At 26.4% G+C, this 127847-nt stretch overlaps 2 protein-coding genes across 2 annotated transcripts; both read left to right on the forward strand.

The window, feature by feature from the left end:
- Window positions 1-37706: 37706 nt before the first annotated feature.
- LOC135927911 (integrin alpha-PS1-like) lies at window positions 37707-92779 on the forward strand. The gene is made up of 27 exons (XM_065464170.1): window positions 37707-38059; window positions 47356-47486; window positions 49297-49373; window positions 49574-49802; window positions 52564-52674; window positions 59120-59333; window positions 59760-59853; window positions 59908-60010; window positions 60134-60335; window positions 60450-60569; window positions 67558-67910; window positions 72913-73001; window positions 73048-73197; window positions 73240-73319; window positions 73362-73533; window positions 76150-76236; window positions 81055-81134; window positions 81239-81322; window positions 81373-81475; window positions 81963-82082; window positions 82220-82279; window positions 82320-82370; window positions 82421-82573; window positions 83016-83135; window positions 91018-91119; window positions 92122-92250; window positions 92427-92779. Exons 1-27 carry the CDS (start codon window positions 37839-37841, stop codon window positions 92511-92513), a joined length of 3522 nt encoding a protein of 1173 aa, XP_065320242.1. The 5' UTR covers window positions 37707-37838; the 3' UTR covers window positions 92514-92779.
- Window positions 92780-110366: 17587 nt separating this feature from the next.
- Window positions 110367-111716, forward strand: LOC135928704 (cuticlin-1-like). The gene is made up of 7 exons (XM_065465161.1): window positions 110367-110522; window positions 110566-110720; window positions 110766-110917; window positions 110959-111040; window positions 111121-111280; window positions 111324-111486; window positions 111643-111716. The coding sequence occupies exons 1-7, from the start codon at window positions 110367-110369 to the stop codon at window positions 111714-111716; spliced, it is 942 nt and encodes a 313-aa protein (XP_065321233.1).
- Window positions 111717-127847: the final 16131 nt, after the last annotated feature.

The raw sequence follows: 127847 nt of genomic DNA on the forward strand, positions 1-127847 counted from the left end.
ATCGAATTCCATTGTAAACTGTAAACATTCGCATCAATGGTAGCTTTGTTAGGAAAGTATGGCTCGAGTTCTACAATCATTCGCTATGTAGTTTGCCTTGCCGCATCGAAATCATATGACTTTCTTTTGTATGAAGTTAGGTTTAATACTAGATTTATAATTATTAGGAGTATAATTATTATGATTGAATTTTTTGGCATTATAACTATTATTATTATTGAATTTATTAACGTTATTATAACTATTATTCCTAAAATACGTGTTTTTGGAACCTTGTGTCGGTTTATGTTTAATGATTTTGTTAACTTCTGCCTGGGTATCCTTTTCCAATGAAGACAGCGCGATCGCTAAACAAATGGTATCTTTAAGAGTGATATTGCCTTCGGTATACTTTGACCGAAGTTCTTTATCCAACTCAGCCCTACTCCCAAGATAAAAATATCTCTTAAAAGTTTATCAACAGGCGATTTAAAGTTACATAATAAGCATATACTTTTTAATTTGATCGAAAAATCTATAATAGTTTCTCCGTCTCTTTTTAAAGTATAAAAATATTTCGATTTAGGAAAATATTAGAGATATCCTTAAATATTTTCTCCAAACTATCAAGTAAAGTTATATAATTATTAAATAACAAATACAATTTATTTATAGTTAATACATTAATGATATTAAGAATATAGATCATGATTATAATTGGTGGTCTTTGTTTGAAAATGTCTATGAGAACAACAATGTAACTGGAGAAATAATAGAAAGCGAGAATAATGATAAGACTGAGTTACCTAGTGTAGGAGGTAGAGAGGATGTAGTTATCGATTCTTGATAAACTGAGAAATCGAACACCAGAATTTTTGCATAGAGAAGAGAATAATTTATCAAGAGTATAAACTTAAAAGAGGTAACACAAGTCGAAATCAATAAATAAATAATAAAAAATAAAAAATGGAGGAGATTGTTGATAATAATTTCTGCTATGAAATAAATAAAATTTTAAATCAGATGTTTTTAACGAGGCATTATACTTTAAAGGATTTTGAGGTAGATATAAGATTGAGGAAAATTACCTGTCTAATTTGTGTGGCATGAGAATATTACCTTTTTCTTGGATAAAGGAAATAGATAAAGAGCCAGACAAATGGCTGAAAGAAGGTATAATAAGGCCAATAGTTCATAGTGTATGAACGAAACCATTGATCCCTATAAGAAAACAGGATAACAGTTTAAGACTATGCATAGATTATAGGGTATCGGTAAACTTGGATAATGATTGTGAAATATCTGTTACCTAGAATAGCGCAATTATTGGCTAATTTAAAGAGATCAATAATTTTTTCGAAAACATATTTTTCTAATGTCCACTTATAAATTAGGGCAAATGAGAAAGCAAGTAAGATATTAAATTACTACACATAGAGGTTTGTTTGCATTTTGCAGATTGCCTTTTAGGTTAAAGATATCAGGCCAAATTTTTCAAAGAACCATAGTGGCTATATTCCAAGGATTAAGTGGAATCATGTATTATTTAGATGACGTTTTGATATCAGGTAGAACAGAACAAGAGCAAAATGTGAGATTAATTAAAGTATTAGATATAATTTTAGAAAATGGTCTAAGAGCTAATATGAAAAAAAGTGTTATTGGAATAAAGGAAATAACGTACTTAGGATAGGTAATAAATGGAAATGAAATTTATCCCATTTCAAAAAATATAGATAAGATTATGAGCATGAGAGCTCCGAGTAATGAGACGGAATTACAAGCTATTTTAGGAGCTACGAATTATCCTCATCGGTTTATACCAAATTTTGCGGAGATAGCTACATCGTTGTACGTACAAATTAAAGAAAATATAAGGTTTGAATGGTAAAAAGAACAAGATAGATGCAAGTTTTAAAATACTTTAAATAAAAATGGTAGATAAACATGTTCTGAATTGTTTTAACGAGGGTTTAGATATTATATTAGCAGTGGATGCATCTAATAAAGGTATAGAAGAAGTCTTATTGCAAACGAAGGATAATGTTGAGAAACCGATCTTATTCTTATCTAGACGATTTAATAGCTCTAAAATGGATTATTCATCAATTGAAAAGGAAGTTTTAGCAATTAAGTTTGGCTTAACCAGTGCAAATAATATCTAATTGGAAGAAGCTTTTTATTAAACACGAATCACAAGCAGTTAGTTTAATTCTTTAGAAAGAACAATAAAGAACTAATGATTTCACCCATGCTGCAAAAATTGTTGTTATTGTAGGTAGCTTCGATTTTGAAATAAGGTTCAGAGCAGGTAGACTAAATTGTTTACCAGATATTTTATCATGGTTGTTTGTTAAGGAAACAGAAAATGAAGAAATATAATCCAGAATTAGGAGTTTAGAGTGGTTTTGGCAGAAGATGAAGTAAATAATAACAATATAAGATCTTTAAAGGTAGGTACAAGGGAAAAGCCGATAACTTTGAAGCTAGTCTATAAGATATCCAAGCAAGATGAGGAATTAATGAGAATTAAAGCATGTTTGAAAGGGGATATAGAATGGAAAAGCGAAGACAAATCGTTCAAAAACGTTAAGAGTGAATTAAACATAGAAGACAATTGTCTAATGAGAGGTTATAGATATACCGATGGTATTAATAAAAGATATTTTAGCAGCGGTGCATGCCGGACATCAAGGCATAGAGAGAATGAAGAATAAGGCATGAGAATATATTTGGTAGCCCAAAATAGCGAAATAGAAGAAGTGGCTAAGGGTTGTGATATATGTAACATGTGGATTAATGTTCCAGCCAGGGACCCGGAGTGAACCGTAACGAACCTAAACCATTATAAACCGTTATAAATATCTGAACCATAAACGTAACCGAACCGATTTAATTGTTTTTTGAAGGAGTAAAAAGAACCTTTATAAAAAACGGTTAAAACGGTTCAAACCGGTTCAGTTTTTATATTTTAGAAATGGAAATAATTTGAATATCCAGAATTATATAACTTGCTCTTATAGTTACTGGCGGTTCCCGCAGCATAAGTTTCTGTAGAAAGGGCTTTTTTGGGGCTAAAATTTGTGTTATCGTCGCAACGAACACAAAGGAATACATTTATATTAGAAAATATATTACTTATACGTTCAAATAAATTTAAAAATGAGTTATTTTGAATCTTGTATATTTTTTTATATATAATTCATAGATGCTTATAATAAAAATAAATTAGGAGATGGTGTTGCTTCAATAAAAAAAAATTTTATAACCGTAATAAACCTTTATTAATTTTTATAATTAGCTGAACCGAACCTTTATAAATTTCTTCTTAAGAACCGTAACCAAAACGTAACCATTATAATTTTTTATATACAGAACTGTAACTAAACTGAACCGTTATAAATAACGGTTCAGGTCCCTGGTTCCAGCAAGAAACAAAGATAAATGGCCAGTTACGAACATTCCATGCTAAAGAATACACGTAGATTTTTTAGAATATGAGAAGATAAGATATGTTTAAAATGGATAGATTGTCAGCAGTTGTCAGGTTTATCCAAAAAAGTAACTTTGGATATGATAATAGATTTCGTAGGTATATGTATTAATGAAGACTTTAGCTTTTAAAAAAATATTTGGTAAATTTTGTGATAGATGGAAGATTATGCATTTATTTTCACCACCATATTACTCAAGGAACAATGGGCAAGTTTAGCGCATGGTAGCGATAGTTAGAAGTTGGTTAAAAAAGGAAAAATATGGTGAAGGAAAATAGTGGTTATCGTTGTTAGAATATAACAATACGAAGAAGGTCAAAAGGAATATCTCCAGCTAAAATATTTTTAGGAAGAAAAACGAGATCGGAATTAGATTTTGAAAAAGAAAAGGTAATATCTTGAGAACAAATAGATATTGAGAAATTTCCAGTAGGATGTCTTGTTTTGGTATTGTTGTTCGATGGGCCTATTAAATGGGAGAAAAAATATAGGAAGAAAGTAAATGAGATAGAAATTGAAGGACAGCTAGGTACATGGCCGAAACATGTAAAATAAATACGACCGAGAATAGAAAGTAATTTAAAAAAGATTTAGAAGTTTTTTTTATTTAGAAGAAAACAAAATTTGATGTGAATAAAAAAGGAAATTTTGGGATGAAAACAAAATGCGATCTGATTAAAAAATTAAATTGTGGGATGAAAGCAAAATTTGATGTTTTATTAAAGGACAAACTGTTAAGCAAAATCATAGAGTTGAGAATTTTATGGAAATGGAACGGAATACTATAAGACAGAGGAATAAAAGAAAGGAAGGGTTAACATTATATGCATAGTAATTTTATTTTTAGATGACTACATATATGCGAGTAGAAAATTTCATGATGCGTATAAAAACAGGGCCAATAGATGGATCTATAATCTCAAGGAACTGGCTAATAGTGGCAAGAGAAGAGGCAACGAGGTTATTATACGGAGAATTGAACGACATGAGTGGGCACACCAGGGAGACACGATCGAAGTACAAATATGAATCCATATGATTGGCCTAGACCCAGGCAGTGCTGGGCGTAGGGGAAATCATCTGATGAGATATAATCCCAATCAAGTCCTGACGGTCATCAATGAGACGATGACTTTACAAGATGAGGCATTCAGATTATGGAGATTATGGAATGCAGGAGAATCGCATCAAGTTCTCTAGATGGTGGTATGGGAAGGGGTGTTGGAGTAGTGACGAAAGAAAAATTTGTATTTGTAGGTTTTAAATTGAAAAAAAAACGATTAGTTTAATATTCAAATGTAAATTGATTATTATTTTTGTGTTTAAAAAAAGAAATTGTTATTTTGATATTCAATTATTAAATGATATAAAAGGAATGTAAATTGTAACAAAAATAGATTTTTCAATTTTGTAAAAAGTTGTGATTTGATTAATTTATTAGATACCTTTACTGGTTTATAGTTTGGATTAACTGGGTACTTTATATCTAAAACAATTATTTTTCTATTTACCTCGTTAATCACGGTGACAGTTTCAAAAAAATTCCACCAATATGCCGCACCAACCTAAAATTGGCTCAATTTTCAACGTTATTATCCATAACGTTATACTCTTATGTAACTTTATCATATAACCTAAAACTTTAACTATGCTACCATCTAATTATCTGGCTCTTATTCTTTTCACGACGAATTCTTTTTCTGGCCAAAATTTATTTAAATTTTACACTCAAGGCTAATTTCAGCTTCTGTATCTATAAAAGACGAATTTTCTTCTATTTTTATCTTAATTCTCGGGTATTTATTTTTTTTAAAAAAAATTTTCTAATTCTACCTTTCGCACATCTTCACAACTCAACAAATTTGTCCTATATTTCTAAATTCAGATTTTCTATATTTATCTCTTGTTTTATCTGTACTTTTATTATTATCACTTGATTTATAAAAAAAATCGAAAAATTATTATCAAAACATTTAACTCTTTAGTTAATTCACATTGTCGCGACATATGACCAGGCTGACCCCAACTTTAACAATAAAATGTCATTTGTATCCTTTTTTCTCTTATCAACTTTTTAACTTCTTTAACAATTCATCTTATACCCTATGCTTACTCCTAAAGCGAAACTTATAAATATCTACAATACTAAATAAACACAATATTATTAACTAAAATATTAAATTGACTTATGTACATCTAAAAAGAGTTATCAATCCACCGAATTAACCTTAATTTAACTAATTTTAATAAATCAATTGAATATAAGAAAATATTAATAAAACTTTAGAAAATCAGCAAAAATAACAAAGTGAAAATAAGACATAAAATTCTTATTTGCCGTAAGCTGGACCTCATCGAAACCCGATGAAAAATATGTTTGCCCCCTCTTTCAATAAAATATTATATTGCCATGTCACTGCTAACGTTAAAATGAAATTAAATAATACATAAGGATTATATAATATAATTATAACAAAGGATTTGAGCAAAATTTAGTATTTTTCTTTCTTTTTTTGATTATCTCCCTCGGTTTTTTCTGATGTTATTGAGATTAGGACATAATCGGATGATAAATATCAAAAATCTTATAATATTCCTTAGTAAATTTGTTTCATCTTAAATCTGCTTTTCAATATACTAACACTAGACATAATCGATAGTCAATATAATAGCCAATTATATTAATTAAATTATTTTTTTTAAATATTTTAAATAACAAGTAATATTATATTAATCTTAGGACAATCCGTCTTCAATTTGATCTAAAAATAGCAAAATTTGATTAAATTAAAATGGTTTGCAAGATTTAAAACACTATTTTAAATAGTAAATTATAATTATCTTTTTTATTGAAAATTTAGTTTATTTGTCATTATCCCAATTAACTACCCCATTAAACGAGTTATTTTTGACAGTTTTTTCGAAAATGATCCAAATAGTCAAAAAGATTTTATTTCAATTAGTGTAACACTAATAAACTTCCAAGGTAGTGTCCAAGCTGTGGAAATTTTATTGTTCTTAATTCTGAATTCTATTTTTAGAGAATCAGCCATAACACTTTTTTTTAAAAAATATTATATTTTCAGTTAGGTAATGAATAAATACTCAAAGCTTAAAGTGCACTAATTAATTCCTATTTTTAGTCTAAAACCTCCCTACTCAGACAGTTAAAGACGAGTTAAACTCAGACTAAGAATTGAATACTTAATTGAAAATTAAAACATTTTTTAAAATACGACATCAAAAGAATGTCACGTTTAGCCATCACATCAAACTGAAACAGATATTGGCAATTATTAGCTTGAATGCTTTTAAAATCTTCAGTAGAAATTATTCGAAATTAATGAATCAAACCAAGTCAAAATTTTAATATTTGTAAAGCTATCGATTTTGATCTTTAGAAAAATTATTGTATTGAAAATTTGAATTACCTTTACACTTTATTAAAATATAGTTATAATAGTATAATAATGAAAAAATTTATGTAGTTATATGGTCTACATCTAAGAACTTTTACACCTTAAATTATAAATAGAATAAAATAAATGGTAGAAAATTATTAATTAAATTAAAGGTTAGATTTATCTCTACTTTATAATACAAAAATGCGGAATAATTAATTATAAATGGTTTTGCAAATCCAATAAAATAATATTTTAGGAAGTTTTTGTAAATTAAAATAAGTTTTATCATTTATATAGTTTCTTTGCATAAAAAAATAATATTAAAAACAATAAAAGTTATGAAGGTATATTTTGATATCTATGATATTTAAAAAATTCCACCGGGTGAGCAGTATGAGTAGCGGTTGTGTTTTTAAAAATGTTTTAGCTTAATCACTCGCATTTATGTTTCATTTATAAATAAAAAATGAGCGCTGATTGAACTGAACAACCAGCTAAACACACTGCCACTTGGTGAAATTTAACATGACATTTTCTTCCATTTCGAATTGGCATTTTCCTTCAGGTGTTAATAATTGAAGTAATAATATATGTACGATTGCATACCAGACAATGCATTTACAGGTATTTTGACGACTGCCAATGCACCAGTCTGATATCAACCGGATATAAGAATTGTATTGATATATGTGATCTATAGTTGCAAAGCTGCCATTAAAAAACTTTTATTATTCATTAAAAATTATTTTGGGGAATTCATAAAACTTTTATTTTATTATAAAATATTCAATTACCAAAGCTTAATTTTTAAGTTTACAAAATATATAGATGGTCAGTTTTTATTTTATAAAATAATTTTTTTTATCCTCAATCCAAAAAATATTTATTAAAAAAAAACTTCGTAACCTTGGAAAAAATATCTAAATTTTATATTATATAACATTCATAATAATTATAACAAAATCTATATTTTATTGATCCTTTAAATATTATTAAAAGATGAATATTATGAAAAAAAGTGGACATAACTAGCCTTGAAATGCGAGAGAACAAAATCTATAACTAAATAAAATTTTATTCGATATTAAGAAATTTATAGAGATTAATAAATATTATTGACACCAAATTTAAATTATAAGAACAAAAAAAAGTCCGCTTAAAGTACCATTATTACAAATCGACTTTAGAAATCTACTCATATCATTATTCTTATATAAAATTATAACAAAAAGTTTAATTACATTAAGGGAATAAGATAAGAGATATTTCAAAATAATAGCCAAACGTTAATTTCGAATCAATCCGAAAAATATAATAAAAGTTAGAATTTGTAATTATATAAGTGAAATAAACTTTAATTTTATTCGAAGGACACGAAATTTCATGGTCATGGTCGTTATTTATTTTTGTTTTTATATATAAAATCTCATCAAAAAAATCGATATAATCATATATGGTTATTTTTAAATAAATACAAAATTATGATAGAAATGCTAAGATTGGCTGAATAAATACTCATTTATACTAAATAAAATGCCCAGGTATTTTATTAATCTATTGGCATAAACCTGTAAAACATAAACCTCATAATATGAGCATTCAGGTAAGCTTATTTATTTACATTATAAAGGTGACCACAGCATAGGGCATATGAGAATTTGTCACTTTAAGGGAAGAGATAATATCTGATCATATATATAAGGTTTATTATTTCAAGGTCAAATTCTTAACTATCACTTAAAACGTATTTTCGTACAAAAAGTTCTCAGAAATAATAAAATAACTGGGTTAATTAATAATGGCTCATTTTATACTTATTTTCCTAATTATCTAAAAAATCAAATAAAAAGTATAATAGTTTCTATAATTTCCATACCTTTGATCCGTCTGCGCGACTCTTAACCAAGTTTAACCTTACAACCATTTATATTGAAATTTGAAGGGATAATTGATTTCAAAATTTTGGAACTAAATATAAAATTTGGATGTCAAGAATTAAAATATAATAATTAGATTTATTTAAAAACATATTATTATTATTTATTTTATATGATTATTATTTTTATTTATTTTGTAAAAAATTTTTTTTTTAATTGATAAATATTGATGAATTTTTATTTTGAACGAAAAAGGCGACCTTCAAATAAAATTTAAAAAAAAATATTATTTTTTTAGTTTATATAATATTGCTTAGTATTTTTTTTATAAATAATAAAATGGTCGAAAATATTGGAAAATGAAATATAAAAAAATAATTTAAAAAATAACCGTAGCAAAATAGAATTTAGTCGATTAATTTTTTGTCAAGGTTTTTACGAAATTTTTATGTCATCTGTAAAAATTGATTTTATTCGCAAACTGATCTGAAGATAAAGACCAAATATTGTAAAATAAAATTCATCTTAGCTATTCAGTTAATTTCTAACTATTGCAATACACTTGATGTGGTTGCTTGTGAGTTTATAAAAAATATTGATCTTCCACTTTGTTATACTTATTGTTACTTATATATATTATATTTACGTTTGTTTACAATAAAAAATAATTAAATAGATATCACATAAAAAAAAGATTTCAAGGCCAGTTGATTTGAAATTATGTTTATTATAAATATAATGTTAGTTTAGTATATAATATTATGGCCAATATACAAACTTAGCTAAACAAACTAGCTAGCTAAATACAAAGAAAAACCAGCTAGCTCATAGGCGTATCGAGGGAGGGGGGGGGGGAAGGGGAAATCCCCCCCTTCGAAAATTTGTCTGTTTTCGTAAATAACATTTAAGAGAATAAAACTTTCCCTAACCGTCTCTCCCTCAAAAATATATAATTATAAAGAAGAATTTTAAAAGTTAGTTTTTAAAATAATATAATTCAAAATTTTTAGGAAAAAACATTTTTATAAAAAAAAAGTGGAAACTTAAAATTATTTATATAAAAATCTAATATAGTCAATCAAAAGCCTATAAGCGGACCTAAAGACCTCCAATAAAGTGCATGCAGAAAAAATCCCATTTAACACGCTCTTCCCCCAACTTAGCAAAATCCTCAAAATATCCTATCTAAGATTGATAAACGGCTCTATTTGAGCCGATTTTTTAAAATGGCGAACTAATTTAACCAGAAAAACATTTCCTAAGCCTCAAGATTTTGTTAGTAGATGTTAAAACTTTTGTACCATCTATGAGCAAAACTTGCATAATATTTTCTAAATAAAATATTGAGTTCGCCGTTTTAAATAATCGGCTCAAAACGAGCCGTGTAACAACACTAGTTTTATATCAATTCAGCGAAACCTTATCGAGAATGCTTCGAATGGATTTTATAGTTACTTTTATCTTTGAAATATATTATTGGGTTCATTAGTTAACCTTGATCCTTATTGGTGAAAGGGGTATCTGAGTTGAGCCAATATTTATTGTATGATTAGTACTTATTATTTATTAATTCATCAATCAGTTTTGCGTCACTAAAAAAACCGAGTTATAAACTAAATAAAAACGATACACGTCATAGATGGCGTCTGTGAACCTCGATTAAAAAATTAATTATATTGTGTTGAATAATTTAATAATTTATGTTCCGATATTGGAATTAGTGATCTGCATCAGACCTAATTTTTCAAGCCCGGCCAAAAATTTTTTAAAAAGTTTTGCCAGCCCGGCCCGAACCCGATTTTTTTTAAAAATAATCTACTAACCCGGTCCAAATTTATATAAATATAGAAATTAATTTGTATAATTACTCAAAATAAAAGATATATGTTATATGGCGTCTAGTTTCTATAGATAAAATAAAATATTTTTATTTTACATAAAAAATTCAATATAAAATTGATAAATTTAAGATATATTTAAAATAATTTCCAAAGCTCGACTTGACCCGGCCCATTTTTTTAAAAAATTATTAGGCCCGATCCAGCCCGAAGATCTTTAATTGGAATACCTGGAACTTAAAAAGTGTTAAATCAAATATTTTAAAATTTCTTAGAATTTTTAGAAAGTATAAATTTTATAATTATTTATATAACCCATTTATTAACTACTATTGAAAAATAAAGATTATCAAACATCATCAATTTATTTTGATCCACCTAATGATGAGATTCAAAGTAAAGAGGATATTAGAGATGAAAATAAATGTTTTATAACAGATAATCTTTGTTCAGTATCTCAAACAACCACGGAGCTTGAATCACATAAAGAAAGAGTTTTTACTGATAAATAGATGAAATCATCCAGAATTAACAATTATAAACTGAAATACAAATGATTTCTTTGCACAATGTAAAAAATTCTCCCTTTCTTCAGAAAAATTAAATATCTTAACCAAAATTTTGAATTTTTTTATTATTATAAACGTTACAGTTATTTTTATTTATTGATTTGGTATATGGGAAAAAATCAGAAAGGGAGGGGGGATGTGGATAAAATCTTCAAATTAATTAAAGTATACTATTAAATCAGTGTGTAAAAAAAATGCATATTTGGAAGACATGCAAAAAATGGGTAGAATCTCTATGGAACTTATTTTAAAATATATCATTATTATTCGAAAATTGTAATTTATTAAATATAAAAACCTTAGTTTAAGTTCTCGGGGTTCAGATAACAATTTTCATAGAAATAAAATTTTAAAAAAAAATAAGATAAAATTTTCTTATTTACACAATAATCAAGATAAACCATTAAAAAAAATAATTCGAAAAATTTAATAAAAATAATTCAAACAAAATACTTTATTTAGAAAAATCATCTATGATTTTTAAAAAATGAGAAAATGATAAAAATTCTTAGCTTTTATGTTTTTAGCCCTTAATAAGTTAGGAAAAATTTTAAGCATTTTAGATTAATTGCTAAAATTCACTTTCATTTTTTACATTTGTAAAAATTATGTTGGAGAGGGGAGGGATAAATTTATTGGGGTAAAAAAAACTGAACTCAAAATGCGACTTCCATACTTACCACCTCGAGTGGGAAAAATGAGGAAGAAATTACGAAGTTATTTGTTCATCGTATCCGATAAAGATCATAAACCAACACTTGCTTAACTTAATATATAATAAGTAACAAATTATCCCTATTACATTTCGTGCATATGATTTAAGAATTTATTTTCGTAAATATATATATGGAATATGTTGCTTTTCTTTTAATACATAATATATTCATTGTTTCTCTGTGATGCTCTCGCGTTAAATATTTCGTGCAAATACATTCGTGGTAAAAAAAAATATATAAAGATGTGTTGAGTTTCGCTAATCATTAGTTCATGATTACAGTTTCGCTATATGTATCCTCTAAAAATGGAGAAAGCTATGGTTATAAAGGAACTAGATATAGAATCTTGAAAGTTTGATTTTTAAAAAAGGAGGTTATCAAGAGATAAATTGGAAAAGAAAAAAATTAAGAGATGAATATAGATGTAAAAAGTTTCAAAAAAATAAATTATTTTTAACGCTATTTTAAATTGAATTTTTTAAAAAAATATTAAGTGTATTTAAATAATTTCTAGTATATTTTTAAAACCAAAAAGAATTCAAATCGTGAATAATATAATAATGAATATAATTTTCAACCAATTATTAACTTTCCCCTATTTTCAAATATCTTCTGATATACTTGTTCAATCAAGTCTAATATTTGGGTAAACGTAACATTTGATGTATCAATGTTTTAACCCTCAGCGTTAAACTGTGGAGTTTCCAGACTAGAAGAGTGCCTTTGCCATTTCGGAAACCTATCGAGATGAAGTTGGAGAGGTTGGTGAATATAGGGATATTGATAAAGGTAGATCCACCAATTGGGAATCTAAGAGAAGTCCCAAAAATATTTAACAATTGTGGTCTATATAAGTAATTTCAAGTATACCAGAATGTATTTTGATTGTCTGAACTTGACAAGAATGATAATGATCTCTTGCAGAATTTAGAAAGGATACTAGACGAATAACAGAAGTGCGTATTAAAACTAAAATAGAAAAACTAAAAATATTGAAAGAGTCTGTAAAATTTTTGGAGAGAAATCGGGAATATATCCTACCTCAGAGAAAATTTGAACTATTTGAGAGGTTCCTACAGGTACGGATAAGAGACATCTTTGAACATTTCTTGGGTTAATAAATCACCAGGAAAGTTTCGTATAATAGTTGCTGCGTTGCATAGGATAACAAGTTTAAATAGTCCTACAGGACTGATATAGAAGAGGCAAATTTAAGGAATTGAAAAAAATGATGACCGCATCAAAATGTTTGCTACTTTACTCTTTGGAACTACAATTGGGTTTGAAGTGTGACGCCTAGAATGTAGAATTTGGGGAGGTATTGCCACATGAATTAGAAAATGTGACGGCACGAACATTATTGAACCCTGATAAGAATTATTTGCGATTCATCAGGAAACGTTTCATGGAAATTTATATGGGAGAAAATTTATTTTAAGAACAGACCACAAACTATTAAAGAGACAGAAAATAGTTGAGGTATGACCAAAATTGTGAATAATCAACTATCAAGATGGGCTTGGAAAATGGCTAATTATAATTTTAAAAGAATATATTAAAAAAGGAAGATGCGAGTAGATGCATGAGCTATCTATAGAAAACGGTATAATTGTATTGGGTCGGAGATTGACTATTCCAAAGTTTTATGTAAAGAATTTTTAAAATATATAGGGGTCATGTAGGAATTGAGACTCGAGGTCGATACTACTATTTTATTATTGATGGCCGAATTGCGACCATGCTTGATGGGGAGGGTTACCACTCCTTATATAGGATTGTAATTTATTTGTCAAAGCTAGTGGGAGAGACTTAATAGAAATAAGGAACCTAGTATTAAATAAAATTAATATATAAACATTTAATAATTCCGGTTAATAATCTTACGAATGTTACAATTCCTTATATGAATTGTAATCAACTTGTCGAAGTTTGTAGTAGAGACCGTAACAACTCTAATTTCTTCAATTTAAAATAACAACTCTAAATTTCTTCAATACAAAAACTACGTACTGATTTTATTAAAAAAATTTTCCATTTATATATATTTTTTAATATGCAAAAATTACAAGTATAATGAAAATTCATAAAAAAAATAATGAAAATTACAAGTATTCATAAACATAATTAAAATTACCAGTCTATAAAAAAATAATTTCCTTGACTACATATTCAAATTAATATTTAAGCCTCGTGGATTTATAATAAAAATTCATAAAAATTACAAATAATAAAATTACAAGTATGTATTCAAATTAATAATTAGTACACGAATACAACAGGGAGAACTATGTTATTCAGTGTCAAGTGTAAACAGCATGACCAGGGATTGCAGAAATCTTGTTAAACTCTTGGGATATTCCAGGAAAGCTGTGGAAGCCATTACATACGATTTTGCAAGACATGCTGATACGTTTTATTGGTTATTAGGAGGGATTCATATTCCAAATGGCTGGAAAAAGTTATTGAAATCATCAACAACCGAAAATTAATAAATGTGTTAAGAAATTGGTTTGCAAAATTTGGAACTCCTAGATTGATGGTTTCTGATATTGGACAGCAATTAATTTCAACGGAGTTTAGAAATTTTTGTAAACAGGAAAATATTTAACTCATCCACGTGATACCATACCATCCTAATCTAATGCATAAATTGAACGTACTATATGAACAGCAGGAGGGAAATATTGCGCCTCCAAAAGACGATAATGTGTCAAAAGGAATAATATAAAAATTATATGATCTTAAAAAATGAGCGTTCACAGTTAATGAGAGATACCTAGCCAAGTTAATAGTAGGTAGGAATTTAAACCAATTTAGATTGAATAAGATCAAATCCCGACGGGAGATTGAAGAGAGTAAAAGAAAGAGCGAGGATTACATTGATAATAATACAATGCAACGAGAATTTCAAAAAGGACAGCCTGTTTGGATAAGGAATGAGCTAACCCCGGGATGGAGAAGTCGTACGGAGGAAGGTATTATATTCTTACGAGGCAGAGTATAGATCTAGAGTCGTTAAGAAACATGCAAACCAGTTATAACCCAGAATTGAGGCGAAGATTGGTTGTCATGAAAAGGAAATAGAAGGAGTGATGACAATAACCTGAGTGATATGGAAAAAATTGCCAAAATGGAAGACAAATAGGATGGAGCTCAATCAACAATGGACAAACCATCAGGATTAGATTCAATAGCCTTATGGAATCGACCAAGCAACCACAATACCTATGTCATCCTACCAAATACTCGATTGAGGAATTATAATTTAAAAATCGTTAAAATGTTTTTTTGATTAAATATGGGCATATGTTATATATGATGTCGTGATTAGCATTTTATGTATGCTTCGCTATTGTGATGTTTTATAGTTAAACTTCATTAAACACAATCATCTACATTACATTTGCCAAATTTATTCATTTCTCTGAGACATAATTAATATCCTTAGTTTGAGAAGATGTAATGTACATTCTTTTCACTATTGTTCTGGCAATAAAATTTAATAATTGATGAAATTTATTATAACAGATTGTATATTTGTAGGAGTCAAGATTGAGTGAATTGTCTTAAAAAATAAATTGATTATAAAGTTTAATAATTCATGAAACTTGGTATTGCAGGAGTATGCGACTAGGAGAGACATAATTCAAGGTCATCATACAAAATTATTTATAAAATTTACTAACTGACGATTTATAACTTTTTATAATATATTAGGTTTCAGTAATTTATAGTAATCTCATCAATTCATAGTTAAATCGCTTACTATGAATTATATTCAGTATATTTCTTTTCTCGAGTGAAATGGACAAATCTTTTACTATCAAGTGTTTTACGATCAACGGCAGGGAAATCCTAACAATTCATCATCCCGAATACTTTTCAATTGTCGAAAAATAGCTTCATTTATCTATTCTCACCCATTTATTGAAGGCAAAGTAATACTATCCAATTTAAGGATTTCTTAAGCAGGTTTTTATTCCAATTATACATTCCAAAATTATTTTATGCCTTTCGTTCTGCTCCTCTTTTCTAATTTCCAGATATTATAGTAGATTTAAAATCTAAAGTTAAAATCGCCCCTGGAACAATACGCAAAATTCTCCCTCACTTGCTAGATGGAAGCTGCTCTCCAAAGAAAATTTGAAGATATAGGCTTTCTATCCCTTGCCTTACTGAGCATTACAGGCAGCTGCCTCTCGTCAAACGCTAAAAGTCAACTAGTTATTAATACTTTTAATACCACCACATCCACATCTAACGCGGTTCTAAATCTATAGAAGCCAATGCTCCTCACTCTTTCGCCTTTCTCTTCCAGTCAACATGACGGATTTACGTTTTATCCAGAATTCTATTTAATTACTTTATTCTAATGCAGCTTTGAAGGGCTCTTCTCTAATTCTTAATCTTGACTACTCATAAATCAAATTAATAATTCTCTGACAACAATCCATCATTTAGTTATGAATAGCTCAAAGTCATCCCAAGCTCCTTTATAACAAAGAACATTGCACATGAATAGGCCCTAGTTTAGGTAACTCTGCCTGCTCTTCTTGATAGCCTTGCATCTGATCTTCTACCCTGTCTCTTCCCAAAAAGGCTGCCATCTACGCCACCTTAATATGCGATTATTGCTATATCTCTTTGTGCAGACACATGCTTTGTTCATTTTAACAAAATATAAATTTAATGCTTGCTATTGTTAAAAAAAATTATTAAATTTTGGTTGCTTGTTTAAAAAAACCCAATATTTAGTTACTTGATAAAAAAAATCAATATAATATAATAGTTCTTAACAACTGTTAACATGTAGTTGATAATAAAAAATTAATATATTCTTCAGGTGTATTTAAATATATATATTAGAATGCATTGTCTTAGATATATTAGAGAGTAAAATTGTGATATTTGAGAAAAACAAATAAATATGGCAAGTTTCTTATTTAACTACTTTCATAACTGAAGAATCAAAAACAGATTTCTAATAAATATTGTTTAAAAATTTTACATAACTAGCTACTTTAACTTAAATATATGTAATACTAAAATGAATATAAGCATAAATTGCTTTGAGATTATATATGACATGAGTTAATAATTACTGAAGATGATCTAGCTAAATTTTCTTTGAACCTGTTAATAAAAACAAGACTTAAGTTATTTAGAATATAAAAGGGATATTAATTGAAAGTAAGTATTTAAACAAAAATGATACAATAACCTTAATCTCATTTGCATTATTTTATGATAAATATATTTATTACTTTATGTAAAATTTAATATTAATGATCCATAAATTTTCATGATAAATATTTATTACTTTGTGTAAAATTTAATATTAATGATCCATAAATTTTCATGATTAGACAAATTTGAATTATTCAAAAATATATTACATGACTTAGTTCCTGACTTTAAAGTTAAATATATACTCTCTTTATGTTTTTGGGGGCATCTGGGTGTGGAATAAGTATATATCTTTTCAGGTGCGTAACCAATGAGGGGGGGGGAATAGGGGAAATTCCCCTCCCCCATCGCAAATTTAACTGTTTTCATAAATATCATTTTGAGCTACCCCCCCCCCCTTCCGAATCAAAATTTTATAAATATTTGAATGTTAATATCAATATCAATTTTCCAACATAAAACATATTTTTTATAAATAAATTTATTAAAATTTCCTTTCCTTGTGAGTATATTAAGATTATTCAAAAATATTAATAAAATGGAAATATTTTTAGTCAAAGTGAAATCAAACGGTAATTTATTTTATTATTATATATAATTATTTCATTAAATTCAAAATTATTAGTGAGTTAGAATTAATAAGTATTTTTAATAATATTTTAATTATTAATAAATATCTATAATTTTTTAAATATTTTTCATTTACTTCCATTTTGTAGAACAGAAGAAATAGAAATGCAAAAGTTAAATAAGGCTGACATGAAAAAAAGTAATGTGTCGTCAGAAGCGATATCATTATTGAATTCAATTGATCAATCAGAGTTTATCATTGCTGCTAGTTGCATCAATAAATTATTTTCCTATAGCTCACTACTTTGTAGAAATTTACAAATTTAGATTTGGTTCAGGTTATTGATTTGGCGGAAAATATATATAAACAGATAGATACATTAAGAATGAATGTATCTAGACGTTAAATCGAAGGCTAAATTTTATGATATAACACTAATTAAACCTCGTCTAGCATTTAGGCAATTATTGAGATGTAAAATAAATATTGGCTCAACTGAAGAATATTATAAAATATCCATTTTCATCCAATTCTTAGATACTTTTTTATCGCAAATAAAAGTAAGGTTTTTAGATAAAATAACAAGTCTTTAGCAAACTTCAAGTTTTATTACCCAAAGATCCTTCGTTTTCTAATGCCAATATTGTTAAAATTAAATATTTAGCAAAATTTTATTCCTATGATATTGATACTGAAATAAATTTAATCAGTGAATTCGAATTGTGATAAATATTTACTACGTTTAGCTATCTTACCTGAGCATGCTATTGATGCGCTCAATCGGTGTAAAGAAACCTTGGCTCAATTTCCTAATATTTTGAAGTTGTTTTATATTCTTGCATGTTTGCCTATTACAACATGTACAAATGAAAGGACTTTTTCCAACTTGAGAAGGTTGAAAACATATTTACGAAGTACTACTTCCGAATGTCGGCTAAATGGGTTAGCTCTGTTAAATATCCACAGAGATTTAGTTTCAACGACAAACAAAATTCTTGATGAATTGGAAACATTCCCACGAAAATTAAAAATATCATTATAATTATAGTATTTAATAAATATTTTTGTATAATATTGTATTTGCTAGTCAATATTTTATACACACAACTATTAGTATTTTTAATAAAAAATTAAATTCTACTTATATTTATGAGAATTTAAGCTGAGGCTAGTTTTTAAAGCAAATTTTATAACAAAAATGACATTAAACTTTATTTCAACTTTACATTTAAAAAAACTTCATTGAATATAATATACCTAACTTAAAATAATAAAAAATAGGCTTGTAATATCCATAAGCACTAATTAGCAAATAATAGTTAAAAATAGAAATATTCATAATTTAATAGAATAGCTAAAACCGCCCCCACCCCCATAAGAAAATTCTTAAGCCACTGTATCTTTTCTTTAGGTTTGTAAAATATAAATCTTATATCATATTATTTAAAAAAATCTATCACATTCTAAGAAATGTAAAAATAATGTAAAAGTTAATTTTTTATTACGATATATAAAAGAAATAACAAAAATGGTAAAAGTTGCTTGATACGTGATTTCAGCGCTAAGCCCTCTAGTGTTGACAAGCCACGGAGCTACTAGAGATGTAAATTTCTCGGGAAAAGGTCCAGGGGAATTTCGAAAAATTGGGGAAAAATAGGAGAAATAACGGAATATTAAAAAATAACCACAAAATACACTCTAAACATTTCCATTTTTTTATTGAATAACTTTATTAAATTTGTAGAACTGAGGGAAAATAAAATAATTAAACAATGCACTGTAAACATTTCATTTTTTTGAATAACTTTATTAATTACAAGAAGTATGTATTATATATTACATTTAAAATTCATGGGATGCTAATGAAAGCATTAACTAGAGATCTGCAAAAGTAGGCCCAGCCTTTTTTAAGAAAATTCGAGCAGGGTCGGGGCGGGCTTTAGATTTTTTTTTGAAATATATCTAAATTCATTAATTTTATGTTGAATTATTTTTAGAAACTAGACCCCATATAACATATATCGTTTATTTTGAGTAATTATAAAAATAATTATATTTAAATAAATTCTGGCCGGGCCAGTAAATTTTTTCAAAAAATATATCGAGTTCGGGCAGCGTCGGCAAGACTTTTTAAAAAATTTCGGGTTCGGGACGGGCCGGGTAAAACTTTTTATAAAAATTGCGGGCCTGGCCGGGTTTGAAAAATTAGGCCCGATGCAGATCACTAGCATCAACATCTTCATGGGATATAATTGAATCATCATTATCACTTGATATTGATAAATCGGAATCTGAACTCTTTTGATGATGGCCCGAACATGATTTGTGTGATCCTTTATATATTGTGCCTGATTGATATTAATTTTTCGGCTCTTTCATTCTTTATTCTATTTATCGTTTTTGAATAAATTTTTCCAAATTCTGACCAGACTCTTTCTGACGAGGCACTTGAAGGTTGTATCGAAAAACATCATAATGCCGCTGGGGTTGATTTGTACGCAATCCTTTCTATCATATGAGTGTGGTATGGATTGAGCTCTCCTATATTCCAGCTCCTTTATAGAAACCGTGTTTTGAATGATATTCTGCTAAATTACCCATAATTTATCCAATATCGGAATTAATTTGGCCTGAAATAATATTTAATAAATTTAAAACTACTGTTAATTCGTGGTCTGTTAATTTCACACCATAATATCTAGGATCTAAGATTTGTTGCATAATGATATTCTCGGCAACAAAATTTCTTTCGTTTATTAATATGCATCTTAACACTTTTCAAATCATTTTCATTAAAAATAAAAGTTGTGAATTGAGTTTATCTTTTATAGCCCAAAATATTTCTGGTACTTCAGATAATACCGCTGTATCCGATTCTACAATTATAATTTTATTATAAATAAATTCCAAAAATGTCAGTACAGACTCTAATTTATCCCAGTATCCTTCTTTGCCTAATATAATACGCCTTCTTTGTTTGTCTATAAATAAACTTGAAATTGTGATTTCTTGCAAAATTTCCTTATTTTTCACAACACTTTGCAACATTATAACAAACCTCCCCATCTTGTCGGACTTAGAATTTTTAAGGAAAATTTATATCCTTTCAATATTTGTCTTTCTTTAAAAGTTACCAATAAAATACCATTAAATTTTATAATTTAATTCTTTGTTTGGTTTTTTTGATGATTTTTTCAATAAAACGTATTTGCATAAATCTTTAATAAGCAAATTCAAGCCATGTGCGGTACATTCTAAGCATTCAATATAATATATTTTGCCTTAACAACACTCCAGGCCTTTTTAATATTCTTTGCATTATCAGTTAGTAGTGAGATAAATTTTTTACTACCAATTTCTTCAATTCCCGTGAACAGCGCAGATGCGATATAATCACCAGTATGACCACTTGTGTCAATGGATTTAAAGAAAATGGGTTTTGGGGTCATAATTATGAAATTAATGATGGACTCCTCACGAATGTTTGTCCAGCCATCGCTAATGAGAGTAAAATCAGTATCGAATTTGTTGTTGAAAATATTCAAAATCTAATAATGTTTTATTAATTGTGTACCTATATGGAATTTTATAGGCTGGGGGCATTAATTTTAAAAAATTAATAAAATATTTATTTTCAACTAAATTAAAAGGGCAATTTGACATAAAAATAGCTAATGCCAAAGCACTGTCAAGTTGTGTTTGATTTTGTTCATGTCAAAAAAAAATTATTTTAGATGTGCCTGTTACATTATTAAAATTATTGGTATTTTCTTTAAAAGTATTTAGAATGGTTTTATTTATGTTTTTTAAGATTTTACCTTTGCTTTTGTACTTTTAAAGTTATAGAGTTGCACTCAATGGTTCCACTAATAAAAATAAATGTTTAAAGACTCACGAGGAAAATAAAAATTATTTTAAATTTATGATATAATAAATTAAGTTATAAATCATAATTTTTGAAATAAAATATTATATTTTATAAAATATAATCATACTTTTTGCAATAAAATATTATATTTACATTAAGGGAATATCTGGGAATTTTTCGGGAAAATTCCCGTTATTTCCCAGGAAATTTCCTATCTTTACATCTTTAAGAGCTACCTAGGTTTTACACATAATCCATCAAACTAGATATTTAATTTAGAGAGAAAGAAAATAATGGGTGTTTAATTATAAGTTTAAATTCCTTTTTGTAAGTCTTAAATGATCATTATCCATATTGAGTATCCATTATCAATTTATCCTAAAAGAATAAAATTTAATATATATACTATTTAACTCCAATGTTCCTTCCCAATAGGATCATACAAACAAAATTATTTACAATTATCATTTGAACAAATTACGTAATATATTTTAACCGGAAACCATCCGTTTCTTTTCTATTAATGTTTTTTCCCATTAACATTTTAAATTCTTCTTCAAAGGTAAAAATTAACTTTAAAGTAAAATACCAATGTCGCCAAAATAACGCTGAAAGATAAAAATGCGAAATAAAAATATTAATCTAAAGTAATTAAAAAAAATAAATTAACATCATCAACACATCTAATATAAATATCGGTATAAATAAAGTTAATGATTAAATATGAGTTTAATATAACAACTGGCTAAAATATGTAATATTTAATATATTGAACAATAAAAGCATATAGGCATAAATTATTTGATACCAATCAATGCTAGAAATGATATCAGAAATAGTAAATTTATAGTGTTAAATAATTAAAAGAATCTTTTTAAGATAGCTTAGAGAGTGTGCTCTACATAGGCATGGTTGGGAAATGGGGGGAGGGGCAATGGAAAATTTTTACCCCTTCAGAAATAAGTCACATCTTGTAAATATCATTTTAAGCTATTCAAAAATGTCCTGCTTAGCCCTCTCTCCATTTCTTGTCTCCCAAAAATGTATGCATATATATTAAACAACAATTGGAAAGCAAGAATCTAAAAGTATATAATTTTTTAAATTAAAACTAATAACTATAATTCATCTTTTTTTGTAAAAAAATAGTTATATATAAAAAAAACTTAATTTTTTGATAACATCTCTTGGTTGTAGTAAATTAGAAATCATAATTATAATTGAATGATTTTACTATATTTTAATATTGATATAATATATATGTATGTTTATAATAAAAATATATATGATGTTTATAATAAAAATATATATGTATGTTTATAATAAAAATATATATGTATGTTAATAATAAAAATATATATGTATGTTTATAATAAAAATATATGTGTATGTTTATAATGTAATATATATGCAGGATTGGGGAAAATTAAATTGTATTCAGATACATTAAAATTTTGTATTTAATATACTAGATACTTAGGAAAAATGTCAATACAAGATACTTGTATCTTGTTTAAAAAAGTAACTTTTTTTATACCTTTGAATAGTCAAAATCAAAATGTATCAAACTTTATTTTTTAAATAAAATGTTATAATATAAATTTATAAATAATATGAAATAAATTGTAGAAAATGACAAATTTGTTATAAAAGATAATGCGATATAAAAATATTTTTTTAAAAATTGTATATTATAAAAATGAAAACAATATCAGAATAAATAATTAATTAGTAAATATTAGTGCTATAAACGTTACTACAAAAAAGAAACGCGTTACCATTACTCGTTACGAAAAAACGAACGCGTTACCGTTACTCGTTACCATTTTACAAAAGGAACGCGCGTTACTGACTTTTCAAAAAAGTAACTGGCTACTCGTTACTTAAAAAAATTAAATGTTATATATAATGCAAAAATATATTTATTTTTTTCCGACAATATATAATAAAATAAAACTATACAAAAAGAACATTTAAGATAAGATCTTTTTATAATAAAATTTTCATATATAATTATAATATGAATAAAATTATACAAAAATAATATATTATAAGATAACATCTTTATGTAACAATTTTTTATTTATTTTTAGCAACAATTGATTTTCAAAATTTTGATCAGATAAACAAGAGCACTTTTTCGCCGTGCTAAACACACGTTCAATTGGCGCAGAGGATGGGAGAGTGGTGTTATATTTAATAAACAAAAATTTCAATTCGGGGAATTTATTAAAAATATTTAAGGAAATATCTTTATTTTGAAAAGCTTGAAAGATCATCTTCACAGAGATCTTCATTCATTTCCTGATCAAAAAAAATTTTATGATTATCTGAAAATATTCTAGTGTGCGTGTTGGATAAAGGAATCAATATTAATTCATTCTTTACCTTCAAATGTTTTTTTATGTTTGAGCTACTTGACATTGACTTTGAAATATTTGCGTTGGGACATAATTTACATTTACAAAGTGTAGACTTGGTACCATTAATTTTCTTAATTGGTTTAAAATATAATTTAAATTGGGGCCAGGGAAAGGTTAAATCTTCTTTATCTGAAGAAGTAAGTACTATGGAGATAATATTCTTTTAAAATAAATTATAAATTAATTAATAATATCATTATATTTACTTTGAATTTTGATTGAATATTGATTTCGACTGATAATTTAACAACGAGAATTAAAAAAAAAATGTTGGAAGTGGTTGATATGAATTAAAACTCGGCTTAAATTATTAATATTAAGAATTAAAAAATAAATAAAAGTAATTTTATAATACAATAAAATATGTTTTTCTTTTTATTTATATTTTTTAAGAAAAAATATAAAATAACGAGTAAAGTAACGTTTTGCGTTACCGTTACTCAAAAAAATAAACGCGTTACTGTTACTCGTTACCTTTAAATGTAGGTAACTAATGGCGTTCCTTTTCTTAAAAAAGTAACGTCGTTAGTAACGACGTTACTTTTTTGACGTTACTTCACAGCACTATTAAATATCAATAAATCAACATCATAAATCAGCACTATTTTTAAATAATATTAATTTTTTAAAAAATTTGTCGTTTAGCCTTTAGCAATTTGGTCTATTGACCAGATTAGCAAAGCTGAATAATCGTTCAACCCATGCAGTGTTAATATTGTGTTAAATTTAATAAATATTTATTTTATATATTTATAACTATTTAACATATTTATATGTACCTGTCATCTTTCATATAATTTAACCTCTAATTTAATATCATTTACAGAATTATTTAAATTGAACATTGCACTTTTAAAACAAAAGTAATCATCATCTTCATCAATTGAAGAACTTGCTGACATATTAATTTCAATATTATTTTTAAAATTAATTAAAGTTTCGTGTATTAATAAATCCTGAAGTTATTTATTTTCTTTTTTATCATCAATTCAATGACTTTTAAATAAGGAATACCGTGGCCAAAAATACAGTTTTAAAGTTATTATCAAATACATATAGATTTTTAAATACTTTATTTAAAGAATTTTCATTGCAATAGCTAATGGTTTGCAAAGATGCAGATCAGTTTGAATTAAATTTGTGTTTTTTAACATATAATATTGGAGCTGATTCTCTATAATAACATTAATTTCGCTTTGTATTGCCAATCGCTAAAGCCAAGGGGAGTATTTTTAAATAATTTGTATCTTAGATCCAAGATGCAAGATCTTTTCCAAAATTTAAAAAAAGATAGCAATATCAGCTATAATGCTCAATTCGGAATATATGTATTTTTATGATATAATATTTTATGAATAAAAAACTTCATTTGTTAATATATATTATTTATATTGATTTTATATGTATGTATGAATATAATATCTCGTTAAGGTTTATCTACCAAACATTTATGGAGATATTATCATTATCCTTTTATATATATATTTTTCCGCGATTGCATTTTGATTATGTTATTATGAATAAAACAAAAGAATCAATATAACAATTTAATAAATTGGTAACCAATTTCGGGAAGGGCAGGGGGGGCTAGAAGCGAAGTTCTCAGAAATACCCCCCCCCCCCCCTAGGAAAAATCCTGGATACAGTTTTGATGCCTTATATGTATATAAAGATATGACATTTACCATTCTCAGCTTATCATATTCTGATGTTTGACAGATGTTAATTAATATTACCCAGGATTTTTTTAAACTTTGATTACAAATGTATAAAATAAAAACCCATATAAATGTTAGTTTTTTTTTGAAATTTCGCGGTATAATAAATAAAAATGATAAAATAGGAAACTAATATCTTTACTTTTGCACCTATTAGTGGTAATAATACTTTATAAAACTTTGGTTAATTAGTATTACTGCCATATTTTATATTTTTATCTAATTAATGATTTTATTAATGAAATATATACCAAATATATCATATAATTGTAATGTAATAGTAGTATTTTTACAAAATTATAAACATCGGAATGTTGCACATGCGTTACCTTATTTTTAATTGCTATTTTATAATCATATCATCGATAAAAAGAGATAATAAATATTAAAATTTATTTAAGACTAAAATAATTAGTTATTTTAAATCAAAATTTATCAAAGATATTTTTTTCCTGATGGCGCATTAACTCAATATAAAAATAAAATTCATAATCTAAGCCATTGTGAATTTGAACTTGGAATTAAAGCGGAATTGTTTTTCTTTGTAAAAACCCAAAACCAAAAGGTTAGAACAGCATCCAAATAAGAATAAACACTTTAAATTATTCAATTATTGTAAAGTAAATAACACTAGAATTAATTAATCATATGTAAAAGATGATGAATATGAAAAATAACTTGTTCAAATGGCTAAATACTTTCCCGAAAAACAAATTTCAGGCTTTCATGCCTCTTAGGGAAAATTAAATTAAATTATATTCATATTGTAAAAATTATACAATTTACAATATATAAAAATTAAAAAATTTATAATTTGTCTTCAACAAAATTATAATAAAAAATTTATTTGTATTTTGTAGTTATTTTCGAGGAGAGAAATTCAATTCAACAAATAAATTAACCCATAGGCGTAACCGAGATTTTCCTAAGGATGGAAGAGGGGGATTAATTTATTATATCGGGCTTCTACCTCTAGACCCTTCTTTCCCGCTTTGGCCTACCTACCGCCAGGTTACCTTAGTCTATAAAACAACTTATTATCACCATTTAAAATGTAAGAAAATTGGCTACCAATTATATAAATTGTTATATTGATTCTTTCATTTTATTCATAATACATAACATCCGTAAAATGCAAACACGGGAATATATATATAGAGAGACCTGCAGGCCCGGCCTAAACCCCGGCCCTAAACCCCGGCCATAAACCCGGCCCGGCCCTAAACCCGGCCGGGCTGTATTTTAAATTTTTTAAATATACCCGGGCCGGGCTGGGCCTAAGATAGTTAAACCCGGGCCGGGCCTTAATATTTTTTATAAAAATTTTTACATTATGAGTTAATGGTTATAAGATTATATTATATTATAGTTATGATTAATATAATATTGGGTGATGGTTAACACTACCTAACACCCACAGATCGATCTAATTATTAATTTCCTGCAAATTTATTCAAAGTATTAATATATTTTTTTATAATTCATATCTAAATTTTTACAACATCTTTTACCAAAACAATCAAATAAAGGAATATCTTAAATAAGCCCCAATACTCAAGTATTATTAATATATTTTTTTATAATTCATATCTAAATTTTTAGAATATATTTTACCAAAACAATCAAATAAAGGAATACCACTTCTTGAAGTTTGTAATACCTTTCAAAACGAAAAAGGAGAAATAAAATTGATTTTATTTAATATAAAGCATTTTTTAATTGAAAAATTTGTTTTACACAAGTATCATTTTATTTCTCTTTTTCTCTGTCCCAAATTCAAGCAATTACGTATGTTGTCAGGGACAGATCGCAAGATGACGGAAACTATATAAAAGATAATATTAAATTACAAGAGGCTCAGGAAGTAAATGAAATACCATCGGCCAGTCAAATTACAACTGTTGTTAAACAAACTGAATCGTTTTATGACAAATGGGGCGATGGTAATTCTGGTAATATGTCAATACCCGATGATGAATATTATAATTACATAAATAAAAAAATAGATGAAACATTTAAGGTGGATAATTTGTTAGAGTGGTGGGCGGCTAAGCGAATTTCCAATTTTAGCAAAATTGGTAAAACGGGTATTGGCAATTCCTGCTTCAAGTGCAAGCTGTGAGCCGAATTTTTCCATTACTGGGAGAATTCTTGAAGAAAGAAGAAGTAATCTTCAACCTGAAAAGGTAGATATGCTTTTCTTTCTTCATGATAATTTGTGAATTTTAATATCTTTCTTGAGTATAGTGTTTCGTCAATCATGCTGGTTTTTTACTTTGCAAACTGTCAAATATTTATTGCATTTATTATATATTACCTTGAGTCATGAAAGTTTTTAATCCAACATTTTTCATTATTTTTTTTTTACAATATTGTATAATACAATTATCTTCTCTTGTTAAAAATTATTATAAAATAAATTATATTAATATTGTGCAATTAGATTATATTTTCAAAATACTATTTATTATACATGCATTTTTTTAAATAGCGATTTATTTTTATTTTATAAATTAAATAGTCAATTAAATACAATATATTATATTCTCAAAATATTTTCCATTTTTATAAATTAAATATTAGTTTTATTTTTTTTAAATGCAATATAAAATATAGTAATATGCTCAAAATATCCATTTTTATAAATAACAGCTTTATAATTTTTATAAATTCAATATAATATTCTCAAAATATTACTTTTTACATGTATTTTTCAAATAATAAGCGATAATACTCGCTGAAAAATATGGTAAAATACCTCATAGGTGAATTTTTGTATATACCAGGTCGAATATAATTTTAAAAAATTCCGAGCCGGGCCTAAAATTTTTAAATCCGGGCCGGGCCGTAAAAAATTTTTTTAAAAATATCCGGGCCGGGGCTTAAATTTTTAAATCCGGGCCGGGCCGTGCAAATGGTGCCTCTGCAGGTCTCTGATATATATAAAAGGATAATAATAATATCTCAATAAATGTTAAGTAGCGCAACGTTAACCACATATTATATTATATCATCAAACATACATATAAAATCATTATAAAATATATATAATTAACGAATAAATAATTCATGCCAAAAAACGCCTCCCTCTCCCCAAAAAACTTTAAAATAACTATTGTTTTTTTAAGCATCAAACATAAAATATTTGATAGGGTTTGACTTATTGTAGTACATTTATTGATTAATATCAATTTATAAAGATTATTTACAATAGATTAATAGTTAAAATGCTATAACTCCTAAACTTGAGCTGGGTCATTTACTTTGCATTATGTCTTAAGCTAACTCCAGAATGGCCTAGCCAAGTTTAACGACATTTTTTTGGCCTTAGCCTTAGCGACACTCCAACATATTTGGAATAATCTCGAGGTTTAAGTCAAGTTACCCAACTGATTTCCCATCACTTGATTAAAATATGCTTTTTTAATTCGCATGTTCTAAACTGATATAATATAACAAGTTAATTGGTTTTAAGAGGCGCCGTTAGGGGAAAGTCACAAAAGAACCCAATTTTTTCTTGAAAGTATAGAACCCCACCTCTCCACCTTTCTCCTCCGAAATTTGTATATGGATTTACCATTTTTCCTAATTTTGATTAATCCAATTTAAGGTACAATTTATTTTTTTGCTAAATTAATAAAAATGAGCTTGGCACTCCCTAGTTAGGAAAACTAACAAAATATTTATGCTCTTCCAGGAACTATCAATAATATATATAAAAACCTTGTCACACTGTCACAATCACAATTTCACAATTTATATAATATTTATATTTAAAAAATCGTTAATTTTTAAAAGTGCCTGTGGCCCAATTCGGCAAGAGCGTCGCTTACAAATCTAATAGACTAATGGATTTAGGTTCAAATCCCAGCAAAGATTTTTTTTTCCCAATCTGGCAAAATAATTTTTTCTTTATTAATCTAGCAAAATTAATCAAATAGATACTATTCAAAGTTTGTAGCTACTTTAAAATTCAAACTATTAAATAGGTATTCTTATATTTTTAAATTTTTAATATTCTTTTAAAAAATATTCGTCCAATAAAAATCACCATAGAATCATATCTTATCAAACATTCATTCATCTTCCATTACCTACTAGAACTAACTGAAATATCTATAATATATAATAAATTGTGACACTGATATTTTTTAATGCTACGAATTTTTCTGAAAAATCATTTCATGGGCGTGTTGAAAAGTGTCTATGACCTAATCGGTAAGAGCATCGATTACAAATCTGATGGACTTAGGTTCGATCTCAGCAATGATTATTTTTTTTCTTAAACTTGGTGGTTCCGTCCTTTGAGATGTTAAATAAATTCCCATTGGACCGGAATATGTTGTCATTTGCAGACCTCTGGTAAAATGCATGGGAAAATAAAAGTGGCAGACGCATATCATTTATAAATGGATTCTTTGGCAGAGGTAAAATCCATTATGATCTGCTGTTTCCAATGTCATCCTGATTAGAGGTCTGCAATGGGCAAGTTTTGGTGCATCTGCTTGTTCATTTATTTAAAAATCTTGTTTAACTTGCCTGTCCAATGTATAAAAATTATTATATCGGTTGATTTGGCTCTTTATGTATTATTTTAATGTTTTTACTTACACTTATAAATTATTTAATAAAAAAATAACATCTAATAATATCTATCTATAATCTATAATATATATATATATCTTCTTATCTTATCTAACTGAGTGGAACTTACCCTTTCCGATATTGTAATAGTGAGATTTAGTAATTATTATTATAAAGAAATATAAATCTTATCTGTTTTTGAGTATTTGATAAAGAGTGAGTTAAGAATATTTGAATCCTTAGACATCAAAATTCCATTTCATTTGTTAAGTCATATTCTTCCAAAAAATGAACCGGAAAATCTTCGCCATTTGGGATGGATGAAACATTATTCATACCTTTTTTTTTTCATATTGAAAATGAGAAATATATCATAATATATATATAATAAGCCTTTTAATATATATATATATATATATATATAAAAGCCTTGCCACACTGTGAAAATCACACTTTCACAATTTATAATATATATTTAAAAAATCGTTAATTTTGAAAAGTGTCTGTGGCCTCGGCACGTCGCTTACAAACCTGATAGACTTAGGTTCGAATCCCAACAATGTATTTTTTTTGATCATTTTTTTTTCTTAATCTAACTTGGTGGTTTCATCATTGGGGAGATGATAATATCTATCTATCTATCTATAATATTTATAAAAGCCGTGTCACAGTATTTAAAAAATCGTAAATTTGAAAAGAGTCTGTAGCCTAATCGGCAAGAGAGTCGCTTACAAATCTGAATTTTATTTTAAATCTAACTGTGGTTTAATCCATGGGGAGTTGATAATATCTATAATCTATCTATAATATATAGTCACAGTGTCACAAAGTAATAGCCAATTTTATTCTTTTTAACCATAGCTTATTCGATCCAATGATAATATCACATATCAAACATTCATTTATTTAAGCTACCATTACATATATATTAGAATCATTAGTATCAAATTTCTAATTTGTTTATTTTTCATTTAAACAAATTTATTTTTTGAAAAGCGTCTGTGCCCTAATCGGCAAGAGCGTCACTTACAAATCCGTTGGATTTGGGTTCGAATCCCAGCAAAGATCATTTTTTTAAATCCAACTTGGTGGTTCCATCCTTGGGGAAATGATATATAGGAAGCCGGACTTGACCAGGTGATTCAATTATAATATCCTCTATCTATCTATAATCATAGGTCTGTAATTTTGCAATTTGATAAATCAATGGGTTATAATGGCATCTGATTATATATGATATTTTTAATGATGATTATCCCCAAGATACCTCACAGAAGACAAAAAATATAGCATAACCATTTCATCAGAGGGTTAATAATTAGATTTTCGTAGTATCAATGTTTAAATTATCAAATATTTCTTACAATAAAGATTTTATTGAAGAATGGATATATTTGAATTTTATACAATTATATATCTTTTAATTAGGTAATTTATATGCATAAGTAAATATTTGCATTTATATGATTACTAACTGATAGATCATCAAGTTTGACAAAAAAAATAGAATTTTCTCCTTAATTTGATGATGGATGAATTAAATGCTTTATGAATTATCACTTTTATGAAATATCTTAGGTCTGTAATTTTGCAACTTGGTAAATCAATGGAATTTTTATTATGGAAGCAGATTTTGGTTTTGTTATTTAATACAACTCATTTGTCATTAGAATAGCTGTATTTTAAAAAATTTTTGCCGTTATAGGCTTCGTATTTGTATAGGCTATTCCATGTTATTCATGCAACTTTCAACTGAATACCTCTCTTATCTTTTCTCAAGATGCCTTTTTACCTGCATTCCATAGTTTTGTATATTTTCTCATCACTTCATAATTGTTGAATGTATATTATTCATATAACTTATTATAACATTTTTGATTAAATGCATAACCTTTTTGTTTTACTTATATATAATTTGACTATGATTGAATTAACTTCATATTATTTGTTAACTTTGAATATCTTTTTATTTTTTCTATTGTAATTTTTATATTATGTACCTAAGTAATAAATCACAAATTATTTGGAGGGGTGGTTGTCTGTTTAAAATTTAAATTAGGATGAACATTTTTCACTAATTTATAAAAGGCATGGTACTTTAATATGTATTCATGAATTCCATAAAAATGCCAGGAGTTAACCAGTAGAATGATGGGTAGTAAATCAGATATACCTGCATTTGATAATAAATTATTTTGAAAATTTTCTCAATAATATAGAATGGCAAAAAATTGTATATATAAGAAGGATTTAATTCTTGTAAACCCCTTACATTGGACCTATTTTTCTGGATCCATGGAAAAAATTAATTATTATGGGTTTTGCTGGGATTGGGAAATATTTTCCACAATTAATATGGGCTTGGACCTGGCTTGAGAAAATATTTTCAAAATTATTATGGTCATATGCTTAAAATTTTTTTAATTTAAATATGGGTTAGACATTGGCCTGAAATTTATTTTTGAAGACATGGCCAGGCCTGATCAAAAAACCAAGGCTCATACTCAAAAAAAAAGTATTCACTCTTAGTCTTAATGGGTTGGCCTTGGTTTAAAGTAGGGGTGAGCGGGGCTAAAAAGAATAAAAAATAGAGATGATTTTAAGAGATTTACATATCTCCAGGCTGGGAATAAATTTTGAAAATTTCTATGGGTTGGGCTGGACTTGGAAAATATTTTTATAAATTAATTTGGGCTGTACTTCGGAAAAATTATTCAAAATTGTTATCAGCTTGGACGCTTGAGAATTTTTTTATTATTAACTATGGGTCAGACAGTGGCCTAAAGGAAATTTTTTTGCAGGCCTGAGCTCAGTCTGATCAAAAAACCAAGGCCCATGAAAATCTGATTTTGAATGTATTTATAAATTCATTATGATTTTTTAAATATTTTTTTTCAGTTCTCAACTAACAAAATTTTATGATCTTTCATTGGGCTTGGAAAAATTTTGCAAAATTATTATGGCGTACCTTGCTTGGGAATTTTTTTTAATATTAAATATTAGGCATAGGTGATCAGTAATTTAACAAATGATATTGATATTATTAAGTAAAAACTTTAAATATATTTTGAATCAAACCATAGTATTTAAACTTAGTTTTAATGGATTGAACCTGACCTGAAGGGGGGGGGGGCGGGGTGAGGGTTATAAAGAATAAAATTATTTTTAAATATCAGCTAAAAACTATCATAAAAGTAAGGAAAAGATTCTCATATTCCGTCATTTTTGACGGGCTATCTACTAGTTATTTATAATTATCACCCGATTTGTAACTTCCCAGACAAAAATTTTAAATTATGAGGGAAATATTTTATTATATTTTGCCTAGCCCTCACCTCATAGCTCTCCCTCTCTTCGGGCCTTGCGCTTTTCCCTTGTCTTTAGCCAGATTCAAACGGTAGTATTATTTATCAATATACTTATTATATCTAAGTATTTGATAAAAAGGAAAATATTTCATAAAAACCTGCTGATTTTATTTTTAAATTCATTTGATTTTTCGAATTCGACAACGATGAATCCATAATAAGATTTAAAACTTTATAAATCCGAACTTACAGATCTAAAAAATAATGATAAATTTATTTGTAAACTGAACAGGAAAATAATACAACACAAATCAGAATTATTTTTATTTATATATTTTTTTATCAATTTTAAACATTCATTTTTGAATAAAAATGTGGAAAGTTTTGTGGCAGAATTTTGGGTAGATTTGTAGAAATTTTTAAATTGCGATAGATCTTGTGAAAGTTTGATCAATGCAATGTGAATATTACATTTTCTTTTAAATTGGGGTCTCAACGTGGGAGACCCGGCTGGTCACCGCCCTGTTGTCATTAATATTAACATTTAGTATGACATTAAACTTTACAAAAAAAAAACAAAAATACAATTTATATCCTAAAAAAATATTCTGGCTATCATAAAGAATATTATTCATTGGCTATAAAATTTGGGTTTGAAATATTTATAGTAAGTAACCTGGTCTTAACATTGCTCCAGAATAGACGTTTAGCCAATAGAGCGGGGGAGGGGGAAATTCCCCCATCTCATTTGCCTGTTCTCCAAAATGTCATTCTAAGCTAATAAAAAATTTCTACCCATTATACTTCCCATCACCCTCTCCCCGAAAAATGTATACAATGTGTCTTTATACGAAAGAATTTGAAAGAAAAATAAGTAAAATAATAAATTTTTAAAATCACCACTATAATTCAAAAATTTCAGAAAGTGCCCCCCCCCCTTTTAGCAACCTGGATATGCCAGTGCTCCAGAGTAACAAAACTTTTATGCTTGAATTGAAAAAGTTGGTATAAATTAATAATTAAACTTTAACGCATAATTAATAAAAATAGTCTGTGATAAATATTTTTTGCTCTATTATCCTTAAACTAATAGATATATAGTATACTTATATCCCCGACACACCCCCGAAATTAGACGCTAATATATGTCCGGCAGAATTCATTTTTCTAAAAATCACGCCCATAAAACCTATATTAAATTAATGTGCCCTATTTAATCATGCTATATTTTCTTAAAATGTTTTTGACTTTACCATTTTTAATATGAGTAAAGAATCTATAAAATATTTTCTAAATCAATTATAAGCTCGGAATCATAATATAAAGTTTTAGGTTTAAAAAATTAAAAGTTTGATTTTATACCCCAAAATCGAATTTATTTAATCCAATCTTAATAAGAAATATTTAAATAAAATTTTTGTATATAATCAATTATCACAGTTACCTTGCGAGATTGCTGCATTAATATCTTCACGATATATTATTACCGAAATAGCCTTTGCTATATTGTTTTGGCTATTATCTTATAGAGATAATGACTTCGCTATAAAAGATTCATGTTAATGAATAAAAAAGTTGACTGTTACGTTATGTATTCGCTTAAAGAGTTTGCGTTTCTCTCTAAAAATAACTCAATCATTTATTTTGATTTGCAATTATTTTCTGAAATAATATTCGCGATAAAGAGTTGCCTATAAAATTCATTCGCTGTAATAAACATTGGCGCTAAAAGTTTCACAATAAATGTGTTTCGCGACTTCTATATTGAAATGGAACCGAGTTTGTGAGAACTGGGAAATTATCGATAAAAAATAGGAATAAATTGTTTAATCTAAATAAATATGCATGCAAATATTTTAAATATTGTCAATTTTCTATTTGGGTTAATATTTATGTAATAAAGACTAACTAGGTGCGAAATTTTTTAATAATCTGACTTTTCCATGTAGCATTTAATATTGCAGATCGTATAGGCCTTAAATATTATGTATTCTCATATAATTCACTCAATAATTTCGTTTATCTTATAAATCAAAAGAATTATATCTCAACATTTCAAAAAATTGATATTATCTTACTTTTTGGTTTTCAAACTATATTTTTTTTATATATAATCACAAGTGATAAAATAGGTTAACAACCTGACTTTAATTCATTAAAATTTATAAAATAAACTTGATATTACATTTAGTCAACAGAATTTCCATTATTTTTAGTTCTTTCAATATAATTCTTACAAAATATAATGTATAAATTATAGAAAAGTTTATGAAATTATTTTTATACATTTGGAATTACATATTTAAGAAATCCTAGCCAGTTGAGAAAATCTTCATAATACAGTAGTGTCGCCTAATTTTTAAAACTTATTTATTTATTGTTTCATAAAATAATATCAGAGTTATTAAAGTAGCCCGCTACTTTTTTCGATATCTTTAATATTAAAATTGATTATTATTAATTCAACTTACTCGAATTTGAATTCCAGCTTCATATAGATTTCTACATTTGTTATTTGAAAAATTTTTTTTCTTTCTAAATACAAATGATTATTTTAATGAATTTAGTAGTCTCATTTTGTAATGAAGCGATTTTATCATGATCATCATATTTTATTTTTTCTTACAACCGAGCCCATTAAAGTTATTGATAACTTGGGTCATTAAAGTTATAACTAATTTATTCATTAATGAAAAGATCTCTATAACAATTGAATTTTAGGATTTTTTTTAACCTGTTGTCCCTATATTAATAACTACTAAATAAGCCTCGGCCAATACATATTCATAAAATAATTTTAATATTGAATGGGGATTTTTTTTGTGATAAAAAATAAGATTTAACTGCTAAATAATTTTTATTAAGTCTTTCGAGAGCCCTTATCAATGAGGGCCATCTTGTTGGAACATTTTGTTCAAGTTCGGACCATTCAGTTAGCGAGAATTCATAAACTTTTTAACAGATATCCATTTTATGAATCTGCTGAATTCGGCTTAACATTTAACAATTATTTCTATATTTGATAATGAAGCATGCTCCTTTCTTCCTGCATTGTGAATTCTATGACATATTAAACCGATAGGGATAATATTTTCTCTTAAAACTAATTAGAATAAAAAATGATAGCATAAGTTTCTGGTTAATTTAATTTATCTTATATTTTGAAAAATTTCTTTAAAAAATAAGGAGAATTTTTTTAGGAAAATCTGGAAAAAAATTGGGAGAAATCTAAACTATAGTAAAAAAATCTGAAAATTACGCCAGTTGGATATCTGGCAACAAGTCGAACCAGGATAACCTCAACTATTGTTTATATAGGTTAAGAATTTTATTTGGGAAATCTTTTTCAGGAATATATTTTCCAGGATTTTATTGATTTTTTCAAAATATTTTCATATTTTATTCGAGGATATATTTATAGGGAATTTACTCTTCTATTTTATTAATTTTCTAAAAAATAAAGAAATAAGATTTTTTAGGTTCTAAAAAATGGGGAATTTTTGTCCGGAGAAATTCTTTTCGGTGAATTATTTTCCTGGAATTTTTTTTTCCGGCTAATAATTTTCCGGGCAATTTTTAATTGCCTCTGAATATTCTGTATTTATTCATAAACATGTGCTGTTGTAGATAGTAAGATTGTAAATTACAATTCGCTATTAATTTTTTTTCTACAATTCGTTTTCGTTTTAATTAATTTAATTTTTAATGGCATTTGTCCGTCCCTTCGACTCAACTGTATTAATGTATAAAAAGAATTCAATTTTATGATATTTAAAAATTTTATTTTTAAAACGTAATTTACATATCAATTTTATTTTTAATTATCAATCATTATTTTTTTATTATTTTGTTTCATTAATTGTTTTGTTATAATTTATTTGTGTACACTTATTTTTTCTTTGTAATAATATAATAGAAAATAATTTTATTTCTCTTTTATTTTATTACATGAATAATAATATTATTTATGTAATAAATAATAAACAAATCAGAGTTGTGTTTAAAGATTAATATTTTTATAAATATTTTATGCATTATTATTTTTTAAGAGTTAAATTTTTATAAAAATTGATAAAAAAAAAATCCTAATGTGATTTAATGTTTGGATTATTTATTTTTTTAAAAAATTAATTTAATTTATGCGTTTTAATAAATTTTTAGGAATAACTTAATTTTGATACTTATAAATTCATGTTAAATTCCTCGGGACATATAAATCATTAAACTTAATTGTTAAAACTACAATTCTAAACTGCAACTAATGTTGGTTCATTTTTTACCTCAACCTATTTGAAAGATGATATGATTCAGAGCAACACTACCATTTTGTCATTCCATAACATATATTATTTGATTCCTTACTATATCCTATTAGTCATTTTATGTATAAACCTAACCCCCGTTTCAGCCTTTAATTTGGATATCGATATTCCTATTATAAAAACGGGTTTAACTAAAAGTTATTTCGGGTTTTCTGTAGCGCAACACAAGATTCGCTTAAGATCAAATAAATACGAAAATGTGTAAGTGATTTTTATATAATAATGCATTAAATTAATCATATAAAAATAATTTATAATCACATTGAAATTTAATTTAGGCCTTAAATTGAATTATTAGCACCTGCAAATGCAATGATTAATATAAATATAGTTATGCAAATATTTTAAAATAGTGTTTAGACTTAATTGGAGTTACTTAATAAAATAAAAAAATATAATTTTTTTTAGGGGCGTACTAGCCTTTTCAAAAATAGCTTGCCGCTTATTTTAGTAAATCTATAACATTCTTCTAACAAATTGATTTTTCCTATATAAAATATCCATGCTGTAAAATATTAGCTAAAAAAATTTTGGTTATCCAAAAACAAAAAATTAGCAGCAAAATAAAAATTCAATTTCTGAAAAAGCAAATTATATTATCTTCCCGATAGACTAGAGTTTATTGGATAATTTTTTTAAATACTAAAACGAACCAAAATAAAAAATAGAAACTAAAGCCAGTTGCCGAATCAAACATAAAACGAAATGTGGAATTTGTTGGTTTCATACCAATATTTATCAGAGACCTATAGTAATAAAAAAAATTTAAAGCCTGGCTTTGTTTTTCAATTTTAAGCCCATCCCATGCTTTTTGATGAATGAAATTAAACGAGCATACGTTTTTATGTTATATCCCCGAAAAATATCCTTCCTGTGTAATTTTAAATGCAATAAGTGTGTAGTGCCTGATTAATATCTTAAAGATTTATGATTTTCTCACTCAACTTTATTATGCTATTAAAATTTTAGGTCTTTTTTTAAATTTAAAAAATCTAATTTTGCCATAAATTGGACGTTCGCAAGAGGAGCAATAGGTAGCGTTCAGTCTTGTTAAAATAGCGCACTTTTTTCAGTAGCGGTAGCTTTAGTGCGCTACTTTTTTTAGAAAATAGCGATAGCTCGCTACTAATTTAGAAAGTAGCGCTACTTCGCTACTTTTAATTTTACATAATAAATACATCTAAAAATTATTAAAATATATTTTTTATTAAATCTAAAATTATAATCCTTTTATTTAATTTAATATTGAAATTTATATTTAAAATTATACATTATAAATCTAGTTATTAAAAATGTGTGAGATTGTTGAAGATAGCGAAATTTCTTTGGAAAATGAGAAAAATATAAATTATCTTTTCCAAAATTCAAAAAATACTTTAATCTTGACGAAAAAATTACTACTGGATATCGGTTTCGATGCAAGATGTGTCGCAAAATTTTATCCTCAAATCATACAAGCACATTTAATTTGAAAAAACATTTAAAGGTAATATACTAAACAAATTTAATATAAATATGTAGACTAATCCTTAATTTTTAAAATAAATTTAAATCAAAGACCAATCATTTTTTTATATATTCATAAATTTTATCTAAATTATTTAAAACATTTTAAAATAGTTATTTCAACATTTTTATGTAATTATCTCCTACATGATTTTTATTCTAAGCTATAATTTTAGACTGTTTACACCTCAAATTATAAAGAGATTGAAAAATATCTCAAAAGTTTTGGGGTAATGGAAGAAGATACATCCACTTCCAAATCAAATTTAATTCAAACAAAATTAAGCAATTTGGATTCATCAACACCAGGTGTATCTCAAAAATTGGCTGACTAAGTCATAATGAACTTTATAGATACTGTTTAACCATTATCCTTGGTGGATAATGGTTCTTTTATAAAGATGATAAACATTTTTCTTCACGTTCCAAGATATTTTGCCAGCAGACATGGATGGCAAGAATTTTGGATAGCTTTAAAGAAATGAAAGAATCTTTAATATTAAATCTATCAGATGTCTCCTACATCTGTACAACAGTGATTGCTGGACGCACAGATTTATAAATGATATTCATATTTTTAGAGATTATTTAGGAGTGACCACTGGATTGATCCAAAAAATCTAAAACGAAAATCTGTAGCATTAAAAATAATAAATGACTGTCAGACTTATGACATTCTAGCAAATATTATTTCGAAATCAATATGTCACAAAATTCAGAATAAGGTTTGTAAGATGATTACAAATAATAGGTCTAATTTCCGGAAGGCTTTCAGGTTTTAAAATTAAATTTATTATAATTTTTTTTATAATATGATATAAATATAAAATATTTGGTGAATATAATAACTATACTTGTAATATTCATGATAACGAAATGTTATTATTAAAATGCAATAATAAATAAATTATATAAATATATATGTAACAAATTATAGTCATGTTTTTATACCAATATTTTATTTGTGGAAATAAAGTTACATAAAAAATATTTTAAAAAAAAATCAAAATAGCTACTTTTTAAAAAAAGTAGCGCGCTACTCATTTGAAAACGATAGCGGTAGCAATAGCGAGCTATTTTTTATAAAATAACGTAGCGATAGCGCGCTACCTTTAAAAGTAGCGTTTAACAACACTGGTAGCGTTTTTGATCCCCTCAGAAAATTATTATAACGAAATAGTATTTATATTGTATTTTTGAGAATTTATCAAATATTCATAGCCTCATCTCTTTGATAAATTCGAAATAAAAACTTAGTGTATATTTTATTTTTGAGAATTTTTTCCGTTTGCAATTTAGTTTAATTTTAAGATGATAGTGGTGGTTTATTTAAAAATATAATGGCCAAAAAGGTTTCGAGCTAGATTTTAATAATATTTTTTGAAGAATTCTTAATATAAGGATTAAATTAATGGCTTTATAATGTATTATAAATTTCAAGTTCTAAATATTTATATATATCTATATCTCATTCATTATCTTTATATGATGATTTCCTAACTTTAAAATTACTGTTTTACATTTATATAATATCTCACTTACATCGAGAACTTCTGTATTAAGTTTGTTTTATCAGGGAACCTTATGTTTTAAAGAGAAAAAAACTAGCACACCTTTTAGACACAAATGTTGAAAATGGTTTATTAAGTCAAATATAATTTTTTATGCCAAATTTCGGAAAAATAATCATTATATTGTGTTATATATTTTTTCTGTGTAAGTAAATAATATATTACGATTAGAGAACTGCAAAACGCGGTCCATTATAAATTTTTGCATAAGTTACCTAGCCAGACCCAGCCCGTTAATTTGTTCCGGTCTCGCTTGTTTATAAATTTTTAAAACATTTGCTTAACCCGTTAAAATTTTACAAAAAATCAGGCATGACGCGTTTAAGAAAAGTCTGCCCTGGTAATTCTTTCATACGAATCCTGGCCATCACATTTTCAATATTTATATCTAATTTTTTTCCCAAATGTTATTTAAGGCTCTTATATTTCTCCTCTATGGCTATCTATTTCTACAACAATCGTTTTATAAATCATTGTGTTTGATATATGTATATTGTTTGTAATTAGATCATTCATAATTAACAATTTTCTATTATTTATAGATTTAACATTTTTAATAGATAGCTCTTAAAATCAGAGAGTTAAGCACATTGTAATTTATTTTCAACAAATAGTATAAATCACAATATTAGCTGAAAATTCAAGAAAAAATATCAAAATTTTAATACCCGGGCTGGCAAATTAATTTACGAATATCAGAGATTTGCGAGGCCCTGATTAATTTTTTACTTATAAATTGCCGACACAAGTCCATTTTTGATGTACGAATTGCCCTGTGTGCAAAATTTTTTTCCCCGTGTTTTATAGGCCGAATGTTTTAAAAGCATCTTGTCTTCCCTTTCTGGAATGAGAGCAATAAGTAACTGAGCAGCCCGGAATTCCTTAATTTATTTTTTAAATTTAGAAGAATTCAAATTAATTATTTCTTCTTTCGCAAATAATATTTACCGGAGGTGTTTCTATCATAGATTTTTTGCTTGTGCTTGGTCTTATTTCTGTGGAGGAGATGCACTTAAAATTATAAGAGATAGGGAAAGGGGGGCCATTAATATAATTAAAACAGTTAAATGATAATTAATATTTTCAAAGAATTAAGTAAATTTGAGCTTCCAATATCCTCTCCACCTCGATAGGACTGTATTGATTAGAGAATAAAATAATTTTAAAGCAAATATTTATTGTACCTGGAGGTTGGATTTATTATGTTCAAGTTCAATCACAAACTATCTCCTAAATTTAAAAAAATTTGAAAAATAATAAACTATATATATTTTTTTAATTCGCCTATTTATCCCTTTCTTTATATTATGTAATTAAGTTTTTTATGCTATTATGGTTAATAATATACATTTTTAACAGACCAATTTCATAATTAACTCCTTACAAACTTCTATTCCATGGTGTATGACGCAGGATCGTCATTTGAATAAAGTTTGGGGGAGGGGTAGTTTGTTTGGATTTCCTTTTATCTTTAGATGGGGTAGGGTTATAGATCTTAAGGGGGGGGGGTGTATAAGTTCATAAGTCATTATTTAACAAATTAAGAATTAACAATAGATAGATGACTAATGTTTTAAAAGCATTATACGGATTGGATTATGATGTTATGCTTCCTTTTTATTTTGAAAGGACATTATAATTTATTCCTTTTGCTTTTATTTATTATTAAAGACCTGCATGCTCGGTCCGGAACCCTCGAAACGGGTTGTAAGATGATTTTTTTTCCAAACTCGGGACACGATTTTTAAAAAATAAATTAAAATTTTATCAATAAATCAGAAAATCATGGAAAATTATATAATGGATATTTAATATTATTTCAAACAATTTACAAAATTCGTCCTAAATTATTTAAAACGAAATTTTAAAAATATTGATAAGACCGTAAAATAATCAAAGTTTAAGAAATCTGGGTCAGGCTTAAAAAGGCGGAAAATGATATTTTTTTAAAATTTGGTTTGGAATAAATTCTGATTTCCGCATCTCTCTATTTATTATATAACAGAGAGTTTAAATCCTGGACTAAAAACGGTTTCGATTTGATCCAATTCCGAGGTTTTCACTTATAAATTATTAATAACCAATAAAAAAAAAGGCCAATCCCTCTAAAATGAGTCACACAACATTTTGATCATATAAAATTGGACTTTTATAAATTTCATGAGAGCGGTTCTAATTTCAATTCCTAACTAGTTCCAGTTTGAGTTCTAAACTCATTAAAGTTAATTTTAATAATATCAAAAGTATTATAATACTTAATTGGACAATTTAAAAAAAATCTTTACAAAACTCGATTCGAATCTTTAAACAATCTATTTTTTTCTTATAATACAAATAAATAAATATAATTATAATGTATTATCATTTGCACTAAAAATAAATAAATAATCCTGTATCCGCGTCTGAGGTAATTTTTAAATATTGCATTTAGGAAAATGATTTATCATTTCTCTATTTTTTTGCTAACATTTTTATCAAAATCAAATTATTAAAATATTGATGGTGGAAGAAGTTAAATTCTTAACATATGTGTTTTATTCGCATAATTTTTTCATATTTGGGTTCAATTGATAAGCAATTGAATCTAAATAGGAAAATTGGAAATATTAAATGTAAATTATTTTTTTTATATAATAATAATTTTGTTAAAAGTTATTAGTTACATTGTTTCAAAAGCAACTGGTTACATTGGAAGTTGCTTTAAAAATAATCTTCATAAATATTTAGAGACCTACAGAGGTACGTACCATTTCCGGGCTCGCCAGATTTATAAAAAAAATTTTTTTTAAAGTCCCGCCCGGGTATTAATAATCATCTCTTCATACCCATATTTTTGATTTCATTTTGCAACCGTCAAAATTGGTTAGAATGACCAAATTTTAAAAAGGAACCATGGAATCTAACGGAATTAAATATGATTTAAAAAAAATCAAGCTGGGCTGAAAAATCGGTTTTTTAACCCGTGCCGAACCTGTAAAAGAATACCTTTGCAGGTCCTCATAATTATTATACGTGGCTCTCAACATTAAAATATCTGCTGCTGTTACGGCCCTTGGTTTATCATAGTCTAATTTATTTGTCTTGTTTATTATAGTCAGATAAATTTGTTATTATTATATCAAATTGGTTCGGGTCTAATTTTTTTATTCACAATCACGGGCTGTCCACTCACGCTGACACAAAATAATGCCCATTTACTCCCTGCTTAATTTTTTTAGCTGACCCACCACTCTTGAAAAACTAGATTTTGATCACCACCGTCATACCCAGAACTATTTTTAAGAAACTAAAACTTTTTAAAGCATGATCATTATTTTTCACTTTTTTGAATTTATTTTATTTTACCTTTTAGTTTTTATTCATCAAGTATTATAATTCTGCTTTTTTTTATTTCCATAATTCTTCTTACACAAATAACAAACACAATAAAATTGTCTTACATTCAAGTTAGAGGTATACCCGTGCCAGGCAAAAAATTATTTATGAATTCTTATATTTGATAGAAAATAATTTATAAAGTATAGTGTTTTAATTTGACCATTTATAAATAGTTGTTCAGTTTGGTGTTCAACTACATATATATATGGGGTTAGGCCTTGTATTAAAAAAAAACGTCCGGGCCGGGCAACCTTAGTAAAAAAATTGGAAATTTGACAGGACCAGGCAAAAATTAAGTTTCAACTGGGTCGGGCCTAAAAGATCCATTTACACAACTCTAATTCAAGTCTCCACGCTGCATTTATTTATAAATCAAAATTTTTATTTAAAAATGATGAATATGCTTATCTTTAACAAAATTTGAAAACTTTTTGAAAATGAAAAAATTAACCTTTTCTAAATAAAACCATTAATAATAGTTTATCTAATTTTTTTATTAAATTTGCTTAAGTTCTTAAATTTAAAAAAAATCAAGTTTCGGACATATCCTATAGATTTTCCAGGAAAAAAAATCTTTTTGTTTATAAAATGTGTAAGTTTAGTTTTCAAAAATATTACTTTTTCTAAAATATTATTTTAAAAAATTTTATTTTTTTATTATTAAATTAAATTTAAAATATATTCTTTAAAAAACAATTTTCAAAAGTTAATATTCCATGATTCCTGCAAAATTTATTTTCACACCAAATCATCTCTGGCAATTTTTTGTAAAAGCCTGCCACACCCAATAACTTGACCCATTGGATCGTGCGAATTATCATATCTCTCGCCCACCTCTAATAGATATCTTAGAAATGTGATTTTTATCACATTCATAAATTCGAATTCTTTTACATTGCACTGATATATTTTTTTTCTTGATAAATATTTAAAGTAATTAATATTTCAAAATTGTCAGGAGATATTTTGCGTCAACTATCAATGTTCTTATTCTTTTCTATTTTAATTTTTTTTACTCGAGTCAACTTGCAGAGTTCTTAATGATATAAGAGAAAGTAAGTTTCTGAAAAATTTATTAATTATAATTTGGTATCGACTTACTATCGGTAAAAGAAAATTAAAAGTATTGGTAGTTTGATATGATCCAATATCCCGCTCTACTTTTCAGTTGGGTTGACGGGGAAAGGATTGAAGCGTCTGAACGAGAATATTTTTTAGAAATTTTTTTTATAATAACGAATATATCAAAGAGTTAGGGAGGAATCTATATTTATTAAACTTATTGGTTTCTTGTAGTTCCAAGGAGTCGGTATTTCCGTTAGCCGGAAAGGAGGTAACACAAGAGACGTCCCAGACAAGTCTTTTGCCGCCGTGCCAAGACGTTAAAGACATGCCGTCAGGGCGCTTACCGTCAGCATTTAGGAGACCCAATGGCTCCAAGCTATTGGGGAAACCGGCCGAAATCAAGGCTTTGCCGATTAACCTATTAAGGTTGTCGTGCCTCAGGAAACGGCCACTGACTTTGAGGCACGAGAAACAATGTCTAGAGAAAGGATCAACCTGTTTGTGACAGGCGGCACAGGTGTCCACAGAAGGGATAAGGCAACCAAGCCTATGGCCAATGGCAGTTTGAAACTCATCGTCTGTGAGTAACGTTTCCTTTTTACCACTCGGAATCGCGTCTAGCCATTCATGGCCGTTAGAGTTTTTTTTTGCGTTTCTGAGCAGTTGAAGGTTAGTTAGCTCAGGATACATACAAAGTTTTTCAAACGAGCATTGGAGCATAGGGACCAGGAAGCTCTTTAGATGGCAGGAAATTGGCTGCTCGGAGCCTTGGGTGATAAGAGTAAGCCACTCTTGTTTAGCTGAAGATAGAAGGGGATCGTCCAACTCGATAAGCGAGGAAATGGAATCGGCGAAGGATATTCGAGATGAAAGAAAACACGCAATTGCCATAAGGAAGGGGGGTAACAATCCCAGTCCACCCTGGTAAGCGGGCATAGAGGCGAGGGACCAATTGAAATCGGAAAAATTTAAGCCTAAAAGGGATTCGATAAAATGTTTAAATTTTAATTCGAAGACCTTAAGGAGAGTATTGTACTGGAAAACGGGGGAAGATTTAAATAAATGTAAGAATTTAGGTAGAAAAAGACATTTTTTGGTGAGAAAGAAGAACTGATGCTTGGGGAGATGAGGAAGATTCTTGAGTGAATTGGAAAGGGAATGGATCAAATCGTCAAAAGTTTTTTGACAAAAGGAGGTTGAAAAACCAATAGGGGAACCCAAAAGACAGAGTTCCTCGTGCGGAATGATTGTAAAATCTAAGGGAGGAATAAAATCCTTATTGTTGAGGGAGGAAATTTCACACTTTTTCCTATTTAGGGAAAGACCAATTTTCGAAGCTTCCATTTCAACGTACTCTATGGCCGACATAACATTGGATAAAGAACCGCCAAAAGAGCCATCGTCGAGATACCATAAATTAAGGTCTAATTGGAAATTAGTCTTTAAATTTTTGATCAAATCATGAATCCCTATAGTAAAGAGCAGAGGGCCTAGAGGATCACCTTGCTGTATCCCCTCTTCGGAGGATATGGAAAATTCCCCGAATTTGAGTAACGAAGGGAATCCATAACAGGAATTAAGGAAATTCCCATATTTTGGGAAATGGTGTAAAAAAGATGGTAAGAATGCCCTCCTATGGATGGTGTTGAAGGCATTTCTGAAGTCTAACTTGCAGAAAACCTTATCGGCCTATTATTTCTAAAAAATCTGAATAAGCTATAAATATTTTTAGAATTTATTAATAACATATTATATATTCCAATTTAAAAATCCGATCCCAGCTTGAAAATAAAGAAAAAAATTAAATATAGGCCATACCTTAACATAAGAACTTTGAAGGATATCTGAAATAAATTTAAATATTATATCTTTGTCCCTCAAAGTTTAATGAACACGTTAATTTATAAATATTTTGACCAATTAAGCTAACACTTGAAAAGCATATTTTTAATTTTACAAAATTTTGGAAAATAATAGGATGCTGGTCGGGGCTCCGCTATCGAATTATATAGGAAAAGTTGTAGAAAATCCTGGAGCTATTTACAAATGCCCACTGACTCCTAGAATGGATGATTGCTTGCGGGTTAAAGTTGATGACAACCTACCTCGTATAAAAATTTGTTTATTGATCATTTGCTTTATCATTATAAATTATAAGTCATTTTATCTAAATGTATGTTTCTTAAATTGGATCATTTGAAAAGAATATTACTCATAATCATAATCTATATAGTTAAGATATTACATTTATCATCTCTATTTTTGTCCATAACTTTATGTATTATTTTAATTTAATGAAACTAAATTAAATATTTCCATTCATTCCCATCTTGATTAAAAGTAGTGGTGACGCAAGATGGTCATTGAAATCGAGGGGATAGAAAAGGATAAGGAGTTATGAAGATGCTAATAATGTTAGGCGATAGTTTTGATTTGTATTTCTTTGTTTTGCTAATTTTAATTTCCTGTTTTTTGCTAATTTTTTGGTAGGAGGGTTGAATGGAGGAGGATAATATCATTTGTAATTTACTCAATTTTTTTTAAAATGCTATAATTTCAATATAAATAGGTATGGGCTAAAAATGGTTTAGTTTGTTATTAATGCTAAAAATAGGGTTATTGTCATTATTCATATTCAATGTCGTTTTACTGTATTATTTTTTAAATCTGTTCCTTCTATCTGCTAGGCCTATGTACAAGGTCCTCATCAGGGGTGGTAGTGGTCACTACTCTTAGTGCATAATCATATGATTAACGAATATCAGTTTGAAATGCTTTTCAAAATAAAAGATGTTCAAAGATTTTAGATTGTTGAGGATCAAACTTTACCTAAAATTCCAATTTTTTTCGGAAATTATCTTAAATCTTTTGATTTTTATGGAAAAGTTTTTAATATTAAAATAATAAATATTATAAAAATGATTTTGATCTTCTTTAAAACAATCTTCTATTTTATGATACAGAATTTTAGGCAAAAATTAGCGATCTGCATCGGGCCTAATTTTTCAAGCCCGACCCGAACCCCAAATTTTTTAAAAAAGTTTTGCCAGCTCGGCCCGAACCTTAAATATTTTTTGAAAAATTTACCGGCCCTGCCCAAATTTATTTAAATATAAAAATTAACTTTTATAATATTCAAAATAAACGATATATTTTATATGGGGTCTAGTTTCTATAAATAAAATAAAATATTTTTATTTTACATAAAAAAACATAAAATTGATAAATTTAAGATGTATTTAAAAAAAATTTCTGAATTTTCTTAAAAAATATTAGGCCCGACCCAGCCCGAATTTCTAGCAAAAATATTTTTTTTAACATATATAATTTATATAAAATTTATTTACGGGAATTACATGAAGAAAGAAGATGCATGATTTATTTTTCAAAAGTATCCCGGACGCAATACCCTGATTTAAAGCATTTAAATATTATGTTAAATTGTATTTTTTTTCTCTGTTTTGTTTCCGTAAACCTTTCTCCGATCTAGAACTGAGAAAACATTTATAGATTAAGTCATCACACTTGTGCTCTCTTAACTTATCTTACTTTAAGTTCCTACATGATTATAGAAAAATATTTTAAATGCATTTTAATTTATTATGAATATATTATTTATCAAACTTATTGGTTCATTTTAATATACATTATTATTATATCTATCTAATTTTTTTTCTTTCATGTCTATCTAATTAGTATTATTATTTAATTCATAATATATATATAAAAATTAATTAAGATTGGTATAAAATTGAAATTTTATTGTGATAATGTTTAACTCAATAGAACCTTATATAAGATTTATTTTTAATGCCTTTAATTAAATAATGAGTATTATAAAAAAAAATTAAATTGCGATAGCTTTTTAAATCTTATATTTTATTTTTATTTACCCCTTTTATTAAATCTTTTAAATAGCTGATAAAGATGAAAATAGGAATAATCAATGGCTTGGTGTTACGATCAAAAGCCATAAGAATGGAGAATCTGTTGTGGTAAAATAAATAAAACTATACTATAAAACATTTGACCATTATTTATGGAATATATTATTTAATTCTTATCGTGCATAATTGGATTATTGATTTTTTTGCAAATACCATTGTGTGGGTGGGGGGGGGGGGGTTCTATTAAATATTTGGGACCATTTATTTCTATAAATTCAAAAAATTGCTTATTTTATATGAAATTAAAGACATGTGGACACAGATATTCAAGAAGTGGCTCTGATTACCATTGGGGCTTTGGCATATGTTATTCACTATCTTCATCTCTTGAATACGAAGAAGTGTATTCACCATGTGTTGGTAGACCTGTTTTTAAAGCCCATCAGCAATTTGGATATTGTCAAGCTGGAACATCAGTTTTTATTTCAACCAATGACGATTTAATCATAGGTGCCCCAGGGTCTTACACTTGGACAGGTTTATTTGCTTTTTATTTTTTTTATAATAGAATATAAAAGTCCATAGATTATGTTATCCTTATTATTTTTTTTACAATTAAAATATATTTATTTCAAATATATAAGAAAATTATAGCGTTATAATAATAAAAAATTGTGCTTAATATGGCGTTAAAAAAATATAAATAATAAAATTAGCCAATAAAGGGCATTTAAAATTTAAATTTAAAAAAAAGAATATTTATAAATTTTTCATTATGGCAATAATCATGAATCTCTGAATAATTTGAAATTAAAACTAATTATTTCAAAGCAAATTTTTAGATTTATGCCTTCTTTGACTTATAAGTTTGAAAATCTGGTTAATTCATATATATTACTGATATTGATATCCATTCATTTGATTTTCTAGCTTAATTATTTATATTTTTTTGATAATTCATTTTCTGCGAGAGGATTCTTACTTATTACCATAGGATTACAAAAAATAAATTTTTAAATAAAAATTTATTTTTAAATATATGGCGAAGTTATTAATTATAAATATATTTATTTTATTACATTTAACGTATATTTTCTGTGAATAATTAAATATCGAATCGACTTCATATATAATAATAAATATTTTTAATATAAGCAATTTTTATTATTTAATTTAACTAATCCCTAAATTAAATTTTTTATGCAAGTTACAGGAATTAACCTTCTTATTAGTATCAAAATATTGTATTATATTTATTTAAATAAGAACAAATTGATATAATTTATATCTCCTTAAATTTAAACAATATCAATATTATAATTTTTTATAAGATATTATTACAGAAAATTAATTTCAGAATCAACAGTATGTAAAATCATCGTTAATAATTAAATTTAGCAAATATTTACAACTTAAAGGCAAACTATAGTAAAATGCGTATCTTAAAATGTTTTAATTTAAGAAGAAAGACTAGTAATCGAATTGTTTAAAATATAACAAGATAAAATATTATTTTATATAATAATCTTTATTTTAAAAAATCAGATTTTAATCGTAAAATTGTGACTTAAACCAATTTGATTTAATTATTCTAACCCTTATTAGAATAATTACTATATTGCTGCACAATTTTTCGTTAGCGATAAGTCAGATTTTATTTTAAAGATACCAACTTGTTTATAAAATCATTTTTTAAAAATATTTTTACCCTACCCCATATCATATCTGTCTAAACTCTTTAAAAAAATGGTTTAATAAACTGTGTAATTCTTTCTTTATTTAACTAGATATATCTAATATGTTATAGTATAATAAAGGAAGCATATATACATTTTTTTAAAATACAAAATTAATAGAGACGTCATATGTAAAACTATTATGAGTAAAATAATGGAATATAAGAAGTTTAAGAAGATATAGAGAAGTTATAAAAGATTTTATGAAAGAGAAGAAGATTATGTTGGAAAAAGTATGGAAGATTACTCGATGGAAAAGAATGAAAGCCTTTGCCGTAAGAAGAGAGATTCTTGTGGTTGATCTGTCTTTTCGCGGATCCATCTCCCTAATCCTCTAAAACAACTTCAAACTTTTCTACCGAAAGAGGCAAGAGCAGGCAATGTGTATTAATGTATAAAAATGATCGATGGAACTGTATTTAGTTATTTTCCGAAATTCAGCATGTTCGAGGACATTGGCGTTTTGGTTGGATGGGGCATTTAGATCATTACAAATGAAATCTCAAACCAGAAGCTGGCCCCATGACTATGGAGTTGTAGACATTCTGCCAGGACTTATCCTATCGGTCCTAAAGATGCCAGTTGATTTAAGTGTAAAGGATTTCTGCCGGTTTAAGGGCTCGCACAATAATATCGTTGCATTTTATATATTTAGTATTTAAAAAATAATTGGGCATATCGCTACCAAAAATCTGAGTAGTAATAATATAACTTTTCTTATTGTTACTTTACTCTTATTCAAGTCATTTTATCTTTTATTAATATATATTATTATATTTTATTAAATTAGTGAAGAGTGTATTCTTATGTTTTGTTAATCTTCAGAAAACCATGAGAAAATTATCAATAATTTTTGCTCTAACAATTTTAGAAATTATTAATAATTTTATTAATCAATAAATTGTTTATGCTCTTAACGGTCAGCATAAGTTTGATTTTTTCATAATGTTTTTGAAAACTAAATTTTCATATGGAAAAAGATAACAATAAAGAAAATTATTAGCAACGCCCATTTTCATAAAATCGTCATTAATCTTATTAATTTTAAACAGGGTTCTGGACCTGAATTCGGGTTCAGGAATTTTAAATTCTATTTAGAGGAAATTTTAATAATTAATTAAAAACTGGTTTTCTAAAAGAGGTCCGCAGTCCCTGGTTCATATTACCCCTTTGATGGGTTGTCCATGAATTGATCTCTGTTTGGTGTTGTCTCAAAATGCCTGACCAAACAATTTTAAATTTCTGAACTCGAATTCAGGCCCAGAAACCGGATCTTAAGTAAGAAAGTAAGAAATTAACATTATATGCCCTATCAATTTAATTTTACTTTATGAAAAAGATTTTTAAATTTTAAACTTGGGTTAGATACCATGAGAGTTTAAAAGGATATTTTTCAAAATTTCTAGCGAATAATCCTATAGGAAATAGTGAATTTTCTTTTTAAAAATATTTTGAATTTAGACGTATCCTAAATCAATTTTCTTTTTAAAAATATTTTGAGTTTAGACGTATCCTAAATCTAAATATAATGTTAAAATGATCCGACAAATTATTATTTATAGGTGCTCTCTTCAAAAATAACATTGCATCGGGTATATTCGCTGACAAGAGATGGTTTTTTACTCCATTGGAAGCTCCCGATTTAGTGCCAGTACCTCATTATAGTTTTTTAGGTAACATTTTTAATTAATAATATATTACAACTTACCATAATCGCCAAACACTTTTTAACCAAACTTTTTTGGCGAATGCATGTAGTTCATCGCGAAGGAATTTTAGAGCAAAGGTAATATCGAGAAATCTTTTCCGCAAAACATTTACATCGAAAACAATATCGCGAACCCATTATCACAAATTTATTTTCGCGAAACCTGAACCGTGAACACTTTAGAGCGAATACCATATTAGCGGAACTTTCTAGCTGGTGTATTTGCATTAACTCATTATCGTGAGAACATTGCCGCTAAACAATGAATATACTGCGAATGCTTATATTGAAAGAAAAACAACATGGTCATTAATAATTTACCAACATAAGTTCTTAAATCATAAGCCCTAAGGGTGTGTCCTAGTTCGACTTATTACTAAATAGCTGGCTTTATTCGACTAAACAGTCTAAAGTATAGGGAAAAAAACAACAAAAACGGTGGAAAAAATACGAAAAATTACAAAGTCATCAAAATAAGTTGAACCAGGATACAGCCTAAATGTTTTAAAATTATTTTGTTACTTATCGTCCATTAAGTAAGCATAAGCTGGTGGCTAAAGTGTGACCTATCTTCCATGATGAAATAAATAACTTAGCAATGTATTCCCCCTCTCTTTCAATGTCGTAACGTAACTCGTAAGTAGAGAGAAGGCATTTTGGATTCAGTTTTTTAGCCCCCCCCCTCCCTCCATTCTTCAGCATAAATTTAAAAATTTTTTATTTCTCCAAAAATATTTTTTTCTTATCTGACTGAGTCTCGATAACTTAAATTAAACGTGTTACAAAATAATTTATTAATAAATTTCAATTATTCCTATAATATAAACCTAAAATGTAAATTATATATAATGTTTAATATGACATAATTTAAAACAAGTTTCATAATAAATATTTTATAAAATGATTTTTTTATTGAATTTTGAACGAAAAATAGTAGGGTTTTGTTTTTTTGAAAAAAAGATTTTGGTCTAATCAAACAAATTTTATATCAATGTGTAGCCAAAATTAATCATTAAAATAAAATTTGAATCACTATCTATAATAGTTTATGAACTAGATGAGGTTATTTGAAAGTTGTTTTTCATACTATGTGTTAACTGACCATAATATATTATTTAAGAATTTTATTTTAAATATGAAAACTGCAATATGAAATACTTGCAAAAGACCTATCTTATATAGCTATATAAAAATTTAATTATCTAATTTATTTAATATTAATATCTTAATTATCTTTTTGTTAAACATTCTTATTTCAATATAAAATTAACCACTATCTATTTAATGATTTTATAAATTATTATCTTAATTATCTACATGTAAAAATGATTATTTTATAATTTAATCATTCATCAATTTATAAATTTTTAATAAACTTAATTAGACAATATATTATTTAAGAATTTTATTATAAATATGAATGTTAATATCTCTTCATTTTTAGGTAATAAAAATTTAACTAAACACCAATTTAAGTAGTATATCTAAATTTATCATCATCTATTTAATGATAATATTTTATAAATTAATATCTTAATTATCTTTTTGTTAAACATTCTTATTTCAATATAAAATTAATCACTATCTATTTAATGATTTTATAAATTTTAATTATCTACATGTTAAAATGTTTTTTCAATAATTTAATCATTCATGATGTTTAATAAACTTAATTAGACAAATACACAACAATTATGATAGCCATTTTATTAATTTATAAATGAAACAATTATAGTATCTTTATTTACATGCATAACTAACAAATAAATCATTGTTATTCGTACATTGAGCATGAGACCATTTTTCACATTGCGGCATTTAACTTTCTTGCTCTTTGAATATGCCTTCTTGTATATGCAAAGCCACTCATCATTCGTTTTCTTTAGATTTTTTTATTTTACTTTTTACTTTTTTATTATTTGTTAATTTATGTTTTTTTACATGTTAATGAGGTCAAAATTTCTGATTTATTTTTCCTGTTTCCTATTTTGATAATGATGTGGTAGAATAGATTGTTTAAGATTATTATTGGACTGGTTACATGATGTTAAGTTATATAACTCATTATTAAAAGTGGTAAAATAATTGGGTTTACCATAGATAATACCTCTGTTTATTTTATTTAATTTCTTTTTCAAATATATTTCTAAATTATTTTTTTTTAAAATATATTTACTATGTAATCGACCAAATATGTAAATCAATATAGGTCTAAATTATCTCCAAAAACATCTTTTTCCCATTATTATTGGAGAAAAAAAATGTATGGCTAGGAGCGGAATTTATTGAATCATTTTCAAGATCACAATAAGCTAATTTGCCCATTGCCAGAGTAATAATAAATAATTATGACATATTATCATCATTAGATATTAATAACTATCTTCAGAGAATGTATCAGGGTTGTAGGGATATATCACACAGGCTAAAAATCCATTCTGAAATTTTTAGGGGTTGTAGTTTTAGGAAGCTCAATTTTAATAATTGATGGTATGTCATATATGGTAAATGATTTGTTTACAATTTAACCTGTTTTATGCCAAAATCCATGAGTGATTTGCTAGCTTGAATTATATAATCTTTTAATGTCCTCCTGAGATTTGGTGAATATTAACCTATTTGAACTCCATCCCATATGATGATATTGCAAAGTCTCTTTGTATTTATTTATTGCTCATCTTAAAGTTGTTATAGGAATATTAAATTTCGTAGCTATTGATAATGTTGATCTTTTATTAATGATTATATCATCAATTGCCAGTTTAATTTGTTCATCATTTGATTTTGCACCAAATATTGTTTTGCGTGAACTTTTCATTTCAATATGAATGTATGAATTTTGGCCAGTCAATGCATGGCCAGACAATACTCACCTGTCTATTATTATTAAATCCTTTATATGTCTATTAAATAAAACTTTTAAAGTCTAATTTTTTGTGTGAATAATGCTAAATGCCTAAGGATAATATTTATATAAAATATAAGTAATCTAAATTAGTAATTTTTTCACCAAACAAAAAAATGTGTAACGTGATTCTTCCAGAAAAAGGTACTAAAAACAGCTTATTTAAAAATTTTTTTTATTGGATTGCTCTATTCAATAAATGAACTTAGGTAAGGTACATATCATAAATATACATATTTTGACCAATTTTGGGAGAAATCGGTCCAATAGATAAAAAGTAAGGGTGGTGGCCAGTCTTCAACATGGTCATTTATGGCACATTTCCCTATTATTAACAAATAGTTTACAATAACATTTCTTTGCTAAATATAGCAGGCACACTGAATGGGAGTTTATATATAATTTAGAAAGATTTGTTCTGCACATTTAATATTGCGATAGGCGAAATTCCTGATTCTTTACATTTTATTTACCCTTATTTAGGAATATAATTCATGATAATTATTTTGCAATACAATTTCACTAATAATGTAGATTATCAAAACCATATGTATAACGAAAAACAACTATCGCTTTAAGAATTAGGTTATGAACGTTTAAAATATAATTTTATATCATGAGTAAAGCAGGAATTATTTTTGAAACATTAATCGTGGAATCGACTAGGTAGAGAGACTAGGATTAATCCGACAGTGTTTTTTTAAAACTCATTGCTTCTATATTTTTCGTTTTATCTTGATTTTTGATGCCAATTATGGAAATTTCCTTATTTTGTTAAAACTTTTTTTTATATTTTCTGTTAAATCTCCTTCTAACACTCTCGAAAACCTTTATTGTATGTTCCAAATTAATTGCTCTGTATGATCCACAATCAGAGGATTACCCTTCCCTTTGTATATCGAGATTCCCCCAGATGTCTGGAGTAGCCTATTCAAGAACAATCAGTTGCACATAAACCACTCGATTCACATTTAAATGTCTGAAACATTTTAGTCACTACTCGGACCGCCGCGTTGTTTCTTTATACACTTTAAAGCTTTTCTTATTTCATCTTTTCAAATCTACAGCTGGGCCCCTCTACCTTTGCACATTTCACATCATTGTCCCATTCATTCTCTTCATTCAATAGTCTCTTTATAAACTTCCAAACCTTTTTAATTTAATTACGATTTTTCTCTCAACGTTTTTTAAACAGTTTACACCTATTACCTTCTGTCTCTTTAACTTCTGCTTAGCAATTTTAAACATATTTCGCTTCCATCTTCATTCTCCAAATCCCTTGCAATCTCCAACCTTTTAGTTTCTTTCATTATCGTAATTAGCATTTCTTTTTTCTATCTTATATTTTCCCATGTCAATCTCAGCCATAATTTTCATTCATTATAGCATCCTTTTTCACATCAATTACCGTGGCTACGTCAAGATTCTACCACCACACCTCTTTATGGCTCAGCGGTCCCTTTGTTCAACTACAGAGTTTTTCTGCTACCTTCAACCATATCTTTTTCATGGTAATAGTAAAAAAAACCCCGGAAAAAACCCCCATGAGAAAAAAACCCCCGGAAAAAAATTAAAATTTGCTTTAAATCATTGTTAATCTTTATTTTTCTGGCCTTTTCTCAATTTTTTTCTTCTTAATTTTTTTAGTATAACCTAGCAATAATTAATATTGATAAATAATTTTATAAGCAAATGCCACAATCATTAACAGCTATTAAACTTAAAAAAAACACAAAATACTTACTAAAAAATATTCGAAGTAATAATGTCTAAATGTCAAGAACGGGATTTATTTCCTGATCCATTATATATATATACATGGATTTCGAATAGTCTGCTATGAACGATATGACTGTCATTGCTATGATTATTAATATGTTAAATTATTTATATTTATTTTTTCAATTAGGGGATCACATCATAATCAGAGGATGCTTTTACCATTTGTGTCAAAGTACCCATAGAAAAATTCAAAAGCTAGGTCTGGAAAGCCAATACAGAACCGATGAAGCCCTAAGCTTATTTTGTGGCATGATGGACGGCTTAGCATTTGTTTCTTTATGTGATATGGGCAATGCAATGGTATTCCTTAGATCGGTTACTCCTAGCAATGGTAAGGATATTCTTGAATATTTCGATAAAAATTACATCAATGGAGTATCAAGGGAGGTTACAAGAAGCAATTCTCAATCCCAGACAGGTTAAATTTGGCCTCGATTTCCTCCAGAAACTTAAATGAGCACTCTATCCAACGAATAACTCATAAATAATCAATGCTAAGGTTCGAATCATCGTTTTTCTAATCTGGTTGGAAATAAACACCCATCAATCTGGGAATTGATTAAAAAAATGAAATGCGAGGTGACTGCCGATAACCAAACTTGAACGATGGGTGTAGGTAGTTGGACACCGAAAACAAAATAGCAATGCTTAAACAAGAAAAAATGCTGATGTTCAAATTGGAACTGGGGAAAAAATATCCCAGTTAAATAACCCATGTATTACTTATTTTCGTAAAAATTTTTGCTATAGTAATAAATACAATACCCATCCTTAATTACTATATTAAGTAGACAAAATTTGCAATAAGATCTGTTTATTTTATTGATAAATCATTATTATGTATATAATTTATTATTAAATTATATTTTTATAATATTTTTTTCTAAAATACTAATTTGTCTATACCTTATTAAATCCAAATAAAAATATACCGATATTATTAGATCTTAAGTAAATTCGAAAAAAAATTTCGGGGTTTTTTTTCCGGGGGTCTTTTTTCCTGGGGGGTTTATTTCCGGGCGTTTATTTTCCAGGATTCCTTTTTCATCATTTCCCATTTGTTATTTGTATTTAGAGACTTCACTCATACCTTATTAAATCCAAATAAAAATATACCGATATTATTAGATTTTAAATAAATTCGAAAAAAAATTTCGGGGCTTTTTTTCCTGTGGGTTTTTCTCCGGGGTCCGGGATTCATTTTTCATCATTTACCGTTTGTTATTTATATTTAGAGACTTCACTCGCATCTGTGGCCATCGTTGTGACAAATTCATTTCATGAAATCTTCTTTAACTTCCAAACCTTTAACCTCGAGACTTACTTTCTCTTTTTTCTCATGCCTTATCGGATGAGAACAAAATATAAAAATGTTGTTTTCCTATTTTGTGATCTCATAATAAGAATTTTTCTTCGAAAACAAAAATTTATTAAAGTTAAAAAATTTGAAAAGCTATAATTGAATTGATTTTTCAACCTATTTTTATAAAATATTTAAATTAATAAAGTCTTAAAAATAGATGTTTTAAAATAAATCATCGCCATTATCGCGAAATAAATTCGCGATAAAAGTTTCGCTGTAATGTATTCGCTCTAAAGGGTTCCCAGTAAGGGTTTGGCGATATTTTCATGAAACTATCGAATCCCTTTAATATTTTAAATGAATAAAAAAATGAAAATACAAATTTTTTTTAAGTTACAAATAAAACTATTTTGCTCCCAGGTATGTCAGTGTTATCAGGACAATTTTTTGGCGAAGCTTATTCGTACGTAAGCGGGGCACCTCGAGCTAATGGCACAGGCCTGGTTGTTATTTTTAATAAAGGCAATCTCACATTCTCCACCACATTGGTTCCAGTTATAACTTTAAAGGGAAAGGATGTTCTGGGATCCGGATTTGGGTACGAATTAGCGGCCCTCGACTTTAATACTGACGGGTAATTTACATCGTATCCATTTAAAACCTTATCTCTTATTTTAATATTAAAAAATTATTTTATTAGAGTGATATTATGCAATGTCATAATATGCAAGTTTAAAATAAAAATTTCCCTAGGTAGCTTTTTATATTTGATACTTATAACCTCTTATAAGAATTAATTAGAAGTAAAAAATAAATTAATATATATCAATAAATAAATTATAGTGAAATCTTCCAATATTTTTTAATCAAAAAAAAATTATATTTGATTGGAAACCTTTGAATTTGATGATTTTACTTGGTCTATATGTGATGTGTTTGTGATATTTATGATTAAATTATTTTTTGCTTGATTCATCTAAACTATGTATTTTTTGATTAGATTGGTAACTTACCCAATTTTCTTATTTTTGTCTTTATAGAATTTTTTATATTATTTTAGTTATCTAGATTTATTGGTCGGTGCTCCTTTTTACTATGAAACGAATGATGAATCGGTAGGGGGCGCTGTGTATATATACCTCAATGGACCAAATGTAAAGACAATAAATTTTAAATTTTGAATTAATTCTCTTGTATCATTTTATTAGGGGTTAAACGAAGATAACCCCATAATTCTTACCGGTAAAAATGAATCCATGTTTGGGTATTCAATATCCTCAATAGGCGATGTAAATCAAGATGGTTACGAAGGTAAGAATTCTTTTATAAATTTATATAAGGTAGTTTATCTTTTTTTTTAAACTTTTTAAAATAATATTAAGAAATGATTCATATCAAATGGTTTATATTAAAAAATAACAAATAAATGTTTAGATATAGCAATAGGTGCCCCGAACCAGGATAATGGTTTAGGAGCAGTTTACATATATCACGGAGGACACGACAAAATTGATAAACACTTAGCTCGTGCACCTGCTCAAATTATTACCCCATCTAGCCTTAGATATACGGATACTCAGTATTTTGAATCGCTTTTAAACCAAAAAGATGGCCAATACTCTTTCCGCGATAAAAGGCAGAGATTATAAAAATTATTTAACAAAATTAAAATATTTTTTATTTCTGTATTTTTTAATTTTAAAAAAATTTGAAATTCCTGTGAAAAGGTCTAAAAAAATTTTTATTTTAGAGGAGAAAATGAAATTTTAGCATTTGGTCATTCGTTGTCTGGAGGTATTGATATGGATTCTAATGGATATCCGGATCTGCTGATTGGTTCTTATCGATCGGACAGAATATTTTTGTTAAGGTTAAAAATGTTGGTTGCTTGTATTTAGTGTTGCGTAATCTGCTAATTTTAGCCGACTACATAACGGCTTAGCCGAGATTGAAAAAATCGGCTAAACCTAATTAGGTTTATAAAAATTTAATTAGTCGAGAATTCTGCATCGGCTATTCGTCCGCCAGCGTTCCATAAGATATTCCTAGCATTAATTATTATTTTTTTTAGTAAAATAATTTATTTTATATATATTTAATGTTAATATTTTATTATTATCAAATAAACATATGATTTATATTTTTTATTTAGATTATTATATTTTGAAATGAATGAAATATTAATATATTTTGAAAATGGATTTATTTATTTGATGTTTTTTTAATAAAATAAAATGATATGCCACTATTGTAATATTATTTTTGTTACAATTTATTAGTGATTTTTACACCCAAAATTTTAAGCAAAATATATTTTTTTGAAGTTCAAAAAGATTTTTGAACATATTATGATTTGATAAGAATTTTAACTTTTTTGTAAATAAATCTTTTTTGAGGAATTCTTTTGTAAATAAATTTTATTATAAATAAACTATCTTTTAGGTAAAATCTTTTATAATTTTTTTTCATCATTTATTTAAAATTATCTATTTTTTAAGTATATTAAAAGAGGTGGTTTTTTCTAAATAATTTTTTTTAGAATATTTATATTAAACTTTTTTTGATATTTTATATGATCATTTTAAGGATAATATTTTAATTTGACAAATGTCATATTCGTTATTTTTTAAGATTTTTGAAATTTGACACAAAAGGGTAAAAATATTTGTAAAGATGTTAAATTATAAATTCAATGAAGATGTTTCTTGGAAAATGACAATTATCATAATCGGTATTTTTAAATATTATATTTTTTTTACGCTAATGAGCAAAAATATGTATTTTTAACATGTTAAATTTAAATTTCAATTAAGATGTACCATATAACAGTGACAATTGTCATAATCATATTTTTTGAATTTTTTTGATTCAAATAGGCAAAAATATAGATTGTAAACATTAAAATTGAAATTTCATGAAGATATACCATAGAAGGTACAATTGTCATAATCGTTATTTTTATAGTTTTTTCAATTTTTTGACGCAAATGGGCAAAAATATAGATTGTTAACATGTTAGATTAAAAATTTAGTGAAGATGTAACATTGATAAGTAACAATTGTCATAATCGTTGTTTAAAGTTTTTTGGATGCAAATGGGTAAAAATATAGATTGTAAACATGTTAAATTAAAATTTAATGAAGATGTAACATAGAAAAGGATAATTGTTATTTTTAAATTTTTTTGACGCAATTGGGTTAAAATATAAATTGTAATCTATTTTTATCATATGTTTATAAAATTCAAAATCTTAACATTAAATTTATAGGATGTTGATTGTATCATATCATTTGATAAATAATATTCATATGGTTTTTAAGTTCTTTTCATAAAAATCTTACCCTGAATTCAGACTCATCATGATTTCGCCGTGAGTATATAAAAAAAATTTGCTACTGTGAATGCAGGGTTATTAGATGTAGAATTAAAATTTATTAATTAAAGGAATAAGATTGTGAATCCATATCTTTAAAGTTTAGAATTTAACATGAGCTAGAACCTTCTTTAGTAATCACTTTTCATATTTTTATCAGATTTGCAGGATAAAAGACAACGATTATGAGCATGAAAATCGCCATTTGTTTTTTTGTTTCGCCAAATGGTACCAATACATTTCTCAAAAAATAAAAGTTAAAGAACAATGATTGTAATAATCGGCACTTTTCTGAATTATTTCAATAAAGTTTAAGCAAAATATCATTTTTTGAATGATTTCTCAAAAAAATATTGGAAAACTTTAAAAATATCGATTCTGACAATTGTCACTTTCTTATGTTACATCTTCATGACATTTTAATTTGACATTTTTGCAATTTATATTTTAATCCATTTGGATCAAAAAAATTCTTTTAAAATAACGATTGTGATATTATTTAGAGTACCCATACACTGAAGTTTTATTTTAACATAGAGCAATATTTATTTTAGCCCATTTACGTCAAAAAACTTTAAAAATAACGATTATGACAATTGTCACTTTTCTATGGTACATCTTCTTGAAATTTTAATTTAACATGTTTACAATCTATATTTTAACCATTTGCGTCAAAAAAATTTAAAAATAACTATAATAGCAATTGTCACTTTTCTATGCTACATCTACATGAATTTTTAATTTAACATGTTTACAATTTAAATTTTTACCCATTTGCGTCAAAAAACTTTAAAAATAACGATTATGATAATTGTCACTTATCTATGGTACATCTTCACTGAAATTTTATTTTAACATGTTAGCAATTTATATTTTTGCCCATTTGCGTCAAATAATTAAAAAAACTTTTAAATCACCTATAAAAATACGAATCGAATAATAAAATTATTCGTATTCATTTAAATTGAATAATTTATTATTCGTATTTTTACGAATAATAAAATGATCGTATTCGTACGAATTGATTATTCGATTCGATTTGAAAATTTTATTAAAAATAAATTAAAAAAGATCGATTATAAAATTTATTTTGTAAAATTTACTACGGATAAAAGACAAACAAATTTTATTAGTAAGATAAAATAGAAGCATGCATATTTAGTATATTTATATATAATGTAGAAAAATCAATATAATATTTAATCATGTAGAAGACATATCTGACAATAACCAATTTTTTATACACAAAGTTTTTCGAATTGTATCCTTTTTTAGCTACATTCTATATTTCGTTACCATATGCGCTCCAACAGAAAAGAGTAGCTCACATGGCTTTGAAGATCCTTGTACTGACAATATGTCTCTCGCCATTTTAGATAAAAAAAATCGATCTCCGTGTAGTTTCCACCATTCTAGTGGGTTTTTATTCGACGTGATTCTATAATTAATTGTCAAAAAACTATGCAATCTAAAATATGGTGTGCAAAACTAATATCTAGCAATAGTTTACAAATAAAGTGTTATAAATTTAAGCAAAAAGTAAAATTTATGATTTCTTCATTATCAAACAAAGGAGAAATATCTGTTTCGCCATCATTCTTGAGGTGATAGCTACTAGTTTATTATAATTGTATATGTGTTATAACTTCCATAAAATAGATACCTTCTTCGTCATCGTGAAAGAGTTTTCTGAAGTAGTTTTGGATTATGAAGTTATTCGAATAAAAACAGTCGTTAACAACAATTTTTGAAATATTAAATGTTTCTTCATTATTCCACTAGGAAATTTTATTAAAATAAGAAAAATTTCAGGTAATTTCTAATTATAATATATGATTATTTTCCAATATTTATTAATACTACAATTATTTTAGTCGAATTATCTCGAATAATTCAATCGAACAATAGATAAAATGGGCAAAAATATAAATTGCTAACATGTTAAAATAAAATTTCAGTTAAGATGTTCCATAGATAAGTGACAATTGTCATAATCGTTATTTTTAAACTTTTTTGAATTTTTATGACGCAAATGTGTAAAAATATAGGTTGTAAACATGTTAAATAAAAATTTGGTGATAATTTGTACCATAGATAAGTGACAATTATCATAATCGTTATTTTTAAATTTTTTTGACGTAAATGGGCTAATGAGTTTTACTAACATGTTTAAATAAAACTTCAGTGAAATTTTAATTTAACATGTTTATAATCTATATTTTTACCAATTTGCGTCAAAGAATTCAAAAAACTTTAAAAATAACGATTATGACCATTGTCACTTGGGTAACTGATATTTTATTTAATCATGTTAGCAATACTTATTTTAGCCTATTTACGTATAATAAACTTTAAAAATAACGATTATGATAATTGTCACTATTTTTAATTTAACATGTTAGCAATAATTTTTGCCCATTTGCGTCAAAATTTAAAATATCGATTATGATAATTGTCATTTTTATATGGTACATCGTAATTGAAATTTTTATTTAACATGTCAAAAATACATATTTTTGCCCATTAGCGTCACAAAAATCTAATATATTTAGAAATATCGATTATGAAATTATAAAAGATTTCACCTGAAAATTGTTTATTTATAATAAAATTCACAAAAGAATTCCTCAAAAAAGATTTATTTACAGAGAAGATTTAAAATTCTTACCAAATCAAAATATGTTCAAAAATCTTTTTGAACCATTTTCAAAATTTAATCATATTTCATTTCATAATATAATAATAATACAATATTAACATTAAATAATAAATTATTTTACTAAAATTAAATATATAATAATTACTGCTTGGCATATATTACGGAACGCTGACGGACGATTAGCCGATACAGAATTTTTGACTAATTTACTTTTAGCCGATTTTTAGGCTAAGCTTAATTAGGCTTAGGGGTAGTTTTTAGCAGATTACGCGACACTATGTATTGATTAAAATAAGGGTTGTGCATTTGACCGCCAAATACGATTCAGTCAATTGACCGGTAAAATATTATCAAATATGGTTAAATTCAAATAAATGTTTTTTACACCAATATTAACTTTATTTTGTATATATATAATATTGTAATGAATCTATGTATTATTAAATTTCATAAATTTTTTAATTCATTCCATAGTTAATGTTTCGCCCTCCGTGGCAGAGTCTTGTTCCGATTCATATTCAATATCATTATTTTCTTTAATATTTAATCAATCTTAAATTATGGTCCTGTTGTAGAAGTTTTCAATCGATTTCTGTTTTTCATATGAATATTGCCCCAAACCGACCAATTTCTTTCTGAATAAGAAGTCGAACTAGGAAATGTTGGTAAAATATTAGCTACTTCTCTTAATGGACAAGGTGGGCAAAGTGCATTCCATCAGTTTGAGGCCGAAATCTGATGAAATTTATTATATCACTTAAAATATTTTGATTATCATCACCTTGTAAAATACCTAATTCTTGTATTAAATCACATGCTTCATCAAATTCAGTATTAGTAAGATGCTCCCCTTGATATTGGGGGTCCAATAAATAAGCAGCATTGTAAGCACATGTATTTACATCATTTTTTTTTCTCTTTTCAAACATAATTTTAATTTTTTTTTTCTTCAGGTGGAGAAAATATAGAATTATGGCATGATTGTATTATGTGATTTTCCAAATTATGCATCTCGTTTTTTACGTGAGCCAAAGTACATTTATCCTCTTGCACTTACAACAATGAGGTTGCTAAAGGTTGTAGTATAGCTAAAAAAATTAATTTTTCATCCAAAATATTTCTTCATTTAATATATTATTGGTAATTTCTACAAATATCACATACAACTTCTTCAACAACTGATGCTTTCAGATCTTACCTATTTTATTGACCATGCCCATCTTGTTTGGCTAATTGTACTTAATGTAGATGGTATACCATGTTGATCCTTATTACGGGAAAATACTGCAGCCGGTATGTGTTTATTCTTGAAAAATTTAACAGTTTTTCTAATTATTGAAATATGGCAACTGAAGTCGTTCAATCTTTCAAAATCGTGAAAGAATAATTGCTACTTATGAGCGCACAATTATTACATTGTATATGATTATAAATAGATTCAGATTTTAGAATTCTCCAGGCTACTTTCATGTTAGCGGCATTATCAGTAACTAAATAATATACTTTTATCGGATTCAATTCATGAATTACATTTTTAAATTCCTGGGCAATATAATATGTCGTATGTTTTCCTCACTATTTAAAAATTTGTAGAATACTGGAACAGGCGTCATCACCATAAAATTAATAATACTCTCGTTTCTGATGTTGCTCTAGCTATCTGACACAATATTGATAAGTGAGGAGCTTTATCTATTATATAAGTAACTCTCGCCTCCACATCTCCTGACGCTTTGTCTAGAAGATTACCATCTATCTGCCTTCGCCTGGGTAAAGTGTAAATAGGACGTAATTTTTTAAAGAATTCTTGGGTGTAGGGATTTTCAGTGATGTGGAAAGGTATCGCATATAGAGCCTCTGCAAACAATTGATCGAGCTCATTTTTTTCTTTGGGATTCATTCTATATATGAAACCGGTTATACAAGATTGAAGTTTACATTTAATCGCCTTGCTTATAGATTGATCAGAGATAATGGAATCAAATTTTTAGAGTCATAAGACAAAATATTGTCAATTTGATAATCATTCTCACTAATTTCACCCAATTCTTCATTAGAGGTAGAAGTATTACAAATTACATTTATGTGATTTTTTGTAGAGGTTGATATTTTGGAATTTGAATAAAATTTTCCTTAATTATAGCAGGGCACATAGAACAGCTGCTTAATAAATGATTGACCATTCTATCAACGTGGGTAATATAGGACATCTTGCAAAACCTGCATACCGATTTAACTGATTTACCATCGTGTACTTCTTGAAAATGTTTTCAAACTTGATGCTTCGGTTTGACCAAATTTAACTTTAAAAGATTTTGAAAAGTTAATCAATCTTAATTATTTTTACGACTCAATGATTTGTATATAAATATAAAACTTTTTACCAGTATTGAATATATTATTTTGTAAATTTGACCAGAACAACTAAAAAGAAAATATTTATAAATTCAAATGTAGCAAGTGGAAGTAAAATAAAGAATAATTAATATAATTTATACCCAGCTAAATATTAAATAAAATTTAAATTTATTAAAAAATAAACCATGACTGCTAAATTATTATATTTATTTATTTTAGTAATAAAAAAATTCTTTTGTTTTCGATTCCTTCATGATACAAATGTAAATTTTAAATAAATTGTGACCTAATAAGATTGATAAACATGCTTTTAATGCATATTTGTTAATTATATTAAAATATTTGCCAATAATATTTTAGAGTATTTAACCGGTCAAGTACTCCTCCGGTCATTGACCAAAATGCCAACCCTGATTAAAATAATCAGTTGGTAATTATATTTTCTCAATTTTCTTAACATTTTTATAGATCTCGTCCAATAATCAACGTATTTTCTGATGTTCGGGAACTTCCAAACGCGTTAGACCCTCAAAATCCGTCGGCCTTTTCTTGCCCTGACTCCTTTAAAAATAATTACTCAAGTTCCAATGCTAAGCGACGGAATATGGAAATTTGTTTTCCTATCAAGGTATGCTTCCGGTTTGGGGCTCATCCTTCTTCAACCTTCAATTCGGGATTAATGATCCGTTACACACTAAGAGCTGAAAAATTTGGGTTGGATATCAAAAAACCTTTTTCAAGAATTAGTTTTTTACCTCGAAGTTCTAATGAATTAAATTATGACTGGGCAGTTCTTCCATTCGACGCCACTCCACCCGAAGGTTTAGGACTGTAGCTATTATTTGCTTAATCTATTATTATATAATATATTATTATATATATGTCGTAGGGACATGGAATCCATTGGGATTCGGAATTTCTCGATTATAAATCATTTACCGAGGGTGATTTTTATTTTTCTGGTTTAACCGAAAATGTATTCTAGTGTGTAAAGTACTACTTACCCTATTAATTTTAGACAATTTTCGCCATTAAATTTTCTTATATACCCTATATGGTTCCATGTCAATTCAGAGAAGCTTTTATCACGAAATTTTTATCGCGAATGAATTTTATAGCGAAACTTTATTCGCAAATTCACATTAGAGAATACTTTTCCGCGAAGACTATATCGCGAATTTTTTATAGCGAAACCTTTAAAGCGAATACATTAGAGCGAATACATTAGAGCGAATCAATAATCGCGAAAATTTTGAAATCATTATTTTTATAATAGTTACTAATTGGACAAATCTTTTATTAAATTTTTTTGCAAAATACAATAATCTTCACGAATCGACAAAATTAATGAATTATTACATTACAAAACCATAAATTTTCGAATAAATATTATTTTTTCAAGAAAAATATATTATAAAAAGAATAATAATCTTGATTGACATTTTCTTTAAAATAAATAAACATTTTTTATTCTCTTTAATTTAACATCTGCAACAATTATCGCGCGAAAACTATTTCGCGAAATATTTCGCGGCCTAGTATTAAATTATTTACTTATTTTTATTAAAATAATTTATTTTATTTATATTATATTATGAAATGAAATATTTGATGTTTTTTTAATAAAAAAAAATTATATGCTACTATTGTAATAATTCAATTTATTAGTTATTTTCACGCCGAAAATTTTAAGCCAAAAATATTTATTGAATTTTAAATCTTTTTTGAGGAATTCTTTTGTGAATATTATTATACATAAACAATCTTTTAGGTGAAATCTTTTATAGTTTTTTTAATCATTTTTAAAAAATTATCTATTTTTTAAGTATATTAAAAGAGATGGTTTTTCTAAATAATTTTTTTTTAAAATAATTATAATAAACATTTTTATATTATTTTATATGATCTTTTTAATGATAATATTTTAATGTGACAATTGTCATTCGTTATTTTTTAAGATTTTTGATATAAAAAAGTAAAAATATCATTTATATTGTAAAGATGTTAAATTATAAATTCAATGAAGATGTTACTTGGAAAAATAACAATTATTATAATTGGTATTTTTTTAAACATATTAGATTTTTTTTGACGCTAATAGGAATATATGTATTTTTAACATGTTAAATTAAAATTTCAAAGATATATCCCATATAAAAGCAAGTCGTAATCGTTATTTTTAAAGTTTTTTAAATTTTAGACGTAAATGGGTTAAAATAAGTATTGTTAACATTTTTAAAAAAACTTCAGTGGAGTTGTACCCTAGATAAGTGACAATTGTCATAATCGCTATTTTTGAAGTTTTTTGAATTATTTTGACGAAAATGTGTTGGAATATATTGCTAACAAGTTAAAATAAAATTTCAGTTAAGATGTACCATAGATAAGTGACAATTGTCATAATCGTTGTTTTTAAAGTTTTTTGGATGCAAATGGGTAAAAATATAGATTGTAAACATGTTAAATTAAAATTTCATGAAGATATATCATAGAAAAGTGACAATTGTCCTAATCTATTTTTAAAGTTTTTTGAATTTTTTTGGACGCAAATGGGTTAAAATATAGAGGGTAATCCATTTTTGCCATATGTTAATAAAATTCAAAATCTAATATTAAATTTATAGCATGTTGATTGTATCATATTGATAAATAATATTCATATGGTTTTTAGGTTTTTTTCATAAAAATCTTACCCTAAATTCAGACTCAGCACGATTTTGTCATGAGTATACAAAAATATTTGCTAACTGTGAATGCAGGGTTATACATTTTAATAGATGTAGAATTAAAATTAATTAATTAAAGGAATAAGATTGTGGATCCATATCTTAAAAGTTTAATATTTAACATGAGTTAGAACCCTCGTTAATAAATACTTTGATATTTTTATCAAATTTTTAGCAGGATAAAATGTACAACGATTATTAGCATGAAAATTGCCATTTGTTTTTTTGTTTCGACAAATGGTACCAACACATTTCTCAAAAAAGAATATAAAGAACTAAGATTGTAATAATTGGTATTCTAAATTATTTTAATTAAATTTAAACAAAATATATTTATTTGAATAATTTCTCAAAAAAATATTGGAAAACTTTGAAAATAACGACTATGACAATTGTCACTTTTCTATTGTACATCTTCATGAAATTTTAATTTAACATATTTACAATCTATATTTTTACCCATTTGCATCAAAAAATTAAAAACAACAATTATGACAATTGTCACTTATCTAAGGTAAATCTTCACTAAAGTTTTATTTAAACATGCTAGTAATACTTATTTTAACCCATTTTCGTCAAAAAATTTAAAAATAACGATTATGACACACTTTTTTTAAGGTACATCTTCATGAAATTTTAATTTAACATGTTTACAATCTATATTTTTACCAATTTGCGTCAAAAAACTTTAAAATTACGATTATGACAATTGCCACTTATCTAGGGTACATCTTCATTGAAATTTTATTTAAACATGTTAACAATACTTATTTTTGCCCATTTACGTCAAAATATTTTTAAAAATAACTATTATGACAATTGTCGCTTTTATATGGTACATCTTAATTGAAATTTTAATTTAACATGTTAAAAATACATATTGTTGCCCATTAGCGTCAAAAAAATTTAATATGTTTAAAAATATCGTTTATGATAATTGATTTTTCCAAGGAAAATCTTTTGAATTTATAATTTCACATCTTTACAATATAAATGATATTTATACCCTTTTGTGTCAAAATTTTAAAAATCTTAAAAAATAACGAATATGACAATTGTCATATTAAAATATTATCCTTAAAAAGACTGCCACTCTCGGGGTATATTATTTTATTTTTTTTATGTTATTTTTTTTAAAATTAATAAATCAATTTTTTATTTTTAAGATATTTAAAAAAAGTTTTTTCTACAAATTTTTATTTAAGATATTTAAAAAAAAAAATTTCTACAAAATTGGGATTATATAGGAATTCTTAATTCCGCATATTTAAGATATTTTCAGGAGAATTTTGTCTACAAATTTAATTTTTTTTGTGGTAAAATATAGGAATTCTTAATTCCGCATATTTAAGATATTTTTAGGAGAATTTTGCCTAAAAATTTAATTTTATATTTAATCTACAAATTTTTATTTGGGATAAAATAGACCCCACCTTTGAAGTTTAAGGATTTTTTTTAATCTTTCTAGTGAAGGGTTAAATCGAAATATAGTATATAATGACGCAATTAAATATATTGTTAAAATTTATACACGAAATATAGTATTAAATATCTAATTTTATTCATTAAATTGAAATATATTATTAAAATTAATAAATTCTATGAAATATATTATTAAAATTAATAAATTCTAAAAATATTTTAAATATGCGGAATTAAGAATTCCTATATTTTAACCCCAATTTTGTAGAAAAAACTTTTTCAAAATATCTTAAATAAAAATTTATGGAAAAAACTTTTTCAAAATATCTTAAATATAAATTTGTAGAAAAACTTTTTTAAAATATCTTAAATAAAAATTTGTAGAAAAAACTATTTTAAAATATCTTAAATAAAAAATTAAATTTGTAGGCAAAATTCTCCTAAAAATATCTTAAATATGTGGAATTAAGAATTCCTATATTTTACCACAAAAAATTAAATTTGTAGGCAAAATTCTCCGAAATTTAAATATGAATTAAAAATTCCTATATTTAATATTAATTTAACCCCAATTTTGTAGAAAAAAACTAAATATCTTAAATAAAAATTTGTAGAAAATTTTTTTTTAAAAATATCTTAAATAAAAAATTGATTTATTAATTTTAAAAAAAATAACATAAAAAAAGATATTATAAAAAAAATAACAAAAAAATAATAATACCGAAAGTGGCAATTTACCAAAAAACATAAAAAAGTTTAATATAGATATTCTTGAAATTATTTATTAGAATAACCACCTCTTTTAATATACTTAAAAAATAGATAATTTTACAAAAATGATTTTATAAAAAAACTGTAAAAGATTGCTTATTTATAATAAAATTCCCAAAAGAACACCTCAAAAAAGATTTATTTACAAAGAAAATTACAAATTTTTATATCAAAATATGTTCAAAAAATATTTTTTGCTTAAAATTTTGGGCGCGAAAATCATTAATAAATTGTAAAAAATAATATTACAATAGTAGCATATCATTTTTATAACATCAAATAACAATGTTGTTTTCATTTAAATAAAGGCATTCGCAATATAAAGTGTTGTGCAGATTTGATGCAAGACATTTCCATATTTTTTAATATATTCGCAAATATAATTAATTGATTTGCGAGACAATATATAATCAATTTTTACAAGTTAAATAATTTTATTTACAAACGAATTAAAAAATATGGAAATGTTTTGAATTAAATCTGCACACCACTTATTTATTGTTTCGCGGTAATGCGCTCACGATAATGACTTTTCGCAAACATATTCGCGATAAAAAATTCGCTGTAATGGGTTCATGTAAAATGTTTTTTTTAAAATAAATTCGCGATAATGGCTTCGCGAAATTGTCTTCGCTATAAAAAAATTCTCGGAATTGGTTTCGCGATATTAACTTAGCTATAAAATTTTTTTGTGTAAACGACATTCGCGATAAAAGTTTAGCTGAATTGACCTGATACACTATATATGCTAAAATACTTTTCCTGTCAAATTATATTTTTGAAATTTAAAAATCTACCTCAGTAATGATTTAAAATTAAGAGATTCCCTATACCCATGGTTTCCATATCCCAATACGACATATATAATGATTTATTTTCATAACAATGCAAAAATATAAAATAGATAAAAGTTTTATGACGTCAAATATTCTCAAATTGGCCCCACAAATTTCTCATCAATATGTATGCGATGTTAAGGTGGCTTTTCTTAAGGTTACAAATTGATTCTTTAATATCCTAATCATCGTTATAAATCTAGCCGGACACCAAAGACTTTCTTCGACCAATTTCTTTTCAATTGACGGTTAATCTGACTTCAAGCATTCCTGAACAGTTTACAGATGAATTATTAGTCGATATAAATACCTATCCAATATTAAATCAAGATGTGGCTATTAAAACTTTTCAAGTTGTGCACAATTTAATTTTAAAAAGATTATCGTTTGAATAGGTTCAGTTTTTGAAAGATTGTGGTGAAAATGATATATGCGAGAGTGAATTACAATTAGAAACTTTGTTAAAGTTACCATTGTAACATTTTATATAATTAATTTATATATATTATATTAATAGATCAAGAGAAAAGGTTCCAATTTTGACCTTAGGTCAGAACAAAGAACTTAGTTTACAAACATCAGTCGAAAATTTTGGTGAAGCTGCCTATGAAACAGAATTGTTTGTTCATTTTTCTAGTGGCATAAACTATATTGGCGTTAAAGTGCCATCTATATTATTTTCAAATAACGTAAAAATTTTAATTAATTGTAATAATCAAAATATTATTATATTACTTGGTAAGTTTTTTTTAAGACATTCAAACTAATTATCTAATTTTAGACCTGTGCAGCCGCCAATGATTTTTAATAATTAATGTCACCGCCAAATGTATCAACGCTCTCTTCATGCGCCACCGATGTAAATTCGAGTGGCATATGGCGGTGTGATATATACTTTTGATTATTATTTAAAATATTTATTATTTATAGCAGAAAATAATATTAAATATATTTCGAAAGATATATTTAACCTATTAAAAAATACAATATTATTTTTTTTAAAATATTAATTGCTTTTGTTTAACAAGTTGCAATATGAAACAGCTTGTTATACATATTAAAAACAGTATAAATTTACAGGTATATATTATATCTTATTTTGTTTTAGTCGCAGTTTATGCATCACATGAGATAATATGAAATTTATTTTTTATGAAATAAAATTATAACTATTCTTTTTATTTTAGATAAAATATAAATATAGCAAAAATATTAAAAAATCATATAACAAATTACAGTATATACTTGCAAGCGAACCCCTTTTTTGAAATTTTTTATAATAAAAACTAATAGAAATACCATTAAAAGAACCTGTGTTGCTGCAGATAAAGTCCTTTGTAATTTATACTTCCAAATTAATTTAGCTAAAAAAGGTTCTTTTGCTCAATACGTTTATTTCCCAAGAATCTAGATAAAAGAGTATATATTCATGACAATTATAATTTTACTTAATCTGATTTCTTCTCCGTTTATTGGTGATTTTTAGGTTGGCCAGTTTCCACTCTAATTTTTCTTTTCCATTTTTGACACGAAAAACAAGACAGATGACTGGGTAAAGAGATGCACTTTTATGGAAATAGGAGGGGAAAAACCTAGAGGCCCAAGATGACATGGATAAAGGTGATAGCAGCGGATAGGAGAAAAATGAATCTTAAAAATATTGATGCTCAAGACTCTCAAAAATGGAAAAGAAAAATCAGAGGGGAAACTGGCCAACCTAGAAATCGCCATTAAATGGAGGAGAAGAATGAAGATGAAAGCTAAAATTGTTCATTTTAAAAGTAAATTTGTCTTAATTATTTTTAAAATATTTGAATTTTTTATTATTAGTTATCCAATCAAATATTTTTCGAAAAATTAATACACCAAACTTGAGACATTTATTAGGTGAACATAATATATCATGGAAATGAAAAGAAACAGGAAAAATCAAAACAAACATTTAAAACCATTTTTCAAATCCACTGTAAAAGCTTCCAGTGGCTTGAAAAAAGACACTGGATTAGGGAGGAATTTTGTTCTCTTTTGCAAAATTTTATGCCATTCTTCCATAAATAATATTGGAACGCAAGATATTTTGAATGTATTAGCAAAATAAACCCAACTTTTTTATTGTGTCAAAATATATAATTTTTTTATTTTAACAGTTAAAATATAAAATTATGATAAAATAAACTTTATCTAGCATTTAGCACTTTATTTTAAAATGTTTTATCTGTACATTACATATTACAATTTTCAAGAATAAACTATTTAAAATCAAATTGAATTTTTTAATTGATCATGATTTTTTTTTAAATATTAATTTTCAATTTGTGGAAATAGAGCATTATTTAAGATAAAAAAAACTTAGCCGACAGAATAACGCTTAGTCGGAGCATATTAGATGATATTTATCTATCAAAGCTCATACACAACAGCAATTAATATCGGCTCTTAATATGTAGACTAATAAATATAAACGAAGAAATTATATTACCTCTATATTTTATGAACTAGATAATAATTTAAATATTGCATACATTGGCTACTCGTCATGTTATTGAAAAATATACTGGGGAGACTATTCTATTGGAGGTTCATAAATAAAATTGAAAAAGAATTTAATTCAAGTCTAAGAAAATTCATATGGATAGGAATGCAGGATCTATGAAAAATCAAGTCATAAAAACAATATTGAGGATCAGACTATAAAGATATTTTGGCTAAATATATCATTCTTCACCATATTGGAGAAACAAGAAAATTGGACTTGAAAAGAGTGTTATACTCTATTTTCATCTTATATATTAACAGTAGCGTCCTCAAAATTTTGAATATTTTTATGCTAATTGTATTGATAATGCTAGCTAAAGAAGGGTAATTTTTAAAATAATATTTTGAGCCAGCCTGAATTTCATACTGGGTTCACTTTGAATAATATTCAATCTTAATAAAATTATTTAAACACAAGATAATTATTAGCCAATAAAGTCTTTAAATTGATGTTATAATTTGAATAATATTATCATAAATTCGAATTCAAAAATTTGCATGACAAATTTTATTTCAAAAAGTTGTTACCAATAAATAATAATCTAAGTTTAAAAAAATATCCGGCGCTGCCGCGCCATCGTCTTTTTTCATGGCGGTGTCATATTTAAAAAGCCACCACCAGCTGATCATTTATAAAAAGAAGCTCTACCGCCGATAAAGCTTCGGACACAGGTCAATCTATATTTAAAATAAAACAAAAGCAATTTTTATTTTGCGATTATCTTTTTAAAATAACTTATTTTACCCTTAAAATTTTTATTTATATCAAGAAAAAATTAAAGAATTATTTGTGTTCATTAATCAATGAAACATTGATAAAGTGTGAAATCGGAAATCCACTTAAAGCGGACGACAGAGTAAGTTTTATAAATATGACTACAAATGACATCATTTAGATATTATATTTAACGTAAATTTTATCAGAGTTGGGCAAAAAAAATTTTAAATAAAATTATTTATTAGTGTTGTAACGTTACTTCAAAAAGAAACGCGTTACTCGTTATGTTTCAAAAAAGGTACTTTTGGTAATATATTTTTTTTAACAACAATTAATTTTCAAAATTTTGATTAGATAAACAATGGCGCTACCTGCAATTTACAGTTAGCCCGAATTCGGGGCAAAGTATGAAAATACACAAAAATATAAAATATCTTGTATACTTCGCCACAAATTCATGCTAACTGAGAATGAAGGGTAAAAATATAAATTTTTAAAAAAAATTTAAGGTAACATTTGCGTTACAGTTACTCAAAAAAATAAACTCGTTATCTTTTGAAACAAATAACCAGAGATCTAGATACTGTATCTAGATATAAAAATATGGTATCTGTATCTAGATAGAATTTTTTAAAGTATCTGTATTTAGATATTATTTTAGTGGTATCTGTATCTGTTTTTAGATACTTTTTAAGATATATTTTGATATACTTATATAATTTAAATATATATATATATTAAAAAAATATTAAGACCACTATAAATAAAAAATTATATATATATAAATATTCATTAATTATGTCCGATTTAATCAGTAAACCAAACAAATTTTGATATTACAATCCATCTCAAGGAATCTGCCATTTTAATTTTCAATAGAATTGGTTAATTTTATTTTAGATTAATATTAATAAGTGATGAAGAGGAAGAAAATAATCAATGAAGCATCAACAAATTCAGACATTATTTTTCCATGGCCAATTTATAGAGCATATTTTAAAATAATATCTCAAAATAAAGAAAACAAATCTGATAGTTAAATGCTTGCCATGTCTACCAAAAAATAGGAAAATTTCATTTAGCATTACCTCAACTTGCGACATTGTAAAACATTTAAGGGTATTACTAAATAAATGTTTACAATTGTAGTTTTAAATTTAAGAGAAAACACCAAACACTGTTAATGAAAATAAAAAGAAGGAGAATAAATCATTTAAAGAAAATATTGGACTAGGCCCATCGTCCACTGATATTTTTATCAAGAGACTTCAGACTTTAATCCAAACCAAACCACTTTAGATGAAAATCAAAAATATATTATTAGAGAATATCCTGATATAAAATTGTTATTCATAAAATATAACACCACAATCCCTTCAAGCGCCTCGGTAGAAAGACTTTTTAGTGCAGCCAAAAATGTCTTCAGATAAACGAAGATGACCAAAATTTTGAAAATATTTTATTACTGAAATCTAATTTATTATATTAAAATCTAAAAATCATTATTTTAGTTATATTTGATAAATATGTTATCGAGTCAATAAATTTTTTAGCTCATTGAATTTTCACAATAGAATCATAATTTAGATAGATGCAAACCTTATATAAAGAGTATAATAAAAATTGTATATGTATCTAGATACATTTTAGATAACTTTTAGACGATGTATCTAGATCTATTTAAAAAGTATCTTTTAACAACTCTGCAAGTAACGAATAACGTTCTTTTCCTCAGAAAAGATAACGACGTTACACGTTATTACTTTACAGCACTAGTATTTATAGCTATACAGATTCTTTGTTAAAAATAATTGAATTTATTAAATTCTAAAATTTAAATGCTTGTTTGATTCAATTTTTTAAAATAAAATGAGAAGGAAGGAAAAAATAAATAAAATAAGAATCATCAACAAAAAAAAATAAGGTTTATTTAAAATGTTAATATTTTATTTTTTTGAAAATATTGTATCTTTAATCATGGTAATGAAAAAGATGTAAGATGCTTTTGGAACCAGGTAAGAGTATCTATTTCAAAATGATTAGATATAAGTTTTCATAGTAATAGCCAACTCTGAATATCATATGCACAATATAACTAGAGCCCTGCACGGACGGTTTGAAGCCTGGGGCTCGGACATTGAATATCTCCTTCAGGCTCGGAACGGGCTGCCAGCCCGGTCCCCAAAAATTTTATATATTCTCAAATCATTTTGTTTTATCGAGATGTCAATCAGAATCACATGTCATTTTTCATCTAACTCATTTGACTTGTTCATCCAATTCCCATTGTGATTTGTATTGTGACTCTATTACTTACATACATCATATTCTATTAGGTTTATAGAATATTAATCTGTTCTAGTGCCGATCTACAAATTTTTCACCGATGCGTTCCAATATTACTAAAAAAACCTATCCGATATTTCTATTGAGTTTTTTTTATCATCTATCTTTGAACCAATGTCATAAAAATATCATTATTTTCTATTATAAAAGAAACCAACCATTTCACGAATGATTAAGTATATTTTTTTATTCTCCAATATTTCATTGTTTCTGGGTGAATGTGTAGTCAGTGGCGTATCCAGGATTTTCTTATAGGGGGGAAATTTTTTTGGGGGCTTCGCCCCCAAACCCCTTTTACCTGGCCTTCGGCCGGGTCTTATTTAGCTATTCTATTAAATTATGAATAATTTAATAATAATTATATTTCTATTTTTAACTATTATTTACTAATTCGTGCTTATGGATAGGATATTACAAGCCTCTTTTTTATTATTTCAAGTTAGGTATATTATATTTAATAAAGTTTTTTTAAATGTAAAGGTTTATTTATATGTAAAGTTGAAATAAAGTGTAATGTCATTTTTTTATAAAATTTGCTTTAAAAACTAGCCTCAGCTTAAATTCTCATACAATATAAGTAGAATATAATTTTTTTTATTGAAAATACTAATAGTAGTTTAAAATATTGACTAGAAAATAATTAAATTAACAAGTTTTTTTTAACTTCTTATCAAATACTAGATTTTTAATTATTTCGTTTGTCTTCTTTGGAACCAAATCTCTGTGTATATTTAACAGAGCTAACCCATTTAGCCGAGATTCAGTACTTCGTAAATATGTTTTCTACCTTCTCAAGTTGGAAAAAGTCCTTTCATTCGTACATGTTGTAATAGGCAAACATGCAAGAATATAAAACAACTTCGAAATATTAGGAAATTGAGCCAAGGTTTCTTTACACCGATTGAGCGCATCAATAGCATGCTCAGGTAACGTATAAATATTTATACCATAATTCGAATTCACTGATTAAATTTATTTCAGTATCAATCTCATAGGAATAAAATTTTTCTAAATATTTAATTTTACCAATAGTGGCATTAGAAAATGAAGAAGGATCTTTGGGTAATAAAACTTGAAGATTGCTAAAGACTTGTTTTTTATCTAAAACCCGTACTTTTATTTGCTATAAAAAAGTATCTAAGAATGGGATGAAAATGGATATTTTAGAATATTCTTCAGTTGAGCCAATATTTATTTTCATCTCAAAAATGGCCTAGGCCTAGGTGCTAGACGAGGTTTAATTAGTATTATATCATGAAATTTAGCCTTCGATTCAACGTCTAGATAAATATTATGAAAATATTTATCTACATTCATTCTTATTGTATCTACCTGTTCATGTATATTTTCCGCCAAATCAATAACTTGAACCAAATCTAAATTTGGTTTTTGTAAATTTCTACAAAGTAGTGAGCTAAAAATAATTTATTGATGCAACTAGCAGCAATGATAAACTCTGATTGATCAATTGAATTCAATAATGCTATGCTGCTAACGACACATTACTTTTTTTCATGTTCAGCCTTATTTATAAATTATCGTTTGATTTCAATCTCTTTGACTAAATATTTTTACATTTTATTAATATTTTTGAATAATATGTTGGAAAATTGATATTCAAATATTTGTAAAATTTTGATTTGTGTGAGAGGGGGGTCTGGGGGGTGGGGGTAAAATTTTTATTAGCTTAAAATGATTATTTATGAAAATAGTCAAATTTGCGATGGGGGGGGGATAATTTCCCCCTTTCCCCCCATTGGTTACGCGCCTGTGTGTAGTATTGTTAAACAGCTTTTATTAGCCGATTTATATAAAGGGAATATTTTGACCTAAGCCTCGAAATTTCGCCAATAGAAGTTCAAACATTTCAGCCATATGTGGGCAAAATAAATAAGCTTGAGTAATTTACTTTTGGCCAAACTCTTTAGTCAACTAGTTTTAAGAATTCTACTAAATCGAACCCACTAGCTGATTGTAACTTTACTTGTTATAGATAACAAAAAATAGTATAAAATTTTTAATTATTTTTTTTAACATTACAATAAAAATAAAAAGAATAATACAATTATATATACAATCAAGAAATAACCAAAAACAATTTTATAAAAATCTCGGATCGGTTTTTTTTTAAAATCGGCGGATTCGATATTTTTGAAAATGCTAAATATCAGTGCCGATCCTATATTTAATATCGGCTTAGTCTAATCTGTTCTAAGAGTTATGAAATATTTTCTTTTGATAATTTTTGTTTCATCTGAGATTTATACTATTAAATAGCCTCCGAGGAATTGTTTATAAAATGGATCCAAATTTATATATAATTTCCTAAAAGATTCAAGAATTTGGACAAAAAGAAAAACTGAAGTATGGAAGAAATTCCTACTTATATTTAATAGATAGGGTGAAAAATTCCAAAATTTTTTTAAATTGGGCTCGGGACCCAAAAAAATCACTATGCAGGGCTCTAAATATAACCCCGTTATAACGGTTCTAGGGACCAGAAGTCAAAGGAGAAACTGTTAAACCGAGATTATTACCGTAACATCAAATAGTTTTTTGCCCAATTGAATACACCTTAAATTTCAATTATGTATTTTAATTCCGAATTTAGGTGGAGTTTGTATTTAATTTTGATGTCACAACACTCAAACTCGAAGACAATAATATTACATTTTTCGTCAATGTTACAACGTATATTCCATATTTTTTAAATTACATTTTATACCCATTTTTATGTTCAATCTTATTTTTAACTATACTAATTCTATTTTCTCATGTTTATTTTTATAATATAGAACAAGTTCGGATAAAAATATATATCCAAAAAATTTTTCCCGCATGGCATTAATAATTATCAAATCGGAAATCAGTTTAACTGGGTAAATATAATTTGAATCTTCTCCTCACATATTTATCTACTATAAATAAGTGTTTCCTCGCCCGAACAAATATTTTACGGAGGGATTATTAAAGGCGAAAGCTCAATGGTCTATGAGAGAGATGTAGGCAATTCAATCGAACATCGGTATATAGTAAGTTGATAAAATATTTTTATAAAAGATATTCATTAATTATTAGAGCCCTACTTGAACCTTTCCCATCCAATCAAACTCTGGCTGACTTTTTCGAATTCTGTCTACCTGGACCTTGATTCTAAATATTTTATTGAATCCAGATTCTGGCATATTTTTTTCAGGCCGTATTTGGATCTCAATAAAATTGTAATTGTCTTAATGCTTGATATATTTCCATTTCCTTGAAAAATTATATATTTTTACTCAGTCTAGTTTTTTGAATTGAACTCGGATATTATTTAAAGGATAATCGGACTCATTTTATATTAATAGTTAGGTCTCAGATCTAAAAAATAGTCGGATAGGTCAAATAAAATAAAATACTTATTAAACCGAACCTTGAAAATGGTTCCGATGCAGGGCTTAATTATTGTATATAAAACTATTTTGGAATAAGTAACATTTGTTATTAATTAATGATAATAGTTTGTTTGATCAAAATTAGGTTATTAACCATGGACCTGGTACCATTGGTTCATCGTACGTTGATGTTATGTGGCCTTATGAGGTAGAAAATAAAAGGAAACACGGCAAATGGCTCTTGTATATGACTAGATATCCTTGGGTAATTATAAATGTTCTAACTTATTTGCATATTATAACTACGAAAATTATTTTTTAGGCCCTGTCCAAATCATTTAATTTATAAAGTGAAATATAATATTAATTATAATTGATTTTTCTTAATTTTTGCATTTCAAGGTTGATGGAAATGGTATGTGTGAAATCGATTCTAATTTTGTTAACCTCTTAAAATTAGAAGTAAATTTTTTTATACTTTTTTATATAATTTATATTTTAGCTTGAGACACCGTCACTTAAAAGCAACCTCACCAAAAATAAAACCAAAAATGTTTTTTTTATAAATTTTGCATATTATTTTATTTTTGTTTTTAATTATAGGATTATTTACATGTATCAACATCTATCGTCAAAAGATTTAAGCGAAAAATCAAAAAAATATTCACAAAAATAGTTACTAGAAACAAACGAGAATTAATTATATTGCCTGAAGCAAAAATGTTGGGAGGAAAACTGAAAAATATTGTTACTATGGTATATATAATACAATTAACATCATTGCTTAAAAATATTTATATAATGAAAAGTGTCATAAGCGGAATTTCAAAGGGGCTAAAATATATTTCTCCTCTAGTAGTATGAATATAATCATCTCAACTGTTATAATTTAAATTTTATTATTTATCACGGATTTAAATTTAAACCTAAAAAGAACCTTTAATTTTTGAAGCGGGAACTATATAATATTATTTACAGGAATTGTAAATACTCATAATGGTAATAATTTCAAGGCATTAAAAGTTATTTAAAAAATTATGTGGAAATAGTTTCAGAATTACATCTAGAACATAATTTAAAATCAAAACTATGTAAGAATGGAATCCAAACAAAATTTTTTTTTTTTGAATTTCTTATTATATAATTTCACATTTTGACTATCATATACCAATATTACAATTCTCACTTAAATAATAAGGATTGTCTAAAAGGGACTGCTAAATGCGTAAAATTTACGTGTCATATTGGAGAATTGTCTTCCTCGGAAAGTATTGTCATACATTTACAATCTAGATTATGGAACTCTACTTTAGTCGAAGTTTGTTATATAACCATTTATATTTTTATATAACTAGGCTAGCCTACTTTCCTTTTATTTATCGTTATTTCAATATAACTATAATGACATTTCCCCTAAAATATCCGTTTTCCCTTTTATTTACAAATATCCCTCTTTGAAAATTTAAAAAAAAATTATTATCAACGTTATAATTAAGCTACATCCTTATAAATTCAAATCAAACATTCATCATTTGGTTCGTAATCTATAAATGAAACAATTTTAAAATAAAATATATTACTGGATTTGCCATGTTTTCGAACAAAAACTCTTAATATGATAGCTTATAAACAACATTATTTTACTGTAACATCCTCCTTTTTTGTATGATTCTCTAATTCTTTTATTTTAATTTCACTATATTGATCTTTTTGTCTCCCTTTTTACTATTATTTCAATTTTTCGATAATTTATCTATTCTTTGTATTTCTCCAATTCTCCCTTGTATTCCGTTTAGTATTTTATCTATTGTTTTTGTCTTATATATATTCTCTTTAATTCTTGACTCTTTCTTTTCGTTCTCTTGTTTTGTTTTGTTTTTCTTTTTATTGTTGTGTTATGTGTAATGCATAATTATACGTTTTTTTATATCTGTGTATGTTTGTTTATAATTGCGTTTGCGTATAATTAAAAGATCTTAGAAAACTAAATGACATCTACACTAGTGATAGAAAATCACTCCATTTGTGTCGATTTTTTAAAACAGCTAACTCATTAATTTGGCCAGAAAAATATAACCTAAGCCTCGAGATTTCACTAATAGATGTCCAAATCTTTGTGACATCCATGAGTAAAATCTTCAGGCTTGCTTAATATTTTTCTGGATAAAATACTGAATTAACCGTTTTTTTAAATCGGCTCAAAAGAGCCCATTTACATCACTAATCTACACCATTACTAGCCAATCTCACTATTAACTAAATAAATGTTATTTTTTCACTGACAAAAATTACTAATCAAATTTATATATGTATATTATTTTTACCGATTACTTAGATATTGGTAAAAATAAATATACTGATCGAAGAATACTACAGGTTATTATTAGCCTTTGTCTTAAACATTTTAAATGAATTTCAATGTATTTTTCTCTCGATTAAATTGGGTTGTGCCAATTGATCCAATATTCATAATTAATATTGGTCGAGTAAATTATAATGTAATTTGGATTGGACTCCGCAACCAAAATATTTGGATGTTTTGCTTTCGGTTGTATTTTTAATGCATTTTTGGTTTTATTTTAAAAAGAATAGTCAGCATATTAAAACCGGTGCAAAGAAGATTAGAATGATGTCATCTGTTTTCTTGAATTAAAAAAACTCTTTATCAAAGTGTAAATTGTAAATAAAAATTGTAAAGACTTGTTTTAACTATTTTATTACTATATATTTCATCTAAAAAACATTATATATATATAAAATTTACAAGTTAATTGAACAACTTAAATATAAAATAAATAATATTCAAATTTAAATCAATCAACATATAAAATAAATAATATTCAAATTTAAATCAATCAACATTCCCCCTCTTCTACAAACAACGAAGCTTCTTCTCAGCAGTCATCGAGAGCTTGTTGTCCTAGAAGTTTTTCCTGTTTCGATTGTACTCGGTTTTATCTTGGTTAGCGCATAAGTCTCAAATGTTTTCGTAGGCTTGATTCTATCACGTAGGTTTGATAAAATCGTTTATTAGAGTTGCGTGAGTTTGTACGTTTTTTGTAGGCTTGAATCAATCGCGTAGGTTTGAACGTTATCGTTGGTTTGATATCCTTATCGTATGTTGTTCACATTTCTCAAAATTGTTATTATCATTTTTCATAATTAATCCAGTCGAATATTGGAATAAATTGGAATATGTAATTTGGAATAGTTGATCAAATATATGAATAATATGCACGAATAAAATTTTGAATTTCGGAACAATAAAATATGTAATAAGGAATGATAATTTATGGAATAAGGAATAAAATCCAAAATAAGGAATGATAAATCATAACGATTATTATATTATTTTTTATAGCGTTTTATACTTTTAGCGTTTTATATTTTTAGCGTTTTATTTTTAGCGTTTTATATTTAAATTTTAAGCACGTAATCTTTTAAGTAATCAGGTTTATTTTTAATTCTTATTGGTCTAGTAATTGGTATCTTAATCTCATTCTTTGTGTCCACACTTCCCCCTTTAGAGGAATTTTTAGGGTCAATTTCATAATATTTTAAACTATTGTAACATTCTCTTTTCCTTAACTGATCAATATGCCTACTTACTATCCCTTTATCAGTATAAACTTGAAACATGGTGTTACTCTCTTTAAGCTTGATGCTGCCTTTGCACCACGTATCATCACCCTGTTTCTTATACCAAACATAGTCTCCTCTATTAAAAGTTCGATTTCGTGGTAACGACATGAAGACTTCACCAACTTTATCCTCCAAAGGTTTTAATAAATCCCACTTTATTCTAATGTCGCGGTTAAACATTCTTTTGGACGGTGTAACTCCCGTAGTGTCATTCGGCGTGTTTCTATAGTTGAACAAAAATCTGTCCAGCGCAGTTTCTAAGCCAATCTTTATGTTTCTTTTCATATGAGCTTTAAATGTTCTCACCATACGTTCAGCTTGTCCATTAGATTGCTGATGGTAGGCCGACGTTAGTACATGTTTTATACCATAATTGCTACAAAATTTTTCAAAATCTTTGCTCGTGAAATTGGTACCATTATCTGTAACAATGGTTTCAGGTATACCAAATAGTGAAATAGTTTTATAAATTTCCTTTAACGTGAATTCAGTCGTAATACTCTTTACCGGAACTATAACCGGAAATTTACTATAAGCATCAACGATTATCAACCAATTCTTTGTAAAAAACGGACCCGCATAATCTATGTGTATCCTTTCAAATGGTTTAGTTGCTGCTACCCATGGATTTTGTATCTTCTTTGGATTGTCATGATAAATATTACAATCATCGCAACTTTTGACTTCCAAATCAATGTCGTTGACCATACCAGACCACCACATACGATCTTTGGCTAAGGATTTAATTTTACCTGCTCCCAAATGACCTTCGTGTAACGCCTTCAGTATGTTCTTTCTCAGACTTGACGGAATTATTATTTTGTCGCTTTTGTACAGACAATCTTTAATGATACTTAGTTCTTGTTCAATATTTTCATAAATTTTATTTTGGATAGGCACATTATTTCTTATGTCATTCATAACTTGAGATAATTCAAAATCTTTGGATGTTTCATCACGTATTCGGTCAAAACTAAGAGGTATATCGCCAAAGTCATTTATAATCGCGATATCATCAATAACGTCATCATCAATTACTTGTGGTAGTCTTGAGAGGCAATCGGGAACAACATTGTATTTACCAGCTTTATATCTGATGTTAAAGTCGTAACCCCCCAAAATTATACTCCACTTCTGTAACCTTAATGACATGGTGCTATTATCTTTGAGCCCTTTGGTGAAAATATGGATTAGCGGCTTGTGATCCGTTATAATAGTGAACTTAGTCCCTATCAAGTATTCTTGAAATCTCTTGATAGCAAACATAATGGCCAAAGCTTCACGCTCAATATTGGTATAATTTGTTTCAGATTTTGCTAAAGTTCTTGATGCAAAAGCTATCGGTTTTTCTTTGCCATCTTTTTCAGTGTGGAACAAAACAGCTCCTAAACCTCTTTTAGATGCATCAGTCGCAATTCCGATAGGTAGTTCAGGATTAAAGTACGTCAAAGCTGGAGGAAGACTAATCAATGTCTTTAAATCATCAAAACTTTTGGAGTGTTCTAAATTCCACTCCCATTTTTCTTTGTTAACAATCTTGTATAAAGGATCAGCTATTTCAGCGAAGTTGTTCAAAAATTTTCTGTAGTACCCGGCCATACCTAGAAACGTTGACAATTCCGCGGCTGATTTTGGTTCCGGCATTTTAACGATCGCCTCGATTTTGTCATGGTTGGCGTGGATCCCCTTGGCGTCGATGTCGTGTCCTAAGAACCTTAGACTTTTTTTGAAAAATAAGCTTTTTGCAAAATTAGGCACTAAACCATGAGATAGTATTCTTTCAAAAACCTTCTTTATGTTGTTGAAATGAACTTCGTCACTACTTCCCGTAATTAGTAGATCATCAATATAAAATATGACATCTTTCATGTCACTGAAAATTTGATCCATAATTTGTTGAAAAATCGCAGATGAAGTCTTTAACCCAAAAGGAAGTCTGGTAAACCGGTAGTACCCCCTGTGTGTAGATATAGTTAATATGTCTCTGCAGGTTTCATCAATGGGAATTTGTAGGAACGCATCCTTGAAATCTATCTTGGTGAACTTCTTCCCTTCCTTGAGCTTAGCGATAAGGTCATTTATTCTTGGAAGTGGGTATCTGAAGTCCTCAAGGGCTGGGTTGACAGTGTCTTTGAAGTCGGCGCAAACCCTAACGCTCCCATTATCCTTGTAGACAGCGGTTATCGGACTTGCCCATCGGACATCTGTTACAGGCTCAATGACTCCATCTCCTATCCATCTCATAAGTTCTTTAGTAACAGCGTCTATCTTTGAATAAGGTAACCGTCTAGGTGGTATGATTTTCGGTTTGGCGTCGTTACGTAGATATATTTTGACATTCCCTTTGTTGATAGGTTTTTTAGTCAGTTTAGATTCGCAATCTTTTATTAATTTCTTTATTTCATCTTCATAGTTGGTATCAATGTTTGCTATAAATTTGTTCAAAATATTACTAAAGGCATTAATCCACATACGTCCCAATAACGCATTTTTATTAGATTTAACGATCACGGCTTGCAAGTGTTTGGTGATACCTTCGTAGGTTACTTTAACTTGAGTGACGCCAATAATCTTGATTAAGTTTCCATCATAAGCTGAAAGTTGTAGAGTGGACTTTTTAAGATCTTTAATACCTATTTGTTTAGCCATTTCATGAGGTATAATTGTAAACTTGGATCCCGTATCAACCTGCATAGTAACAACAGCATCATTTACTTTTAAAGTGATCATGAACGCATTATCATTATGTTTAAACTCAGTTAAATTGTTGATATTAAAATCACTACCATTATTATTTTGTGTAGGGTTATATTTTTCTTCAACAATCTCTTCAATGTTCATGTTACAATTGATGTTACTTTGATTCACGTCATTATATTGTAATGGTTTTCTTTGATTAATATACTGATTATAATTTTTCCACGCATTATTTTCTCCATTATTGTTGTTATTATAGGATTGATATTGATAACCATATCGATTATTATATTGACTCTGATTTCTTTGATTGTTGTAAGACCAGGAATTGTTTCTCCCATTATAATTATTGTTTTGCCAAGTACCTCTACCATAATTGTTTGAATTGTTATTGTATTGCCAGGCATTGTTTCTATTATAATTGTTTGCATTATTGTTGTTGTGCCACATGGAGTTTCTTCCGTAATAGTTTGAATTGTTATTCGAAGATTGGTTATTACGAAAATTTCTAGAGTTACCCTCACTGTCTCGAAAAATATTGTTTTGATAGTTTCGGCTAGCACTATAATTAGGCCTAAAATCATTATAATTCCTCTTCTTAAAATCAAAATTTTCCTTATGAATGTTACGTCCATCATAATTAAAATTATTTTCTTTAAAATTATTACGTTCATAATCATTAGAATTATTCTCATTATTACTAAAAGTACTTTTGCATGGTATTTTATCCATGTTTAAATTGTAAAATTTTTTATTTTTATCCAATTTTTTATTATTGTCTACATAATTTGTATCGCTAACGTCTGGTTTAATATTGCTGCCATCTAACTCCACTCCTAATTTCATCATCTTATCTAAACCTTCGTGCTTATGTTTATTTAACTTCCTTCTGATATTATCATTTAAAGAACAAGTTATTAATTTCTCAATCATTCTTGTATCGTTATCAAAATCGCATTTTTTATGAAGTTTTGAAATTCTAAAATAAAAAGTATGGAAGGACTCCTCGGCACCTTGTACCGCTAAGTTAAAGTTCTTTATATTTACATTAATGTCCTCACTTGGAATTAACAGTTTTAATTTACCAAAAACAATATTAAAATCTTTTAACTGTGCTTTAGAACATATCGACGTAACTTGGTCTACAATCTCAATTGGTAAGCTGCATAGTAGTGTCCTAATTTTAGATGAGTCTGACTCAATATGTCCTTCAAAGTATGTTTCTATTAAGTTAAGGTAAGTCTCAGATAATTTTCCTGATAACTTGGGAAATTTAGGAACATATTGAGTGTGTGTAAGAGTTAATTTTTCGTCCATTATATAATTTTATTTGAGTAAAGTAAACTTTCAATATTTAAAATCGTAAAAGTAAAACATTGTCGTTCATTAAAATCCAATTTAAGTTGTCTAAAAATTTTAATTTTAATCAAGATAATATGGTCCACTAAGTTTTAATAGTTTATTTATAAAAATTCTAATTCGAATTCGTAAAGAGGATTTGATCCACTAAGCTTCAATATAATTTGTCTTTGAAAAATTTAATACTAATTCGTGACTAAGTTTTTAGAAAAAATTTATTGACATTCTATAAGTTAAATATTGCGTAAATTTATAGGGAAAATTTTCTATAAATATAATGTCAAATATCTAAAGCATAAAGATATTTAAATTTTAATATTCAATAATTTTACAAAATATAAAAATAAAATTATTGTCATCTAGAATATATGGTTTGCCATTAAGACATATAAATGCATTAATCATTTTACGTAAAGATTTAAAATAAAAAACAATTTCGTTTGTCCTAGTATCACGTACATAAGAAAATTCTTTAATTCCCATTTCTTTTAACATATCATCAATAATAACGTGTTGAGGTATATCATACGTTTTAAAACAAAACATTATTTTTATGAAAAATATTTTTTTATATTTGTATATATATACTCTTATTTTATATATATATATATATATATTTTTTTTTACCTTTTTATAAATTTGTAAATTTGGATAAAATTTTGACTATCGAAAAGAAAAGTCAAAAAAAATTTTATTTTGTCCTTTAACATCTCCCATATCGAACGACGAATTTGATAAGTATTTCGTTTACTTTTTATTTTTAACAAAAAAATTCAAGGTAAGGATATTTTTTAAATTTTTCTTTTAAAACTTTTATCATTTAAATTTAATTTAAAATGAAAAACGTACCACCGTAACCGGGGCACCATGTAAATTGTAAAATAAAAATTGTAAAGACTTGTTTTAACTATTTTATTACTATATATTTCATCTAAAAAACATTATATATATATAAAATTTACAAGTTAATTGAACAACTTAAATATAAAAATAAATAATATTCAAATTTAAATCAATCAACATATAAAATAAATAATATTCAAATTTAAATCAATCAACACAAAGTGAAAAATATTATATTATAACAACGCCTAAAATATAATTTCAAATTAAAAAAACTAATATTTATATAAAATTTTACTTCATTTTTGAGGATTCTTGTAAAAAATATATAATGTGTTTTAAAAGGAACAATCAGTTTAATTTAATATATTGGGTTATAAACAATAAATAAATGTTATATTATATTAAATTGATTGGTTATAAACTTAGTGATATATGTCGTAGGATATATTGTAATCTTTAACAGCTAAATAATTTAGAGTGCACATTTTTTTAATTTCAGATATTTTGTCATGAAATTAAGTTAATTTTATATATAAAAACAATGTAAGAATTATTTCAAAATTTTATGACATAATAAATCCCCTCCCCTTTCCCCATTTATTTTAAAGTAGCTCCTCCACACCACTATATTTAATTATTTTTTATATATTTCAAAGGATTATCCCTTGATAGATGCTGTTGCTATTATATCTCGCGCATTTCTTTACATTGATAAAAAATATCACGTTGAACAAAATATTAGCAATGATGAAGCTTATGTAACTTAAATGAATATTTTTTATGGCATGTTCTAAATTCTTAGTTCTCATCTAGAGATATACTGATACTGGCGGGTATCATCCCGATACAACCATATTTTATTCAAACTCATCAATTTTTATTTATATTACTACTATTGAATAATAATAATATTTGTAATGTATGATAAAATAAGACAAGAATTATAAATAATGATCTTCATTATTTGTGAGATTCTCTCTTTTTTTAAAAAAAAAAGGCGTTTATCATATGAAAAAAAATATATTAGAGACCTGCACAAGGTCAAAAATTGGTATAATTTTAAAAATCGACCGAAAATAAGATTTTGTCATTAGTAAGTTAAAAAATATTGGAAAATAATATAATTAAAGGTTTAATATTCATTTCTTGCTTATATTTTTATTTCCTATAGAAGAAATTTTCCAAAATATTTTAACAATTCCGGTCTGGAAAATAATCAAAAATAAAAATCCAGGTCGGTCTTGAAAATAATTTATTTTTGAAATCGGGGCCAAATTTGAAAATGATATTTTTTTGAAAGCAATGCTAGCCCTAAAATCTGAACTCTGCAGGTCTATGAATATATAATATAGATCGAAAAGGTAATAATAAATATGATTCTGTAAAGCAGGAGAAAGGCAGCCTTTTAAATTTTATGAAATAAAACTGGCTCAAAAAAATTAACAATTGATGAAATAAAAATGACCCCAAAAAACTAATGATTTTTAGGATAAATTGTAAAATATTTATATTGCAAGCAAATATAATTTTTTGGTGCAAAATTTTATCAATAACTTTTAGGGGGTTAAATAGTCTGGTATAGGCAAAAAAATAAAAAGTATTGATGAATATCATCGTGAAGATATCGGTTCCAGTTTTGTCTAATTAACTAATTTGTTTTAGATCATACTTTTTATTTATTCTTTCATGAATTAAGGCCTGAATTATTTTTTAAGAATAATTTTATAATTTTTTTTAATAAACTACTATTTTTCCTTTAGATTGAAACGATAGCTTATCCAGATCTTGATGTTATCACGGAACACAAGGAAACCGAGCCTTGGATAATTATAGTTGCAATATGTTCTGGGATATTTTTGTTCTTTTTAATTACCATCCTTCTCTGGAAAGTAAATGCTTATTATAACAATAAATTGAAAGAGTTAAATTAGATCATTTAATACAGTTTAGTTTTTAAAATTAAATTTTTTTTTATATTTCAATTATTTGACTTCTATTAAAATAATATCTAGTAAATAAAGAAAAAACTGTTTTTAAATATCTATTTCTGCAATATAATTTTCAGATTGGCTTTTTTAAACGAAAAATCATGAAACCACCACACAGCGCTCGACTTGAAAAGGCTCGTTACGATGACATGAACGATTTATAAAGCATAAAATTATCTCAGATTTTTTTCAAGAGGATAACGCGATTTATAAATATCTCAAATATATGCTCAATAATATAATTGGCATTCCAATTTAAATTTAAATATGAATCTCCTTTTGTTATAGACGTATAAATGGTTTTATTAATGTAAAAAAAATAATCGAATATTGATAAATGCATATTGTTTTATTTTTCGGGAAAAACTAAAGCAATTAATAGTTTTATAATTAACAAAAAAATGTATTTTAATTATAGTATTCTATCAATTATGTGTGAATTAAATATTTATCATTTATACCCAACTATTTAAATAATATATGCCTAAATAGTATGAATTGTAAAATAAATATATTTAAAAATATGAGATCTAAAAGCATTGTATTAAGTAATAATTTTGGAACCATGAAAATGCATGTATTTCTATCTATTGAATTTGTATGTAAAATTTCATATGTCAATATCATTTGCTATTACTAATCATGATCATAGGTAAATTTATTTTTATTAATTTTCTAATATTCTATATTTTTTAATTTATTCTCACATTCAGATTGTAATAAAAATTAATTGAATGCGCAGTTTTTATTTAAAATTTGGTCATTTTAAAATGAAATCTATAATTTTTGATCATTCAATTTAAACTACTAATTATTTTTATTTTTTTATAGGGTAGTGACGAAGCTTTCGGAAATATTGCTTCCCTTGAAATTTTTCCTACAAAATTCTAAAATAAAACGTAATATAATCTTTATAATATGTTAAAAAATACTAATCTTACTTCGTTAAAATAATTAATATACTTTAAAAATATTAATATTATGATTACTACGTTAAAAAATTTACTATTTTAAAATATACTTGAGGGAAGTAAATTTAAGATTGCTTATTTTTTTAATTAAAAAATCATGCGAATATATTGTATAATTTTACGTTTAAAAAATAAGCATGGGGAAGCAAATAAAAAATTGCTTATTTTTTTAATAAACAAAAGAGAAAATTTTTTATAATATATTTTTTTTCCTTACTTTTTTTTGAATAAAAAATTTTTTCTTTTTTAAAAGCAATAATTTGTTTAATAATTGTAATTATATTATTAAAAATTTATTAAGATAATCAGAGTTGTAAAAGTATCTATATGCTATTTCAGAGGTATCTGTTTATGGATATCTTTTAAGATACATTTTGATATACTTTTATTTACACTTTTTTATCTAAAAAATAAAATTATTTAAGTTCAAATTTTATCTCATATGTATGAGCAAATAATTTAATTAAAAATATTAAGACTAAAATATATATACAAATATTAATTTTCCCCCATTTATATCTATAGATATCAATTTAAGATTGAAGTATATTTTTGTCATGCAAATGAATTTATAAATCCTTGCTTAGCCATGACGCCCATTAATTATAAACAATACCATTGTTCAAAATTATTTTAAGCTAATTTATTCAGAATTTTGCAAAATAATTTTATAAATATTCCGCTAACTTCTACTTATTTATATATTTTAATTTTGGCTTGACTAATAAAAAAAATTTCGATTACTTCCTGTAATAAGTTGGGATTAGTGCCTAGAAAGAAAATATAAATTCCAATTCCTTTATTATACTCTATTAATTATAAATTATAAAAGGAAAAAGTAACAAAAAAGAGAAAGATTAAAAATTAAGAAAATTATATGCGAAAAAAAAAGTGAAAATATCCAATTGTCGAACTCTTAAAGTATAAAAAATCTACAATTATCACCCGTTTTCATCTCATTTGCATACTCTAAGACTTAAATAATAAAGTAATAATTTTAATAAAACATTATTTTTGTTTGAATATTATCATAATTTGAATAATGCATTTTTTTGTAACTGAATATTACAACACCCTTCCACTTAAATTAAACCCATCATTCAGCCAACTTTCTTTCGATTTCGTCTTTACTGATCTTGTATATCCCCCAAATCTATTTCTTACTCTTTAATGTCTTCTAATTTCTAACGACGGCTGTTCCTTGACTAGTATTCTTAGTTTCTATCTATCGTTCGCATCCGATTACAGCTTGAAATTCTGGAATTCTATCTTCTGTTGCTTGTCAACCCTAGTAAACGATTGACTCTATCTCTGTAAGAGATTGACGAACCAATTAACGCATGCTTAACGATTTACGATGGCTAGTTACCGATAATAGATTGATACTATTCTTTCTTTACAATTTATGTCTCTTAAACCCGGTTTAATTTTTTTGATAACTTATTCTAGTCTTTGCTTGTTTCTCACGTTCTCTTGTAACTAATAACTCTTTATCGCGGTAATTGACTATAACTGGTAATTGATTACGATTTCTTGTAAACCATTATCGATGAATTCTAGTTTTCAACTTTTGTTTCTTCTATTACCCATCTGAATTTCTATATAATTTATAGCTAGTCTGTTTCTAACATTCTCTTGTAATAAATGATTAGCGCTCTATCTCGGTAAATGATTGACGATAATTGGTCTGCGATTCATGATGGTTCCCGAATTCTTGTTCCTATGATCATCGACTTCCGTATCTTAAACTAAAGTTTCGATAAACCATTAGCGATAATTGGTCAGGTCAGCGATTAACGATTGCAGCCTGAACGTCTTGATCATTTGTTCTATCTAGTCTCTAGTTTCCAACGTTTTCTTGTAAATGATTAGTTCTTTTCATTAATTCTTGTAACCGTATCGATTTTTTAGATTTCTGTGTCTTCTACGACAGTTCCTAGATTTAGACTTTGTCTTTATTCTCCCTTGATCTTTGTCTCAAGGTCTCAGATCGCATCTAATCTACTTCTACCTAAAATAATCTATTTAACCCTTTATGACTTCTGAAATATTTTATCATTTTTCCTACATTTATTCTCAAATTTAAACTACATAGTCTAAATACAGCAAATTTATCCTAATGTCTACAGTTATCTCCTCTAATCTAATTCTGCCTATTTATTAAATGGCGTAAATTATACTAAATCTTAAATTTATAATACATAGTCAGATACTAAATAAATTATATAATTATATCAAATTCTACCACCCCTTTACCTCAATGTGCCCAGATCTATATCTTCATTGAACCATTTGCAGGTATGTCTTTTAGCTATCGATCCATCTTTTGTCAACCATGTCTAAAGCTGAATTTAAATCTAAAATTCTCTTGAATATCTTGAATCAAAAAATCTTTTAGTTCTAAATTTTTACAAAAAATATTTTGTCTTCTTGTGGTATTACGCATTTATTTCGTTTTAATTAAAAACTCCTTGTACACGCCTGTTTTTTAAAGCAAAATAAAATATCTAATTCGTTCTCTTTTATGCGGTTAACACCCTTTGTTTGAAAACAACTGGACTAAATAATATCTTTTTCTTTTTTTACTCTAGTTGTTGAAAAAAAACTTAATAAAATTATGATTCTCATAACTCTCGCAGACTTGTTAAAAAACCAATCAATTATGTCTATCATCAATTTTCAACACACCAAATTTATGATTCTCATAACTATCAGACTTGTTAAAAAAAACAAATCAATTATGTCTATCATCAACACTTAAAATTATAATTCTCATAATTCCACTTGTTCATCAGCAAATCGATTATGTTTATCATCAATTTTAAAACATAAAATTATGATTCTCCTAATTCTAGCACAACTTGTTTAAAAAAACAATCAATTAACTTACTTTTTATCACTATTTTACACTCTAATTTTTCTTTTTAAAACTTCTTAAATTCTCCTATTTTTTTTTCATTTTACACTCTTGTAATATCAAAAAAAAAATTATTTTTTCTCTTCCTAAGTATTTTGTATCCATATCATCATTATTCAAAAAAAATTAATTCTTCATTCTGCATGGATCTTTTATCTAAAAGCTCGGATTTTCTTATATCTAAAACTTTATTAAAATAATTTAAAATAGTCTTTATCATTTCTTTTAACATTTCCATATTTTCGCTTGTTTTCTTTCTGCTATAATTAGAAAACTGATGCATAATTATTCTTAAATCTTATTAATAATCCAAAATAAAAATTCGATCTCAAATGAGCGATTGCGGCATAAATTTTCTAATGATGAAAGCCGTTTCTCTTTATGAAGATTTTTGGTTAATCAACTATTATTTTACTAAATATTATCAACTTATGCGTGTATTATTCCCATATCAGATCCTTAAGGCTGTTTTATCTCTCGCAGCTCTTAAAATAAAAGTTAAACGTAATCTTCAATAAGAATTTAATTACAACATCAACTATTTTCTAACAATAATTGTATATTTATCTTAGTCTCTAATCTTATTCTCCGAATTTTTAAATTTTCATATCTTTTAATTTGTATTCTAGTCTTTAATTTTAATCTTCGAAATGAATTATAATATATTTTTACAAATAAATTTATTTAATCCTCACAATTTATATTCCAATTCCTTTATCATAGTTATCTCCATTGATCAATTATTTAATAACTTATTATAATTTCTAAAATCTAAATCTTAGAGTCTCTATTAGATTCAGTTAGATTAAAATATATTTTTAGTTCACCAGTAACTTCTAATTATAAAATTCATAAATTATCACCTTTAAATAACTATAACACAAACTTCTTTACATCTTATCTACTATGAATGCTACCTTTATAATTCTTTGTTTTTCATTTTAGATAATTATATTCCTACACAATTTTGTATCATAATCTTATAAATATTTACAAAAAATAGTTCGAAATTTAAATGAGCTACTGTAAAATAATTTTTCTTTTTCAACTTACCTCTTTAAAATTAACTCTAAATCTCTTTTTTATCCAAATTTAATTTTAAACGATAAATTTCGCAATATACTTTAAAATTTAATTATAATTCTCGAAATGTTTTTATTACAAATTATTCTTCTTACTTCTTTATTTCTTCGAATTTTTCTTAGAATGCAATTTGACAACACTTCTTGTTCCTATGTAACCATTTGGAATCAGACTGAAAATTGGACGTAGCCACGGAACGCTTCCACACTCCAGCATTGTAATAAGTTGGGTATTAGTGCCTAGAAATAAAATAGAAAGAAAATATAAAATATAAATTCTAATTCCTTTATTAAACTATATTAATTATAAATTAATCAATTATAAAATTAACATAAAAGCAAAAAATAACAAAAAATAAAAATAAAAGATTAAAAATTAAGAAAATTATATTCGAAAAATAAAAAAAGTGAATAATTCCAATTGTTTAACTCTTAAAGTATGAAAAATCTACAATTATCACGCGTTTCATCTCATTTGCATAGTCTAAGACTTAAATAATAAAGTAACAATTTTAATAAAACATTATTTCTGTTTGAATATTATCATAATTTGAATAATGCATTTTTTTATAACTGAACATTACAACACTTCCCAAGTAGTAAACTTGACGATTTGTCACTTTTATAGGGTGTTATTTAAATGCGTAGTTTTAAATTATTATTTCCATAGTTTTAAATTAATGATGCTCAGTTTTAAAATCTAGAAATTTCCTTCGTTCTAAAAGGAACCCAATATTTTTGTAGCAATGATGGATTCAATCTTAACTAGCTTATATTAATTTGGCATAGACTAAGTTATTAAAAGACAAGCTTATAACTCATTTGGAAAATTAACTTGATCAAGATTCGAATTTCAATGATAAGCATGATATGGATGAACTAGGAACTTTTTATGCTGATTCACTTAATAATTTTTTTTATTAAATTATGAATCAAATAATATTTTTGTAAATTTTAAATAAAAATCTTTGTAGAATACAGTGCACCTATTTTGTTTAGTAAAGCTTAACATGTTCCTAATGAAAAACGTAGATGTTTAAATAACAAAATAAAACTGTTATTAAAGGCCAACTTAGAAAATTATAAATAAAATTAATAGTTGATATATGATTATAATATTCAGTCGTTCATTGAACATTCTTCCCAACCAAGAGATTGAAAACATATGCCAACAATGGTACCTATTTATTATATTCAAAATATTAAGGATGACAGCCTACGAAAAGTGGACAGGTTTATATAATATAATAATTTAAAAATTTAGTCATGATATAATTTTAAAAAATAGAATTTTCGTAGGGTCGTGATGATCAAGCTATTTAGCTGATATAATACATTTTTGATGTAAGTGAAGTTTCTTTGATAAGCAAAATATGTAGCGTTATAAAATAATCCATATTATTCATGTCATCTTCAAGCTGGAGGAAGGAATTTTTCCCTTTAAAGGAAATGAGAAATATTATTAACCATATCCAAGTATAACTTCCTTCTTAAATATTAGTACCTGAAATATTTTTAAAAAAATTTAGGCACGATTCTGAACTATTTTTTTCCCAAAGAGTCCAATTCAAAATATAAATTATTGATAGACCAAATTTAAAGACATTAAATTTAATAGTAGTTTTCCACTGAACATAATCAAGTTTTTGATCAATCTACAAATAAATAAAAAATAATGGCACCTTATTTGTTCTTAAAATTTTAATCTATATAAATTTTTTTCAAAGTTTAAGGCCTAATTTTTAAAATAATTCGACTCAGACCGAAATAAATTTTTATTTGCAGAACTCTAGTTATTATCGTCATGACATAATGTACTTGCCCATATTTGACTAATCAAATATTGTTCTTTGACCGATCAAGACCCAATCTTGAAAAGAACTTATAAATGTAAGCTCTTTCTATATTGGCCAGCCTCCATTTTAATATAATCAAATTTTTTCCAAAGCTTCACAATTCTGGGAAACAATGTCATTCGGCTTTATTAAAATTGAATTAATTTTTTTTTAAAAATTAATATTTAATTTGTTATATAGTTGGTCAAATCGTTCTTCAATTGATTAAAATATGTTAATCCTCATTTGAAAATATTTAGATTTTTTATTTTATCACATTCGTAATAGAATTATTTTTTTATCTTGCTTTTCCTTACAGAAGTTTCAATAATAAACTTCCTTTTATTTCTAGCTCTGCCGCCAAGCCTATGTGAGCCAATAAGATTTCTTTCTTTTTTGAATTTGTTATGTGCATTTTCTGTTACCTGTATAATGGAGAATAAATTAAATTTTAAGATTACTTGTTTCATCTTCCGGTTTGTTGCCATATACACTTAGAGTTACACTACATACTCAACTATTTCAGAAAAAGTCCACTAATTCAAATCACAATAGGTGCACCAAATTTGTTCTATAGCTTTCCTCGTAATAATTGTTTTTTATTTATTTCGCGTTTTCTAACAAGCGCTTCAAATAATAAATTTCCTTTTATTTTTAGTTTTGCCGCCAAGCCGATGTGAACCAAGAAGATTTCTTTCTTTTTGAATTTGTTATTTGCATTTTCTGTTACCTGCATAATGGAGGATAAATTAAATTTTTAAGATTACTTGTTTCATTTTCATTTTATTGCCATACATATGACATACTTAGAGTTAGATACTCCACTATTTCAAGAAAAGTGAAATCCCCTAATTCAAATTACAATAGGTGCACCAAATTTATTCTACTGCTTTTCCAGGTGATGCTCAATTGCTTAAGAAAAAAATTTATAATGTATTTTTAAATACCCAACAATGGGTTGATGAGTAAAAATTAGAAAGTATTTTCATATTGCCAAGGATGGCTTCCATATTCCTTCATATACTAATTGTTAAATCTTCCTTTGATATTGTAGTTTCCTCTAAATTAATTTGAAATACCGAAAAAAAACTCAACCGAAAATGGTGCCGGAAAATATTAACAAAAACTGCTGAAAAAATCTTAAAGAAAAAACGGGGAAAAATCGCAATTATTAAAAAGAAAATATAATAAAACATGCAACAAATTTAATAAAGTGGAGATAACATTGATATATTTAATTTGAATATTTTTCAGATACTTGCAGTAGTCATAATAATTTAAATTAAATTTTATTTTTGAAATCATCCCAGCGTTTTTTGAGAAAAAAATAACTAATTGTCAAGATAAGTTTTAAAATAAAAATTTTAATTAAGACTGTCTCCAAAATGAAAAAATTAAATTCACAAACTTTTGAATATCGAAAAAGAAGATATAAGACTTTTTAATATAAAAATAAAAAATGTTCAAAATATAATCCTAAAAATATGATGCGCTAGATCAAAATTTGTTTAGCCTGGAATAAACAGGAACAAGTTTCAAGACACGGTTAAAAGACTTAAAATAGTTTTAAAAAAATATAAAAGAAGATTTAAAATTTTTTGCACCACCCAGGAAATTTTATTGCAGGCACTCAATGACCCAATAGAAAATAAAAGCTATTTTAATAAGCATTCTCATCAATTGATCCAGTATCTTCTCCGCCGGAAGAAGGAAAACTTTGAAACATCTTTGAAATAAGTTTAAAAATCTCAATACAACTCAACTGCTCACTATGCGATACTTCCTACTTACATACTTAATCGTTTGATCTAATATAAGAACTAGATAACTGCAGAGTATTTATAATCAAGTCATTTTAGCTGATATAATAGGTTTAGAATATCTTTGATTAGAAACTTTACGAAAAGCGGTAGAATCTATAAATATTAATCAGATGTAGTTATCTGGTGATTTTCCTCACCTTCGTGGCAAATGTCATAATTACCTTTCCAAGTTCAACGAAAAAAAAGAAGTCCATTTGGGGTAATGTAAAGAGAACCGAAATCGATTTAAATTTCTAATAAATAAATTCTCCCCCTAAACTCCCCTTCCCTCTTTCAGGAAATAAATGTATTTAAAAAAAAGATGAGGTGTCATCCAGAGGGAAGTGAGTGTTAAATAAGTTAGATCGACAGATCTCAAAAGAGTTACCTTGCCGTAAATAAAACCCTTCGTTTGAATCCAGTTATTCGATGCTTTTAATTAATTGAAAGCCTCATTCTCAAAGATTTTTAAGGTTCTGGACAAATACTCTGACGTCTAAATATAATTTTCTGTCCCTACAGCAAGCTTTCAATACCTTAGGAATCTTCCAGGGCCATAATAAAAAGCTCCAGGGATCCCAATGGGGTTTATTCCCCAAAGCTGCCTCCTTGAGTATTAACTCCCCCTTGGAATGATCCCTTGCTTAGCTTATTTAGTTCGACTTTCTAAAGTGAAATTTTGGACACTTAGATATTAGTATATATTTTTTCTAAAAAAATTTTAATTTTAAATCTATTTAATCTTCCTATATTTATATAAACCTTAACTAGGTGCCATAATTTGAAAAGATATGGATGACTTGGAGATCATTGTTTTAATTTAGTTTGAGCCATCAATCCCACCATACAAATATTATAACTAAGATTAATAGAAATTAAGCAAAAGAGGATCTTAAATAAAATAAATGCAAATTTTATAATACATATAGCTCAAACTAGCCAGAACAAGGGGTTTATACCCCATAACCTTTTTTTTTATAAATGCCATTATTTTAATTAATTTAAAGCGAGAAATTAATTAATAATGAAAGTTTTAAGGTCTAGTGAATACTTTGTCTAAAAAAAAATACAACTTAAATTCTATGATAAAAACCTATTATTCAAAACAATATTTGAACAGTGAATAAATTTAATTATATTTAAATATAATATAACAGGCTTCAATGCTTGTGTGATTTTTAAAGATATGATTTGTTGAATTCCTTCTGCCATCATGTTTAGCAACTTATAATAGATCATTTATATTTACTTAACCTTAATATTTTAAGATGACCTCTTTAATTTACCATATTTTTGAAATAAACTCAGGTTTCATAATTTATTATTTTAAAGAAATATGTCGCATTTAAATTGTAACTTTCAATGTAAATAATCATTATCTTTTATTAAAATATATTCCAGTTATATGATACATTTATTTGCATAATTTTAAAAAAAATGATTGAGCTCATTAGTAATTAGATTTTAAGGTTAATTAACCATTTAATCCACAAGCTTGTCAGTCTTAATATTCAAAATTCGAATTTAGCTTATATATATTGAGGAATTATATTTCCCAAAAATTAATGAATTCATTGATTTATTTATGATTAATTTTTTACATTTTCTATGGTATTTATTTTCGATTGTTCACCTCTGAATAACCTCTATATTAAATATATCTCAATTCAAACAAAGTATAACTATAATATTTAATATTATGAGTTATACACCTTTTTAATGGCATAAAAAAGGTGAATATTCTAAATCAAATATTATTCAATAATTTATAATACTTATATTCAATATATAATATCTAAATAAAACTAACATAAGGTTCAAAAAAATTATTATTTAGAAGTTAAGCTAGAGGTCTGCAGGGCCCGGACTATTATAAATTTTTCCCCAAGTTGCTCGACTGTATTCAATTAAATTTTTTATGATTTTTTAAAAATTTACTCTTAAAAATTTTTCAAAAGTCAGGCCAGGTTTGTTAAAGTTTTACGATAGTCAGCCGCGGTCTGTTAGATTTTTCATACGAATTTTCCGCGCATACATTTTTAATATATGTATCTAATTTTTTCTCAATATCAATTAAGGCTCTGATGTCCCCCCTCTATGGCTATTTATTTCTACAACCACCATTTTTCATTTGTGTTTAATATCTGTAGTGCATTTGTAATTATCATATCATAAATAATTTGCTCAATTTTTTGAGAATTTATGATATTTATAGAATTAGTATTTTAGTTAGACAGATCTTAAAATACAAAGAAATTAGCATATTGGAGTTTATTATTAAATATATCATCAAAATCGAAATATCAGGCTATTTAGTAGATGTTGTCTTTTCTTTATAACATAAACGCATCTGACACTCTTCTTTCAACTTCATTAAAAATTTCCTAAAAAACCCGAGCAAATTTTTAAAATTTTAAGGATATTAGGTTCCATTTATATTATATTATATCAGAATTTATACCAGTGAAGTGATTGTTAAACTTTTTATACCTATTGTAGTTCAAACATGAAGCTTTAATTAAATTTAATAAATAAAAGTTAAATAAATTTTACCCCTTTTTATAATAATTAGAGTTAAATTTAAATTAAATGATGTATAACGAATATTTTATACAAAAAAAATTCTGTAGTAGTCAGGGACTGTAATTCCTCTACATCGCCATTAGAAATGGAGGGGGTTAAGTCGTCATTTGAATAAAATTGGAAGGGGTAGTGGGTAGTTTGATTTTGATTTCATTTTTTGTGCTAATTTTGCTAAGAGAACGCAGGGGTGGGTTATGGTCAGAGGGGGTATAGTGCAAAATTTTAGGAGGGGGGATAAAGGCAAAATTTAAATGGGGAATATTAGCGTCATTGGCTTAGGGTGGTGTAGAAGTCCTTCCTAGTTGTAGGTAAAAGCAAGATAAATTGTTTACTTATATTTTTCCTCATTTTATAACTATTGTTAAATTTTCAATATTTTATAAATAAATATAATTATAGAATGAATGACACAATATAAAAATTTAAATCAGTAGGTCAGTTGTTTTTTTATAATGTTTTGTGTTTTATTATTGCGTCTCTCACCATTTATTTTTAATATTATCTTAATGCATAGAAATCAAAAAATTTAAAAACTAATTATTCTTTTAAAATATTGGAAAATTAAAAATTCTTATATGTAATATAAATAAAACAATGATTTGTACACCAGGCAGCTTCAAAGGTAAAATTTAATTTAACGATTTCTCTCCTTAATATCCATGATCTGTTTCTATTAATTACATTTAGTTCCGACTTTTAATTATATTTTTATTAAGTAACAATTTTCGCAAGAATTTTTTTAACGACCAAATTTTTTTTAAATCTTAGGTTGATTTTTGTAAAAATACACATTAAAATTGTTCGTCATTAATTTAACCCTTTTAACCTCTCTATAAATCTATATTTAAAAAAAAACTAATTAAAGTAATTATATTAGTGATCAGACAATTTTAACAATTTATTGAGCCTTTTTTAAGATGGTGTCAGATAACCTAAAATAGGTTATTATTATTTTTTCATGTAAAAAGAAATAATGCCAAATACATTAATACTATTAAAATATATTAATTTTTAGATATATGAACCGAAATTAATAGAAGTATAAACATATTAGAATCTAAATTATAATCAATCGGGTTTCTTGTTCAAAGATGCAACAGCTCATTACTTTTCTTTCTAGCATTGTATGTGCAATTATAATTATCACGGTAAAAAAATTAATTTTTTTAAATATATATTCAAATTTAAAAAATCAGATCACAATTTGTTAAAAACTAATTGTAAATCGAATAAATTCAACATTCATTTATGCGAATTCTTATATATATATTTATAATAATTAAGGAAAACGTAAAAATATAATATTAAGAATTAGAATATGGAAGGAGTTATCAGGCGTTAATATGAGGAATAACAGGTTTTTAATTCTTAGCAAAATGTTAATTTGAGCACGCCGCCTATAGAATAAAATTAGATTTTTACAAGCCTAAATAATAAGTGTTAATATGCAAATATGAGGAGTTTCTAGAATTTTGCTAGTATTTTTGATTTAAATAAAATAATTTCACATTTTGACCAATTGGGCCATTAAGAATAGTATGTATTAGATAATGAGCAGAATCCTTAGATTGGCCAGGGTTTTGCTCTGGAAGTATAATGATAAACTTCACAAATTAATTATTTATCTCATCAGCTTTAATTTAACTAATAGTACATATAAGGGCTAGGGCTAGTATTGTATTTAAAAATGGACCTATATATGTCGCCTATATTAATTTTTTATATAGACTATCACCGGTTGCTAGTAGCAATGAGTCGAGTTTCCCTTTCAATTTATACATAATTATTCTTATTATACTAAATAAAACAGCAATTGAAAATCTTTATATTATTATATACAAAGTAAAACTTTTGGCGTCCCTAAACGAAAATCAATTCGGCGGCTTTTTAAATAACCTAATTCCTAAGCTTTCGAAAAGGAAATTTAAATCAAAATTAGCAAAAAGTAAGAACAAAAAATCAATGCGCAAGTACTAAAATTTAGAGGCCCCTAAAAATAGTTTATTTTTGACCGCCTCTTTTACATAGACCTTACTATATTTTTTTTATTCTTTTTTAAAATATATATCTCGAATTTTATTTTTTTATATTAGAAACTAAAAATTTTACTAGCTCTAATTTATGGATCTGAATAACTAGCATTTTTAAATTTTAAACTTTATTACCACATATTATGGGAAAAAATCTTTAAAAAATTAGGTAACGTTCACGTATTTTTTTTTTTTTAAATGACGAATTTATTGTTTCAAAATGTAATTTTAAAATAAATGTTTTAAAATTGTTATGGAGATCCGTGGTCTATATTCCTCAAACTTTATTGTACAAAAAAGATTTTATATTTATAAAAAAGATTTTAACTTATTAAAATCCAATTTGGTTTAGAATTTTATAATAATTTCCACCATGTCATTACCAGAGGGGAAAGCTTCCACATAAAATTAATGTTTTTACAAATATCACTTTAAATTAATAAAAATTATCCCCCTGCACTTCTTCTTCTCCCATCATCCCAAACCAGAATATTTAAATTTTGTCCTTATAAGATACAAAATATTGATGTCATATTTGGTAAATTTTTACAAGACAAAATTATAATTGATATTAAATTTAAGAAATATTACTTTATAATTTAACAGCTTTTATATCAAGAGTTTAACTTGAAAAGGTTTTATCAACATTTATGGTGTTTTGATATTATTATCATTATTAATAAAGCTAGCACCAGAGTCTTGCTAAACCAGGGCACTAGCCGTAACCACTAGTATATCATTATAAAATTACCAATTTTTATTTATCTTTAGTTATTTTGTGGAGCTACTTCTGTCTATTATAAGGCTGGAATTCTGGTTTTGAAACCCCTAAGGTGTTTTATCAAGGGCAAAATAAACACTTCTATAAAAATTTAAAACAATGATATAATTATATTCATAAATTGTGTTAGTACCCACCAAAAGTATATAGTTAGGGTATTTATTGATATTAATAATTCCCAAGATATAAATAGGTATGAAAGTTTTAGACAATTTTTAAAAATGTGGTTTGTCTAGCTCCTGTCCTGTTTTATTTCAATAAAAAGTGAAAGAAATTACTTATACTAATTTTATATGCTCAAAAAATTGAGCGCCTTTTTATTATGCTGTCAAAAATTAAATTTGAATAAAAAAAAATTTTTTTTGTAAAAATGTACAAAAAGACTTAGCCAAGTCTTAACCCTAAATTATTTGTCTCAATCTTCGGCGAGGTTGTTAATTATAAGCTAAAAGATTGTCTAGGCCGCATTGAAGTTGTCCAATCACTACATTTTTTTATTATTAAACTTTGACCTAACTGCGTCCTAGAATTTGGTTTCAGTATTTTTTCTTTTCGAAGACTTGGAATCGAACCCTTCGACTTTATTTGGTTGTCTATCGACCAAATAATTTAAAAATTAAAAATAAATTATAAAAATAATCTGATTAGGCCCGAGTTTCTTTAACTATTGTAGCGTTATGTTTCTCTGAATCCATCAGCGTCCTAGATGTTTATTTATATTCCGTTCTTTTTTACCGTTCAAAATCTAGTCGAGAAATTAATAAATACTGGCCCTGGACTAAATATTAGCGTAAAACAGATAGTTTTTCTATATTATTTTTTTATGGCATAATGCTAATTTTATCTTATTTTGTAAATAACTTTTTTTTCTTTTCAGTTTACCAAACATTAAATGAAATTCAATTAAAATCAAACATTGATAAAATTTTTAGAATAGACTTATTCAGTACCATTTTAATCATGAGATTGGCCAAAATTTTGTTGCTAATAATTTCCTTTATTCTGGCTACTATACTAATGTTTAAAGCACTCGAAGGCGTTAATAGAGCAGAAACATTGGCATATATTTTAAAATTTGTCTTCCAATTGTTTAGCTAACTTTAACGGAGATAATATAGAAATTAGAGGCCTACAATGGGCTGGTTTTAGCCAAAACGCCCCCTCCACTCGTTGTTTTGATAAATTTTAACCCTCCGGCCCGTCCACCCATTATTTCAAAATATATATAAACCCACCCACCAATTGGTTTTAAAATAATTTTTTACCCGCAAAAATTCCTTTACTTTCAATTTTTTTTAAGCATTTTATAAAAAAATGATTCAGATATACCTGCAAAAATATTTTATATTTTGATAAAATACAATAATCTCATTTATCATTCATGTCACGACGAGACTGTAAAAAAACAGAGATCTTGTCATACATTATATAAATACAATTTGTATTCCATCTTATGCCAATATTTTGTTCTAGTATCTTTAGATATTTCACATTCCCCCCTTTTTTTTTTAAATATATCGCCAACGATTTTGCAGTAAAATATGCTTTAATATTTTCCAAATAAATTTGATTATATCACATTTAAAAATAAAAGGAAAATAATTTTTATTTAGCAAAGAAATTAGAATATCACTTAAATTTTAATGAGTATTATAAAATTTTATATTAGCTCCTTGATCTGTCACAAATCCAATAAAAAAACACATGTATTATGAATAAAATAATGCCAAATAAGTAATATGATTCCAATAAATTTTTATATATTGAATAACAATATAATTTCACTAAAAATATTTATAATGTATATTTATATCTTGAATAAGCGATGACAAAAACATCCACTTTCGCGTGATACCCATTTTAACAATTTTCCTTTTCCTTTAAATTGTCTACTAGAGATCTGAATTGGACCTAAATATCATTGGGTCTGACCCGAAATAGTTTTAAAAATTTTTGATAGCCCGTATCAAAATTATTTTCAAAATCTAGGCAAACCTAAAACCTAAGTAAATTCGGACCCAAGGGGAGGGTGGGCTGGCCGGGTCTTGCAGATCACTAATGTCTACCAAGCGGATTAAATTAATATTCAATTAAGCACTAAATATTGATAAAATTTACAGAAAAAAACATTGATAAAATTTTCAGAATAAATGCTTTCAGTCGTTTTTTAATCTTAATTTTGGCAAAAATCTTATTACTAATAATTTTTCTTTTATATTAGCTACTCTGGTTAAAGGCACTAATAACGCCAAAAAATTGCCATATTTTAGAATAAGCGCTTCCAATTGTTCCAAGAAAAAATCAATAATAAATAATAATTTTTTATAGGATGGACCCAGCCGAAGGCCTGTCAAATAAAGGCGAGTCCCGAAAAAATAAAAAAAATTTAATCCACTCCCCATAAAAAAAGGTCAAGGCTATGCCACTTGGGTTTATATCTATTTGAGGATCATTAAGATGGACGAGCATGGGCTAACGGGTTAAAACCCGCCTGTATTTGTAGGCCGAACTCAATGGCCGTCAAATAGGAGTTTGGTTTGGAGACCAAGCCATGTAATCTTCGTAATCCCCCGCCCCGTATAAATCATGACTACGCCACTGACAAATTAATTTATTTAATTTAAATATTCTATAAATATTGCAACAAATAAGATCCATATTAAAAGGACCAGTCATTCTAAATCTCATTCAGAAATAACTATGAGATTTGGACTGACACCACACACTAAGCGAAAAAAAAAATTATCTGATATTTTTATCTTTTTATAAATAAAAAGGTATCATCATCATAAAATTATATTTATTATTGAAATAAAATATTTATAGAAAGTAAATAATTTTTAAATACAATATATATTACTATGGCCTTTATATTCTAAATTTTATATTTACTATACAATTATTTTTTCTACAAGTGAATAAGTATTAAAACTATAGACTTTTATCATAAACTCTTAACAAGCCAAAAAGAACATTTTGTAAAGACGATGGTTCACATTTATTTGTTTTTTACATAATTGAAATTAAAAATATTATATTACTATGTCAAATATTTTATTTTAGTTATGGGTTTCTTGAAATTTTTTATTTGATATTGACTTAAAAATCATCTGCATTAACAAAAATACAGCAAATGGTGTCATTTATTCTCATTTTGATAAAATTTATATGGCAAAAGAGTCATAGTCTACTCTATAATTAAAAATCTACACCTATAAATGATGATTTATTTATATTCAAAAATTATTAATATTTATTTAGTTTTCTATATATTAAAAATAAATAATAATAATGTGGAATTTGCACTTCAAATGACCTATTTTTACATATTAAATAAATGCGAAAAAAGAAATTGAAAAAAATTAGGTGAAGTTTATTGATTCATCTTTTGAAAAAAGATAAGAATTTTTTTTTATAAAAATAAAGTTATAAACAATTTGTTAAATCCTAAACCGTAAAAAATAATTTTAATAAAACTTTACCATTGATTAATTTAAGTGCTGATAACTTAATAAAACAATAATTCTGATTTTTTTAGAGCTCAATAAGACAGTGTCCAAAATATCAAAAAATTCGATTTGCAAATTTTTAAAACTTTATAAATAGGAAATAAGATTTTATTTTAAAATAAAAATTAAAACATGTCCAAAATATAATTCTAGAAAATATCAAAAATTTTAGATCCGATTTCTTTAAAATTTTAAAACTTCTGAATTTTATAAAAAGGATTTGAACATAGCAAAAATTGAAATTAAAATTTTGCATATATAGGTAAAGCCAGCCTATTTATCAAATATATCTCATGACATACCACAAAATTACGAATTGACCAAACGTGAAACATATATAAATAAAAAATATTATGATACAAATAATAAAGTAAATAGTGAAGACTATCTAAATTTGGATGGAAATAAAGTCTTAGGTATATACAGCAAACATTTTTCTTAAATTATGTATGTAATATAAAAATGTAATTAGATGCAAAAGTTTTTTGTGATTTAGTAACCAATGTTATGACAGTAGAATTTCAATTTGCCAAAAAATTTACTGGGTCTGCGTATACAAAAGGATATTATAAAGTATCTGGGTGTAAAACTCCTGGAGAAGGAGTTAATACTCTAATGTTTACTTTTCCTTTAGATGGATGTGGTACAACTATTCGAAGTCAGGTTAAATCAATTTAGGTGAATTCATAAAATCTTATCAAATTAGGGAGGCTATGGTGATAATAAAGTTTGGTATCATAATACTGTCATAATTATGTATGAGACTTATTTGGGAATTTTGGAGAGCTTTGACAGATCTTTTGAATTACGATGCGAATTAGATGACAAAATTAAAAAAGTATCGTCACACGTTACTGTTCCGTAAATTTATGACAAATTATTGATTTTACTAAATTTTGCTTATAGTATGCTGGCATCTCAATCAGTGGGTTTTAAATTTGAGATGCCAAAAATATGGATGAAATTAGTGGCAGGAAAAGATCCATCGGCTCCTCCCGCGCCTTATCTAACCATAGGTGAAATCGGGACCATGGTTGTGGTTATGGAAAATCAATCAAGTAGTCTTTTCTAATTCATATTTACATTATTTTTAATATAGATAGGTATGATTTTTATGCTTTTCAGTGCTCCGCTCATGATGGTAGTGGAAAAAGTCAAGTCATTATGCTAAATGATCTGGGGTTTATTTTTAAATATTTTTTAATACATCAGTTTTATTTGAATGTTTTTCAATGTTGATTTAATATCTAATAAATAACAGTTGCCCGATCCATCGCAAATTAGTAGGGCCTCAACAGTTCGATAAACTACGATCTCATGAAATGATATCATTTGCTCATTTTAAAGTATTTAAGTTTCCAGATGTAGAAAACGTTTATATAGAATGTTTTGTCAAATTATGCTTTCAACAATGCCCCAAAGTTTATATATATACTATGCATATTAGTAATATATATTTCTTAGGAAAAATGTTGGATAATTAAAGGCCATAGGGAACGATTTCGACGTCATATTTACTCATATAATGATACAAATAAAAATGCATGGACAAACAATTCAATCGAAGTTAAAACATATCAAAGTGTAAATGTCATATTTCCCAAATCCTCTGAATCAAATTTCAAAGGTATTTCAAAAATTATTTATAATACTTATATATCTTTAGCATATTTTTGGTAAATAGGTTCTAGCTTTTTATAATAAACTATAAAGGGGTCGCTGGAGAGGGGCAGAAGAATGCTCAACCTAACATTTTAGAATATCTAAAATATTTCCTATCTAGCAAAACATTTTTTGAGCCAGAGTTTAGAACCAGATCCTGGAAATTCAAAACAGGAACAGGAACAAGAACTTTGAATCCCCATCGAAACCGCGTGAAATCTAAGGACCAGTACCCAGAACTTCTTTTTTTTTAATCCGGAACCATTCCTATCTTATAAAAAATATCCAGAACCTGAACTAAAATCTTTCAGTTCAGATTCTAAATCTAATTTATACACATCTAAATAAAAATTAACTTATATAGCGTTGTTCAACATAATAGCAATTTACTACACAACGTCCAAATTTTATTATATATTTAAAATATAATAACCCAACCCATATCTCTCGGTTAAAATCGATATTGCCGTTACAACTGCTGAGTTTATTAAATTTCCATTGGGTTCTCTCTAATATTCAGTATTATTTTATTATTATATTAAACCTATCCCATATCTAGCAACTGTTAACCTTGTCTTAACATCGTTTAAGAGATTGGTTTAAAAAAACTGGTCCAGTCATAGATTGAATCCGGGTCTTGCTTAGTCCCACCTAACCTTCTCACCGCTACGATTAAAAATTAATGATTTTTTTGTGTTTTTTTATACAGGAAATCCTAATAACACAATGTGTCTGACGTTCATTATCATTACTTTTTTTATAAAAGGATAAATCATTACCTTTTTTGACACGCCTAAATAATAAAATTTAGGGACAGCACCGGCTACATGCATTTTTTTAAACTGTAATGAATATTTTGTTATATTTCATGTTTTAGTTTAAATAGTAATAATAACATATATTTATAATAATCATTTAATAATAAAAATTTATTCTCTTCATATTCTAATAATATTAGTGAAAAATCGCATATTTTTAAAGTTAACCTTAATAATTTATTCAATATTTTTTAAAAAAATTTTAATGTTGGAACGGGGGCTGAATAGCTAACGTATTAATAAGAACTTATAGCATACATGTCGATCAGAAAGTGGGTGTTAGTTTATGTAATAATTCGTCATTTTGGCAATTTCATATTGTGTAATTTCCCTCTGAGACTACTTATTAAAACCAAGTTTATTTACAACTAAATTTTTAAAATACGGGTCATGCTTAATACCCAGGCGTCAATTTTTTAAATCTTGGCAATACTAATTAAGCCAGAACACATTCTATCTGGGATTATATTTAATAATTCATAATACGAAATTTAAATGTTTTTTACATAAAATATGAGCACTATTAAACTTCTATAGTTTTGAATTATAAATAGGTATAATATACATTTTTTATTTATTAACTTCCTGCATTATATATATTTATAATATAATAATTGAACCTATCACGTTATTTGTGGAATTATCAATATATAAATATGGAAGTAAAAAATAGCTATTAATAAACTAAAACAAAGTGGTAATAAACTCTAATCATTAGGGCCAATTTCAATTAACTCCTTGCGATAACATAATATAAGATTATACATTATAAAATGTTATTTAATTTAATATCTAATAGCCGTAAACATTAGATAACTATAAGTATTAACGTATTTCATACGTTTTTTATTTTTATTTTTGCTATCCTGGCTCTCCCGTTTGCATGGGCCTGCTTTTAATATACAATGTATTTTTGTGATTTTTTAAATTTTCTTGCCGCAAAATCATTTGGGGATAAATTTAAAAATTACTGGGGTTAAATTATTAGAAAACAATTAACCCATTATTTGAAAATTTTATTATCTAATCCATCGGAACCTCATCCATAATTTCCCACCGCGAATGTCTTTGCGCAAAATTATTATCACGAGCGCATAAATGAAGACAACATATTCAATATCAATTTACCCACTAAAGTTCCTTAAATCATAAACCTTAAATGTTTTAAGGATATTTTATTACTTATCTTTATCGGAACCCTTAGGATATAACCTGAAATGTAAATTATATATAATGTCTTATATGATATATAAAAATTGAAAAAAAGTTTCATAGAGATTCATGTCATTATTTTATAAGCCTCCCAATTATAATTTTTAGATATTGTACATCGATATAACCTACTAATTCATTTGAATAAACATCCCGTTTTTCTTCATTCCACATTTCAATAAGAAATAACTGAAGTTATGATTAATCAAAAAAAAATTCAAAATATTCTATTAGATTAGATGATATGAAGAATAAATTATGGAAATAAATCATTTGATCTTCAGTTGTTTTGGTTTTTTATTTTTGCTGATTTCTAAGAAATTTTATAATATAATTTATTTTATACTTGTTTGAGTATCCGGTTTTCCAATGTAGGACAAGAATGATTAAATTTTAACACAAATGAATATGAAAACAAAAAATTCTATAGAATAATCTAACTAAACAATATAAAAAAATTAAAAAACTTAGTTTTCGCCATTTTTTAAAAATAATATCAGTTCAATTTAAATAACGCGTTTTTATGAAAAACAACGCTAAACGTTTCTTCTCAATTTTTAAGCACATCTACTCATTTTTTCTAATAAAATGGAATTAAAATAAATCAGGATTTTTTGAAAATAATTATAAATAGGAAATGTTTCAAATCAATAAAATAAATAGTTTTAATATCGGGAAACCGAGTAAATGGGTTAAATGTTTATTTATTTACTTTTACATATTTAACACAACTTTTTGTTGGATAGGGGGACAGGCTTACAAATATCTTTTAAAATAAAAGTTCTATATAGTAATCAATATCAAATGAAAGAGAATTCAAAAAATTGAGCGCTAATCAAATAGACCTCAGATCAAGGCCAGGGCGAGAGAGTAGGCGTTAAAAGGATCTACTAAATATTAACAATAGTGTGTAAATGATAATAAAAAAATTTATAAAAAATAACTACGATTGTAATTGTGAGATTAAATAGGGGTCTTATTCAATTTTCTCATTTTGTAAAGTGCAAAAATTCTTAGGAGCTGCCATAAATCTGCCATATTCTAAAGGAGAGGTAGGATTTTCAAAGATTAAAATGATAAAAAGTGGGATTAAGTGCGACAACTACATTTACATTTTATATACAAATATTGGTAAATATTTTTGTCAAATTACCAGCTTATAAATCTCTATTTAAATATTGTGTAAATTTATTAAGTCAAAATATTTAAAAATTAAAAGCAAATCTACATAGGAAGGAATATATTTTATTTTAAAGTTTAAATTTCATGAACTCTTCGCAATTCATCTCAAAATTCTGCTTTACCATTAATTCGGCCTCTAATAAATCAAATGAGACCGAAGAACGATTTTTCGCCCAGTCATATTCATTAAACTTATCTGTGCGATAACATTTGAATGTAGAATTAAAAATATACCATTACATATTTTTTAGGCTTATATTTACATTTTTATTCAATCAAAATATTCAAACTTGATTATATCGTTCATCATGACTTTAAGATATTTTTATCTATAATTATTAAAATCATATCTTTTTTCAATATGGTTTGATAATTTCAGTTATTTCTTTATATTCTTCAACTTTGTCAATCAGAACCAGTGTAATATCATCGCTGTTAAATTTGAAGGCTGAATATTTCTAAAAACTAATTGTAAATTATGTCAACTTGCTTTATTAGTACCAATTGAGTGCACGAATAATAGCCAGTAAAAGGAAAAAATTATTAGTAAGAAAATTTTGGCAAACTTATAATTTAAGCGACTGAAATAATTTACAAATATTTTATCGATGTCGTGTTAGACAGTATAAAAAGATTAGTAAAATAAGAAAAATGGCCAATTTTGGCACCATACATGATAGCATGGAAAATAGCGGGTTTGTGCTAATATTTATTAATTCTTCAATCCATTTTTTCACACACAAAACCGTGGTATAAGCCTAATAAAATCTATATCACGCATTAAGAGTAAAATCAACCAAATTTCTGGAAGTGGAAGTTATACATTAATTAGTTAGAAAATTTATTATATTGATGCTTCAATTCGTTCGGTAGATAGTTTTTAAAAAAGCGCATTACTGACAAAATAAGATAAAATTGCCGCGTCATGCGAAAACAAATATTATAGAAGCGCTTAATATTTTTGGGTGAGCTCATACCATATAAAATGCCAGATTATTTACTAATCCATCAATCAGTTTTTCCAGTCAATAAACAAAAGCAAGCACTCCTTTAAGTATAAACCAAAGATTTATTAGCATTACTAAAATTTGCATCAAAATTTAAGATTGGAAGAAGAATAAGAGCAATTATAATAAAAAAATTAAATAAAATATCTAAAAAAAAATATTACTATCATCATTTATAAAATCAACTTTTTATCCTAATTTTAAAATGTGAGGGTTTAAAAAAAAGGCTAACTCGATATTTTAGCCAAAAGTGAATTATCCAAGCTTGGAAATTTTTCCGACAGATGACAGAAAGCGAGTCATTTAACAACACTTTATTTCCGTTTTTCAATTATAATTTGTAAAAAAAAATTCTGAAAATTTTATTTCTAGATTTATAAGATTTTTATTCTTACTTTTTTAAATATGATTTCTCTGAGATTATTTTATTTAAAAAATTATGGAGGGAGTTTTATCAATTTAAAAGAAAATTTTCATCTAGATAACAATATAAAAGTATTATGAAAACAAAAATTATTTTACCTAATCATATACCCTTGTCCAGGCCACTGGTCAGAACACTTATTTAACAAGGCAGTTATACTGTAAAATCCAAGCTGATATTGTTTTGCTTATCATATCCTACATAATTAATAGTAAATGGATTATAATTACATTGGTTTTAAGCATTTAAATTTTCATCTAAAACCTTATAAAATTAAAATAAAGTCTAGATAGGCTTCTGCTAATTGGTTTTCGAAGAATGATTTTAAAATTATTGGTGGATGTTTAGAGAAAATACCTCAAAATGTTTATAAGTTTTTCAATTCAGGCACAAGTGAAAAGAAAAACATCTCATAGACATTTCTTCGTAAATTTTTTAAATAAACTAGTTTTTATAAAAATTTTAAGATTTATGACTATTCAACGGGATATAGCGTTATTTTTCGCGAGACAGAAATTTATTTTTTTATTTTGGGTTATCATTATTTAATATTTATTTAATCAAAAAAATAAAAATGATAAAAAAAAATATAACAAATCAAATGATATATATTGTAAATTTTTGTTTTTATTTTATGAAGCCACCCACACTCAATTATACTATTATAGCAATTTAAATAAGAATATAATATATTAAAAAGTTTCAAACGCCAATACTTAAATAATTATGAACCTTTAACGACACGCCCTGATATCATATTTATTAAAAAGAAAGTTATTACAGAAATCAATACACTTTTTCGCGAATATTCGTCACATTGGATGTCGTTTATTCAAAAAATTAAACAAAGATAATCTAATCTTGAAAATCAAAAACAATTCTTGTTATTTTCATATATAGATTTCAATATTTTTTTCTCGGGGTAGAGGGTGTTTCACCAGAATTATTGAGCAATTTTTAAAAAATTTTTATAAGTTTTAATTCAATTTAAAATAATAAAGATACTTGTTATAAATTTCTACATATTTTGGATGGGGATTTGTTAGGAGGGAACTGAAGCATCTATGTCACCGTTCGACGGCGTTCTTGGTTTTCGCTTCCCCATTCAGAGTTACAGCTTCATAGTTCAATATTAAACAGAGCAGGTAGTCCGCCTCTTCCAAATGTTTTACCATTGTTCTTCAAAAGTCTCAATAAGAGGCTGGAATAACAATTGATTGTCAGAATAAAAATCGGAGCCTATTAATAATTCAAATTAGTATTGTTAAACGGCTCGATTTTAGCCGATTTTTAAAAACGGCTAAATATTTAAGAAAAATATTGTCTAAGCCTCGAGATATATTTAATAGATGTTCAAACCTTTGTGCCACCTATGAGCTATTAAGGCTTGCATAATATTTTTCCTAATAAAATATTGAGTTAGCCATTTTTTAAAATCAGCTCAAAATGAGCCGTTTAACAACACTAATTCAAATGTTTCAATTATATTTAATGGTAGTATAAATGCCAAGACCATCATTCTAAGTTGTGAATTAAATTCCAAATCTATTTTTTATATTTCTGCGATATTTCCGGATATATTTGAGTGTTTCGCCAAAAGGATCGGCCAAAATGGATATGACAAAATTTGTGTTGAGAACTGGGAAACACTAACTGAAAGCTTTTACACTGGCTATTTCGAAATCTGTCATAATTTTTTTTGGAGTGCATATTAAGTTATCACGTATAATCGTAAATATTTTTTTATATGTTTCCTAATATTTTTATTGGTCATTTCAGGGATCCAAGTCGAAACGAATATCGGTTCTGGTTCAGGTTCTGGTAAGAATAACGGTTCAAGGTTCAGGTTCGGTTCGTAAAAAATCTAAATATCGGTTTGGTTTGAACCTCTAAAAACCGGTTTGAACGTTTTTGTATTCAAACCTACATTCGACTTATGCATAGGGAAAAAAAAATTTTTATTTCATAATTTAAATAAAAAAACATATAAAAACCTTCATTTTTATTAATTGCACATTATAAAATAACATTTAATTTCTAAATATAACAAATAAATTTCAATGATTAATTTTAATATGAACAATTACATAAAAAAATTTTTATTAAGCCGCACTAATATATTTTCAACGTCTCACTCAAATTAAATTACATCTATAAGGAGATAATACAAATTTAATTATTAAAAAACATCTTTTCACACTAACTTAGGTAGCCGACACTGCTAATATGATATCAGATTTGATGTGTTATTTATAATAATATTTTGGATTTAATTTTTCTCTAGGCATTATAATTTATAAGTTTAAAATATTTAAAAAATGGTGTAAAAAGACAATATACTAAAGTTTATAAAAATTATGACCGACACTAATCAATCAAATGTGATTGATGCTAATCTTTAAAATAATTCGATTTTATAATAATAAAATCACGAGGTTTGAACCGGTTCAGAGGCATTTTAGCGGTTCGGCTAGAAATTTTTTAGCAGTTTAGGTTTGGTTCAGGTTTGATAAAAAATACCGGTTTTAGCGGTTTAACGGTTCAGTTCAGGTTCGGTTTGGATCCCTGGTCATTATATATATATGAGTGGTAAAATACTATTATTTTTAATAAAGGTGGCGACTATTTAAATGTGCCATCAGAAAATCAATGTTCACAAAAAGCTAAAAAGAGCACATATGATAAATAGGGTTCCTTATCGGGCAGCTTATCGTAATAAAAATTTAGGATTTATAGTTTTCCTGTTTCAAATAATTTATAGAACATCTAATTGAACCATTGTTATTTGTCTGTGATAGAATATTCATGAGGAATTGCCAGTTCGATAAGATGCTATTCGAAGTGCAAAACTATTTAAACTCGGTGTTCTGTGAATAACACTTAATAAGATTCGGTGAAGGTAGTGCTATTGATATGGAATCTTTTAATTGAGATACATGTTTCGCCACAATAATGTTTGGAGTTTCCATAGTATAATTCAAAGCTTCATTCTTAATTGAATTAATTATTTTCTTGGTTTCCATTTCAATTAAATTTTTGGGATGATTATGTATTTCTTTACATCTCCTATCAAACCCTTTTCTTTGGTTAGTCGTACTGGACATTTAAATATATCTTGGTCAAGTCATCTGTAATCTTTGAGACAACTTTATCAAGAGGGAACAAATAATTTTTAAAAGTTAAAATCTTATTTTTGTTTGATAACATAATTTATAAGACTCCGAAATAAAGAGGAAAGAATGGTGAAAATATTTATAATTTATGACACAGGAACCCACACCAGCCAGACGAGTAAAAAATATTTTTAAAAAAAATTCGGCAGTACTTTTTTTATATAATTTATCAAATATGACAATTTTTAAATAATACAAAATTAATCATTGTTTATTTTTAATATAGCTATTTTTTATTATATTATAAAATATCTAAACTTCAATAGGAACCCATATCAAAATATTATATTTATTTTTATTGAGATTCATATCTAGATTTAATTTTATAATTTTATACCCCCCCCCCACTCTCTCCCCCAGATTTTCCTTAAAAACAGCGAGTAACAATGTAAACTCATTCCTTTATTAACCCGGAAATATTATGTTATAAATATTTTATCTTTCCCGTTCCCCCAACCAGACTCAGACTTGAAGTTAAATATAAAAAAATTTAATCAGCTTTAATTCAATACTCTTATCGAGATTTAATTTAGAGTAAGTTTTTACACCCCCTCCCCCCAATCTTCCTATCAATTAGATCAAAGAACCTAGATGAATAATAGCATTCCAAAAATATTTTTGTTCACTTTCATTTGATGTTCTTGTCCTATATTTCTTGTAAAAAATATTTAAATCTATCTAAACCTAGACCTGAGGGTATAGATAGAGTGATGGGTAATTTTAATAGCACTCAAAATCATTTTATTGACTTTCATATGATACCCTTGTCTAGATAAAAAAAATAGAGTTTACCCCACCCCCTATTGACATAAACCTGCATGGAGTATTGATTAATTCTAAAACTAAAGAAATCATGCTTATGCACTTAAAAATAAAAAAAAATAGAAAAAATTTCTGAGCGATATATTATATTTTCTGAGGAAATTAAATTTTTACTTATCAAAATCATTTTTTTATGAATTCATTAAAAATTGTTTTAAGTAGTATTCTGAGTAATTATGTGGGAAAAAAATAATATATGTTGAAGCACCAACCTACGTGTATTGTTATGAAGCATTACATGTTGGTTTAAAGCTTCAGAATTAGTGCTTGACAAAGTTTGGCAAACTTCGTGCTTTAAGCTGTCTTATTTATGATTCAGATTCCTATTAGATTTTTTGAAAATATGACTAATATTTTATATCTAATTAAACAGAAAAGAAGATAAGAAGATATCTATAAAGATCATAAAATAATAGATTCAAAAATATTTTGAATTGAGGAAATCCCTTATTTCACTTAGATATAATTTGAAAAAGGGATATGCATTTGACCGGTCAAATATGGTCATATTCAAATAAAAAAATTTTAATATTCAATATCATCATTTTCTTTAATATTTTTTAATCAATTTTTCTGTTGTCGAAATCTCCAATGGGTTTCTGTTCGTCCAATTTCTTTCAAGAAGAAGTAGAACTAAGAATTATTAGAAAAATGCCCCTTCTCTTAATAGCCATGCTGGTCAAAGCTCATTCAACTGCTTGAGGTTGGAAACTGATTGCTTCTTATGGAAGTTACTGCTTTTCCCATAATTTTCTATTAAATGTGCCGCTTTCACTTCTGAAATTTATGATATAACTTGAAATATTTTGATCACCTTGTTTATTCTTGTATATATCACATACTTTATTAAATTCACTATTAGTAAGACGCTCCCCTTAATATTAGGGACTCAATAAATAGGCAGCATTGTGATCACATATATTTATATCTTTTTTTTCTTTTTCAAACATATTTTTATCTTCAGATTTTTTAGAATATTTAACCGTATTTGACCAGGTCTAATAATCTTCCATTCAATTTACCGGTCAAATGACTGAATTTGACTGGTCAATTGACCGACTTGCCAACCCTAGGATGAATTTATAAATATTAAGTCATCAGACAATAAATATTAATGCAACCCAGATATCAATTTCGCCAATAAGGATCAAGATTTAACTAATAAACTGAATGATTAATATTAATAAAGCTGAGTAGTTCCTTATTTTTTAAAAAAATATTATTCAATTAATATAATTTTAAAAATAAATGTTGCAATATTTAATTCGCTATAATATTCGCGATATATGTTTCACCAAATAATTTTCGTTATATAGTCTTAGCGATTTGGGTTTCGCGATTTAGCCATAAAATTTTAGCGATTATTGATTCGCGATAAAAGTTTTGCGGTAATATATTTGCTTTAAAGGTTTCGCGATAAAAATTTACGATATTTGTTTCGCGATTATTGACTGCGCGGAATAGTATTCACTAATGTCTGTTAGTTTACGACGTTTTGGCTATCATTGCAATCTAAATTAAAAAAGATAATAAAATAATTAATATGAAATTTAACACAATAACATAATTTTTGGTTTCTTTTATTCATAACTATTAATTATACAATAATAAATTATACAGTAAAAACAAGTTAAATAAAAAAATTAAAAGAAAACTAAAAAAAAAAAATTTTTAAGTAAAAAGTTATCAGTGCTTAATTATTTAAATTACAATCTTTATTTTTGATAATTATTGAAAATTTACAAAAACTATTTTTTTTAAATCAAAATATCATCTGATTACAATCAACAAAAAAAACTATTTTTAAAATAACATATCGTCTGATTATAAATCCCTTCAAAATTTATATAAACAACAAAAAACTATCTTTAAAATAAAATATCGTCTGATTATAATTAACTTCAAAATTTATATAAACAAAAAAAATTAAATTGGACAATCACAACAATGTGAATTGGCGATAAAAGTTTCGCTATAAAATCTATTCGCGATAAAAGTTTTGCTGTATTGAATGGAACTATCTTTGGGCTTAAGCTTTAAAACTGTGGCTGATGTTGAGAAATCGACGAAAATTATATATTTATCTGAATGTATTTTACCTAAGGTTAATATATCTATGATCAACCTTATGCTAATTGTTCTTTAAATTATTGACGATACAATAAACCAAAATAAGGTCCCTATGATAGTCTTGGTAGTTCAGGCAAGCTTTATAATACTTTATATTTGAGATGATAGTAATATTTTATTAGCCTAGGAACAGCTGACATATCTTTTATACTTTTTGCTTGGACAATCGATCGTGATGAAATTTGGGGGGGGGGGGGGGTTTAGGGTTTTTTATATAAGATTTAATTACTCGTTCCTTTGTCAACATTTTATTATAATATGTGAAATTCCATTTTAAGAATTCAGGCACAACAATTAATTATTATAAAAAAAATCGCATTCTAAGTACAAACCCCTATAAAGGTCGAGTTAAAAACTCTCTTGGCCACCATGGTGAAATTATGGGTTTCGGTTTTTTACATAAGATTTATTTTATCCTTTTTTGTCAACATTTTATTACAATATGTTAAATTCCATTTTAAGAATGAACGCACAACATTTTATTATAATATAAAAATCCCATTTTAAGTATCAAAAAATCCCTTTGTGTCTATAAATTCATTCTATTTATATCAATATTTCATGTCATATTCCAAGAGGTCATATAATGTTAATTTAACTTAAATTATTTGAACGATGAAAAATAACGCGTTAAGATTATCATACAACTAATTTTAAAAAGTAACAATTAAACTTTAAAATACATTGAATTAAAACAAACAATAAATAGAAAACAACACATTATTAACAGATCGATATATAAATTAACTATACTATTATTAGCTACTTCTGTATAAAGACTATATTTGTCATCTCCTCAGATAACGGAATTAATTTGTCAACACTTTATATTTTAAACCAAACGTCTATTATTAAACCGTGAAAATGGAGCGAATCATTTGATAAAACCCGGATCTTTTAAACACTATATCACAATGGCCCCAATATCTCTTTCTTTGTTATTGTCTATGTGCGACCATACTTCTTCTCTTCTATTTCGAATTGTTGTGTATAGTTAACACCTTGAAATTTCTAGTACTCTAGGTAAAGGGTTTTGTTGGATAAAAATAGGAAATGATATATACAAACCCATCACCTAGCAGGGTTAAATTTTTTATATCATAAATTACAAATAAAATATTTATATGAAAATATAATTAAAGAGATTTTTTTATTTTGCATATAAAAAAATTTTTTTAGAGATTATTATATAGAAAATAATATGATTTACAAATATGTTAAAAGTACACTAACAAATATAACATTTTATTCACTGACATATTTTATGAAAATAACGGAATTCATAGCTCATAAGAATAAAACATAATATTTATGATTCACCCATAATCAAATAAAGGGGAAATTTCTGATTCAGCAGTTATTCTTTGATCAACTATTTGCCAATGTTATACTATATTTATGCAATTTATTATAGAATTCTATTTGAATTTTTAAAGTTGTTAAAATCAATAAACCGATTTCATACCGAAAAAGTTTTAAAATTAGAATCGAAATCTTAATTTTACACTATGAACAACAACTCATAAAATTGAAATATTTTGAAATTAAACAAAATCGAATCCTCAAAATTTTTGCTTTATATTTTTTTAAAAAACGTTTATTTTGTTCATAGATACAATCGATTATAATCAATCCTTAGCTATGCATAATGAAAATATTACAACAGAATCTTTATTACTAGTCAAAAAAAAAATTAAGTTATCCAAATCAATTATTAACCGAAAAATATGCTTATCGTTTTTACCTTTTATAACTTTTGCGATCGTACATTGCCTTTTATTTTTATGCTCAATGTGTAGTGTATTATTCATCGCTCTGCGCAGCCACATTTTTGCAACTTACTTTAAATCCTTCCAAATTAGAAATAATTTAAAGAAATTATCAATGAAAAAGGGACTAAAACCGTGTGTTGCTTATATTGAAAACAATAGATGTAGTTCGGCAAATTCCCCAAATCTAAGTCACGACAAATTAATTAACTTAAATGACACTTTTTCAAATATCTATTCCAAGAATTCAACATAATATTATGAAAGCTCAAAATTTATACTAGTAACCATTTATAGTTTTTATATTTAATATTTAAAATTGCAAGGCTTATTAGATTTAATACTATGAGATTAGTTATCTGCGCTAGTTAATTATATAGATCGTATAAACCATAATTATAATATTCATGAATATTGTTATAAATATTTGCTTTTTATTGTGTACAATAATATATTATCCATTTTTCGTATATAATATTTTCCCAGGCACTTATCCGACTTACATTTCTATTTTAAGTAAAAATTAAATTATTCTTTTTTGAATAATTTTAGGGTAGTGTCCTGGTTCGACCTATTAAACCGCCAGATGTTTGGTCAGCTTTATAGCTTCGAGTTCGACTAATAGCCTAAAAATCAAAGAAAAACGTGAAAAAAATTAAAATAAATAACAATGTCACCAAACATTTAAAACAAACCAAAGTAGGGTCCCCTGTTTAAAGCCTATGCCAAACAGTAATAAGTATCAAAATTAAGTGGAACCAGGACATAATCTAAATGAAAATAAAAATACATAAACATAAATTATATCAAGAAAGAAATTATTAAATTTGGATATTTACTTTCAACATCGCGGTAGATAATCGTAAGGTTATATGGTTTAAGTAAAATATTGGTTTTCAAACAGTAAGGCGATAGTTTCAATTTAATATATCCATTTGATGGTACTGGATTCCCATTCATGGTAGTCAAACTAGTAGTATCACTAAGGGGACAGGGACTCGAGCATCGTAAAAAATTTAAAGAACCCCCACGAAATTTTGATTTATTTTTTATATCAAGTATAATTTTGGATAGTATTTGCTTAAAAAAAGGTAATTTTAAAATTACTTTAAAAAAATATTTGGAGTCCTCTGAGATTATAAAGAATAATGACGCCCCTGGTCAAAGCAGAGGTGAGTTGGGCTGTCATCGACAAGTACAAATATAGGTCTTTTTCTAATTATTTAGGAGATAACGGTAAATCAATTTTTGCCAAGTACCTTTTCAAAATTGTGAGTATCAAATTTTGAAATAACTATTGGGAGGCAGATATAATTATTTTATTTAATGGATACAAAATATATAAAGTAAAAAAACAATTAAGGTGTATATATATGAATAAATATATAATCAAACTTCATCTTTAAAAACAAATCATTAATAATCGTCAGAATTAACATTATTTCTTAAACAAAAAATATGAATCTTCAAAACTAACTATCGTTTTAACATTATTTCTTTTAAAAACATTTCTCCAAAAAAAACAATTTGCATGTATAATAATTATTTTTAAAATAGAACTATTTCAACCAAAGTTCAAATTAGCATAATCATTACAACAGTACCTAATGGATTTGTGAAAAACATTTTCGGTTTTGTTCTTTAGCTTTAAGTGTTCGTTGTACCTTCTCCATACTCATTGTTTACCTTTAATTAAATTAGATATTGATCATTTTGAGAGTTCGCCTATTTATTCAAAATTTTTATTTTCGATATATTCCATTTCTGTTGAGAAATCGACTAAATTGATTTAGTGGCCTTATGGCATGAATTTATACATGAGAGTCAGGTAAAAATTTGGCTATGCTGGACAAGTAAAACTTATTCAATTAACGAGAAAGGGCTGTTCGACGATGGTTGGGGGGGGGTCCTAGGAACTTGAAAACCTGAGATTGTGACTCCCATTTGGTTTGCTCCCAACCCCATGCTATGGCTTTGGCATACACTTGAGCTTTGGAGGCTATATCGCGCAAGAATTTATATGACATATCCTCTTTTAGTTCCTCGACGGCTATCTTGAGCGAGGGAAATTCGTGCGCATCCCTGCCTTTAGCCTGGTATCCTGCCGTAACTTCTGCTACGTGCATCGCATTGACGTAGTGTTTAGCCACTCGGATGAGTTTACGCTTATCCGTTTCCGTTGCGATGCTGAGACTCTTGATCTCGTCTTCCGTCAGGAGGCATTCCATGGATTCCGTGGTGAGATCTACCAATGGGAAACGCGGTGGAAGTACCAGGGTGGGAAAGATTAAAGGCGTGTGTTGCGGATTCGCGTCTAGCGGGTTTTGTTCCGATGTGCTCGCTTTGCTTTCCTTGCTTCCTGACATCTTCTGGAGTACATTGAGAATCATTTCCATTTTATTCTCCATAAGATCCATCTTGCCCGTGGATTCAGCGGCTATGGTTTCTAGTCTTATTTTGACTGTATCTAGGTCCGCTTTTAGTTGATTTCTTGCAGATTCCGACATTGCTCTCGTATTGTCTGACGGTGCAGAATTATTTCTGAGGCGATCAATAGTTTCGTCTTATGTTCGTGATATCCACCAAAATTTCTGGGATAGGAACGGCGTATTGATTGTGGAATAATAAATTTGCAATAATAATTTATATTCCCAATCGTCGTATATATATATACGTGAGGGATTTTTTCCTCTTATTGAGAATAGTCTGAAGCCTGCACAAATCTCTGGATTTCTTCTTCTCATATGTGTTGTACAGAGAGAAACTACAGCATTTTTTATCCCATTTAAGGTTAAAATACCAAACTAAAATTTAATTTCTTATATGAAATTATTTATTTTCAAAACATATCTTATTAAAAATTTGTAAAAATACGTTTTTTGATATTTTTAAAAATTATTATATAGTTGAATTAAAACTAAGAATAGATAAAATAATATTAAATTTTTTTTATAAAATATGCCTGGGTATGCAAACTTGCTAGCTGATATTTTGTATAAGCATATATATAATAGGAATAAGCCATCAAAGAGGGCTCATACGAAGGCCGGGTAAAAACGGAACAAAATGGGGGGGGGCAAAGCTTCCCATATAAATGAGGCTGCTGGAAAAGATTTTTCTACTAGGCCGCAGCATTGCCAGTAAGTAGTGTAATAAATGGCTCCATTATTAGCACCTACTCTGAAAATGGTGCGCCAATTTTTTTAGGGAAGGTCTGGACATTGGTACAAAGAACTAGCCTCTTATTTTCTAAGCTTCGATTGAAGCTTAAATTTAAAGATTAGATCAATCTTGAAAAAAAATCAAATCGTGCCTCAAATTTCAGGGATTTCAATAAGATCAACCAAATTTAACAACACTAGAGCAATAAATAGTACAATCTTAAATCCGTTAAATGGTTAAAAGGAATTTGAAACTTTTTAAGTAGGTAGGTTATTGGTTGTTAGAATTAATTAATTTAAAGAATTAATAAAATGGGATATTTTTTACCAGGTTCTTCGGTGTCCTTTTCCCAATGAATCATTTTTTTAATTAATATATTCATAATGAAAATTATAGAAAATTCCCTAACTGTGGTGGATACTTAGCAGTGCTGTCAAGTGTAAAACGGACTTTTATTTTATGAACTTGATCATGATAAATAATTTGGTAAAAAGAAAATAATTTATCAAATTTTATGTTCATATGGATCAATATTGTTGTGAATTCCAGATCCATATATCAAAATATAGGAGGAATTAACGCTCTGCAATAAAAATTTTTTTAAAAAACACAGCCCAGAAGTAAACA

This window comes from Gordionus sp. m RMFG-2023, chromosome 4, assembly GCF_954871325.1.
Source record: "Gordionus sp. m RMFG-2023 chromosome 4, tfGorSpeb1-WG-v2, whole genome shotgun sequence".
NCBI classification, from domain to species: Eukaryota; Metazoa; Nematomorpha; class Gordioida; order Chordodea; family Parachordodidae; genus Gordionus; species Gordionus sp. m RMFG-2023.

Bases quoted from the DNA above. Each gene is read 5' to 3' on its own strand.
- LOC135928704 (XM_065465161.1), top strand. From the start codon at position 110,367: ATGACAGTAGAATTTCAATTTGCCAAAAAATTTACTGGGTCTGCGTAT. The intron at 110,918-110,958 runs GTAGTCTTTTCT...TTTTTAATATAG, and splicing joins GGTTATGGAAAATCAATCAA to ATAGGTATGATTTTTATGCT. The intron at 111,487-111,642 runs GTATTTCAAAAA...TTTCCTATCTAG, and splicing joins CTCTGAATCAAATTTCAAAG to CAAAACATTTTTTGAGCCAG.
- LOC135927911 (XM_065464170.1), top strand. From the start codon at position 37,839: ATGATTCAGAGCAACACTACCATTTTGTCATTCCATAACATATATTAT. The intron at 81,476-81,962 runs GTAAGTTGATAA...GATCAAAATTAG, and splicing joins CAATCGAACATCGGTATATA to GTTATTAACCATGGACCTGG. The intron at 82,280-82,319 runs GTAAATTTTTTT...TTTATATTTTAG, and splicing joins TTAACCTCTTAAAATTAGAA to CTTGAGACACCGTCACTTAA.